Raw genomic sequence first — 107893 nt, 5'->3', positions numbered from 1 at the left:
GGCCGGGCGCGCTCGCGCAGCCGGGCCTGCCCCCGGAGCATCTTCTGAGCTCACCCGCGACGCGGGTACGCGTGCGTGGCCCCAGCCGCCTTGCGCAGCCCAGAGCATCCTCGCGCGCACCTTGCGACGCCCGGGCTCCCAGCGCGTGCGGCCCGACGGAGCGGCCTCGGCGGCTATTCGTCCAACGCCGAGGGGCGGGGCCCGGGCGGGGCCACGCGCGGGGCGGGACTCAGCGCGGTTAGGCGCCCGTGGCGGACGGGAAGGGAGGCGGTTGGTCGCCATTTTGGGAGGAGGGCAGTTGGGGGAGGGTAGTGAGAAGGCCGAGCAGGGTTAGGAGCCGCAGGGGGACGCCTAGGACGCACTGATGCGGAGCTCGGGCCCGTGCGGGCCGCTGGGAGCTGCAGTCCCCGCGAGGAGGGCTTGGGGTGTAGGCGCCCCTCTCGCAGGGCTGTGGGGCTCAGCAAGGCGGCCCCACGTGCTCTTCAGGAGGAGGCAGCGGACCACGAGCCCCCAGGCCTTGGGAAGGCGCGGGTCTGGAGAACCCCTAAGGGGGCGGGGCGCGAGCTCACCCGCCTTCCCTCCAGCAAACCCTGAGCCACGTGTGGGTCTGGGCCTGTGCTGAGCAGCGTTGAGAGACAGACAAACCGGGAAGAGTAATGGCCCGGTCTGGTCAAGGACATAGGGATTCATTCCTTAGAAATCCAACACAGGAAATCTGCGGAGACAACATACAGTGGTTGCCTTGGGATGGGATGGGGATGGACTGTGAAGGAACATGAGGGGATCCGATTGGGGTGATGCAAATATTCTAAAAGGGACGTTGACGGTTGGACAATCTGGTGAATTCACTCAAAATTGTTGGATTATACACCTAAAATGGGTGACTTTTATGGAAATTATGCTTCAAATTTTGTTATTTTTTAAAAATGGATCCCTGGGATAGACAACAAAAAGGACTGGCATTCTACTTTCAGATTCCTTAATTCAGCAAATATTGCTTCCTGAGTTTCTGTTCTCTGCTGAGGTACAGCAGTGTCTGAGTCAGACAAATGTTCCTGCCTTAGCTTATATTCCAGAACATCACCGTCCAAAAGAAATACAAGCCCCGAGTGTCAGACATAATTTTACATTTCCTAATAATCATTTTTTAAAACAAAGGTTACAAAAAAGGTGAAATCAACTTTAATAAACAATTCAACCTGCAATGTTATTTCAACATTTAATCAATACAAAAATTTTAATGAGATAATTTACTTATTTGGAATTCTTTAAAACCTGGTGCATATTTACATTCACAGGACGTCTCAATTCGGACTAGCCACATCATAGCCACATATAGCTAGTGGCTCTGGTACTTCACAGCATACCTCTAGTGGGGGACAGACCAATACCTTATGAACATAACATGGTTATACTTCAAAAAAAAATAAGGAAAGAGGATAGAGTGTCAGAGGATACTGGTTTTTTTTTTTTGGTATCGTTAATGTACAATTACTTGAACAACATTATGGTTACTAGACTCCCCCTTTTATCAAGTCCATGCCACATACCCGATTACAGTCACTGTCCATCAGCATAGTAAGATGCTATAGAGTCACTACTTGTCTTCTCTGTGTTATACTGCCTTCCCCATGACCCCCCTACATTATGTGTGCTAATCATAATGCCCCTTTTCTGCCTTATCCCTCCCTTCCCACCCATCCTCCCCAGTCCCTTTCCCTTTGGTAACTGTTAGTCCATTCTTGGGTTCTGTGAGTCTGCTGCTGTTTTGTTCCTTCAGTTTTTTCTTTGTTCTTATACTCCACAGATGAGTGAAATCATTTGATACTTGTCTTTCTCCACCTGCGTTATTTCACTGAGCATAAAACCCTGTAGCTCCATCCATGTTGTTGCAAATGGTAGGATTTGTTTTCTTCTTATGGCTGAATAATATTCCATTGTGTATATGTACCACATCCTCTTTATCCGTTCATCTACTGATGGACACTTAGGTTGTTTCCATTTCTTGGCTATTGTAAATAGCGCTGCGATAAACATAGGGGTGCATATGTCTTTTTCAAAAAGGGCTTCTGCATTTTTAGGGTAAATTCCTAGGAGTGGAATTCCTGGGTGTATTTCTATTTTGAATTTTTTGAGGAACCTCCATACTGCTTTCCACAATGGTTGAACTATTTTACATTCCCACCAGCAGTGTAGGAGGGTTCCCCTTTCTTCACATCCTTGCCAACATTTGTTGTTGTTTGCCTTTTGGATGTTGGCCATCCTAACTGGTGTGAAGTGTTATCTCATTGTGGTTTTAATTTGCATTTCCCTGATGATTAGTGATGTGGAGCATCTTTTCATGTGCCTGTTGGCCATCTGAATTTCTTTGGAGAAGTGTCTGTTCAGCTCCTCTGCCCATTTTTTAATTGGCTTATTTGCTTTTTGTTTGTTGAGGTGCCTGAGCTCTTTATATAATTTAGATGTCAACCCCTTATCGGATGTGTCATTGATGAATATATTCTCCCATATTGTAGGATGTCTTTTTGTTCTACTGATGGTATCCTTTGCTGTACAGAAGCTTTTTAGTTTGATATAGTCCCACTTGTTCATTTTTGCTTTTGTTTCCCTTGCCTGGGGAGATATGTTCATGAAGAAGTTGCTCATATTTATGTCCAAGAGATTTTTTCCTATATTTTTTTCTAAGAGTTTTATGGTTTCATGACTTACATTCAGGTCTTTGATCCATTTCAAGTTTACTTTTGTGTATGGGGTTAGACAAGAATCTAGTTTCATTCTGTTGCATGTAGCTATCCAGTTTTGCCAACACCAGCTGTTGAAGACGCTGTCATTTCCCCACTGTATTTCCATGGATCCTTTATCATATATTAATTGACCATATATGCTTGGGTTTATATCTGGGCTCTCTAGTCTGTTCCATTGGTCTATGGGTCTGTTCTTGTGCCAGTACCAAATTGTCTTGATTACTGTGGCTTTGTAGTAGAGCTTGAAGTCAGGGAGCATAATCCCCTCCCCACCCCGCTTTATTCTTCCTTCTCAGGATTGCTTTGGCTATTTGGGGTCTTTTGTGGTTCCATATGAATTTTAGAACTATTTGCTCTAGTTCATTGAAAAAGGCAGAATGGCCATTTTGACAATATTAATTCTTCCTATCCATGAGCACAGGATGTGTTTCCATTTATTGGTTTCTTCCTTAATTTCTCTCATGAGTGTCTTGTAGTTTTCAGAGTATAAGTCTTTCACTTCCTTGGTTAGGTTTATTCCTAGGTATTTTATTCTTTTTGATGCAATTGTGAATGGAATTGTTTTCCTGAGTTATCTTTCAGCTAGTTCATCCTTAGTGTATAGGAATGCAGCAGATTTCTGTTTATTAATTTTGTATCCTGCAACTTTGCTGAATTCCGATATCAGTTCTAGTAGTTTTGGAGTGGAGTCTTTAGGGTTTTTTATGTACAATATCACGTCATCTGCAAATAGTGACAGTTTAACTTCTCTTTACCAATTTGGATTCCTTGTATTTCTTTTTTTTGTCTAATTGCCGTGGCTAGGACCTCCAGTACTATGTTGAATAAAAGTGGGGAGAGTGGGCATCCTTGTCTTGTTCCCGATCTTAAAGGAAAAGCTTTCAGCTTCTCACTGTTAAGTATGATGTTGGCTGTGGGTTTGTCATATATGGCCTTTATTATGTTGAGGTACTTGCCCTCTACACCCATTTTGTTGAGATTTTTTATCATGAATAGATGTTGAATTTTGTCGAATTCTTTTTCAGCATCTTTGGAGATGATCGTGTGGTTTTTTTTTTTTTTTATATAATTATTTTTTATTGAAGGGTAGTTGATGCACAGTATTACATTACATTAGTTTCAAGTGTACAACACAGTGGTAGAACATTTATATACATAATTCGAGGTTCCAGCTATCACCCTACCAAGCTGTTACAATATCTTGACTATATTCCTTATGCTATACATTACATCCCGGTTACTTATTTATTTTACCATTGGAAGTCTGTCCTTTTTTTTTTTTTTTTTTTTTTTTGTGAGGGCATCTCTCATATTTATTGATCAAATGGTTGTTAACGACAATAAAATTCTGTATAGGGGAGTCAATGCTCAATGCACAATCATTAATCCACCCCAAGCCTAATTTTCATCAGTCTCCAATCTTCTGAGGCATAACAAACAAGTTCTTACATGTAGAACAAATTCTTACATAATGAATAAGTTACATGGTGAACAGTACAAGGGCAGTCATCACAGAAACTTTTGGTTTTGCTCATGCATTATGAACTCTAAACAGTCAGTTCAAATATGAATACTCATTTGGTTTTTATACTTGATTTATATGTGGATACCACATTTCTCTCTTTATTATTATTATTTTTAATAAAATGCTGAAGTGGTAGGTAGATACAAGATAAAGGTAGAAAACATAGTTTAGTGTTGTAAGAGAGCAAATGTAGATGATCAGGTGTGTGCCTGTAGATCGTGTGGTTTTTGTCCTTCTTTTTGTTGATGGATTTTCAAATGTTCCATCCTTGCATCCCTGGGATGAATCCCACTTGATCATGATGGATGATCTTTTTGATGTATTTTTGAGTTCGTTTTGCTAATATTTTGTTGAGTATTTTTTGCATCTATGTTCATCAGGGATATTGCTCTGTAATTTTCTTTTTTTGCGGTGTCTTTGCCTGGTTTTGGTATAGAGTGATGCTAGCCTCATAGAATGAGTTTGGGAGTATTCCCTCCTCTTCTTCTTTTTGGAAAACTTTAAGGAGGATGGGTATTAGGTCCTCACTAAATGTTTGATAAAATATCAGCAGTGAAACCATCTGGTCTAGGAGTTTTATTCTTAGGTAGTTTTTTGATTACCAATTCAATTTCTTTGCTGGTAGTTGGTCCATTCAGATTTTCTGTTTCTTCCTGGGTCAGCCTTGGAAGGTTGTAGTTTTCTAGAAAGTTGTCCATTTCTTCTAGGTTATCCAGTTTGTTACCATATAATTTTTCATAGTATACTCTCATAATTCTTTGTATTTCTGTGTTGTTTGTAGTGATTTTTCCTTTCTCATTTCTGCTTCTGTTTATGTATGTAGACTCTCCTTTTTTCTTGATAAGTCTGGCCAGGGGTTTATCTATTTTGTTTTTTTTCTTGAAGAACCAGCTCCTACTTTCATTGATTCTTTCTATTGTTTTATTCTTCTCAATTTAATTTATTTCTGTTTTAATCTTTATTATATCCCTCCTTCTACTGACTTTGGGCCTCATTTGTTCTTCCTTTTCTAATTTCATTAATTGTGAGTTTAGACTGTTCATTTGGGATTATTCTTCTTTCCTGAGGTAGGCCTGTATTGCAATATATTTCCCTCTTAGCACGGCCTTTGCTGCACCCCACAGATTTTGCAGTGTTGAATTATTGTTGTCATTTGTCTCCATATATTGCTTGATCTCTGTTCTTATTTGGTCATTGATCCATTGATTATTTAGGAGCATGTTATTAAACCTCCATGTGTTTGTGGGCTTTTTCATTTTCTTTGTGTAATTTATTTCTAGTTTCATAGCTTTGTGATCTGAGAAGCTGGTTGGTACAATTTCAATCTTTTTGAATTTACTGAGGTTCTTTTTGTGGCCTAGTATATGATCTATTCTTGAAAATGTTCCATGTGCACTTGAGAAGAATGTGTATCCTGTTGCTTTTGGATGGAGTGTTCTATAGATGTCCGTTAGGTCCATCTGTTCTAATACATTGTTCAGTGCCTCTGTCTCTACTTATTTTCTGTCTGGTTGTTCTGTTCTTTGGAGTGAGTGATGTGTTGAAGTCTCCTAAAATGAATGCATTGCATTCTATTTCCTCTTTTAATTCTGTTAGTATTTATTTCACATATGTAGGTGATCCTATATTCGGTGCATAGATATTTATAACAGTTATATCCTCTTGTTGGACTGACCCCTTTATCATTATATAATGTCTTTCTTTGTCTCTTGTTACTTTCTTTGTTTTGAAGTCTATTTTGTCTGATACAAGTAGTGCAACTCCTGCTTTTTTCTATTAGTTGCATGGAATATCTTTTTCCATCCCTTTACTTTCAGTCTGTGTATGTCTTTGGGTTTGAAGTGAGTCTCTTGTAGGCAACTTATAGATGGGTCTTGCTTTTTTATCCATTCAGTGACTGTGTCTTTTGATTGGTGCATTCAAACCATTTACCTTTAGGGTGATTATTGATAGGTATGTACTTATTGCCATTGCAGGCTTTAGATTTGTGTTTACCAAAGTTTCAAGGGTAATTCCTTTAATATCTTACAGTCTAATATAACTCACTTTGTGTGCTATTACAAGCACAACCTAAAGGTTCTTTTATTTTTTTCCTCCTTTTTCTTCCTCGTCCATTCCTTGTATTTTATGAATCATATTCTATACTCTTTGTCTATCCCTTGGGTGACATCTATTTAGCCTCAGGAACACTTCCATCTCTAGCAGTCCCTCCAAAATGCACCCGAGAGGTGGTTTGTGGGAGGCAAATTCTCTCAACTTTTGCTTATCTGAAAATTGCTTAATTTCTCCTTCAAATTTAAATGATAACCTTGCCAAGTAGAGTATTCTTGGTTGCAGGCCCTTCTGCTTCATTGCATTAAATATATTCATTGCATTAAATATACCTTCTGGCCTGTAAGGCTTCTGTTGAGAAATCTAATGATAGCCTGATGGGTTTTCCTTTGTATGTGATCTTTTCTCTCTCTCTAGCTGCTTTTAAAAGTCTGTCTTCATCCTTGATCTTTGCCATTTTAATTATTATATGTCTTGATGTTGTCTTCCTTGGGTCCCTTGTGTTGGGAGATCTGTGCACCTCCATGTCTTGAGAGACTATCTCCTTCCCCAGATTGGGGCAATTTTCCGCAATTACCTCCTCCATGACACTTTCTATCCCTTTTTCTCTCTTCTTCTTCTGGTACCTCTATAATGCAAATATTGTTCCGTTTGGATTGGTCATACAGTTTTCTCAATATTCTTTCATTCTTAGAGATTCTTTTTTCTCTCTGTGCCTCTGCTTCTTTGTATTCCTTTTCTATAATTTCTATTCCATTTACCATCTCTTCTACTACATCTAATCTGCCTTTAAATCCCTCCATTGTATGTTTCATTTCAGATATGGAATTTTGTAATGATTGAATCTCCATCTTAAATTCATCCCTGAGTTCTTGAATATTTTTCTGTACCTCCACAAGCATGCTTATGATTTTTATTTTGAACTCTCTTTCAGGAAGATTAGTGAGTTCAGTTTCATCTGGCTCTTTTTCTGGGGTTTGTGAGATTTGGGTCTGAACCAGGTTCCTTTGACATTTCATATTTCTATGTGGTGCCCTCTAGTGCCCAGAAGCTCCAGTCTCTGGATCTGCTCAGCCCCTAGAGTGAGGTTGGGGGTGGTAGGGGAGTGGCGCTGGAGCCTTGGGGGAGGAAAGAGCTGCTTCCTGATTCCCGGCTATAGTGCCTGTCTCTAGTATCATACCCAGTGGGCCAAGCACACAGGTGTAAGCCTCTGTGCTCTGTGTCTCTGGCTGTTGTAGGCGGGGCCTCCCTCTGGCTGGCCTGATGCCAGCGCTGTGACTGCCAGTTTGTGAGCCGGTGCTGTCAGGCCAGGGGGAAGGCTCCACAGGCTGTGTGTCACAGTGGGGGGCCTTAGAGCTGAGTAGCCAGCCAGGGGAATGGAGTGCCTGAAGCTCCTCAAAGTTCCCAACCTGCTGGGCAGAGCACACCCAGCCAACCTTGTCCAGCTCTCCCTCCTCCCACACAGCAAGCTCCGTGCAAACCCTGCCCCTTCAGCAGCCCTCTCACTGCTAGGAAGCCTCTCAGACCGCCTGCCTTTCCTTTGTCCCAGAGCAGCCGGATATGGATCCCGTCCTCCACAAATGGCCGGAATCTCAGTCTCTCAAGCACTCCGCCTGTCCCAGCTCCCCAGTCTCCAGAGCACCACACAATGTAGGTTTCTGCTCACAAAGTAGATCTCCAGGGCTAGGTGTTCAGCAGTCCCAGGTTTCCACCCCCTCCCCGCTCCATTTCTCTTCCTCCCGCCTGTGAGCTGGGGTGGGGCAAGGGCTTGGGTCCCACCGGATCAAGGCTTTGGTACGTTACCCTGTTTCATGAGGTCTGCTCTGTTTGTGAGGTCTGTTTGCAGTCTGGTTCATCCTTCTTTCCTGTTGCTGTTTTAGGGTTAATTGTGTTAACTATATTTTTGTATTATTTGTGGTTTTGGGAGGAGTTCTCTGTCTCACCTCTCATGCCACCATCTTGAATCCTCCAGAGGATGATGTTTTATACTGGTCAGTAAAGGCCTCTCTGGTGAAGTTACATGGAACAGGGACCTGAAGGAAATAGGAAGGAAGCCCTAAAACCATCTGGGGGAAGAACAAGTGCAAAGGCCCTGAGGCTGAAAGATGTGGAATTCACTTGAAGATCAGCAGAGACCAGTGTGGCTAGAACTGTGTGAGTAAAGGGGGTGAACTAGGGGCAGATCACATAGGCCTTCTAGGTTATGCAAAGACAGGAATTAAACACCTCCCTTCAATTTAGGAGGGATTCTTCATTCATTTATCAAACATTAAGAACTATTGAGTTTCAGCTGTGTCATCTATCCCCTGGATGGAGGAAATGAGGACCCTGGCCACTGGGTAGATGAGAATTTAAAGAACAGGACTTAAGAAACTCTTGAAATAAATTGACATCTTTCTGTCCTTTGACAAACATTGAGCACTTAATGGACAGAGACAAAAGATACTTGCAAGACATAACATAAAGATTTAGCTTTCTGAAGTTATTTCAGAAGACTAAAAATTAATGTGACAGCCCAATAAAAAGACAAAACATATGAAGAGGCACTTCATACAAAAGGAAACATATGAAAAGAGGCATAACCACAATAACAATGAAATGCAAATTAAAACCACAGAGAGCATGTCCCACCCACCAGTTTGGCAATTACAAACTTTTTTCTATCAAGTGGTGCAAGGGGAGCTCATACAGGACTGGTAGTGGGTGAAGTTGGTGCAGTCACATTGGAGAACAAATGTGACTTCTAGTATCAAATGAAAGTTGTAATGTATCCTGTGCCCCAGCAAACCCAGGGATTGAGTGTAGAGAAGCTTTTGCACATATGCACTCGATGTAGAATAGTCCTAAGCAACAACGTTTGTAATAGCCCTCAAAACACCAGGATTGGATCATCCTGAACAGAAAAAGGACATTAGCAGAAAAACTAGTGAAATCAACAAAGACAGGAGTTCAGTTAGTAGTAATGTATCAATGTTGCTTTCATGCTTTTGACAAATGTAGTGAAATAATGTAAGAGATGCTGACATTAGAGAAAACTCGGTGAGGGGTATATGGAGGAGTATGTCTTCCCAACTTTCCTATAGAACTGAAATGATTCCAAAATCAAAGGTTTAGGAAAAATAGAAAAAAATGTCTGTTTACAGGAGACTGGATAAATCGCGATATATTTATTCAATGAAATATTGTAAGCAGTGAAAATCAGTCAGTTTCAGTTACAACAATACAGATGTGCTTCCATCTACTCATAAAGTTTCAAAACACAGGCAGAACTAAATAATATATAGTTTAGAGACTGTAGATTATTTTAATTTTTTTTAAATGAGGGAAACAAAAAGGTTAGCAAAATACTTATCTCTGAGGGGTGAGGGAAAGAAATGAGGAGAAGGGCTCACAAGGAAGCCAGATTTGCTGGGGTTATTTTTCTTAAATTTGATGAGCCCACAGGTGTTCATTTGGTTCATATTCTTTATATCTTAAATATACATTTGATTGTTTAACTTTCTACTCCATATTTAGTTAAAAACAAAAAATGTTTTAAGAGGGAAATTAGCATCTAGCTGGGGAGCAAAGACTTTGGCCTCTGAAACAATTCAGGCCGTTCCTTCCATCCCTTCTCAAACCTTGAAAACCTGGTGTTGTTCTTTGAAGGAGTTACAAAAAATGAAGAGGGGACACTGGTTATAGGGAGACAGCAGTCCAGTTAGGCAGGAGTTAAATCCTGGGAACAGTTTTAAAGGCATGTGTTCCTTCTGTTATTTAGCAAACATTAGGAAATACTGAGGCCTTCCCTGTGTGCCACGCCTGAGCTGGGCAGACAAGAAAATAAGGAGACAGAGACCCGGCCATGGAGAATCTACTTACAGGAAGTAAGACTTAACTGCTGAAATGATTCAATAACATGCTATTCCTTCCCTCAAGCAAAGAGTATCCGGTTTATGCCTAAACCAATAACAGGTGGGCCCTTTTCTATGAAGATGCCAAAATTCAGGAAGGAGGGGACCCTGGTCAAGGGAGACGTCAGTCCACTTAGCAGGATGGGACTGAAATTCTAGGACAGCTTGCATTTCTTTAATAGAGTTCAAGACATATTAAGTGAGTCTGTCTTCTGCTCAGAGCTTCTGCTGGAGATGACAAAGAAAATGCAAGGAGCGAAGTAAAAGCTGGGAGATTTCAAAAGGAGTCGTGTCCTTGCTTCACTGTCACGTATTGGTTGCTAAGTGCTTACTCTGTGCCCAGAGCAGACTAAGAAGTCCCCCCTTTTGGAGAGCTTACAGTCTCATGAGGGTCAGACGTCTCCAATCCCTGAAGATACCTGGCAGAGGAAACAAGTGGGAAGGAGGAAGGTCATTAGAGCCAGCCTCAGAATGGCTGTGCTCTCTCTGTCTGGAGGTGCTGGCCTCTGTGCAAATGGCCCTTTGCCCTGACTTCCAAGTGGAGACATATTTATGAGGTTTGTGTGTGGAAGGGAAGTTGCCATCCTGTCAGTTTTTCCAGATAAAAATGCCTTTAAAAGCTCCACGCAGCACTAATCATGATAGCCAAAGGGTGGAAACAACCAAATGCCCAGCAATTGACAAAGGATAAGCAAAATGTGGCCCATCCAGACAACGGAATGTTATTCAACCACAAAAAGGAATGCAGCACTGGTACGTGCCACAATATGAACCTTGAAAACATTATACAAAGAGAAAGAAGCCCGACACGAAAGGTTACATATCTTATGATTCCATTTGTAGGAAATATCCAGACTAGGTGAGTCCACAGAGACAGAAAGCAGATTAATGGTTGCCCAGGGGTGGTGGGCAGGTCAGAGAATGGGGAGTGACTATTTAGTAAGTATGGGGTTCCCTTTTGGGGTGATTAAAATGTTCTGGAACTAGAAAACAGCGATGGCTGTACAACACTGTGACTGTCACTGAATTGTATGCATTTGAATGGTTAACTTTATGTTATCTGAATTTTACCTCAATAAAAACATTCATCTTAAAAAACTCTCAAGTGTTTTTAAACTTTTGAGGGTAACCAGGCACCACTACATCTTCTGTAGAGGAAGGTCTTTGACTTTCTCTAGCACAGTGGTTCTCAAAACTGAGTCTGCACGAGCATCACCTGGAGGCCTGACTCCAGAGGTCTGACAGGGGCCTGGGACTCTGCATTTGCAATGAGTTCTCAGGCGGTGGGGCTGTCCCTGGACCAGAGACCACATTTTGAGAATCACTGTTTTTTGTGATCTCCTGCAGCTTAGGGGTGCTCTGTTAGACTTTCTCAAGGGAAGGGTGGCGGTCCCCCACCCGCCCACCCCAACTCAGCGCTGTGGTCCGAACACAGCACGTGTTCACCTTTGTGGGATGAATGAATCAGTGGGATGTTTGTTGCACAATAAAAATTACTGGCTGTCCCCTACCTTAAAATATGATATCCAGAGACATTGTCAGGATGCTTCTGATTGAAATTAGGATTTGAACCACCCTGATTCCAAGGAAAGAAAGAGAGAGAGAGAGAGAGAGAGAGAGAGGGAGGGAGGAAGGGAGGGAGAAAGGGGCTCTGCTTCTTAATATTTAGCCAAGAAAATGCCAAGCCCCCAGAAGTGGAATACCATTTCTCTGGCTCGGTGAATAAATAGTAAGTGGTGAAGATCATGGAGGAGAAGAGGAAATGGAACGGGTCCTCCGACTGGATAAGTACCGAACTCTCGTACAGCGCGGTTCCATTGTGGCGCTTTATCGTTTTGCAAATCATTCAACAAATGCCTTTTGACTGTCTGCTATGAGCAACGCTCTCGGGGGGCACTACATGAGAATTGCAGTACCCTGTCTCCTAGGGCATATATTCACGTGTAGAATAACTTTTCTAACTATATGTTGTGAAATGTATTTCACAATTCTATTTTCTATGTTTTGTTATTTGTGTAAGTCTTTCGCTTCTTTTACCTGATAAAATCTATGCTCCCTGAAAACAGGGTCTGGCGTCATTCAACAGTCTAGCAAGACATTATCATCTATAATAAAAAATAAATGCTTTTATTAATAATAAATAACTATGTCAGGATGACTAACTCTTCCCAATTTGCCCAGAACTTGTATGGTTTTAGTACTGAAAACTCTAGGTCCCTGGAAACTCCTCCCTTCCAAGCAAACTGAGACAGCTGGTCACCCTAATTATATTGTGTAATATAAATGGAAACCATTTACAAGCTCTACTTGTGTTAACTCACTCCTCACAATATCCTGATGAGAAAGGAATATTACCATCATTCCTATTGTCAAGATGAGGAAACCCACTCAGAGAGGTTAAATAACCTTCTCAAGGCTACACAGCTAGGAAGGGGCAGAGATGGGAATAAGCCCACCTCTTTACCAGCATGGGTGTTCAGTCAATATTTGTTGATTGAATAAGTAGATTAAGAATAGTACAGTTGACCCTTAAACGACCCAGGAGTACAGTGGTTAATCTGTGTATGACTTTTGACTCCCCCAAATCTTAAGTAATAGCTTACTGTTGACCAGAAGCCTTACCACTAACAGTCAGTTAACACATATTTTGTATGTTGCATGTATGATATGCTGTATTCTTACAATAAAGCTAGAAAAAATGTTTTTTCAAATTGTCACAAATCCCCCCAAAAATTCTCCAATGTATTTAACTGAAGAAAATCTGCAGGTAAGTGGACCCACACAGTTCAAACCCATGTTGTTTGAGGGCCCACTGTACCTTAGTACTTGACCATAAAATCTAGTCAAAGAAACAAGACCCTCTTACTCATCCTTGTGTCTCTAGGAACCCAGCAGCACCTGGCAATAGTAAATCAATGTGAAATTACATAGCCCCGAATGTTTGGAGAACACCAGCAACATTGGTTAACTACTAAAGGAGGAGTGTAACTTCCCTGGACTACAGGGGGAAGAAGAAGGTTTTGAGGACCGGAGCAGATTAAAAAAAAAAAGCTTCAGACCTAATCTGCATCTTAAAGGGAGAGTATATGTTGGAGTTCGGCAGCTCAGTGGCGTTAGGTGCTCACCACATGCCAGACGCTTTGCTAAGAAGCATGGCTGGAGTGTGTGGATTGGGCAGAATCTCCCTGAACAAAGGTTTAGAAAGGGAAAGTGAGCCTGGGATTTCAGAGGTGGGCCAGAGTTAGATCTAGGGGAGGCAGACTGATGCTCCAAGATTGATGAAATAATAACACAAGTGGCAGGCAGCAATCATAATAGGAAACAACACTTCAACAGCGCATCATACACCAAGTCCTCTTCTAAATATTCTACCTGTACAATCTCACTTAATTCTTACAACAAGCCCTCAGTCTAGTACTAATACATCATTTCACGGAAGAGGAGGCTTTTAACAGAATGTGACGGGTGGAGCAGTTTGGACTCTTGTCTAACAGGCCTGGGGGCGTCTGCGTAGCCTCACCCTTAGCCTCTACCTGCTCCAGGCATGTGGCAGAGATGTGTGAATCTTCCTTTCACTTCAACACTTAGAAGCCATTGAAGGATTATTAATTGGTGTAATTTCAATATTGTTGTATCTCAAGGAATAGGGAGGCTCGAGGAGAGGGAGAGAGACAGGGCAACGGCCAAGGGGTGGAGCAGTCAGAATACACACAGCATTTATTAAATTTGCCATCTTTTATGGGTGCAGTTCATGGTGCCCCAAAACAATTACAGTGGTAACACCAAAGATCGCTGATCACCGTAACAAATATGATAATGAAAACTTGAAACATTGAGAGAATTACCAAAATGTGACACGCAGACATGAAATGAGCAAATGCTTTTGGACAAATGACACTGACAGATTTGCTCAGTGTTGGGTAGCCACAAAGCTTTCAATTTGTAAAAAATGCACTACCTGCAAAGTGTAATAAAGTGAAGTGCAACAGGTAGGTCTCTTTGTCACTTTGACCTGTTTAAAATCTCCTAGTAATGCCCACACAAAAACTTGTATGTAAATGTTCAGAGCAGCATTACTTCATCACAGCCAAAAGGTGGAAACAGCCCAAATTTCCATCAGCTGGTAAGTGGATAACAAAATGTGGTATATCCATACAATGAGATATTGCTCAACAATAAAAAGAAATGAAGTTCTGACACAAACTTACAATATGGATGCATCTTGAAAACAATGGGTTTTTCTGCCTTTGGGGCTATGATGAATAACGCTGCTATGAACATTCACGTACAAGTTTTTGTTTGAATACCTGTATTCACCCTTTTGGGTGTATACCTAAGCATGGAATTGCTGGGTCATACGGCACTTCTTTGCTTAACTTGTGGAGGAGGACTGATTTTGAGGGAAGATGATTTGCTGAGGAGAGAATGGGATGAATCAAAGCTGATGGTAAAACTTTCGAGCCAAGCAATTGAGCGAATAGGTGGCAGTACTAGTCACAGGGATGGGCGCAGCAGCAGGAGGTGGGGAATGGATAGATGGCAGAGTGGGGGACAGTGACAAGCTCGGTTTTAGATATGTTTGGACCTGATGAACCAGGTCCTGGAGTTATATATAATTGAGTATGCCAGAAAATGCCCAGTCTACAGGGGAGACAGACATTAAACAGTTATGCAACCGATAATAATAATGCCAAGTGCTACAAGGAGACCCTGAGGACCAATGAGAGAGTGTACCCTGAGAATCCAGGTGAGGCCTGGAGGGTCAGGAAAGACTGGCTTAGCCAAGAGATAGCTGAGTTGAGATTTAAAGGATGTGTAGGGGTTACCCAGGGTTCAGACTATCTATTGCTACATAACAAACTGCCCTAAAACAGTGGCTTCAATAATAACAACAATCATTTATTCTGTTCACAAATCTGGGGGGTTGATTGGTTTCAGGCTCAGGGCCTCTCAGACAGCTGCAGTTCGGTTATGAGTGGGCTGGAATCTCAAAGGCATCTTCACTCACTATCTGGGGTTTGATGCTGGTATTGACCTCAGCGAGGACTGTGGGCCAGAACACCAACGCACGGCCTCTCTGTGTGCTCTGGGCTTCCCCCCAATATGGCAGCCTCAGGGCACTGGGACTTCTTACAGGGCAGCTCAGGGCCCCAAAGGCAATGTCCCAACAGAGCTAACGAGACACCATATTGCCTCTTTATGCCTTTGCCTCAAAAATCACAGAGTCATGTATTAATTAGTCATGATTTTGCCACAGTTGGCACCCTTACTGACTTCATGATGGCTTGAGAGCCTGCAGAGATAAAAAGAGACACATAAAATCATAAAGAACAAAGAATTAGCCTTCATTAAAAAGAACATATCTAGGTAAGCCTCTGCCGTACTCTGCCACACCCGCGTTATCTTATTACAAGTGCGTGTTTGCCCTTCAGTGTCCTCTGGTCGGGGACCACCTCTGTTTATCTTTGAGTCTCCTGCAGTTAGACATTTACCAAATATTGAGCACCTGCTCTGTGCCAGGATACAGCGGTGAACAAGCAATGTCCCTGGTCTCGTGGAATTTACATTCTTGGGTGGCAGACAGAAATCCATAAGGAAAAAAGTAAGCTAATTCTGAAGTGAAATGAGGGCTGTGAAAGAAAGAAACACGATGGTGTGATAGGACCTGGGTGCTGTAGATGTTTGCCATTCAGTGCATGGTGCCACACGATCAGCAGCTTGTTTGAAATGCCCAAGTTTCTGCCCATCTCAGACGTCCTATTACAGGAGGGTTTGCATTTTTAGTGAGGTTCCCATAGGGCACCTTGAAAGTTGAGAGGCACAACCTTAGATAGCGTGACCCATCAAGGCCTCGGAGGAGGTGGCATTTGAACTAACACCTGGTAGTTAGGAGTCACACAGTCATGCAGAGGTCTGGAGCAAGAATTCTAGGCAAAGAGAACTTCAAGGACAAATATCACAATACCAGGCAGAGGTCTGAGGAGCTTGAAGAGGACCAGTGTGGACAGGGTAAGAGAGCTGGGGGTACTGGCTGAAGTCAGGAAGTTAGAAGCCTGGTGGGCCCCCAAAAGGAGTATGGATAGCATGTAAAATCAGTGGACTCCACTGAAGGGCCAAATGCAAGGGAGGGACACGATCTGATTGACATTTACAAAAACATGCCTCTGGGCCTACGATGGCTTCATGTTGCAACAACCTAGCTAAGCTGGCACCACATTTCTCAGAATACCCTTTAATATATGGTTCTGGGTTAGGCGTGGCCAGAAGAGAAAACCACACAATGTAAAATTCTTCCGTGATTTTATTTTTTTTGGTATCATTAATATAAAATCACATAAGCAACATGTGGTTACTAGATTCCCCCCATTATCAAGTCCCCACCACATACTCCATTACAGTCACTGTCCATCAGCGTAGTAAAATGCTAAAGAGTCACTACTTGTCTTTGTGCTATACTGCCTTTCCTGTGTCACCCCCCTACATTTTGTGTGCTAATCGTAATGCCCCCTTTCCCCCTTATCCCTCCCTTCCCACCCATCCTCCCCAGTCCCTTTCCCTTTGGTAACTGTTAGTCCTTTCTTGGGTTCTGTGAGTCTGCTGCTGTTTTGTTCCTTCAGTTTTTGCTTTGTTCTTATCCTCCACAGATGAGTGAAATCATCTGATGCTTGTCTTTCTCTGCCTGGCTTATTTCACTGAGCATAATACCCTCTAGCTCCATCCATGTTGTTGCAAATAGTAGGATTTGTTTTCTTCATATGGCTGAATAATATTCCATTGTATATGTGTACCACATCTTCTTTATCCACTCATCTACTGATGGACATTTAGGTTGCTTCCATATCTTGGCTATTATAAATAGTGCTGTGATAAACATAGGGGTGCACATGTCTTTTTGAAATTGGGATCCTGAATTCGTAGGGTAAATTCCTAGGAGTGGAATTCCTGGGTCAAATGGTATTTCGATTTTGAATTTTTTGAGGAACCTCCATACTGCTTTCCACAATGGTTGAACTACTTTACATTCCCACCAGCAGTGTAGGAGGGTTCCCCTTTCTCCACATCCTCACCAGCATTTGCTGTTGTTTGTCTTTTGGATGGTGGCCATCCTAACTGGTGTGAGGTGATATTTCACTGTGGTTTTAATTTGCATTTCTCTAATGATTAGCGATGTGGAGCACCTTTTAATGTGCCTGTTGGCCATCTGAATTTCTTCTTTGGAGAAGTGTCTGTCCAGCTCCTCTGCCCATTTTTTAATTGGCTTATTTGCTTTTTGTTTGTTGAGGTGTGTGACCTCTTTGTATATTTTGGATCTCAACCCCTTATTGGATATGTCATTTATGAATATATTCTCCCATACTGTAGGATGCCTTTTTGTTCTACTGATGGTGTCCTTTGCTGTACAGAAGCTTTTTAGTTTGATATAGTCCCACTTGTTCATTTTTACTTTTATTTCCTTTGCCCAAGGAGATATGTTCATGGAGAAGTTGCTCATGTTTATATTCAAGAGAGTTTTGCCTATATATTTTTTAAGAGTTTTATGGTTTCATTACTTACTTTCAGGTCTTTGATCCATTCTGAGTTTACTTTTGTGTATGGAGTTAGACAGTAATCCACTTTCATTCTCTTACATGTAGCTGTCCAGTTTTGCCAACACCAGCTGTTGAAGAGGCTGTCATTTCCCCATTGAGTCCATGGCTCCTTTATCATATATTAATTGACCATATATGCTTGGGTTAATATCTGGACTCTCTATTCTGTTCCACTGGTCTATAGGTCTGTTCTTGTGCCATTACCAAACTGTCTTGATTACTGTGGCTTTGTAGTAGAGCTTGAAGTTAGGAAGCGAGATATCCCCTGCTTTATTCCTTCTCAGAATTGCTTTGGCTATTTGGGGTCTTTTGTCATTCTATATGAATTTTAGAACTATTTGTTGCAGTTCATTGAAGAATGCTGTTTGTATTTTGATAGCGATTGCATTGAATCTGTAGATTGCTTTAGGCAGAATGGCCATTTTCGCAACATTAATTCTTCCTACCCAAAAGCATGGGATGAATTTCCATTTATTAGTGTCCTCTTTAATTTCTTTTAAGAATGTCTTGTAGTTTTCAGGGGTTAGGTCTTTCACTTCCTTGGTTAGGTTTATTCCTAGGTATTTTATTCTCTTTAATGCAGTTGTGAATGGAATTGTTTTCCGGATTTCTCTTTCTGCCAGTTCATCGTTAGTGTATAGGAATGCAACAGATTTCTGTGTATTAATTTTGTATCCTCGTCCGTGATTTTTATCAAATATTTTATCAAACAGTTCAAATTCATATTTCCCTGTCTTCCAAATACCTCACCTTACTAATGTTAATAGCAAGACTATTCCAGGTAACAATTAGAGCTGTCACAGGGGCTCATTATATGTAATTGCAAAGGAGAATCTGTTAAGAGTGTCAAACTCCCCATCTGGTAAAGCTTTCCTCTTGGTGTAACCAGATCGCACACAACCGACCCCAGATGGAATTGTGTGCTGGCCAGTGTGCTGTCCTGGGGCCCACCAGCCAGGTCTCATGCCCGCTCACTAAGTGAGCGGGCATGTGACCCCGGTGTTGTTTTGTTTAAAAGTGGTCACAGTGTGCAGCCAGGTTTGGGAATCCCTGCTGTGGCCGACCTGTCTTGGGAGTCACATGCTCACCACGTTCTCCCTGGGATGTCGTTGGGTGAAGCTGCCCCCTTCGTCTTCTGTGCCTCCCACCACTGCCTCGCCTGCAGGCAGACCACCTGATCTTCTCCATAGGTTGGGACCGTGCTTCTCATGCTGGGATCAAGGCATCTGTGGTCACAGAACCCTTGGACGGCATGTGTGCTTAGGAAGACCAGGCAGAAAAGGAGAGGCAACAGGGATCCAGATTTGCACTCAGAAAAGTAAGCATTTGAGGAGAAGTCAATCGGTGAGGACACTGAAAAAGAGGAATCATAGAAGGGGAAGGAAATCCATGAAAAGGGAAGGCCTAGTGCAGCTAGGGGAAAAGATGCTCCTCAGAGGAGGGAGGGGTCCACCATGGCCACGGGTTTCTTCTCTCCACCACCCTTTCCTCACTTCGTCACTTTGCTCAGCCCACTTTTCATGATTCATCCTTCGAATCACGTCCTTCAAGCACTCTCAGATTCCTTGCCCTCTCATCCTCCGGAGCACACACGTAGCCAAACACCAGCCATCTGTCTTCTCCCTGCCAGGTGCGCACAGCAGGAGGAAACCACCGAACCCGCCCAACGGGTTTGACCTGAGTCAGAGAAACCACGGACTCTAAATGGACCCAGGGCATGCTCTCTGTGGCTCTGGTGCCTGCTTGCCAGAAAGAGGACTGTTTTCCTCACAGAAGGATCCAGGTTCACAGCTACCCTCCCATCCTTACCAAAGTCCTTGCTGTTTTCCCACGTGCAATCTGGAAAAGAAAAGATGTAACAAAGGCGAGGTGGGTCAAAGTCATCTTAGCCAGGAGACATGGGTGGCTGAGGTGGTGCTTTTCTCCCTTCCACCAGTGCCTAACCCCTCATTTCCTGAAATTCAGCAAGATCATCAGTCCCCCTGAAATTAAGACCATTGTTCCTTTACCTAAATGGTAATAGCTGGCAGCTAATAAATGGCACACTCTCCAGAGCTGTGCCATTCTCTACCTCGTAGAGTGTAAATCCAGCATCCCCAGAAGGGGGATACATTGTATTGGCAGCAGCAAGCTCAGATCTAGGGATTGGAATAAGAGTTTTAAGGTGGGGTTGGTGAAGGAAAGACGGAAGAGGATTTGGGCTTTCCTTTTTATTCAATAAACACTAAAGTACTAGGTGTTGGGGATACCCACACATTGATCTTAGCTCTCAGTGTCTCCTTTGTATCAGTTAGTTACAGCTGTGTAATAAACCACCTTGAAACTTAGTGGCTTAAAACACCGACCATTATTTTTTTCTCCCATACATCTGGGTCATTTGGATAGTTCTGTGAACTGGGCCAGGCTCGGCTGACCTTGGCTGGGCTCCTTCATGAATTGGCCATCTTCTGGCGGGTTACCTAGAGGCTGGTTTCGAATGACTTCAGCTGGGATAACTCAGCTCCTCTCTACCTTTCCCCCGCATCCGTCCGGCACGCGAGCCCAGACACGTTCTGGAGGAGGAGGCGGAGAAGCAAGAGAGAGAGAAGAGAAATACACAGAGCCCCTTAAGACCTAGTCTTGGAACTTGTAGACTACCACTTCTGCTGCCTTCTACAGACCAGAGCAAGTTGCGAATTCCAGTTCTGGGGGGTGAGGAAATAAACGCCACTGTTTCATGGGAGGAGCTACAAAGTCACAGGACAAAGGGCCTGCACACAGAGGGGTGGAGAAGGCAGCTTGGGGCAAGTAGAAGTGATGCCGGCTGTCTCTGCTCTGTCCCCTGAGCTGGTGACAGCCCGAGTCCCACTGACCACCGCTGCCTCATCCGCACGGCATTCCTGTGTTCTGACTTCCATCTTTGCATCTTCCTGTGGGTTCGTTTGGTATCTTCTGGGGAACTCTACCCGATTCCTCACTCCCAGCCCCTAACTCCACCTCCTCCCGCCATGGAGTGGAGGCCTATTCCAGCTTCCATGCCTCTTTTTTATGCCTTCCATCTCCTGCAAGAAAGTGTTTCTTGTTATGAGGGGCTCAACCCGGATCTCTGCTACTTTTTCTCAGCCCCCTTCCTGGTCCGTTGCCGTCCTTCCTCCCTGTGGGTCAGTCCTCTTGTTTCCATCCCCACAGCTCCACCCTGGGCCAGGCCACCAGCCTCTCTCACTGGACTAACAACAACCATACATACAGGTGGGGCTGGGGTGGGGCGGAGGCCGGGTTTTAATTCTGTTCTGCCATTGATGAGCTAGCTGGGTGGCCTCAGGGGAGTGACTGTACATCTCGGTGTAAAGTCATTTTTCTGCTGTAGACTGACTGTGTCTCTCCAAAATTCGTATGTTGAAATCCTACTCCCCAGTATGATGGTGTCTGGGGGTGGGGGCCTCTGAGAGGTGATCAGGTCAAGAGGGTAAGGACCTCATGAATGGGATTAGTGTCCCTATGAAAGAGACCCCAGAGAGCTTCCTCACCTGTCCTGCCTTACAAGGACGCAGCGGGAAGACAGCCATCTGCGGACCGGGAAGTGGGCCCAGACACTGAATCTGCTGGCGCTTTGGTCTTGGCCTTCCCAGCCTCTAGAACCGTGAGAAGTAAATTCCTGTTGTTTAGGAGCCACCCAGTCTGTGGTCTTCTGTCATAGCCACCCAAATGGACTCAGACACCTCCTCTATAAAACGGGGGTGGTAACAATACCTGCTTATAACGATGCCCGTTGGGAGCATCTGAAGCAGTTGGTACTGTTCTGGGTGCTGATAACCGATGGAAATAAATGGCAAAATAATAGGGTGGTAGAGGGGACTGATTCCATCCCGTGTGTTGGGTCTGAGCTCATTATGTCACTGGTCCTCCCAGCAAGCTTAGAGTTTAGTCCCATTGATTTTCCTGATCAAACAGAGAGGTTCAGACACTTCTGGTTCCTATTTCTCTTTCTGACTGTGAACACAGCTTCTTGCTGGTCTCCCTGCTTCCCCCGTTCTCCCTGCTCCAATTTCTTCTCCCACGTGCCAAGAAGGGGAAAAGCTGACCAAACTTCTGCCTTTCTAAGATCCTTTTGCAATATGATTCAGTACAATGCACAACTGGAGATGGGATCCTGACTGGGGAACCTATCTTACAGAGGATATCTTTGAAGTGAAAGGAGAGATTTGAATTTGTGGATGAAACAATAGCATTATCGTATCCGTGTTGCATTTCCTGATTTTGATAGCTGTCCTGGGGTTTGGGGAGGACCCTCTTTGTTCGGTGGCCCCGTGCTGAAGCAGGTACAGGATCAGAGGACACAAAGTCTGCAAGTGCCTCTAGAATGTTTGGAAACAGTGACATAGAACAAATGTTGCAAAATGTTACTGAGTGATGAATCTAGGCAAGTGGAGTTCTCTTTACCCTTCTTGCTAGTTTTCTGTAGTTTGATCTTATTTCAGGTTGAAAACAAAATGAAAACAAACCCTTCATCTCACTCCTTGGTTGAGGTTGATACCCAAGAGAAATGAAAACCTATGTCCACACAAAAGCTTGTACACAAATGTGCAAAGCAGCATTGTTCGCAAGGCCAAAATGTGGAAACAAATGTCCATCCAGTGGTTGGTGGATGAACCCACTGTGGAGTATCCAGATGGTGGAATGTCATTCATAAAAAAGTAAGGAAGCATTGATCCACACTATGTGACAACATCATGCTCAGTAAAAGAAGTCAGACACATGAGGCCACATATTGTGTGGTTCCATTTATGTGAAATGTCCAGAAAAGACAAGTCTATAGAGATAGGAAGCAGACAGATGGTTGCCTGGGGTTGGCAGGGACAGGGAAATGCTGAGTGATTGCCAATGGGTACAGGGTTTCTTGCTGGGGTGATGAAGATATTCTGGAATAGATGGTGGTGAAGGTTGCACGACACTCTGAATATACGAAAACCATCACTGAATGGCACACTTGAAATTAGTGAGTTTTATGGTATGTGAAATGTATAGCAGTTAAAGGTAAACAATGATGAGAACAAACCCTTCAATGACTGTGTATTGCCCTTGGGATTAAACCCCAAGCCTTGGTGTTCCTGCAAGGGCACCCATTGTCTTAGCCAAGCTCCTGTCCCTCCAGCAGCCTGGACTGCCTACCTTCCCTGACGCTGCCACCTCTGGGCCTTTGCACAAACACTTTCCCTCCATCCTTATCTACTAACTCTGTTCATCTTACACCTCTTAGCTTCCAAGTGACTTCCTTCAGAAAGGTCTCCCCTAATCCCCAGAGTCTAGGTCACAGATTCCCTCCACAAAAAGTAGCATCTGAAATCATTTCCAGGTGACTTATTTTAATGGTTATGCATTTATTTTAATGTGTGTTAGGAAAAAAAGTAACCAGCCCATCGCACCTGTAATTTCATGACTCTTCTTGCTTAGGATGCACCTAAAGTGGCCCCATGGGAACCCATTTAAGGGAAAACAAAAAAAAAAGCTGCTTGAAAGAACAAATTGTAGGCACACACAGTAGAGGCAGTACTCTTCAGGAACTGGGGAGTAGTCCTTGAGGAATAATGGAAGTTGAGAAGGCCCGGGGGGCTGGGTTAACTTTGCTTGACCTCCCATAGCGGCGCCAGGCTTGTATCTACCACACACGGGAATGCTTTGTTTTATGTCTGTCTCCCCCACTGAGGTGTGAGCCGGGTGAGGGCAGGGCTGGGCCTGTCTCTGTCACTGCTGTGTCCCCAGCATTGCCCACACAGGGTGGGGCACAGAGCGGGTGCTCAGGGAATGTTGAATGCGCTGCTGCAGAGCTGCTACAGAGTGTGGACTTTCTCCCAAGGGCACTAAGGAGCCCTAGGAGGGTTTCAATCAGGGGAGTGTCAAGGTTGAGCTTTAGAAACTCCAGGCTCACTTCTACTCTGGACCCAGAAAATCAACATTCTTTCCCGTACTACCTTATCCTATGAAACTCCTCTTTATCCTCCCTTCAGGAGGTCTTCCCGAATCACAGGATGGTCAGGCAGCTGCTGGGGGCATGCACAGTACCCTGCCTCCCCTATCCCAGCCCTTCCCCCAGGGACCTGTGAAAGTTCCCCCCTGAGGTCCGCCCTGGGCTCTCTGTAACCCTCCAGAGCAGATGCATTGGCCGGACCCCACTCCGCCGCCATCTCCTCAGACTTCCCACTCTTTGCCTCCCCAGCTATTTTTAGCTCCTCTCCTTGTATACACTGCCATATGTATTAATTTTTAAATCCCACCTGCTCAACACCTCTGCTTTCTCACCACCATTTTTTTAGTTAAGAAATTTCATACCATAAAATTTACCACCTTGACCATTTGAAAATGTACAATCCAGTGGCATTAAGCACATTCACAAAGTTGTACCTGTGACTGTACAAGTTTTTGTTTGATGGTTTTATAACCGTCACCACTATCTAAACGCAAAACTTGTCCGTAACTCCAAAAGGAAACCCACATACCCATTTTGTGCTCATTCCGCATTTCTTTCTCCTCCCTTCAGCTCCTAACTTGCTTTCTGTCTCTGAATTTGCCTACTCTGGACGTTTCATATAAATGGAATTGTAGGATATATGGCCTTATACATGGACTTGTACAATAAATGGCCTTTTGGTATGTAGCTTCTGACACAGCATGTTTCCAGGGTTCCATGTTGTAGCATTTATCAGAACTTTGTTCCTTTGTATGGCTAAATAATATTCCACTGTATGGCTATAACACATTTTCTTTATTCATTCATCAGTTGATGGACAGTTGGGTTGTTTCCACCTTTCAGCTGTTATGAATAGTGCTGCTATGAACATTTGTGTACAAATTTTTGTTTGAATACCTGTTTTCAGTTATTTTGGGTGTATGTCTACAAGCAGTCATATATTAATTCTAGGAACAACTTATTGAGGAAACACCAACGTTTTCCATTTCAGCCACCCCATGGTACCCACCAGCAGTGTATAAGGGTTCTCTTTGCTCCACATTGTGCCCAACATTTGTTATTTTCCCCTTTTTTCCTTTTTTTGATTATGGCCATTCTAGTGAGTGTGAACTAGTTTATCACTGTGATTTTGATCTGCACTTTCCTGATGACTAACAACCTTGAGCATCTTTTCAGGTGCTTGTTGGCCATTTTCTCACCACCTTTTGCAAGCTGACCTCAGCCTCCCCCCTACACGCCACTACCACCCCACATCTCCCTAAAGCCATTTTCTCCACTTTCACTAACTTGATGGTTTATCTTAATTCCCATTCTTTTCTCTCTCTCACCTTCCTTCCTCTCCAGCGGTGACCTGCCCATTCTTGGTCTTCCTCTTCTTTCTCTGGAGGGAGATGTGTGATCTTGGGCCAGGTATTTAACTTCTTTGTGCCTCATCTCTTCATTTGTGAAATGAGAATGATAACAATTTTGACAGCAGGGGTTGATGAAACGATTTAATGAGTTAAGGTATATAAAAGGCTTAGAAGTGTGCCTGGCACACAGGAAACATCAGATCAGTGATTATGCAGATGAGTAAGAGGGTCAAGGGCAAGACTTCTCCCCTGTGACAGGTACTTAAAAAAATCAAACAGTTCGCCCTGGTATAGGATTTTAGGAAAAAATTTAGAAATTATTTTATTACACAACTCTACTGCAGAAAATAATGGTTCCCCCTCATTAAGAGACTATATTAAGCTCCTTATAGATTTTAAAACAATGCATCGTAAGGAAAGTCTTTAGGGGCAAGTGTATAGTGTTTAAAAGTATGAAGTTTGCAGCAAAGCTGTTCGGGTTCAAATTCTTGTGACACCTGCTTTTCACAATTCTATAACCTCTCTGTGACTTGGTTTCCACATCTGTAAACCAGGGATGTTGTCAGAACCTCCTACCTGCTGGGAACGTTGGCGCATTCATTGAGTTTATCTATGTATGTACCCCACTGGCAGTGCCAGCTCTGTTAAGCAGCCACTTGTAACTACATCACCTTCCAGCCTGGCAAATTTTCACTCTAGGCATGGGTGGCTTTCATAGCCTTCTAAGAGGCCAAAACTCATTGGCTGCAGAAAGTCGTCTTCATCCTTTTCTTCAGATCTCCCAGAAGAGAGTTAATCGTAAAAGTCGAAACCCGAACAACTCTCCGCTTTGCCCATCCACTCCCAGCCTCACGTCGTTTTCCGGAGAAGGCCGGCTTCCCCTCTTAAAGGGGCCTCTCCTAGTTTTGATTTTCTCTTCTTTTTCCTGAAAGGGCTTGTCTGAGCTCGGCTTGTTTCTCCTCCTCTTCCTCCTCTTCCTCCTCCCCCAAGCAGCACTAAGGAAGCTCCCCCTCCGCGCAACTAGGATGTTAAATGCGGTAATCACTAAATCGCTTAAATCAACAAATAAATAAAGTCACTTCCTTGGTTGGGTCTGGACGTCTGATGGAGCAAGAGGAGGTGAAGAAACTCATTCCCAGCGTGTCCCCATCCCGATGCCACTGCACGGTGCAGGTGGCGCAGGTCGGGGTCCATGGACTCCAGAGCCAAAAGTTTTCCTAGGGGCCGTAGCGGCAAGGCATGTGGCTGCAGTGGGGGAATTCTCAGAACTCAGTATTTTTATGTGCATTGTACATATTTCTTTGGGTGAATACAAGACTCAAACTTTTAAAAAGTACAAAAAGAGCTACCCTCCATCTCCGTCCCTCGGGGCTCCCTCCACACAGGTAACTGCTGTTACCTGTTTGTTTCTGCTTTCAAAGATGCTCTATACATTTGATAAGCAAAAGCTTGTTTTTCACTACCCGCCCCCCGACTTTTAAATTATATACTTTGCTCCGTCTTTTGCTTTTTTCCCTTGGCTGGATACATATGGAGCTCATTCCGTGTCAGTTCTTGTATTATTTCCTCATTATACGGTTACTTCGTGTCCCTCTTGTCCGGCGGACCGCAGCTTATTTAAAGAGTCCCCCATCCGTGGGCAGCTAGGTTGTTTCGGGTTTGGTTTTCCTTACACATTTTTATGAAAACAAAAACAATGCTTCCCACCTTACCCTTTGATTAACATTTATCAAAGACGGACGAAAAGGTCAACTGGCCCGCCCCCGTTACCTACTTCCGCCCAGAGTACCCCCAGGCCCGCGTCCCACGGTTCTGGTAGCGCCTACAGCGTAGGCCCTTCAGCCGCGAAGCTGTCAGCCGCCGGCCGCAGCCCTCTGGAGACCCGCCCCGCGGCCCGCCCGCAGTCGGGCCGATTCAAATCCAGCCAATGGCAGCGTGTAAACAAACCCAGGCCCCACCCACCGATGAATAATTCCAGAAGTCTGAAAAAGGCCCATTTAACTCGGAGGGGGTTGGGGGCGGAATGGAGCATTTCCCCGCCCCCAAGTTTGGACCAATGGGCATGCAGACCCCCGCCCCCTGCACTTGCCGCGCCGAGGACCCGAGGCCGGGCTGGGCTCGCAGCTGCCTGATTTCGTTGCTGCTCAGTCTTTGCCCTCGCGGCGGGGCAGCCAGGAAGGGAGCTAGGGCAGCGCCCGGCCTCTGTACGAGCCATATTTAAAGGGAGCAGTGAGGGCGGAGGTCATCTGGAGTCAGTGCCCTACGTCTTTCCCCCGCCCAGCGGCTAAAACTCGGATCCTGGAAAGGTCTTTGATGAAAGTTTTTCCCCTTAGGTCCCATTGAAGGAAACTTGGAAGAACGCAGGGATATTTTAGGGTTGGGCGAGGCTTTTTCTTGTTTTGTCCCGTCTTGTTATTGAAGTGTAACAGGCAAGCATAAAAGTGCACGGATCATGAGTGTACTGCTCGACTGAAAACTAAGAACAACCGTAGCAACAGCTCAAGACACAGTACTTGGGTTGGCAAAGTATTCGGTTTTGCAGCTGCTAGTGGAAGGGAGGAGCAGTGATGGGCGTTGTTTTGACTTTCAGAGGTACAAACCACTTATTTAAAAAAGGAAATAGGGGAACCACCCCCTCTGTGGAGAGATGGCAATCAGGTTAGACCTTTGTTAAGTGTAGGAGCCATAGGAGCTAGGCAACTGGGCTGGGTAGGAAGCGCAGGTCTCGGAGAAGGGGATTAGAATTGGGTTAGGAGAGCTGGGGGTGGGGTGGGAGAGGAGTGGAAATGTGAGTGGGCGGGTAGAAAAATGCTACTATACCGGCGCGGAGGGGAGCTGTCTGGCCTGAGGGCTGGGAGGGTAAGAGGGGTTTGGAAACCGTGCTCTGAAAGTAGGCCCCTGGGAGAGTGCAGGTTAGTTGCCCAATGTACTGCACCCTTCCACAGCATATAGGGAATTTCCTGATGTTCCTTTTCAGCTGCATGGTTATAATTAAAACAATCCATTAAACATTGAAATGAGGGACCCAGAAATCCAAGCTCATGTTGGGGGCATGGGGTTTTCAAAACCCCAGGCCTGATGCCTATGGCTACCCTTGCTATTGAATGGCTGCAGGGGCCTGTAGAAGCCATTTGCCTCGTAGCATGCTTTTTTGGGTCCCTTTATTCATTCAGCAAGTGTCTGGGAGGTGTCCATCACCGTCCCTATGTTAGGAAAGAGGAAATACTATGTATGACCCATTTGGGATTAAGTCCCAAACTGGCAGGCAACGACCCAATTACCAGTTGAACACAGGGGTGCAGCATATTTTCTGGTTGAGGAAAGATGGGTACATCTTCTCTGGTCCTGTTATCTCAACATTTGTCTGCTGCTTTGTCACTGTCCCCAAAGATCTTCCATGGCCATTGTTCATTTCATCCTCTCTATAGTCTTTATAATAAAGTCTGGACTCTGGGGACAGAAGGAGCTGGGTTTGAATCTTTGTGTGACCTAGCTCTGGTTTCTTCCCTCTTCCCCTCTCTGTCCCTTACTCTTTCACAAAAAAAAAAAAAAAAAAAAAAAAAAAAGAATTGGGTTTTAATTGAGAGCCAGTGCCTATCCCAGGGGGCCGTTATTATAGCCGAGATACAGTGAGGATTACCTGGTTATGGTTAATGATGTGTTCAGGAGGTGGTAAACAGATTATCTGCAACAAATCAAGAAATAAGATGGTTTTGATGGAGATGCATAGATGCGTAGTAAAGCAAGAGTAACATGCCGAATGCAAATGTAGGTGGTGGGTATTTAGGTGTTTACTGATTTCTATATTTTCCATGTTTGAAATTTTTCATAAAAAATGTTGCAGGGGGAGTGGATTTTGGTATCTGATTACACACTCCTATTGGACAGATGAGGAAATGGAGGAGCTGAAAAACAAGTGACTTGCCCCAGGTTATCTGGTGACTCAGAAATAAAACTGGTGACAAAATACTGGGTGTACTGGGTTTAGTCCTCACCCTGGCCTAGTAGCCCTGGGGCAAGTTGCTGAAGCTACCTGGATCTCACTGGCAACTCAGTTCTTTACCTGAAACAATATTCATGTTTCCCAAAGGGAAGAGGTATGCCACCGCCAAAGGACAGCAGGTCTCTTTCCATTTGGGCCCGTGCTGATCCCTACACTGGCCTTGGCCACTTAACTCCCAGGGCCTTGCCAGGCATGGCTAGGTTTGGGGTTGGCCTTTTGCTGGCTTCCTTTACACCCAGCCAGGCCTATTCCAAATGGCACAGCTTTAAGACCACCTTCCTAAAAGGTCCGGTGTGCCTGTGAGAGGGTGGGTATTACCTCTTTGTCCAGCATACCTTTCTCGAACACGCATTCAAGTGCCAGGCACTGTTCCAGGGGTGGAGGATATCACAGTGCTCCAAAGAGACTTGGGACCTGCCATGGAGGGCACGGGGGCAACAGGGTAAGTGGCTTGTTTACTAGATACTGTGTCCCTAATAGACTGTGAAGGGGAGCAGGAGCAAGAACCAGGGTGTTCTTATTCATTACTATATTCCTAGCACACAGTAGATACTCAATACTTCCTGTATGAATGGATAAACTTGGACAGTCACCTTCCCCTAACCACCACACATATCCATGCCTCAAATCGGCTTTGAACCAGTTGAGTCCTCAAGTTCTGATTTCCCCTGAGCTGGCTACTGCAGACAGTGCCATCCAGCTCAGATCAGGCCCCACTTCCTGGTTGCGTGACCTTGGGCAAAGCACTTCCTCTCAGCCGGTTTAGTTCTCTGCACTGTGAGATGGGGTTACTAGTCGTCTCTCGCCAGTGGGCAGTACTGAGGATGGGCAACATTGCGCTTGTCACTAGATAATGAATACCCAAGGCCTAGGCTCAATCGTAGCAATTGGAAAGGCAACTCAAAAAAGTCTGTGTGTCGCTGATGAACAGTGACTGTGAAGGGGTATGTGGGGGGGACTTGGTGAAGGTGGGAGACTAGTAAACATAATGTTCTTTATGTAACTGTAGATTAATGATGCCAAAAAACACAAAAAAACAACAAACATCATTAAAAAAATCAAAAAACAAAAATCATTAAAAAAAAAAAAGTCTGTGTGTATGTTGCTGCTCCCTGAAGGGTCACATACTTCCAGAGGATGAGCACTAACTTATGGATTTATCCGCTGTATTGTTTGTGGTCTCTTAAATAATGAGTTGTACCAAGATACTAGGATAAATACTAAACCTTAAAAAGCAGATATGTCTCAATCACTCATTTATTCAACACAAATTTATTGACCAGTTTTTGTAGGCACATAGCTTTGCTAGGACACTGGAGAGACAAACGATAGTAAGAGACGAGAATATAAATCGCCCCGGTCTGTGCGCCCAAGGAGCGCAGGTCCTGCCCGTCTGAATCCCCGCAGGGCTCTAAGTCCGGCGCAGGGCATACAGTCGGCGCCCACCAAGCGTCCCGCCCGCAGGCCGTTCACGGCCTGGCTGGGCGGAAACGGACCCCACATCACCGAGGCGTCCCGGGGCTTCTGGGAATCCCAACAGCGCGGCCCGAGAGGCCTCGGGAGGCAGAACAGAACCCGTCCCCGGCGCCCTCTTCGGAGCCGTCGCAGCTAGGCAAAGACAGGCTGGGGTGAGTGATCAAACCACGCCGGGTGTCCGGGCAGGTGGCCCCAAGGCCCCCACCGCCTTTCACCCTCTTGGCTCGTTCTCCGGCTCCTTCGCGTTCCCACCTGCGAAGCCTCCCCTCTTCTCCATCCTCGCCTCCCTCTACCTTTGCGAACCTTAGGCGCTCGCCCTGGGGACGTCCTCCCGCCCGGCGACCATCCCCTGCGTCAGGGCCACGCCCAGGGCGCACGGAGCCCCCTCCCCTGACGGGCCTGGCGCCCGGGGTCCGAGAACGCGAAGCCCTTTGGCCCCCTTCACAAGCTGCAGCACCGCTCCACACAGCCGACAGACTGCACCGGAGCCTGGAAGGCGCTTCCCCAAAGCCCCGGGACTGGGGCTGGGGAGGGGGCGGCGCTGGCGCGGAGGTCGCCCTCCCGGGGAGTCCGCGGCCTCTCATTCGCTCGCGGGCCCGCCGCTCTGCGTCCCGAGACTGGGCTGGAGCGCGGCGCGTGGGGCGGGGCCTCCCCCAAGCCCGTCCCCCAGCGAGGGCGGAGGGAGGAGGAGGAGGAGGAGGAGGCGGTGGCGGAAGGGGGGGCGGAACACAAAACCTGCAAGGTTTTTTTTCTTTTGCGTTTAATTAAAAAAAAAAATTTTTTTTTTCCCAAACCCGAGGGGTCCTCCCCGGAGCGGGCGCGGGTCCGGGGCGGCCGGGCCGCGGCGCGGGGCGGCGGCGGGGCCTGGCGGAGGCTGCCGGGCTGCCGCCATGCGATCAGGCAGTGCGCTGACCGGCCCGGCCGGTCGGCCCCTTCTGGGTCCTCCCTTTGCAGCCCGTGCGGGGCCGTCTCGGAGACCCCGCGCCGACGGCTGCTCAAACATCAGGGTGAGTTTCTCACAATGTAGCAATTTCTCTTTAAATCTCTTAACTCTCTCTACCTGCGAGTCGGGGCTGTGACAGGGCGCAAAAGCGAGGGGGGAGTGGGGGTTGGCGGCGAGGGTGTGTGTGGGGGGGGCCGGAGCCGGGGCCGAACCCACCCCCCCAACACTCACACACTCAGCCCCCCAACCGGGGCGCAGCTCCCGCTGCCTCCTTTTTCGCTCGGCGCCCACCACCCCCGGCAGCCCCCCCACCTCCCGCGTCTCTCCCACCACCACCGCCGCCCCGATCCTGCGGGGACACCCCACCCCTGCTCCCCTGCCCAAACCCGGCGCCCGGTGCCTTCCCGGCCCTCCCGCCGGCTGCCGGGGATACAATGGAGCGGCGGAAAAACGAGACCTAACGTTCCAAGGGGGGAGGGGCGGGAGACCCCCCCTCCCCCGATCGGGGACCCCTCCCCTCGCCGTGCTCCCCGCCTTTCGGGGGAGAAGAGGGCAGTGGGGCAGAGGATGGTGATTTCCCGGCCGGAGGTGGCGAGCCTTCATCTCCCCTTCTCGCCCGTTCCCTGCGCCCCCCTCCCCAAATCCTTCCAGGAGGTGCCGGGGAGAAACGGGGCCTCGGGCAGGCTGGGCAGGGATGGATGCGGAAGGAGGCCCCTGGGTCTCCCCCTCCCCACCGCCCCTAAACAATGAAAGGAGCTGACATGGTCCCCCACTCCCCAGCACTGAAAGGAGTTGAGCCCCCTCCCCCGCTTGCTTGCCAGTCCCGGAGGGGGCCGTTACGCGGGGGGAGAGTGGGGGTAAAAGCAGGGAGGTGAGCCTTACCCCTGTCACCTCCCGAGACTTGGGGCGGCCCCCCATCTCCGCCCCCTCGGCCTGGGAATGGGAGGTACCAGGCCCAGCCCGGGCACCGCGCTCGGGTGGTGACCTTTAGACAAAGGCAACCCATTCCCTGGGGTGAGCCCGGACCAGCCGGGCCCGCGGCCTCCCCAGGCCCCTGCGGAGGGCGGCCAGGCCGCGGGCTCCCGGAGGGAGGGATGGAGGAGGAGGGAGGCGGGATGGAGCCGTCTGGTTTTCCCATCCCTGGCTGCCCTTCGGCTGCTTCCCCGGCTCCTGTCACGGGCGGCCGCGGGGAGACAAGGGAGCGGGGGCTGCCCGGGCCTTGGTCCGCGGCCAGCGGAGAACGGGGCGAGCAGCCGCGGGAGGGCTGGCTCTGGCCCCGCAGCCAGCCGTGATTGGAAGGCACGGCGGCTCCTTCCCCTCCGCGCCCCTTTGTTTTGCTTTGTGGTTCTGAGCAGCTGAACTTCCTGGGAGGTGGGGTCAGAGGCCACCGTGTCGGCTATCGGGGTGGCGGGGGTGACAGGTCCCAGCCCTGTGGTGTTCCCAGCCCGTGGCCTGCTGTCTGTGCCCAGCCTTCTGTCCTGACAATCAGCCCCTTTTGTCGCACAGCCCTCCAGCAGAGCAGTAGCAGTCTGGGGAGGTGCTGTTTCTGCACTGGGGGATGTGTTGGCCTTGCGGTCACACCTCCTTTCCGAGGGTGCCTGTTGGGGAACAGTTTGTGGGACCACCCAAGACTCCAAGGCCTGAGATTTATGATAAGCTCTGTCTGGGTCTTCCAGTCTCTTCTCTCACCTGGACGGCGGTGGGGGGTGCAGGCACCTCCGACATACCGGGTGGTGGGAATCGGGGGCAGTGGACAGCTCAGAAACCTTCCCTTCCCGTTTGCCCTTGTCCAGTGGGACTTGAGGGGCATGTTTACCTACCCCACCCTCCTCCCTGGCTCCCCCACTCCTAGAAGTCGGAAATAACAACATCTCTCTACCCAGGGAGCTTTATGGATTGGCTGATGCTACGTGCCTTACGAGTGGCCCCAGCCCAAGGAGGAAGAAGGACAGTTATTCCCATTTTTCAGACAGGCTAATGGAGGCTCAGAGAGGCTATATGACTTGCCTGGGGTCACACAGCTCCCATTTTCACTTTCTCAAGTTTCTCCAGCTCAGCTCAAACTGTCAGGTTCTCCTGTACCCCCTCTGTGGCATTTTGTCCCTTTTGATTTTGTTGACATGGGTCTCGAATATGGATAATACCTGGAAAAGGTGTTGGATTTTTTTTTCCCCCCTGAGTGCTGGTTTTGGGAAGGGGTAAGGAGGACCTGGAAGCTTGGCTGAGGGCAGGATCGTTGCCCCTGGGGTTGGAGCAGAGTGTTTGCCTACAGAACCTGGGAGCTGGAGGTGGGGAGTCAGGGGAAGGAGGGCCCCAGGCTTGGCTGAGCAGGGCACGGGGGGCACCTGGGAGCGGCCTCACTGTCACCCTCCTTTTCCACTTGAGCTGGAAGCTGGCCCAGCTTGCTGCTGCTGGGAGGGCGGCTGAACTGTGGGGGACCGTTGCTGTCACTCTGCCCTGTCGGCCTCCATGGTGACCTGATGTGGCTGGCGGGGAGCTTTCTCCCCTTGGCCCAGGTGTCAGACCCTCTGGCCCACTCTGTGACCTTAGGCAGGCCATTGACCTCGCTAGTCCTCAGGTTCCTCTGCAGTTGGGCGTAATTAGAGTTCCTTTAACGGACCTTGAGGTGGGGAAAGTATTATCCAAGCATGTTAACTTTTATTTCTCATTCAGCAGAGGGGGTATGGCCCGCCTGTAGGGGCGGGGAGCAGTGTTGGGTGCTGGGCATTTAAGGGGGAGTAGCCACGGCGGGCACCCTGGAGGAATTCCCTGTGCTTTGGGGTGGGGGTGGGGGGCAAAGGGGAGACTGTGAATAATTCTGCTTTGTTGATACGCAGCCTTTCAGCTCTCTGAACGGGGCCCTACCCCTTCAGCACTTGTGGTGCTAAATATAAACATTTGCGGGGGTGGCTGGGGATGGCCCAGTCAGGGAGGTGACACAGATGATCTTGCCATTGTACAGATGAGAAACTGAGTCCAGGGCTGAGAGGGGACTCCAACCCAGATAGCAGGGGCCAGGCGTGGTAGGACAGGGACTCAGTATTTGTCAGCAGAGCTGGAGAGGCAGTGTTTTGAGGGAGCCCCTGTGCCGCCCTTCCCCTGCTGCCCTTTTCTTGATGTGCAAATATCTTCCCTCCTGAGATGACAGGCTTAAGTAATAACAATTCCTGGGGGTGGGTGGGGTGGGGTGGGGGGCAGGAGAAGATGGGCATTAGGAAACACACAGATCTCGAGGGTGAGTGTTTCCTGAAAGTAGGGATTGGTTTTTTTGAGCAGGGAAGCATGAGTAAGGCCCACAGGGGACAGGCCTGTACCCTCCCTGCCCCCCACTGCTGACTTCCTTCCCAGAGGCCTCCTGGGCCTTCCCAACCTTCCCTGGGGATGTGGGGTCTTCTCACCCCGCCTGCCTTCAGGCTGTGGAAGGGCCAGGGGGTCAGCACCTGGGGCTGGGCTTCTCGGGAGAGGTCTGGGGTGAGGGGGTCTCCCTCCCAGGGTCCTGAGGGCCACCTTCTAGCCCCCAGCCCAGCCACCAGTGGAGTTCCTGCCAGCGGTCCCAGCTTTCCCCTGTGGCCGTTTTGACTCCTGGTCTCAAGAATGCAGAAGGCTGCTGGTGGGGGGAAGTTAATTGGAAACAGGAAAACGTGGCATTCCTTTCTAGCTGGCCCGGGCTTGGAAAGCGCCAAGGGGCTGCCTTTCTCCCTGTCCCACAGCAGGGGAGAGGGTGGGGGCTGCGGTGGTCTCTCCCTGTCCCTTTGGGCCTTCCTCCCCAGGCACCCTCCTCCCTCTTGGTGGAAACAGCAGTTCCCTGAGCTACTGGTCCACGGATGTAAGCCGCCCCCCTCATCAGAGTGATCCCTCCCCACCCCACTTACTCTTCTGTTCATATCTGAGTTTTTCTCCTCTCTTTAAGGTCGGAGGGCCTGTCTGAGGCGGCTCCCCAGAGTAGGACCTGTCACATCAGAGACACATGGGAAATGTTTGGTTGAATTGTCCCCAAGGATTCCCTCCTCATTCCTTCCCTAGAATTCCCTGCCACCATTAGAGTTTTGTCCCCACAGACTGAAGCCTTCACGTCTCTGTGACATGCAAGATCCCCCAATGGAGAGAGTTTTCTAAGATTTTCCTAGTTTGGTGGCAATTAGTTTTGTGTACAAGTTTGTGTATTCACAGTGGCAGGGAATTGTTTCTTCCCTCGTTCCCCACCTAAACTTCCTGAGGGCCTACTGTGTGCCAGGGCCCTGGGGCTCAGTTAGGATACTGGGACCCAGTCCAGGAGGAGGCTAGAGATAAGTTGTCCGCAGGGCTGGATTAGCTGCCTGCGGATTTGATTACTTCTGTCTGGGTGGTCGGGAAGGCTCCTTCCAGAAGGAGGAAGCAGCTTCTTTCTCTCTGTCTCATTCTTGTTTTCCAAGCCATACATGCACGTGGGACAAATTAAAAACCCAAGCATAGTAAGTCTCTCCTTCCACCCCCTTGGCCTCCCTGGCCCCCCCAGTTGGCCTCCCGAGGGGCAGCACCTCAGTCCTGATGTTCTGTGCACACACATTTATATACCGTGGATGTCTTCAGAAACAGTTCACACGGGCCAGCTCGCTCCGCCCATCGTGCTGCACCTCGCTTTCGTCAGGTCATCTTCCTGGGAGACCCTATTGCACACCCCGTCTTTTCCTTGGCTGCATGATATTCTGCAGGGTGGGCGAACCCTCTCTTACTTAACGTGGGTGTGGAGGTGTTTCCTGGTGTGCAGAGCTGGAAGGTATGCGTCCACATCTTGTCGGGAAGTGGTATGTCTGTGAGATAAACTCCTGGAAGTGGCATTGCTGGTTCAAGAGCCTGCACTGGGTCATTTGGTCTTTCTTGGTACCTTTGCAGCTGCGTCTTGAAGGAAGCTGCTCCCCTCCTGTTCAGAACAGCCAACTTGTCAGTTCCAGTGTCTTTACCCTCTTGTGATTTCCTTGCCCCCCTCCTTCCTGCCTGTGGCCTGGGTCATGTGCTTACCAGTTGGCGTGGAGGTCAAGAGCATGGGCTCTGGAAGCCAACTGTTTGTTGGTCCAAATCCTGGCTCTGCCACTGCTGGCTGAGTGGCTTGCAGGCCAGGGGCTTGCGAGCTCTGGGCCTCAGTTTTCCTCTCGACTAAATGGGTTCATCTCACTACCAATTTTGGAAGGCGATTGTGAGGCTTAAATAACACCCATAATGTGCACTGGAAGCCTTGTGAATGTTGCTGTGATCTGTTTGACAGTTCAGGGGGTCAGGAACCCCCTGTTTCAGGGCTGTGAACCCCTAATTGGCAGACATGGGAGGTAATGCTAGCTTTTCCACCTAATTGCAGTGTGACCCTGATAAGCGATCCCTTTTCTGGGTCTTGGTTTCCTTGTCTGTGAAACGGCTCATGATGGCTCCCTTGTAGGGTCTGGAATGAGACGGTGCTCTCTCCCCGACGCCAGGCTTCCAGTAGGCTTTTGGGAACTTGCAACTGACGTTGCTGTTTTCATTGTAATGACTGTTCTCCGAGGGACCCATGTTGACTCCTCCACTCCAAAGGTCCCCACTGCCTTCCTGAAAGGCACATGGGGAACAGTGTTGGCATTCTGAACCACACAGCAGCAGAGGGCACACAGCGGACTGCTCTGGCATCAAGCACAGTGGTGTGACCCTGGGAACAGACAGGGCTTCCCCACTCAGTGCCTCAGTTTCCTCAACTGGGGAAATGAGAATGACAGGAAACCCACTTCAGAAGTGCTCATGGATGTTCAGTGCTTACCACGTCCCTGGCATATAGTAGGTGCTCAGGAAAATAAATGTTAGTGGCCGTGGTGATGGTGGCCGTGCTGCTGGTCACATTAGTGGCTTGGGTGGGGGGGTGGGGGGGTGATGCTGAGGGTGGTGGTGATTATCAGCGAATTAGCGAAGGCTCCCATCGGCTCACATCCCCAAGCCCTTGCTGCCTTCCCCCAAACTCTGGGCAATTAATATTGGCATTGTAAACAGAGGGCAGGGTCCAAGGCAGAACCCTGTGGGCTTCAGCTTCGTCCCCTGTATCAGAACTTCCCTCGGGGGTTCTTTGTGAGGCTGAATTGAGTGCAGATGCAAAAAGTCTTGAAGGTGGCCCGGGTGGATCCGGGAGCTGGCAGTGGGGGTTCACTTTGCTTATTGTTATTATTATTACTAACTTTTTATCATGGAAATTTACAAGCACTCGCCAGGAGTTGAGAGAATAGCATAATCAGCCCCGTGTACCCATTACTGGCTTTCTGCTGATCTTTTTTGTCCGTTACCCCTCTCCCAACCCCACACTTTTTTTCTCTTTTGGTAGATACCATAAAGCAAATTCCAGGCCATAAGACTATTTCAACTGTATTATTATTGTGCATATTAATGGTATTGGTTCTGGAGTCTAGAGGCTGTTTCGCCACCTCCAGGATCTGTCATGTTCTGTGACAGATAAGACATTAAGACCATTTCACAGTCGGGGAAACTGAGGCAGCAGGGAGTGGGTTTTGGTCAGGTTGCCCTTTCTCTGTGCCCCCTTCTTTGGGACCTTGCTGAGGTTGCTGTCTGGGCCACCCAGACCTCGTACCACGGGGGCCGTTTCTGATTACACGGCTTTGGGGACTTAACACGTGCGGTGTTCAGTGTGGGTGTAGATGCTGCTGTTTGTGCAGAAATCGTCCAGGTAAAGGGTGAGCTAGAGAAGTTTGGCCAGCGGTAGAGGGATGGATGGGATGACCCCCAGAGGTAAGGGGTACCTGGGTCAGCCTCCCAGGTTCCAGTCTTCTTTCTGCCCCTTCTAACCTTGTGATGTGGAGGCAAGTTGTTTCCCATCTCTAATCCCAGGTTAGAGAACCAGAAGTACAAGAATAGTAACAGATGTTTCTTTCGAGAGCCTTTGTGTCAATCATGTGAGGTCCTGCATGGACAAGTGTTTTGTGAGTGCCTGGCTCAGTGTAGGCGCTCAGCAGGAGCTGTCGTTGTTCTCAGCTCTGTGTTAAGTGTGTGCTCCAAGGGGAAAGGAACCAAATGCACTTTTTGTGGGTAAGAGGGTCAGAGGCAGGACTGATGCTCCTGGAGCCGCCATCCCCTCTTCTCACCCACTCCGTCCTTCTCTACTTCCCCTTCGAAGTGCTTCTTGTGCTTGGAGGGGCAGGCGGGGGGCTGACTTCTTGGTGACCCCCATCCTACCTCCTGTGTCCCCTCTGTCCCAGCCTGGCAACCTTGGCAGCACTGTGAGGGGGAATTCTGCAGCTGCAGGACCCTTGTTAATGACCCCTGGGGCCCTGGAAGGAGCTCCCAGTGGCCTCTGTAGCTTGGAGGTGAAGGGGGACTCATTCCTCCAGGGTGCCCCCTGGCAAGAGCTCCCTGGAGTCCCCTTTCCAGACTGTGGGTGCTGCCTCTTGTCCACTGTGTGGTGCTGGGCAGGTGGATGCCCACCGCCGCTGCCCCACAGGGTGGTGGTGACAGTTTGCTGGACTCTTAACTTCCCTCCTGCCCTTCATGGCACCTCTGCCATCTTCACACGCCGTGCCCCCAGGCTAGGTGGGGGTGGGGACCGCCTGGAAGAGTTCTTAGCTCTTTACCCTCCCCTGCTGGGCTCCCCTCAGCCTTGCAAGCTCTTGCCATGCAGGTCTTCTCGCCGCAGAGTGTGCCCAGTGACCTCTCACTTGTGCACAGTGCCCCTAATTTCACGGAATGTGTGTGTGTGACTCCCCACATCACCTTACTGAAGTGTAACTTATGTACAATAAAGTGCATAGAGTTCTAAGTGTGCGTTTCGATGAGTCTTGACAAACCTTGATAGACCCGCACCCCTATCAAGATCCAGAATGTTCACCTCGCAGCCAGAGAGTCCCCTTGTTCCCCCTGCCAGTCAGCACCCACCCCTTCCGTGGTCCGGCTTCTGGCTCAGCATCACTGTGAGATGCAGCTGTGTTGCTTAGGGTACCAGGAGGACCTTCCCTTCTGGCATCAAGCAGCCCCTGAGAATGTTTTTCTGCCTTTCTCTCAGGAGAGAAAGATCTTCTCCCCACTGCCACTCCATGAAGTCTCATCCTCTTAACACCCTCCTGGGCCTGCTTTGGCCCAGGGATGCCCTCCCGGCTCGCTGTCCAACCCTCGTAGCCCTGCTGGGATATAGTAGGTCTCCTGTGAGCTCTTCTTCAGTCCCGGCTGCTTCACCGGATTCTAAACTGCGGGAGAGAAACAGTGTGCCCGTGTTCTCAGCTCCGTGTGCAGCAGGAGCCCTGTGGATGGTTGTTGACTGGCTGACGGACTGACTGATGGACATATCATAGGGATGGAGAAAGGGGAGTGCAGCCGATACTCTTCACCTGTTCTGTTTTTGAGAAAGTGACCTGTCTGTTTCCATCTCACCGGAGGTTAAAAATGCCAGTCCCCAGGTCCCTCCAGACTTCTCCTGTGAGTCCTGGTTGGTGGGGCCCGCGAGGTTCCCAGCCAGGCTCAGCTGCCTTCCTCCTTCCCCTGGGCCCATCCCCTCAGCATTTTTATCAAACCACGCTGTTCCTTTGCTCAGGAACCCACCCCCCAAAAGCACAGCTCTGCCTGCAGGCCCCTCATTGGGCTGCACCTGACCCTCCACCCCGTGGACATTACCCATCCTGCCCTCTTTGCCTCCCCTGCACCCAGTATGTGCTCGGCAGAGGGACTGGGTCAGCCTGTGGGGCAGGACTGGCATGCCAGCTGCTCACCAGGGAAACTGAGGCTCAGTGGGGCTCAGGTGCTGCCCTCACCACTCAGCCAGCAGTGAAGTCAAACCGTATTCTGTCAACTCTACACAGCTGTTGGTTGTAATGCACCCCCCCCTTTTCAGAAATGGAAAAGTGGCAGAAAATGCGTGTCTCAGAGTTGATAAAAACGTGGGAAAGCCCCCATCCGGGCCTTGCCTGTGGTTTCAGGGGCCCTTCCGGCGGCCTGTTTTGCTGCCTCCACTCAAAGCTGTCATGTGAGGAGCTGTTTCTCCTCGTCAGATTTCTGTCTCTCTAGCTGGATGAGCAGAGGTCCCCAGCCTGTACCCTTCCCTCAGGACCACCCCTCCCCAGTCCTGTTTTGCCATTTAGGCCTGTCAGCAGCCAGGAGCGCTCTCTGTTTGCCACAGCGGGACACCAAGCCAGCCTCCGGGCCTGGTGAGCCCCTAGCCAGGCTCAGTAGCAGACTTGGGAGTTTTATTTAACCAGTTTCTAACATAAGTCATATTTTTTATTAACAAAAAAAATAAAACAAATACACACATGTACATTGTTACGTATTATATGATGATTTTAATAGATATGTAATAAATGCATATATTAGATATAAATATATACAGAGACAAACATGTATTTAAACACGTGTGTATAAAACTGCCTTTTATTCCCATTCACGATCCCCCGGGCCGCCTCCTGTATCCAGTGTGTATCCTTTTGTCCTCCTGTCCTGCCAGGTTGGTTGTTCTGTGTGGTGTTTTTCTTCATATAGAGGATCTTGCTTTATTTGTCCTGTTTCTGCCCCCCACCCTCACTGCCATTTGTCCCTCTTGTCGCTTCCCCAGCTGTGGTGCTCCCTGGGGTGCTGTCATCACAGTTTGCTTAAAGTTCTCCCCAGGGCCAGCGCCCGGGTTGCCACCACCTCCCTGTCGTAGGCAGCAGGAGGTAAAGTGACTTGTCCAAGGTCACACAGCTAGCTGCTGGCAGAGCAGGGGTTTGAATCCAGGAGATTCCTTCTGGTTCATTCAGACCCACACAGGAGGGCTGCGGTGTGCCTGGCCTCAGAGCTCTGCCCTCACAGACAGTGGAGGGAGTGATGCCAGAAATGCCCCCATCGTCCCTGCCATGAGACAGTATCTCGGGCGCGCCAGCTGGGCTGGTGGAGGTCAGGAGGAAGCGTTGCTTTTGGGGTGTGGTGGGGCATCAGGGTGGCTTCCTGCAGGAGGGGGCTTCTGGGGACAGGCTTTGGGCTCAAGGCCGTTCCCAGCAGAGGAATGGCCCGGTGGCTACTAGAGGCTGGGATACTTTGCTCAAAGGCCAGTTAAAGGTTCATGGGGAAGGAGGGCCCAGGACGTTGGATGTGGGGTGCCTTGGTTTTGTTGGTGGGAGGTAAGAGAAAGAGGAGCCCGGGGTGATCCAAGGTCATTGGCCTGAGCAGCTGGGTGGAGGCAGGTGTCCTTGAGACCGAGTGGAGGTGTCTCTGGCTTGGGGAATGTAAACCCCCGAGAGCAAAGCTCTGACCCCCTCATGGCTGGTGGAGGGATGCAGGGAGAGAGAAGTGGAAAATGAGTGAACTGAATGGGTCATGAGTGAGAGATGATGGCGCTGAGTGGGAGCTGAAGCCCAGGATGGGGCCGTTTCCCGAGAGAGGGGACTGGGGAGGGCGGAGAATCAGCCTGGGTGGCTGCCCATGTGTAGTGGCAGAATCTTTGGCTGAAGTAGGAAGAGGGGAGGAGGATTAGGAGGATTAGCTGAGATGGACCTGAGGGGGGTCTTTCTGGCTTGGATGCAGCTGTTCTGGAAGCAGAGATCTGCTGGGTTTGATGGCCAGACTGAAATGTGTGAGGAACTTGAGAAGGAGAAGGTTGGCTTTGCGGATGGCAGGAAGGAAGTCAGAGAGCTTGGCAGCTAGAGATTTTTAAAAATCTTGCTGCACTTGATGCCTCCCTAGTGCCCTCAGGTGAAAGTCTGACCTCGCCTCCTGCAAAGCCCCACTAGTCAGGTGCCTGCGCTCCTCTCCCCGCCCTCTCCTGCCCTCTCACCTCGCCTTCTCAGCCCCAGACCTGTTCCTGCCTCCCCGCCGCACCCGCGCTTGTCCTCTGCCTGCAGTGATCTGCCCGCACTCCTTCCTGCCTCCCGCTGCTTGGCTTCAGGCCTCGGAGCAAACACCCCCTCCTCGGGAAGCCTCCTTGACAGCCCTGGCCAACTCCTGTCGCCTCACTGTGTATTTCCGTGTTAGGATTCATCCCCAGGCCCTGACTCGGAATAACCCCATAGTGGGTATTTTTTGCACAAATGTGGGACCAGGGAGACTTTACCCAGATCGTGAAGAGAAGAGCACATAGGACCTTTTTTGAAGGATCTGAGCAGGCTTAGAGGCTTTGGAGAGAAAGGAACGAAGGAAGATTCTAGAAGAGGCAGGAGGGGGTAGTACTGGGTTGGGCTCAGGAGTAAAGTTCCCTCCTAGGTCAGGAGGCCAGGAGGAGAAGGTATGAAGGCAGAGGAAAGATTTTGTGCGGTTGGGAAGGAGCTCGGGAGGGTGGCCTGGGGGTGGGGCGCCCCGTGGTACTACCAGCTGGTGGGGGGCGCATCGCCCCATCTCATCCCACCTGGGAGAGGTGCTGTTTACCTCTTTGGGCCCAAGGTCTTAAGAGCATGAAGTGGTTCTTAGTTTGGAGGAAGGAGCTTTGAATGCGTTTGGGAACCTGCTCGGAACCACAGACCTTTCCCCCGAGAAACACGCGCTTGGCTCTCCATCCCCAGATTTTGCAGAGGGTTTCAGAAGGGCTGTGTGTCCATTAAGAGCTTTACACAGACTGTGGCCCCAGCAGCACTAATGACAGTCAACCCTGCCCCGGGCACTGGCCTAGGCCCTTTGCAAGTACTGACTCATTTACTCACAGAAGGACCTTCTGAGATAGGTGAGAGCACCCCCATTTCATAAATGAGGAAACCGAGGCACAGAGCAGTTAAGTGACTTTCCAAGAATCACAAGAATCACACAGCTGCTGAATGGCTGAGCGGGGAATCCCTCCAGGCAGTCTGGCCCCCGAGCCCAGGATTTTAGCCATCAGGCCTCACTGCTGCTTCCTTGCAGGGGGGCCAAGGTGAGAAGGCCCGCAGTTCAGAAGCCGCCTCCCCCTCTTTGCCCTGGGGTCCAGCTTGAGTCTCAGCTGAGAGATTGGAGGCCGTGCTCAGCAGGGTGACACCCCTCCCTCTTTCCTTTCTTACCCTCCTTTGTGTCTTCATTAACATAACGGGTGCCCCAGCTTCCTCCAGACAGCGAATGTGTTGGTGAGCTTGTGAGCAAACCTGGGTGGGTGATGGGTGGGTGACAGGTGGGTGACTAGCTGATGTGAGTCAGCAAAACCTGCAAGAGTGGGGGCAGGACTCCAAGGGCCAGTCTGGCTTGAAGCCAGCTGTGAGGCTTGGAATAAACAAGCACCCCCTCCTATCTCAGCCTCAGTTTCCCCTCAGCGGGGAGGGGCCTAGTGCCCTCCTCCTGGAGGTTCAGTAGATGACCTCACCTGTCAACAGAAGCACTGCATTTATGGCAACAACTGCCATTGTAGGTGTTTGGAAATTCAGAATATTTTAGATCAGAGCTCACACTGGATGAACTGTGAAACCCCCAAGCAGGGTGGGCAGCCCCAATCCCCAGACAGGCCGAGTAATATTACTGCTGCTTATACATCTGTGGCTGTGATGCTAAGAATATAAGTCATCGTAGGCCAGCTTTGCCCCCCAAATCAGTCAGAAAAAAAAAAAGAATGGTTTTAGAGATTTAGGGAGGATGGAACTATAGCCTTGGGGTCACAGACCTAAATATCATCTACCTGGTGGGACTGTTGTGGAGTTTAATTGAGATGGTGACTGGCACATGATAGGCATGTTGTAAATGCTGGTTGCTGTTGCCACTGTGGTTGTCAGAGTTGTCATCACTAACTAGCCTGTAATGTGTACCTACTGGTGCGGAGAGATTGGACCGTGCTGTGGATCAGCAGTTTCCCAAACTTGAATGAATGTGCACGTGAATTCCTTGGAAATCCTGTGAAAATGTGGGTTCTCATTCTGTAGGGCTGGGGCAGGCCAAAGACTCTGCATTTCTGAGAAGCTCCCAGGTGAGGCTGCCCGCGGCCCCCGACAGGGGGCCCGCACGTCTGAGTAGCAAGGTGCAGAGGGGGTGTTCAGTGGTTTCTGAGTTGCTTTAAGGGCTCTGCAAGTGGAATAGAGGGCATCGGACCCCGAGGTTGAAAGAAGATTCCTCAAGTCGTGGCTTTTGGGGTTCCCAATTTGAGGGCAGGTCTGTATTCATTATTATACAAGTAAAAAAGTCATGTAACACTACAGAGGTCTGTTCACAGTCCCTACCTCGTCCCCCCATGAGAAGTTTGGGGTTGATTTTTCCAGCTCCCTTTCCTGTGTGTACGTTTTTCCCCTTCGATCACACACACATGAGTTCTCTACACCTTACTTTTAACAGTGAGCAAGTGTCTTAGAATTGTTTCCATGTCAACTATCTAGAACCCCATTCTTATAGCAGCTGAAAAGTACTCGAAAACATTATTATTTAACCTTCATCCTTTGGATGGCTTTTTCCATATTAGTTCCGATTTTTGCTATGAGCCTGTATGTGCCTTTATATTTAAAGTGTGTCTATTGCAGACGGCATGTGGTCTGACAGTCTCCATCTGCTGATTGGATTGTTGAGACCAGTGCTGGCCAATACAAACAAATATTTTAAATTTTCTAATAGCCACTCCAGACATGGGAAATCCATGCGAAAATATTTTACATCACCTAGTATATCCGAAACACTCTCATGTCAGCATGTGATCAATATAGAAATCATTAATGAGATTATTTCAGTCTTTTTATTGTGATAAAATGTGCATAACAAAAATTTGTTGTTTTAATTATTTTTAAGTTTATGACTCAGTGGCAAATATATTTGCAATGTTGCGTAACGGTCACCGCTATCCATTTCCAGAACTAGTTCAACATTCCAAACAGAAAGCCTGTACCCGTTAAACACGCCCTCTTCCCCTACCTGCTAGTAACCTCTCTTCTACTTTCTGTCTCTCTGAATTGCCCATTCCGGGTACCTCACAGAAGTGGAATCATACAGTATTCAGCCTTCTGTGTGGGGCTTATTTCACTTAGCTTAGTGTCTCCCAGACTCATCCACTTTGTAGAATATATCACTGCTTCATTCCTTTTTAAGGCTGAATCATTTCATTGTCTGTAAATAGCACATTTTGTTTATCCTTTGTCAGTTGATGGACGGTTGAGTTGTTTCTACCTTTTGGCTATTGTGCATAATGCTGCTATGAACGTTGGTGTACAAGTGTCTGTTTGAGTCCCTGCTTTTAATTCTTTTGGACATAGACATAGGAGTGGAAATGCTGGATCACATAGCAACTCTGTTTAACTTTTTGAAGAACTGCTATTTTCCTCAGCGGCTGCCCATTTCACATCCCACCAGCAGTGCACAAGACTCCCCAGTTTCTCCACATCCTCACCAGTGCTTGTTTTACAATCTTTTTTTTTTCTCTCCACACTGAGTTTTGGACATCTGGAGTGTATTTTACACTCACAGTGCATCTGTATTTGGACCAGCTGTGTTTCCCGTGCTTGGCAGTCACGTGAAGCTGCCCAGTGTGGACAGCACAGGTTTTGACTATTTCCCCGTTTACTATTGTTAGGGATGTGGCTGCATTTAAATCTCCATCCTGCCATTTGTTTCTGTTTATCTCCTATCTTCTTTGTTCCTTTCTTTTTCTTGTTTTCCATCTCCTTTCAGTTAAGTGAGTATTTTTGCATTCCATTTTACCGCTCGTAGCTGACTCATGCAGTCTCTTTGCTGCTGTGCAGTTTCCATTCTTCTTGGACTTGGACTTGTGCTTTGATTCTCAGTGAGATGGGAGCCACGGGAGGCTTTTGAGCTGGGGAGTGACCCCACCTGACATTTTTTGTGTCCACACCTTCAGTGACTTGTGCAAGAGTGTTTCAACCAGCCAGATTCCTAGGAGAGGAATTGCTAAGCAAAGGGAAGCATGTGTTCAGAGGTGGGTAGGCCCTGCCAGATTGCATTCCAGAAAGGCTTTACTATTCTCACCCCTTGAAAACAGCATCCAGGATTTACTGAGTGGCTGCTTGGTGTCAGGCCCTAGGGACACAGATGAGAATTGGCTCAGGACCTGCTGCTTAAACAACTCTCAATCCTTGAGGTCCAGGGCAGTGTCTGGAGCTGCCTCTGAGCTCAAAGGAAGGCAGAGCTTCTGTAGAACCAAAAAAGGAGGCAAGAGGATATTCAGGTGGAAGGAGGGTTGCCACTTGCCGAATAGCAGAGGGCTGGCTGGGTCAGGAGGTGGACTGCACTGGCCTGGAGACCGCACAGGAAGGATCCCTGTCAGGGCGGGTCCTGTCAGGGTACAGCTGAGTTAAATAATTGTACCTCCCTCTTGGGGCTTTGTTTGGGAGGATTCCACGAGAAGGCAGAGAGCACAGGGGTTGTTGTTTGACTAAATTATCACTGGGGTGGGAGGGGAACAGCATTGGGACAAGTCGACCTGACTGAGGGGCAGGCTTGACCCAAGTTTTAGGCGGTGTTTAGGGCCCATGTCAGATACACTTGGGCTTGGAGCCCCAGCTCACCCCTTCCTCTGGCAAGGTGCTCCAGGCCTCTGTTAAAGTAGGATGAATAACAGTAGAAGCTGCCTCAGAGCGTGACGGGGGTTGGCAGTGATGTGAAACCACGGCACAGAGCTCAGGACCTCCCTGGGCCGTAGTAAGGCTTCATAAAGGTTAGCTGTTATTATTATTATTATTGCATTTTCATTATTATTAACTTAAGGCTTATGGGCAACAGCCAGATCCTTCCTTATCTCCTAGGACTGAGACCCCAGAGAAATGAGGTCAGTTTCTGAGAGTCAGAAAACTGCAGGGTGGGAATTTGAAAGCCAGGTTTGTCCAAACAACCCAGAGCTCATGACCTTTCTCCTGAGGGGTCCTTGGGGAGCCTTGAGGTTTAGCACACAAAGACTCTTAGAACAGCTGGTGAGCAAGATGCTCTCTAGACACCACCACCACCGTCAGCAGTGGTCCTGGCCACTCACCCGCAGTGACTCGTGGGCAACAAGACCCGACCTGAAGCGAGGCTATTTATAGTTTGTCTTTCTCGCCTCCACGTGAATATTCATATGTTCGGCTGAAGAAGTATTAGTGTTTGATTACAGGTTTCTTGCCTCGGAGCCTGCCAGGGGTGTTCTGTGATAGACACGTGCACCCCCTGTCCACCTTGTAAAGCTGGAGAACATCTATTTTGGAACACCTCTCCCCTCAAGGGCTTTGAAGCCAGGATCGGGAACCTATTCAGGTACAATCCTGTCTCCCCCTTTCACACATCCCAGACTGCACGCTGTACACGCACACTGTTTGGCGTCTTCCAGTACCCCATTTGGTTGAATTTACTACCCAGATTTTCTACTCCTTGCTAGAAAATTCAGAATGAGCAGCGGTGACGAGTTTTGATGGGCTCTGAAGGCAAGGAAGCAGGGCGGGCGGAGGAGTGAGCAGCAGAGCTTCTGGAAACCTGTTGTCCGAAAGCGGGGCACCTGGAGTCTGGGTTGGGCTGTGACTGGTGGCAAGGGAGGACGGGGTGCCTTGGTGATGGGTTAGACCGGGGCCAGCCCTCGGGACAGACCCTCCTCGTGGGGCACCAAGGAGAGAGGTCAGGCCCTGCACACGGTCAGGTGGAGGAATTCTGGATGAGTGGGCCGGGGAGGAGATTTTATCCCCTTTCCTCTTGGTCCCTTTGTGTCCAGCCCGTGCCGCCTTGCTGAACTCTCCCCGGGGTTGTCTAATAAGGCCCCTCAACCTGACGTTCCCGGCCCTGAGCTCCCCTGGCTCCCAAACGAACCAAAACAGCCTGCTCCTCTCCGGGTGTCCTCACCCCTCTCAGTGGCAGCCCGTCTCCCCAGGGGCCTGGTCTGGCAGCGTCGGCATCCTCCTCTACACACACTCTCTCTTTCTTTAAAATTAAAATTTCTTTTGTTCTGATAAGCAACAAGTAACATAAAATTTACCGTGTGAACCCTTTCTAAGTGTGAGTTCAGGAGTGTTCATCGCATTCGTGTGGTTGTGCGGATGCCCCTTTTCCTCCGGCCCCCTGCCTCCCACCAGTCCCAAGGTACCGCCTGCCGCCTCTGCCTGCACAGTGTCTCCTGAGGCCGGCCTGTCCCCCCGCCCCCTCTGCCTCCTCCAGCCAGTCTGTCGCGGTCTCTTCCTCCTGGGCTCCACCCGAAGCACCCCAGTCTGCTCCCCTCACATGGCCAGAGGGACCCTGTCGTACCCCGTTTCAGCCCACAGCCCTCCTCTGCTGCGAGTCCTCCTGTGGCTCACCCAGAGTCAAGGCCAAGTCCTTGCGGTGGCCCAGAACCCCGCTGTCCCGTGCGGTAGCCGCCAGCCACACATGGCCCCTGAGCACTGCGTGAGCTCCGAGTGTAAAATACACACTGGGTTTCAAGACTTAGAGCAAAGGGGGCAAAAAGTAAATCACCTCATTAATGGTTTTTGTATTGATTACCCATCGAAATGATCTGTTTGCATATATCAGGTTACATGAAACATATTTAAATAACATATGTAAGTTCCCCTAGTTTTTTAACTGGATTTGAAATGACATGCGCGGCTCACATCGTAGTTCTGTTGGACGCACTGGTTTAGCAGGTACATCCCCTGCAGGGCCAACAGGAGCACGGGAGGTAACATGTTAAAGCCTTTAGAACAGCACCTGGTATATCAGGCGCCACAGAAGTATTAGCAGGGTTTTTAATTGTGGTGAAATATGCAAAACATAGAATTTACCATTTTCACCATTTTTAAGTGCAATTCAGCAGTGCTAAGGGCATTCACAGTGTTGTATACAACTGTCACCCTTAACCATTTCCAGAATTTTTTCATCACTCCAAACAGAGACTGTCGCATTCAACACTAGCTCCCAGTTCTCCCCTCCTCCCAGCTCCTGGTAGCCTCTGATCTACTTTCTGTCTTTATGAATTTTCCTAATGTGGGTACCTCTCGTAAGTGGAATCATACAATATTTGTCCTTTTGTGTCTGGATTATTTGACTCAGCATCATGCCTTCAAGGCTCGTCTGTGTTGTGGCACATATCGGCACTTCATTCCTTTCTAGGGCCGAATGATACTTCGTTGTATGGATATACCAAATTTTGTTTATCCATTCACCAGTTGATGGATACTTGGGTTATGTCTCCCTTTTAGCTGTTAACTACGGTTAATGCCCTGGCTTCTGGCCCCTGACTGTCTATCTAATCTCGTCTCCCACCCTCACTCACTCTGTTTCAGCCGCACTGGCCACCTTCCTTAAGTCAGACACAAGCCCACCTCAGGGCATTTGCATTTGCTGTTCCCCAGCTGTATGACTCCCTCCCAACCCTCCTCAACGAAGCCTGTCTTTTTCACCCTATTAAAAATCTCAAACCCTTGCCCTTTTTCACTGCTTTTCCTCCATAGCACTTAGCAACTTCTGATACACCGTTAATTTTACATTTGTATTGATTTCATATATATCAATACTTTATATTTATAAATATGTCTACCATTTATAAATCTGTACGTAACAGCATTTCTCTTTTAATATTGATACATATGATCTATACTGCATAGTTTTTATTCAGTAAAAATTAAATACATGTAAATACTTAGTGTAATTTGTTACATTCCCATTCTCTTCTGTCTGCATTCTTAGCCTCCTCAAACACATAAGCTTTGAGGGACCTCTTTGGTTCACGGGCATGCCCCAGCTTCTAGAGCAGAGCCTCCATGCAGCAGGTGTCTTGGCCCTTAATTGCTGAATGGATAACTACTTAGTAAATGAGGAACCCAGGAGGACGTGAATGAGCCAAAAGAAAGTGTCCTGGGAGTGGAGGGAGGGAAGTGAACAGCAGAGTAAAGGCCCACTGCTTTTAGTGGGCTCTGACTGAGCCCTGGGTGGGTGTGAGGGGCACTAGGCAAGCTGGCTGTTCGAGCAGACAGAGTGAGTGCTCGTGGGTTCACTCTTGACCTGAAACCATATTCCCTCATTCATTTGCAGGGTGCCCTTAAGTTAGTGGCTCGCCCTCTCTGAGTCTCATTGACTCATCTGTAAAAAGGGAAAATAACAGCTGTTTGTTTACTAATTCAACAACTGTGTCCTGCATACCTGCTGTGTGCCAGGCACTGTGGTAGAAGAGGTAGGCAACCTCCTTGCCTTCACCGAGGTTCTAGGTGCTCACCTTGCGGCCCACGTGTAAATTAAGCGCCTAACTGGAGGGAGGCTGGCCTGTGGCGAACGGCAGTTCCTGTTGTCAGGTGAGCTGCTGTGGGCTTCAGCTTTCCTCATTGTGAGGTAGGGAGAAAGGTGCCAGCCATGCGGGGTTGTTGCGAAAGCCCAGTACCTTGTTTATGGTAATAGTGATTTACAAATGGGGGCTCTTACCGTTTGTTGTACTGGGCTGCAGGTTGAACCTTGAACATGGATCAGGATAGGAATGTGACATGGCTTAAAATGTTTTGTGGACACTAAATCTCAGGCCTTAGACATGGCCTGATATTTCTAGGCTTTCCCAAGTTGGGTGCGCCTGTTGTGCTCTGAGGCATACAGAGACTCAGCTTCCCCTGTTCTCTTCTGGAACTTCTCCAAAGGGGTCTTCATTCAGCAGGCTGGTGGGCGGGTGAGTTAGCATGGGTCACACTAGCCACTGTAACAAATAAGCCCTTTATTCTCAGTGGCTTAACATGATAAGCATTTTTTTTCTTATACAAGTCAGACGCATGGGGGTGTTTCTGGTTAGGCGGCCTCCTGTGACCTCACTGAGGAACCAGACCCTCCCTCTTTTGGCCCTGCTCTCCTCTTCAGTCTGTGGAGCCCACCACGGATGAGAGGAGTGAAGGAATGCCTTAGGAGCCAGGCCTGGAAACACATGCATCACTGTCCTACATGCTATTGGCCGGTCGCGTGGCTGCAGCTACCAGGGACGCTGGGAAATGCAGTCCAACAGTGTGCCTAGAAGGAAAAGGAAATGATTTGGGGGGAACTCAACAGTCTTTGCCACTGTGGGCATGTATTTGTAGAGGCCGCATAGCCAGTGGAGTAGGTGGGAAGGACTCAGGTCTAGGCGCAGGGGCATCTGGATTAGTTGTTTTCCTGACTTTCTGACTTGCAGTCAAAAAGGACCAATAGGAAATACGTTTTATACCCTGATCCAGATGGACAGACACACACATGCATAACCTGAAACAAAAGGTCTGTGGAACACTAAGCCTGATTGCCTTTGAGTCATTCAGTGATACGTTTTTGTTATGCTATTCTTTTTCTGTCATTTGTTGAGTACATAGGGCTGAAACTCTAGTACCTTGAATTCATTAGTGCTCAAATATTGCAACCTACAATCTGAAAAACACTGAAAATGAAAATGGAAATGGAGGCAATTTTAACTGTACGGGTGACTTCTGGACTCCTGACAGTACCACCCCAATTTCCCACGCATCCTAACCCCACTTTGGAAACATGCTGGAGGTGATGAGGCAATACTGAAGGTTAGAGCACTTAGACCATAATCCACATGCCTCCCGTGCCTCTCAGTGCCCCCACCCCTCTACCTTCCTGACATCATTTCCAGTGCCTTCCACTCACCCCACAAGAAGGATCTAGTTGTTCTTATCCCGGCCTCAGGGCCTTTGTACTCACTGTGCACCCTGCTTGGGAGGCTTTTCCCCCCAGATATTTACATGGCTCTCTCCTCTCCACTCAGTCTCTGCTTCAGTGTTGCCTCTAATCACCACCCTAATTTGAAATTGAAACCTCCCTTTCCCCATCGCCCCCTTATCCTGCATTATGATCTAGCTACTTACCGCTAGTTACCATTACATTGTAGATTAATCTGTTTACTAATTCATGATGTGCACCTGCTACCATGGAGAATTCAGCTCCATGAGGGGTCTCCCAGGGCCTGCTCATAGTAGGTATGCACAAAATATTTGCTAAGTGAATGAATCAAAGTATCTTGTTTTGTTTTCCCTGACCTCAGAACACGGGCAGATGAGTGTGGTATTGGAGGAGCAGGTGAGGGATGGGAGCGAGAGGACTGGAGCCAGGAAAGCCATTCCCAGGAATTCTATGGAATGAATAGCTTGGTTGCTTGAAACAAGGACATATGTCTATAGATTATTATCTCATAAAAGAAAAACTTAGGAACAATGCAGGTTGTTCCCTGTGCCCTGCTTAAAACCAATCCTAAATCTCCCCTTTTGATAACTTCACCTCATGAGGCACCATTACGTAGTCGGTGTTTCGGGAGGGCAGGATCCGGTCCTGTCCCTCAAGTCCCTCAAGTCTGGTTTTCCATGTATGGTTGTCTTTTTATTTTTTAATGCAGTAAAAACATTTCTGTTTCATCTTAAAGTACGAAGGTATTTATGCTTCCGAAATCAGCACTTTACGCGCTTAGGAAATTATCCAGGCCCCACACATTTCACATTACTCTGTGATTCTGTATCTTCTTAGCCATTTTTGGCTTTGGACATGGGGCAAATGGTACGCAGCATGTGAGGCCAAGGCTTTGTGCCCCCCGGGTCAGCAGTGGGCACAGAGGGAGGCAGCCCGGGGTGACATGGGGGACCCACCAGATCATGGAGGCGACTGGGAAGTGGAGCTGGGCCTGGCGGCAGAGCTGCTGGCTCTGCCCCTCTGGGTCAGGCCTCTGTATTTGGGAGCAGCAGCCGTGCAGTGGGGAGATGCTGGTTGGGATTTGGGGTCGGGTTGGGTCAGGGTCGTGGGCCACGTGACCAGTTTCTTTCCTCATCTTTAACTTGCTTAAAATTCTAAACAGCTTCACTGAGCTATAATTCACACATCATAAAGTTCACCCATTTAAAGTGTGCAAGTCAATGGTTTTTAGTATATTCACTACTGTCTAGTTCCAAAACATCTTCATCACCCAAAATAGAAACCCATCCCCATGAGCAGTCGCTCCCCCGACCCCACCGCCAGCCCCTGACAACCACCGATCTGCTTTCTCTCTCCTGGGTTTGCCTGTTGTGGAACATTTCATGGAAGTGGAATCACACACTGGGGGGCCTTTTGCGACTGGCTTCTTTCACTCAGTATGTTTTCAAGGTTCATCCCTGTTGTAGCCTGTGTCCATGCGTCATTCCTTTTTTTTTTCTGTCTTTTCAAAAATTGAGATATTTATGTGCCATCCATTTCTCCCCTTTAAAGTGTACTGTTCAGTGGTTTTTCGTACAGTCACCAAGTTGTGCAACTGTCACCACAATCTAGTTCTAGAACATTTTCATCACCCCAAGGGGAAACGCTGTACCTATTTTCCCCCAGCCCTTGGCAACCACTAACCACCACTTTCCATGTCTGTGGATTTTCCCGTCTTGGACTTTTCATGTAAACGGAGTCCCACACCATGTGGCCTTTTGCGTCTGCCTTCTTTCACTTCACCTGTTGTTTTCAAGGCTCGTCCGTGTTGTAGCGTGCATCAGCGCCTCCTTCCTGTTTATGGCCAAATGACATTCCATCGCATGGATATACCACATTTTGTTTATTCGTTCATCCATTGGTGGACATTTGGGTTGTTCCCACTTTTTGTCAGTTCTGAATAAAGCTACCTGGTGGCTTAGTTCTTCAGCTGTGGCTGCTGCCCAGGCCTGTTGTTGCTTTGTTCTCTCAGGCGCGTAGGCCCCCTCCTCCGTCCCTTCTCTCCCTCCCTCCCCGAGTTCTGTCTGTGTGGTATCTCCCTCTCCCCCAGCCTCAGCTAAGGGAGTGTGAGTCTGGGAGTCATTTCCAGGGAGCCCTGGGCAGGCCCAAGGAATGTTCCTGTCCCCACAGGGAGGCTTCGGCCTGCATCTCATACAGGATGCGCGCCCCAGCGGAGAGAGCAGCAGGGACAACCTGATCCTTCTAATCTGCCCCCCGGGGAAATGTGTGTGGACAGGGTCACACTTAGGAAACACTTTTCTTTTAGGCTTTTAAAAACTTATGTATTCATTTATTTTTTGGACTAAGGAACACAAGCTCAAGTGCAAAACTCAGATGGTACCAAAGATTTCCAGTGAAAAGCCTTCCTTTCTCCCCGGACTCCCAGCCATCCTCTTCCCAGAGGTAAAACAGTTATAATTTGGGCCTCTTTCCTAAGAGATCTTCTATGCATATGTAAGCATTACATATACACACACACATGCTTTTTTAAGGCCCTAATGACAGCATATTCTAACCCCATTCTGCCCTTTTCCTTTTCCTTTTAATAATATCTCCTTGAGGTTCTAACTTAGCAAGTTTCAGTGTCTTTCTCAGCTGCCTAGTATTGCATTAGAGAACCTTAACGTAGTGAGCCAGTACCCCTTTGCTGGACACCTAGGCTAGCTCCAGGCTCTTACAGACAAGGCTGCAAGTAACTGTATAATTGTTGTTGATTTGCATAAATTGTGAGTAGAGCTGTAAGTTAAAATCCCAGATTTTAACTGGTGTGTGCATTAAAAAAAACATTGTGGAAATTTCCAAATGTACACAGGAGTAGGGAGGGTGGCGGCCTCGGGGACTCCTGTTACTTACCTCTGGGTCCCACGCATATCGCAGTTTGGCCACAGATGCTTTCTTGGTCTCTTTCTTGTTGCTGTTGTTTAAATCTTTTATAGCAAATCCCAGATCTCCTATCATTTTAACTCTGCATACTGAAGTATGTATTTAAAGAACAAAAATAAGCATCTTCTTCCATAACCACAATGACATTATCAAACATAAGAAAATTAAGTCATTTGGTACCATCAAGGGGTATGCTTTTTTTACTCACATTTTTTTCATTGGGATATAATTTGTATACCATCAAATTCATCCTTTTAAAGCATACAGTTCAGTGGGCTTTAGTATATTCACTGCTTGCATAACCATCACCACAATTGGGTTCCAGAGTATTTTCATCACCCCAGAAAGAAATCCTATTCCCATGAGCAGCCTCCTCAATTTCCCAAGTCCTTCTTCTCCATGATAAGCCCTTGGCAGCCACTGTTTTATTTCTGTGGATTTGCCTCTGTTCTGGACGTTTCTTATAAATGGAATCCTATACCATGTGGTGTATGTCTAGCGTCTTTTACTTTGCACAGTGTTTTCAAGGTTCATCCACGTTGCAGCCTGTTGGTGCATTCATGCCTTTGTATAGCTGAATAATATTCCATTGTCTGGCTCTCCCACCTTTTGTTTCTCCGTTTGTCAGTTAATGAGCATGTGTGTCATTTCCACTTTGGGGCTGTTATGAACAATGCTGCCACGCACATTCATGGATAAGTGCTTGTGTGGGTGTGTATTTTAATTTCCCTCATGTATATGCCTGGAGTGGGATTGCTGGGGCATGTGGGAACTCTGTTAACTTACTGAGGAACCTCCAGACTGTTCTTCGGCGGCTGCGCCATTTTACATTCCTGTCAGCAGTGTGAGAGGACCCCAGTTCTCTGTCCTTTTTATCATAACCATCCTAGTGGGTGTGAAGTAGTGTCTCATTGGTTTAGACGTGCATTTCCCTGATGGCTAAAGATGTTGAGCCTCTTTTCATGGGGTGTTGGGCGTTTTAAATTCTGATTATGTTTCCAGATGAAGGATGGCACCACTGTTTCTGATTGTCTTGTTTGTCCCCCAGACACTCTCCCTCCCTGACTGTTTTCTCTGGCCCTGGTTTCTCGATGCCGTGGTTCTCAGTCTTGCCTGAGTAGTCTTCCCATACGAAGGCCTCCAGCCCCTCTGGGCCCTGGGGATTGAGGAGGTGAAGTCTGGGTCTCCTGGTGGCCCTCGGTTCCCGCCGTCCCTCCGCGGCAGCAGATGGTACAGGCCCTGACAGTGTCTGGCCCGGTGGGAGCCCCAGCTCTGCTCCTTACTTGCCATGTGACCCGGGGCCAGAGCCTTCATCTCTCTGAGCCTCAGTTCCTTCACAGGGTAGTCTTGAAGTCCGTTTCTTTCTGTCTTCCCTTGGCCTTTCTCCTTCCTTCCTTTATCAGACACATACTGAGCGTCTCTGTAACTCACATCCCAAAATGGGAGTAACATGTATCCCTTTGTTCATTTATTCAGCAGTTATTTACTAAGCACCTGGTGTGTGTCAGGCTTTGTGTCACAGGAAGGGATATGCCAGGAACAGGACAATGATCTCTGCCCCAGGAGCTGGCTGCTGGCTGGAGAGACCTGTGATGGGACTCATCAGAAGGTGCTGAGTGCTGGGGAGAAAGGAGAGAGGGGAAGTGGGTGGAGGGGGTTGGTGGTAGGGTGTTAATTTTAACCAGCCCTTGCTGGAAGGGAGACGTTTGAGCAAAGATGTGAGGAAGGTGATGGGGCAAGCCCTGTTTCTGTCTGCAGGCAAAGTGTTCCTGGCAGAGAGAACAGCAAGTGCAAAGGCCCTGGGACAGGGAAGTGAAGACACTTGTCCCAAGTCACAGCCAGTAAGCAGCAGAAACATTATTTGAACCAGGCAGACTAGATTCGGAGTCCAGTGGGGTTTTTTTTTTAATGAACTTTATTGAGATATAATTTATGTACAATGCAATATATCTATTTTAAGACTACTATTGGATGTATTTGGATGAACAGTACCATAATGTAACCACCACCACCATCAAGACACAGAACATTTCCATGCCCAAAATAATCCCTCATGCCTTTTGCAGTCAGTCCTCTCTACCTCCTGGTCTCAGGCAATAAAATCTGCCTTCTTTAACTATAAGTTCCATTTGTCTTTTCTAGAGTTTCATATAAAGAGAATCACACAGCATGTACGTTTGTGTCTGGCTTCTACCAGTCAGGATAAGGATTCTGAGAGTCGTCTACATTGCATGTATTAGTGGTTTATTTCTGTTTGTTGCTGAGCAGGATTCCTTCATGCAGATATATCACAATTTGTTTATCCATTCACCTGTTGGTGGACATTTGAGTTGTTACCGCTGTTTGGCCATTACAAACAAAGCTGCTGTGAACATCTGTGTCCTGATCTTTGTGTAGGCATATGCTATCATTTCCCTTGGGTAAATACCTAAGAGTGGAATGGCCGGGTCAGATAAGGATATGTTTAACTTTATTAGAAGCTGCCAAACCATTTTTCAGAGTGGCTGTAACGTTTTACATTACCCCCAGCAACGTATAAGAGTTCCAGTTGCTCCACATCCTCACCACCACTTGATATTGTCATTTTTTTGAAGTTCACACATTCTAATGGGTATGTAACGCTGTCTCATTAAGGTCTTAATTTTAATTTCCCTGATGACTGAAAGTGTTGAACATCTCATTGGTTTGTGAGCCATTTCTAGCTAGGCCTTCTTTTGCTGGTTTTTCAACTTGGGTTGTTTATGTTCTTAATGAGTTGTAGGATTTCTGTATATATTCTGGATTCACATCCTGTGTCAAAAGGGGTCAGCTGCTGCTCGATTCTTGTTATAGGATGGACATGCCAGTTTTTTTCAAGAACTTTAAAACCAGACCCCAGAATCTTTAAAAAAAAAATTCCTTTGGGTTTTTAAAATCTGGCTCGCCAAAGTAACTCTATGCAGACCAACTCAAACATACCTGACTTCTGGGTTGCTGTCTCTCTGTCAGAGTGACAGGTTAGAACGTGGCTCTTGCTGCCCCATACAGGGCCCAGTCCAGGCCCTGGAGGGATACCTGCTTCCTGAGACATAGGGCCCTGTCTGAGTGTCCCTGTGGCCACGCACATCAGGGTCCCCAGCATCACACAGGCTGTGATAAGCTGGGAACCAGCTCCCTGCTCGGTGTACATATGGGATGGGGAGCAGCCATGTTCTTTGGCTTCGTGCAGCCTCTACATTAGCTGGGAAAATGAGGCAGACATTTTCATGGTTTGGGTTTCCTCATGGCAGTAGTAACAGCTAACATTGAGTAAGTATTTGATGAGTTAGGCACGTGGACTAACATCACCCATGGCAGGGGTGATGTTGAGAATATTTAAGCCCCATCAGAACCCACATGGGCTGCGAAACACCTGTGCGCATGTGCAGGCGGAACACCACCGGCCTGCAAAGTGTGGTTCTTATCCCCAAGTCACAGAAGTCTATCTTATAGACACAGAAACTGAGCCACAGAGAGGGGAAGTAACTCACTCCAGGTTGCACAGCCAGGAGGGACAGAGCTCAGGGCAAATCCAGGCAGTGTGGCCCAGAGCCAGCCGAACTTTAAATTTTGGAAAAAATTCAAATTCCTACAAAAGGGGCAAACATAATAGAGAGAGAAACCTTTATGAAGGTTCACCAACTTTTAATATTTTACCACATTTCCTTTTTTCATTCTTTTTTTCCTGTCTGTGGGCCCGTGGAGCAAACGGTCTTTGTCTGTGAGTCTCAGTTTCCTCAACTGGACAGTGGGCTGGTCACACCTGACCTTCACACAGGATTCTTCCTAAACCACGTGAGAATAGGAACCGTACCCATGCTGTTCTGGCCTTTGACACTTGGGGATGTATTTCCAGAGAACAAAGGTCCTCTCTTATGTAACACCAGGATGGTTCCCAAACACACCTGGTTGAACGTTGACCCAGCTCTGTAATCTGGTTGCCCTTTGTGTTCTGGTTTGGCCGATTGTCCTAGTGAGACTGGGTCCTCTCTGCCCAGTACAGGCCCCGGTTTGGGGTCACGCTTGGCATATAATTGTCTTGTCTCTCGTTCCCTCACTGGAGTGTGTCCTTAGCCTTTCTTTGTGTTTTGAGACGTTGGCCTTCGCGAAGGGTGCAGACTGGTTATTCTGCGAGATGTCCCTCTTTTGCCTGAGACTGAAGGTGCTGCTTAGTGAGATTCAGGTCACGCCTCCTCAGGCTGGAAGTTTCAGAACCCGCGCTCTCCATGATGTGGAGAGTCCCCCTTTCAAAGGAGCGCTGTGGCGGGCTGGCGTCTCCTTGCTCCTGTGCTGTGGCTGGCGGCTCCGGTTTGTGACAATCTTATATGTGCATTTGGGGGGCATGCCCCGTCAATAAAAAGTTAAAGAAAAACAGTCTCTTAACATGAAAAAAGTCAATAAGATTGTTAGAAGGAACAAAAGGGGGAAAAGAGGGGCATGATGGAATATACCAGGTTTCAGAAATGCAGGGACCCAGAAGTGAGTCGGCATTCTGTCAGGGCATTCTGTCACCCGGGGTAGCTCAGGGTACTGTCTTGGCAAATTCCCTCCCCATCCATTGCTCTCCCCTTGCCCTGGGGGCACTCATTCTTGTACTGTTGATGTGAGTGACGAATTTTGAGAGCTAAGACCAGAGGAAACCTCGGGTCAGGCTCAGTCCAGGGGTGTTTGGGACCTGGCCAGGAGGGCCGGTCCCCGTTGGGGAGCCCGCTGAGGGCTCGTCCCTGGGCGGGACCCAGAGCCTGCTCCTCTCAGTGAGTCGGGCTGGGTCCCTGCTCCAAGTATCCCTAGATCTCCTGAGCCACTCCCCCGGCTCAGAACCCAAAGCCCTGGGGGTGGGGAGGGACGCAGCTCGGCCCAGCAGTTACCGGCTGAGGACCATTGTGCCTGAGAACAGCCTTCCCCTTTATTTTTGGAAGTCTGAGCCTGGGGATTTGGGAACAATAGCTGTGACTGATCAGAGTGCCAGCTACTCTAGCACATCTCCTGAGCCCCAGGTCGTGTGCTTTACACGTCCTCATTCATTTAATCCTCATAGTAATACCAGGGAGGGGTTTGGTTCCTATCAGAAGTGGAAACTGAGGTGCAGAGAGAAGTAACTTGCCCAAGGGCAGTCAGGTTCTAAGGATGGGAGTGGGCTTGGAACCTGGGCAGTCTGGGTGTGTGTGGTGGACTTTCTGGCTGCATCTGAAGAAGCAGTTTGCCTGTTTATTTAACTGTGGCCTCCACGAGCCCATGTGGCGCTTTTGTGTAACTAAAAACAGATGCCTCTTTCTCATGACCCTTTCCTGCCATCTGCCAGAGAGTTGTGGGCATGCACGCAGATCTGCCGTGTGCTAAGATGGGCATGCCCTCCCCACCCCGACCGGCTTGTGCAGGATACAGCCTGCACAGCAGTACACCGTTGCCTGGTGTTCAGCAAATATTTCTCAAGTGTCTACTACACAGACAGACAATAAACAAGATCAGTCAGCAAAACATTTACTATGTCCGATGTTGGTAAGTGTTCCTCACAAAGATAAAGCAGGATACGGGGCCTCGAAGTACAGCAGTTGGGGCTATGCTTTTACGTAGAGTGGTCAGGGAAGGCGAGGTCACTGAGGAGATGACCTTTGAGTGGAGACCTGAGGACAATGAGGGGACAGGCCATGTGGGTATTTGGGGAAGAGTGTTGCAGCAGAGGAAACAGCCAGTGCAAAGACTCTGAGGCAGGACCAGGCCTGGTGTGGTGGGAGAATATTGACGAGGCCCTTGTAGCCGAAGCTGAGCCAGCAAAGGGGAGAGGGCAGGGGATGGGGGCAGAGGGCACAGGGGCAGACCGTGTGGGGCCTTGTGGGCCATAGTGAGGACTTAGCTTTGAGTCTGAGCGAGACAGGAACCTGGAGAGGGTTCTGAGCAGAGGAGGAACATGAGCTGACTCAGGTTCTAAGTAGGGTGGGGGTGGAGAGACCAGTGAGGAGGCTGATGAAGAAATTCGGGCAGAATGTGGTTTCAGGAAATACTGATTAATTTTGATCAGGAAATACTGATTAATTTTGACCGAATGAACAAATGAGTTCAGCAAAACAGACGGACTCGTTCGCCAAAGCAGAGGTGCAAGGGAGAGGGTGGGACGGTGTGTCTCAGCCATCCCCCGGGGAGGACACAGCAACATGACAGCTGGGGGTCCAGCTTCCGGGAGACCCGCTCTGTGGCCCGGCGCATGCTCAGGGAGCTGTCACCTCAGCCTCCCACGGTCAAACGCGCGTAATCAAGTGCCTTAGTGCGGTCAGTACATATTTGCCACTCTCCCTTTTTTTTTAATTGTGACATAATGGATTCATACAGAAAAGTGTAAAACATAAATGTTCTGTCTAGCAATTGTAAATTAACACTCTCATACATAGTTACTCCGTTTTTGTTTTAAATCAAGGTGTATTTGACACATTAGTTTCAGGTGTAAAACAATGGTATTTGTACATATTGAGAAATGATCACCACAGTACATCTAGTTAATTTCCATCACCAGACATAGTTCTTTTTTTTCTCGTGGTGGGAACCTTTAAGACCTACTCTCAGCCAACTTTCAAATATACAACACCCTATTTATTAATATAGTTATCACACTGTACATGCCATCCCAGGTCAGCATAATGTTTGTGAGGTTCACCCACGCTGCTGCCTGCTTCCGGGCTTCATTCCTCTTTACGGCCGAATAATGTTCCACCGTGCGTGTAGACCACCTTTCGAACTGCTGTGAGCATTTGTGTACAAACTTTTACGTGGATGTGTGTTTCTGCTCCTCCTCAGTGTCTCCCGGGAGTGGAATTGCTGGGTCGTGGGTGGCTCTGTGGTTAGCCTTTTGAGGAACTGCCACACTGCTGTCACGTGGTCACACCGTTTGCGTTCTACCAGCAGCAGACGAGGGGCCCAGTTACTGTTTCTTATTGTTTTCTTCCCCTTTTGGGGAGCTTTCTGTTGAATCATCCCGAAAAGCCCACGGCTCATAAGTGTCCAGCTGGATGCATTGTCACAGATTGGGCACATCCATGTGACCAGCTCCCACATGCCCTTTCCTGGCCCCACACCTCTGACCTTTGCAGGGAACCAGTGGCCTGATTCTGACTCCATAGGCGCGTGGTGCCCGGGTTTGGACTTTCCGTGTGAAATCCTGCAGTGGTGTTCGCTTTCACTCACCATGGGGTTTTTGAGTCTTCCAAGTTGTGTCTATCAGTACCTGGTCCTTTTCCATGGTGGAGTCGTATTCCACGTCATGGCCGGACTGCAGCATTTCCGTGGCCACTCCCGTTGTCGGACCCTGGGCTGTTCCCATTCAAGGTACCCTGAACAGCCTGGAGGGTATCCTTTCATCCACATCTGCCCGGCACAGTGATCAGCCCCAGGCGTGATGCTGGGTAGGGATTCTCTTGGGCTCCCCTTCCTTCTTGACATACTTGTGTCACTCCTCATGTTCTCCTAGAACCCTTCCTGGGTGACGACTGGCAGCCATCATCACAGCCCCGGCTGCCGGTTTTAGCTCTTTAACTCTTGTTCTGGGGACTTCAGAACGTTCCCTTCCGAGGCTGTGAACGAGATGTCCGTGTGGTCAGTGCGGACGTGGAGGGGCTGCCCAGGCTGCTGGCCCCCCTGAGAGGGTGTTCCGTTGGGCTCCGCAGGGCTCACAGGGCCAGTGTCGCCCCCTAGGGGGCATTCTGCACACTTGCCTGGAGTTTGGATTGTCTGCAGTTGGGGTGGCTCCTAGCATTGAGCAGGCAGGAACTTGGGTGCAGACTGGATTCATTTGCCTCCTGGTTGGTGTGCCGTGTTAGAGAGGGCAGATGAGGCCTGTGGCGAGTCCCACATGGCGCTGTGGAGACGAGCCCTCTTCTCCCAAGACGTCTCCATCCTCTTGTCTCTCTGCACTGCTCTTTCCTTTGTGGTGCCCCTGCCTGGCAGTACTTGTGCCCAGTTGCCCCTCCTCTGAGCAGCTTTCTGTGCCGAGGCACAGTGTCACCCCCTGCCCCATAGATGGGGCTTGTCTGAGCCCACAGTGGCCACCCCAGCTGTGACCACCAGTCCATGACCTTTCACCTCCTCTCCCCTCCACTGACAGGCTGCTTCTGTCCCATCTGAGTGGCCAGTCCCCCATTCTCAGCCCAGCCCTGTGGATCTCTGATCAGCCTGAGCCTGTGTCCCCACGTGCCCTCCCCCAACCCTGCTCAGTCTTGGGTCAGGTGCCCACAGTATTCAGCATGAGCTGTGGCCATTGAGAATGGCCGTCTTCAGTCATTAGTCAGTGTTTACACAAAGTGAAGACAACTGAGCCCTGGCACTCACCCCCTACTGGCAAGGCAGGCAGTAGATAAGATAAATCACGTTTACATTTCAGGCAGATCAGATAGTGATCAGTGCTTTGAAGGAAAGCAAAGAGAAGTGGGTGGAAGTACTGGGGGCCAGGGTAGTGATTGCAGGCATGGACAGAATTGGGTTAGACCTCACTGGCCTGGTAAGGGTAGAGAAAAGAGGCTAAGAGCAAAAACATACCAGACAGGGAGCAGCATGTGCAAAGGTCCTGAGGCGAGCGTGTGCCTGGGAGGGAGAGAGGCTGGGAGATGACTGCGGAGAGGGCTAGGGCAGGTGGGGCAGGGCCTGCTGGGCTGCGCTGGGGACTTGGGCTTCTACTAAGTGAGGCAGGAGCCACAGGAGGGCCTGAGCAGAGGAGGAACGCAAGCTGACTTGGGCTCTGATACAGTCCCTTTGGCTGCCGTGTGGGGATCAGATTATAGGAAACCGGGCAGAATCAGGGGCAGAGGGAACAGAACAGTAGGGCCACACTGGAAGGCCAAGGGCTGCACAGGCTTGCTGTGGAGCCATGCAGGACAGGCAGATCCCCGAGATGTGACTACCCCATCAAGCAGACCCTTGCACGGCCCGCACAGGCTTCTCAGGAAGCAGGCCAGAGCTGCATCTCCAACGCTTTTTTTTTAAGGCTCCTTGAAGACTGTTGAGGGTTGTTTTTTGTAGTCAAGTTTTTATTTTGGAGTAATTTTAGGTTTATAGAAACGTTGCAAAGAAAGTACAGAGTTTTCTTAGACCCTGCACCCAGTTTTCCCTAATGTAACATCTTACTGTTACCTGTGTGTTTGTCACAGCCAAGAAACTGACACGGTACCTTACTGTCAACCAACTCCAGAATTTATTCACATTCCTTTAGTTCTTCCCCATGTCATTTTTCTGTTCCAGGATCCCACCTTACAGGTAATCATGTCTCCTTAGGCTTCTCTTGGCTGTGACAGTTTCTCAGACTTTCCTTACTTTGGGTGGCCTTGTTGGGATTTGAGGAGTGCTGGTTGGGCCTGTTGGAGAATGTGCCTCACTCGGGGCTTGTCTGATGTTTTTCTCTTGATTAGACAAGGGCTGGGGGGTTTTGGCAGAAAGGCCATGGAGGTAAAGTGCTCTTCCCATCATATATCAAAGGCACATATTATCAGTTGGTTTACTATTTGATTTACTGCTGTTGATGGTTGACCTTGACCACCTGCTGAGGACACACTACTTTTGATTGTACACTGCAGGCAGTAAAAATGCTAAGCAGGTGCCTAATGGATGTGTTTTTATATGCAGCAACCCACTGAGCCTATGAGGTGGGCACTACTTTTAGCCTCATTTTACAGAGGAGGAAACTGAGGCATGGGGAGGTTGTAGTGTGACTCACCTACGGTCACACATCAATTAAGTGACAGAGATGGGATCTGAACCCTTAACCATCATTCATTTAGTATAAGGTACATACGTACAATGACTACACTTCAGTACATTATAAAACTTTCCTATAATGGAAATTTAAAACAAGTGAGGGAGGTAACCAACTATTTTAAATAACATTCTGGTCTTCAGGGATCATCCCTTGTGATAAAAACTAAAGTCTGTGTTGAACAATGTTCTTGATAGTTAAAAAAACCTGCAGCCAACTTTTTGTCAGTTCTGTTGAAAACATCCCTGACTTTACTTTGACATGTGGTTTAGAAAGAGCTTATGTAGGAAAAAAACCATCATCTTTATATTTATAATTTTCTGCTTACATTAAGTTTATTTTCTTTTTTTTTTTGAGGTAAAATTCATATAACATAAAATTAGCCATTTTAAAGTGTACAGTTCAGTGGCTTTTAGTATGTTAACAATTTCATGCCCCATCACATCTGTCTACCTACCCATCTATCTAGACCACTTTCATTGTCCAAAAAGAAACTCTCCACCCATCAAGCAGTTACTCTTCATTTTCCTCCCCCTGACCCCTCCCAACCACAAATTTGCTTTCTGTCTCTATAGATTTACCTTTTCTGGACATTTCATATAAATGGAATCATACAATATGTGATGTTTTGCATCTCTGTATTATTATCTTTAATCTTTTGGCTTCTTTGTGAGCACTTTTTTATGCTCTCTCTTTTCTGAGGATTCATTTAGTTACAAGTTGACAGTAAACTATGTAAGTCAGCTTATTTGGAAAAGTATCATCAAAGGGACATAACAGTCCCTGCTTTGTGAAATCTTCTGCCCTTCTCTGAGACATCGGGATTCCCTGACTGTCCTTCACCTTCTGCCCAGTGTTAATCCATGTATTGACTACCTATTCAGCTGAGTTTGTTTTATCTCTGAGGTTAGGGAATAAGTAGAAATGTGGTACCAATGGAATAGAACAGAGAGCCCAGAACAAGAGCCAGGCATGTAGGGATGAAATGGCTGCTGGTTAGTCAGTGGGGTAAAAAAGATACTCTTAATTAATGGAGCTGGTACCAAAGAAATAATAGTCATCCATATGTAAAGAGATGAAATCAGATCCATCAGATCCCTACCTCACACCATATATTCCAAAATAGTTTAAGGGTTCAAAGCCAGATACTAACTTGGAAACCCTGTTTAGAATTTGGGGTCAGGACAAATTCTGAAACAAGAGTTATCAGAGTTAGTTAGTTCCAGAAGACAGCCACATTCTGATGAGAAAGTGGGCAGTAATTAGAAAGGCTTGTACTGAATCCAGGAAGAAAAGGGTTTCTGCTGAGGAAGGGTGAAGGGAGGGAAGGTTGTCTCCATGCCGGCAGATGCTTGGTTTTCCGGAGTTTTCATGGACATTAGAAATGAGGCAGTCGGGTGTCTTGGAAGGTGGTCCAGGCTTTTGTGCCCATGAGATGCGGGTTCAAATCCCAGTGCTTATTTTTTCCACGGAGTAGCTTTTTAGTTTGTGTGTATTTGACTGCAAATGACAGTTTACCTGACTAGTGATGACTTAAATAATACTCATTTTTTTCAACAACTCTTTTTTAACAAATGTGTTTTAAATTTACTTTTTGGAGTAGTTAATACAGTCACACAGCTGAAAAAAAAGAAAATTATTTTGAAAAATGCACAGTGATTATTCTTTGGTCCTGTCTGCCAGGTCTCTCTCATAGTTAATCAATATGTTTAGTGCCATATAGGTACTTCTTGAAGTTCTTCAGACCTAAAAGACATTTAGGGTATGTATTCTTATATCTTCTTCACCTTCTTTTAAGCAGATGGTGACGTTTTGTACACACTGTTCTGCATTTTTCTTTTCCACAGAGTGATAATCCTAGAGATCTTTCCCTGTCAATATTTAGAGAACATCTTTGTTCTTTTTTTTATTTTTATTTTTTAAGTTTTTTTACATGCAGTTCACGTACCATAAAACTCATCCACCTCAAGTGTACAGTTTGGTATTTTTAGTGTATTCACAGAGCTGTGCAGCCATCACCACTGCCTAGTTCCAGAACATTTTCATCCACCAAAAAGAAACTCTGTGCCCATAAATAGCTACTTCAGAGCCCTCCCTCCCGCCAGCCCCTGGCAACTACTAGTCTACTTTCTGTCTCTCCTGAATTTATCTGTTCTAGACACTTTGTACAAATAGAATCATACGCTATATGGCCTTTTGTGTCTGGCTTCTTCCACGCAGCACGATGTTTTCAGGGTTCGTCTGTGGGGGGGCAGGGTACGTTTGTACTTCCTTTTTATGGCTGGCTAATATCCCACTGTACTGAGGTACCACATTTCATTTATCCGTCATCCATCAATGGACATCTGAGTGTTGTGAATAATGCTGCTGTGGACATTCGTGTACACGTTTTTGTGTGAACATACATTTTCATTTCTCTTGGGTAGATATGTAGGAGTGAAATTGCTGGATCATATGGGAATTCTCTTTTAACTGTTTGAGGAACTGCCACTGTTTTTCCATGGTGGCCGCACTATTTTCCATTCCAACCCACAGTGCATGAGGGTTCTGATTCCTCCATATCCTTGCCAACACTTGTTATTGTCTGTTTGTTTATTATAGCCATCCTAGTGGGTGTGAGATAGAATCTTATAGTGGTGATTTGCACTTCCTTGATGGCTAATGACACTTGAGCATCTCTTCATGGACCTATGGGCCATTTGTACATGTCGTCCATTTTTACAACTACATAATCTTCCCGTTTAGATGGACCAGTTTATTTCACCTGTTTTCTACTGATGGCCCGTGGCTTGTTCCAAGTATCTGGCTCTTATAAGCTTGCCAATAAACCTCCTGAATATATCATTTGGCACGTATCTTTTGCTTGTACTTGTAAGGTACATTCCCCTGAGTGAAATCGCTGGGTAAGGGGTAAATGGATTCTAATCTTGATAGATATTGCCCCATGCAGGTGGGTGGGCCTCCTTGTTTGCTGTTGTCTTATTTGTGAACTGAATTCCTCCACTTGCTGAAGTTTCGTAGTAACCCCCAAACCAGTACTCCCAGCACTGTCTCAGTCATTTGCAGGCAGAATGGCAAAAAATTTGAGTCTCCCTATGTGCCCATTTCTAGCCGAGATCAAAAAAGCAAATCCTCAGCATTCCTGTTTGAGCTCTCGTACAGTGAACGGGTGCCCTTTTTGTGTCTGTTGAGTGCCATGTTTTTCACATTTTTGTGCATTTTGTTTGTGATTTTACTGTTTAAAATGCCCCTCCCCTACGCCCAAGCATAGTCCACTGTGCTGTCTGCTTGTACCTGTCAGTGAGCGCTGTCCACTCAGTGTTCCTAAGCACCAGAAGGCTGGGATGTGCCTTATGGAGAAAATATATGTGTCTTAGACAGCTTCCTTCACGGGTGTGGTATCGTGCTGTTTGTCATGAGTTCAATGGGACCGAATCAGCAATATGTATCAATCAGTTGTCTTTAACTAGAAACACACAGAAAAGAAGGTTACGTATTGATGGGTTGATGAAAATGTTGTGACCAGGAGCAAAGGTTCAGTGTTTCCTAATTCAGTGTCACTGGTAACTTTACAGAGCATAACTACCGTGAATAACTAGCTGTGCCTTACTGGGATGTAATTTATGTACAGCAAAATGCACAATCTTGAGTGCACAGCTTGATGAATTTGACAAATATTACCTGTGTGACCATTACCCAGATCTATGTGCAGGATGTTTCTATCATCTCAGAAGATCTCCTCACGACCCTTCTTAGTCAGTATGACCTTCCCTCCCTCTGCCCTTCCTCCCACTCCCTTGAGGCAACTGCACCTCTAATTTTTTTCCATCAGTTTCATCTGTTCTAGAAATTCACATAAAAGGGGATCACACAGTGGGTAGTCTTTTGTGTCTGGCTTCCTTTGCTCCACATGAAGCATTTGAGATTCATTCATGCTGCTGCATGTATCAGTAGTTTATTCCCTTTTACTGTTGAGCTGTAGTTCATCATGTGGGTGTAACATTTGTTTCATTCATTTACCAGTCAGTGTATATCTGCACTCTTTCCAGTTAGGGGCTTTTATGAATAAGGCTGCTATGAAAATTCTTGTACAGATGTTTTTGTAGACACACTTCACTTCTGTTAATAAATACCTTAGAGTGCACTTGCTGGGTCATAGAGAAGATGCGTGTTTAACTCTGGTTAATCCAGGCTTTTAATTCTCTTCTGGAACAAGATGTGTAGTAGAATGCCATTTCAGGGGTGTTTGGCAGCTCAATATTCCCAGGCTACTGGATCTGTGTCTCTCTGATTCTCTAGCTCTTTGGCCCTCAGGACTACAAAGTAGCTGCTGCAGCACCAGCCATTGTCATCAGTTTTTCAAGCAGGAAGAAGGATCCGGGGCAAATAATCTCCCCAATGTAAGGCTCTTACCCAAATATAAAAATATTTCCCATGTCCACACTTAGCTGCAACAGAGCCTGAGAAAGGAAGTTTCTGACAAAGGGGGATGGACCTCTGCTCATCATGATTCATACTCTTGAGTGAGTACAGAGTTGAATGAAACCAAATCCAAGTTCAGTTGACAGGAAGCTAGGCTGGGAATGACAGACCCTGGTTAACTTCTGCAGCCCACCTGAGCCCCAGGGAGGATGCTGTGTGGCCACCTTGTCAGGGACCTGGACACTTGCTAGGAATTGGTGACCCATGTTCCATATGAGAGTAAGAGCCCCAGAAGGAAAATTAGAGAGACAGAAGCTTCTAGAGTAGTGATTCTCAGAATGTGGTGTCCAGACTAGCAGTACTGGTATCACCTGAGAACTTGGTAGAAATGCAGATTCTCAGGCCCCACTCCAGACCATCGGGCTCTGAGGGGATTCTGGTGCGTGTTCAAGTTTAGGATCCAGCGTGTGGGGGTTGCTGTCCTTGCTCTTGTTTCCCCTTTGCTTCTCTTAGCTCCCCTTTTTCATTTTTTTTATCAATTATATCTTTTTATTTATTTATTTATTATTTTGGTATCATTAATCTACAGTTACATGAAGGACATTATGTTTACTAGGCTCCCCCCTTCACCAAGTCGCCCCCACATACTCCTTCACAGTCACTGTCCATCAGCGTAGTAAGATGTTGTAGAATCACTATTTGTCTTCTCTGTGTTGCACAGCCCTCTCCGTGCCCCCCACGCACTATACATGTTAATCATAAGGCCCCCTTTCTTTGTCCCCGCCCTTATCCCTTCCTTCCCACCATCCTCCCCAGTCCCTTTCCCTTTGGTAACTGTTAGTCCATTCTTGGGTTCTGTGATTCTGCTGCTGTTTTGTTCCTTCAGTTTTCTTTTGTTCTTATACTCCACATATGAGTGAAATCATTTGGTACTTGTCTTTCTCCGCCTGGCTTATTTCACTGAGCATAATACCCCCTAGCTCCATCCATGTTGTTGCAAATGGTAGGATTTGTTTTCTTCTTATGGCTGAATAATATTCCATTGTGTATATGTACCACATCTTCTTTATCCATTCAGCTACTGATGGACACTTAGGTTGCTTCCATTTCTTGGCTATTGTAAATAGTGCTGCGATAAACATAGGGGTGCATCTGTCTTTTTCAAACGGGAGTGCTGCATTCTTAGGGTAAATTCCTAGAAGTGGAATTCCTGGGTCAAATGGTATTTCTATTTTGAGCGTTTTGAGGAACCTCCATACTGCTTTCCACAATAGTTGAGCTAATTTACATTCCCACCAGCAGTGTAGGAGGGTCCCCCTTTCTCCACAACCTCGCCAACATTTGTTGTTGTCTGTCGTTTGGTTGGTGGCCATCCTTACTGGTGTGAGGTGATATCTCATTGTGGTTTTAATTTGCATTTCTCTGATGACAAGCGATGTGGAGCATCTTTTCATGTGTCTGTTGGCCATCTCAATTTCTTCTTTGGGGAAGTGTCTGTTCAGCTCTTCTGCCCATTTTTTAATTGGATTATTTGCTTTTTGTTTGTTAAGGTGCATGAGCTCTTTATATATTTTGGATGTCAACCCTTTATCGGATCTGTCATTTGTGAATATATTCTCCCATACTGTAGGGTACCTTTTTGTTCTATTGATGGTGTCCTTTGCTGTACAGAAGCTTTTCAGCTTGATATAGTCCCACTTGTTCATTTTTGCTTTTGTTTCTCTTGCCCGGGGTTAGCTCCCCTTTTTCCTGACCTCAAAGCTTTCTCTCTTGCCTGATGCCGTGGGAGGCCCTGTGTCCAGTCAACGTAATCACTCCTGCTGTTCCCATCCCCCGACCCCATTGCCTGTCACTCCTTCCCAGAGTTTCCCTTGTTTATAAGGCAGTGTTAAGAAAAAAATCCCAAACCTTTTGAGATACCTGATTTTCTTGGCAAGGCTGCAGCTTTATAGCCGCATTTAGAACAGCATTGCCTGGAGAAAAGGGAGGGAAATGCAGGAAACATTTCTAATGTGTAACAACCTGTATAAACTAGGCTTTTAGGAGCTAGACACCACTCACTTTATGAGCAGTCTGAGTTTTATAGGGCATGCTTTTATGTTGTAAAACTAACTAATTCAGTGATTTTAGAATTCTAAAGGTCACCGAAAATAAAGATGGTGTAGATTTTAATTGCTCTTTCTCTGTCTTCCCCAAAGAAATGGGAGTGGGCGAGGAATCAACATATTTTTCTGTTTTCTTCTTCTGGCTTTGAAATAGACACAGCATGCCAGTGGCTACATATCCAGGGCTGGGCTAGCTGCTGCTGGGCCTTTCCATGGAATTGAAAGAGGTCTTTTCTGTGAGAGCACAGTCCCAGAGTCTCCTTTATGTTATTAGAAGAAAGTTCTCTCTGCAGGTGAATGTTGCCCTTCTCTGGGTTTTATACTGCTCTCTCTGTGAGCAGGGCCTTGGCTGGATTTAAGGCCATACTTGTCTCCATGACTGGATTCCTTTGTGCAGTGAACAACCTGTGCAACTGTACATGGTGGCTTGTGTGTATATATTACATACCCGCTATGGATTGCATGCATATATCTTCTAAATTTACATGCTGTATTCATTTTCTGTGACTGCTCTAAAAAATACCACAAACATGGTGGGTTAAAATAACAGAAATTTATTCTCTCACAGTTCTGGAAACCAAAAGTCTAAAATCAAGGTGATGATGAAGACAGTGATGAAGCAGGAAGTGGTGGCAGCTTGGCAGGGTGGCCAGTGAGGTCGGGGGTTGGCGTGGAGGGGCAGAGGCCAAAGGGAGTCTGGCCAGTAGGAGGCTGGCTTTGTATGGTCCTTTGTGTGTGGTTTGATTATGTTTGTACTGGTGGACTTGAGCCATTTTGTACATTGCTGTATGTTGGGGTCCAGCAGGACCAGAGCAGGTGCTGAGTGACCCTTGCCAATGGGTAAATAAATGGATGCAGCAGCAATGCTTAACATTTGTAACAGGTAGTAGAACATGAGCAACAATCAGATACCTGCCATGGTTTGGAAGGAGGGTTCTGCTGGCCCCCTGCTGGACCAGGTATTCCCCTCATTTGCTGGGCTATAGGGTGTTTCAGAAGGTCTTGTGTGGGCAGGTTGGGTACGGGGGGCTTGTGACAGCATTTATTTACCAATCAGTAAGGAAGTGTTTGAGTATTTTGACAATGGGTGCAGCTAGTTGTGAGCAGGCTGAATGTTAGCCTGGGCTGGATGGATGGATAGGTAAAGGTGAAATGGTAAGGGTACTGGGCAGGAATATTGGTCAGGTGGAGGAGGAAGAATGGAGAGATTTGGGAGGTGGAATGAATAAGACTTGGGTGACTCAGAGTGTAAAGGTCAAGGTTGGTCAGTCGCTAGAGAGGGCTGTATCAGTTAGCTGCTACTACATAACAAACAACCTCCAAATGTCGATTCTGTTCTGGTTACTATTGATAAATTTAACAAATTATCCCAAAATGTAACAGCTTAAAGAAACAGATACATTATACTCACGGGTTTTAGGCATCAAGAATTTGACATGAAATTTGACACAGTGGTCTCTGTGCTACAATGTCTGGGGTCTTGGCTGGGAAGACTGACAGGCTGGGGGCTGAAGGCTCATTCACACACATGCTTGGCACCTGGGCTGGAATAACTTGAAGATAAGACTGTCAGCCTAACCCACGCATGGTTTCTCCACAGGCTAGATTGGGCTTCCCCATAGCATGGCAGCCTCAGAGTAGTCAGATTTGTGTTAAGGTGGATTAGGGCTCCCAAGGTCAATGTCCTGGTAGACAAGGTGGAAACTGAATGTCTTTTATAACCCGGACTCCAAAGTCCCATAGTGGCACTTCTGTTGCACTAGTTAAGTAGTCACAAACTCTCCAATTCAAGGGGAGTAGCAAGATCCCACTGTGGAAGATCATGGGGGATAAGAGACTTCACAGCCATCTTTGGATATCACGATATGCCACAGTGGCTTAAAACAAAACCATGATCCTAGTGGTTGGAATTTAGACTGGCCACAGCTGGGTACTTCTGGTCCTGCCTGGGCATCTGTGGTCAGGTGTAGGTCAGCTAGGTGGTTCTGCTTGTAGGCCTCGGCTGGCTGTGAGCTGGGCTAGTGAAGATGATGGGCACCATCTTGTCTCTTGTCCTCCAACAGGTTAGCCTGGGCTTCTTCCCATGGCAGCTGGGACAAGAGTGCAAGTGTGCCAGGTCTCTGAGGCATAGCCTGAGAAACACCCACACCATCACTTCTGCCACATTCTGTTAGCCAAAGCAAGTCAAAGGGTGAGCCCCAAGTTCAAGGTGTGGGGTAATTAACCCCATGTCTTGATAGGAGGAGTTGCAAAGAGTATGAGACTAGTGAGGAAAACCTACTTTTGCAGTCAACCATGGTGATCTTCTTTAAAGATCCCCTTTGCACCAGCCCTCTCCCATTTTCGATGGGTTGCAAAGATATGCAGAAGAGCAAGCTCATTTGTGGTAGTGTTTGGCTGCAAATAGTGGGAAATATAATAATGGTTTAAGCTGTAAGGATTAAGAAGTCTGGAAGCAGAGAGCCCAGGAGGAGTTATGAAGAATCCAGTCTTTTTCTGTCCTTCCAACAGCTTCTCTCTGCAGGTGGGCTTATCTAGGTTTTTTGCCTCATGGTTGCAGAAGGGCTGCCACAGCACCAGTCACCTCAACTGTATTCAAAGCTGGAAGCAGGGAATGGAAGGCTTTTTCCTTAGAGGAGCTCTGTCTTTATATTCCATAAGAAAAACTTTCCCACAGTTTCCCACAGTCTTCCCTGAAAGTCTCATTGAGCAGAACCCAAGTCCATGTCCTTTGGCTTTTACCATTTGCAGAACTATGGCTATACTGGCTGCAAGGAGGCCTGGGAAAGTGAATGTCTGATAAAGGGGATAGGAGGCTTAGTCTAACTATTTTAAAGCTATTTTGACCACAACCTACAGTAGGAAATAAGTACACATACAAATACACATAATGAAACCAGTTTCACAAGCTGACACTTAACCACGTGTGATGACACTCACCACTTACGATGCCTTTTAATATTTCCTATTCTGTTCCATTCTGGTTTACTCTATGCTATTACATCTTCTAAACATTCCTGGTCACAACCTGCTCATCTGATTTCACAACCCTCAAAGGCGTGACCCATGGTTTGAGAAGGACTGACTCAGAACAGTCTTTGTTTCTGTCTTGGAACTGAGGAGTGTTACCCTGAGCAGCATCGGGCTCTGGTGGGCACGGCGAGAGGAGGCTGGGGACACGGCATTTGGGAAAGCACCTGGCCGCATCGTCTCCTCTTCCTATCGTTTCCTGTCAGCAAATGATACACTTCTGTAGACTTTTCATTTTTATCACTTGAAAATAACCCGAGGATTACTAAAACTCATACTGGGAAATTAAAATTAGCCTGTTTCCGAAGCTTAGTGGAGACTTTTAATTCCGAATCATGCCAGGCAGCCTGGCTTCCGCACAACTCCTGATGACAATGCAAAACTCTGGGTGCATGACAAGTGCAGGAGGAATTCACACGGTCTCCTGGAAGGACAGTGTGTCATTGTTGCATCACGGCCGTTCCTTTGAGCTGGTTGTCGGTTTCAGGCCCGGCTTTTCCTGCTTTCTATAGCATGGTGGTAAAGAACGAGGTCCTCTGAATCACCGGGTCTGGGTTAGAACTGTGGCCCCACAGCATGATTAGGGGCAAGTGTTCCGACCCCTCTGACTCTGTTTCCTGAGCTCTGAAATGTGAGTCAGCATTCTTCCTGCCTCACCGGGGACTGGGAGGAACCCGTGGGCAAGGCATTAATTAGCACAAGGCCTGAATTGCCGAAGGAAGCGCTGGGCAGTGTGGGCTCTTCAAAGTGCATGCGTCAGTTTCAGCTGGTTGATGTGCAGTAACAAAGGAGCCCAGGTCTCAGTGGCTTACAATAACAAAGGCTTGTTTCTCGCTCACGCGTGCGCCCTTTGTGGGCCGTCTGTGGCTCTCTGTACACGTGTTCCCTCTGTTCCAGTCTTCAGGCAGAACCATGCGATGGCTCTTAAAACTTCCGCCCTGATGGAGCACAGTATGTCCACTCCCATGTGGACAATTTTGGTTTGGCATCTTTGTGCACAAATTGTGTACCCCTGGTTACTTTTTCAAAAACTTTTGAGTATGCATGTGTTGAGGAGAAGGGTGTCCAGTGGTATCTCTGGTTAAGAACCATGGTCAAGCTCTCCCACACCCCGGACACATAGTGGGCGCTTAATGAATGCCCTTTGCACTGGGCTGCTCTTGGAACAAATGAATGGATTTGTTTAACTTCCTCTGCAAATGTATTCATTACTCTACAAGTATTTAGTGAGCTCCTACTATGTGCCGTGCACTGCGCAGTCACTCGGCATCCCACAGGGAACAAAACAGACAAAAATCCCTGCCCTTGGTGGGGGAGACAGATAATAAACAATCAGACAGACATATGATATTCAGTATTCAAATATCTTTAAGTAAAAGTTTTTCATGATGGAAAATTCCAAATGTGCACAAAGTAGAGAGGCTAGTAAAACATGGACCTCTTCCCCATCAACCAACTCCACCAATTTTCAGTTTCTTCCATTCTTACAGACCAGCTCTGCCACACTGGAAATGTTCTCTGCACTGTCCCGTAGGTAGCCATCAGCCACAGGTGGCTACCGAGCATTTGAAATGTGGCCAGCATGACTGAGAACTAAGTGTGTAATGTGACTGCATTTTTTTATGTAAATATTTTTTATTTAAAACTTTGATATTCATAACTGTCCTTTTTTTTCTTTTATGGTGGTAAAATACATGTTAACATAAAAATGTACCCTCTTAAGGGTACAGATCAGCGGCCTTAAGTATATTCACCCTGCTGTGCAGCCACCACCACCATCCATTCCCCAGAGTGCTTTGTCTTGCAGAACTGAAGCTGCCCCCATTAAACACTAATCGTCCCTTCCCCCAGCCCCCAGCCCCCAGCCCCCGGCAGCCTCCATTCTGCTTTCTGTCTCTATGTCCATCAGAAGTGGAAGCCTGAAGGATTTGGCTGTTTGCACCTGGTTCATTTCACTTTGCGTACTGTCCCCAAGGGTTGTCCACGTTGTAGCCTGTGTCAGAGTTCCCTTCCTAAATAATCATCCACTGTTAAGTATACACCCCATTTTGCTTATCCATTGATGCGTTGGTGGACCCCTGGGTTGCTTTCACCTTTTTGCTGTTGTGAATAATGCTGCAGCAATCGTGGGTGTGCACATCTCTCTTTGAGTCTCTGCTTTCAGTTCTTTTGTGGATATACCCAGAAGTGGAGTTGCTGGATCGTACGGTACTTCTATTTTTAAATTTTTTGAGGAACCGCCAAACTGTTCTCCACAGCAGCTGCACCATTTTACGTTCTCCCCAACAGTGCGCAAAGGTTCCGGTTTCACTGCATTCTTGGCAATATTTGGTGTTTTCTGGGTTTTTGGTAGTAGCCACCCGAATGCATGTGAGGTGGTGTCTGTGGCTCAGTTGCATTTTCTCTCATGATCAGTGATGTTGAGCATCTTTTTTACGTGCTTATGGCCGCTTGTAAGTTTCCTTCGGAGAAATAACTATTCAATTCCTTTGCCCTAATTTCATTTAGTTAGCTTGAAATTAAATCTACCTATCCACACGTAGCTAATGGCTACTCTTTTGGACAGTGCAGGTTTCTACACCCCCTGAACACCCACAGCTGAATTATTTTGCGTTAAGGCACAGGCGTTTTATTGTTTCCTCCTGATACATTTCAGGATGTATTTCTAAAAGGTAAGGACGCTAAAGAGAAATGAGACCACAATGCCCTTGTTATACCTAGAATCTCAATCACAATTTCTTAGTCTTGTCAGATATCCAGACAGTGCTCAGATTCTTGCTGTCAACAGTTGGTGGGCTTATTAAGGCCCCCTCTGGCTGCTGGCTTGAGAGCCCTGGGTTTCAGGTCGACCCTGCACGGGCGGCTGGCCGAGCACATTTCACCGGGTTTGTGAGGCCTGGAGTCCCCCGTGGCTGCTCTATTTAGCCTTGTTTCTCTCACTTGAAAAGTGAGGGGCACTAACAGGTGTTGGAGCATGTGTGTAACCCGTGGTCGACGCAGACAATATATAAACCTTTCTGAATGTGCTCAGGATGACCTTTGGCAAATGGCACCAGGTGGGAAAGCTGGGGCCTGGGGACTTTGTCCAACCTGATGGGGCCGTGGCCAGAAAGCTCCAGGAGTTGCCACACTAGGTAATATTCACGATGGCTGCTAAAATTATTACAACAGTGTGTTCTGCCTACAAAATACTTCACCACGTGTGAGGATTAAAGGTGTTGCTATATAACAGCCCTGTGGGGCCCCATATACCAGATGGGAAAACCGAAGCATGGCGGGATCAGTGGTTTGTGGTAGGGCACACAGCTGGGAAGTGGCAGGCCTGCTGCAGAGCCCGCCCTTACGCACACCACCCTGCCTTAGTCAGGACGCACTCGATTCCTGCTGTGAACACTCAGAGGGCTGCGGGTGCGACTCATAGATGCAGGCTGCGCTGGAATCTGGGGCATTTATCAAAAATGCAGCAACTCTGGCCCCTCTCCCAATTTCTGACCTTTTAGATCCAGAATAGGTCCTGGGAATCTGTGAGACTGTGGGGACGAGACTACGGGGCAGAGGGTGGAAGCCAGAGGCCTCTGCACCTCTGACCTTCTCCCCTGACCTTCTCTTCTTAACTGGCAACTTTTAGTAAAACAGTAACAGTGATGCCTGTAATACTGACACCAGCTTGCTGTGCACAAACCACAGGCCAGGCCTTGTTCTAAGAGCCTCTCCACTACCATGAGAGAGAGAAAGAGAGAGAGAGACTACGATTATGCCCATTTTACAGAGGAGGACATTGAGGCCCAGAGAGGTGAAGTCCCTTGCCCATGGTCAACCAGCCCATGCATGAAGGAGCAGGGATTTGAACCCCTGACCAGCCCCAGGACTGTCACCTCATGCTGGACCTCTTTGCATCAGCCCAGTGGGAGACCTACTGTCATTGACATACTGTTTTCTTTTTATTATATATAAAATTATACAAAGTAAGTAGTATATAAAAATATGCCCCCAGGTATCCATTGTCCAGTTTTCATGGTGAACATTCTGTAACATTCTGCTACACCTGGTTCACCTCTCCCCGCCACCCATTACCACTTGATGGTGATTATTTTTTACAGTTTTTTTAAGGTAAAATTTTTGTGTGTTGAAATTACATGCATTTACACACACAAATCTGAGCTGTTAAATTTTAAACCTTCAGGTAACCGATGCCCCATCACCATGCAGGGCATTTCCCCCTCCCCAGACAGCTCCCCCACCCCATTCATTTCTCTAATGTTACCATTAGAATGAAAACACACTAATACGAAAAATTCTCACAGAGAAGTCTGGAGCCTTCCACTGGACGTTCGCCCATCAGAGAGGCCTGTTCTGGAAACACTCCCTCCTGGTTCCAATTCTGCTGCTCCCAGGTTCACAGAGCTTGGGCCACACCCAGAACTCGCGGCAGGGAGGCGGGGAGGACCAGCCCTAAGCCGGCCACCCTGGCAAAGCCTCAGCACTCACGAACAGGCCCCGCCAGGAGCCTCTGCTCTAGGGTCTTGTGACAGGTGCTTTCTAGACCTTTTCAGGGCTTGGGGCTCTCAAGGATGAGAGGAAGCCCCACCGTGCTCCCATTCCTCCAGTCTCTTCTAGGCCATTCTCCTTATCACTCTCTCAAATCTGAACCATTCCAGGCATTCATAAAATGATAACAAAGGCCGTTACCCCATTTCACCTTATCTTGACATTTTTGTAATATTTGCTTCAGATTTTAACGATGAGAGCACCGTCTGTGTAGTGGGTCAGAGCCTGGGCTCATGTCCCAGCCTGCTCACTTAGCTGGGGCATCTGGGGCATATTGCTGACTGTTCTGAGCTTCACTTTCCTCATCGGCAGAATGGGCTAATAAAAGCACCTGCCCAGGAGGGATTTAGAGACGGTGAAATGCGTACATACATAGAGGACCTAAACCAGGGCTGGCGCACAGTGGGCCTGCGGTCATCCTCATTACCATCACAGTCGACCCCATATTCACGGATTTCATACCTGCAAACCTGCCTGCTCAGTAACAGGCATCGGCCGCGAATCAGTCACGGTGCTTTCCTTTTCGCTGCATGCAGAGCAATGTGAATCCTGAGTTGCCCCAAGCCGGTGTTCCCTGTGCGTTTGAGGTTAGAGCAGCGCTGCCTTCTCAGTCTGGCCTCTCCGGTAACAAGTGTCCTTTTTGTGACCTACTTGGTGCTGCTGCTTTTTGCCGTTTTGTACTCATTGAAGGTTTCGATGTGACAAATGGCTCCCGTGTCGGCCTGAGATGCTGGCCAGCATTCTAAGCGCAGGAAGGCTGGGGTGCACCCAAAAGAGGGAACCTGGTGGGTGAGCACCCTTCAGCCACAAGCTAGCAGTGCTGTTGGCCTGGGCTTGCTGTTACTGAATCAACAGTTTATACTAAGTAAGGTATCTTCAAACAACTCTCAAATAAACCAAAGCTGTGTGTTGGTGGGCTGTTGACAACGGGCCGGAGGCTTGCAGGAAGCTGACCCTGGACAGCCCCCAGGAGCACCCCGGGGTCTCAGCACTCGCCACTGGGCGTTCCCGGTGCCTCTAGAATGTAAGTGCCTTGGGTAACAAAGTTAGTTTGAAGTGCCAATGGGTTTCATCATGTAGCGTGAGGTACTGTTGTGCAGTGTGTACATATACATACGTTCATGTACCCTGCACTACGTGCACATACCGGACATATGATCGTGCATATTTTAACTTGCATTTGACCTCTTTCTGACTTCTCTTTTAACATCATCTCTTCTACCCTTCATCTCTCTCTCTCTCAATCCTTTCTCCTTGTCACTGACTTTCTCACAGCCTCCCTCTCATTCTCTCTCCACAGCTGGCCCCCAGAAGGACACTCCCCAATTCCCCAGCCGGGGGCCCCGCGTAGACCTGGAGTGGACACCCCCTCCTTCCCTTCATGATTCGTTCGTAGCGCAGGTAACCAGCGAGACTCCCGGTCCATTCCCAGAGGCACAGTTGTCCCTCTTCCCACCTCCCTGGGCCCATCTTGGCCCCTGGACGAGAAGGAATATTCCTTCTTGGCAGAGGCTGGCTTAGTGACATCCTTCAGCCCCTCCCTCTCCAGCCTGGGCAACCTGGGTCATGTGGGCCATCCCCCTGCCTTCACGTCAGCTGTAGGCAGGATCTTCCTGTCCCCTTCCCCTTCTCTCCAGATTCTCTACAGATATTGCCCTTTTACCTCCTGGCTGGGCCTTGCCCGCTGTGGGCTGTTTGGGAAGGGCAGGGGCTTGTAGGCCACAGACCTGATGACATGGACAGTCCCCATGTCCAGCTTTGGAAGGGAGAGTGACCGGTGTGTGAAGCTCTGGGGATGTGTGTTTCTGTCCACACTGCCTGCCCTGTTCTAGACTGGTCTCCTGAGCCAGGGCCCGTGAAGGGCATACATCTGTGTCCCATGAACCTTAGGGAAGTACATGTGAAAGAAGTACATTTTTTGCCCACATGCATATTTCTGGCAAGAGGGTCTTTTGCTTCATCAGATTCTCTGAGGCCCTGTTCAGAGCAGACCCTGAACCAGTGTTGAGGTTCCTGCCCAAGACTGTCTATCACAGAGCAGCTGAGGGTCACGGGAGGCACACCTGTGGAGGGGCGGGGGAGGGCAGGAAATGCCCTCTGGGGAGGCGTTAGGAACTAGCCGAGGGCTCCTGCTGGACTGTTGGGGGGGCAGTGGCTTGGGGATGGAATACACAGCAGTCCTCACACCTCACGGATTCGGGACTCAGAAATGGGGGCTACAAACTCCACAGCTAGGAGCTGCAAATTCACACCACCGAGGGACCATGTATAATTTCTTGTCATGTCCTGTGTGCGTCACAGGCAGGGAAGGATGTGGGGTGACAGAAAGATGAACGGGTGGAAGGATGGGCCAATTTGTGTGTTTGCAAGAAGGGAAAGGTGAATGGTTGCAAGGAATTTTGGAGAGATGGGCATATGAAGCTTGCAGGAATATATGGCGGGATGAAAGGTCAGGGGGTAGGGGTGGATGGGCAAGCACAGGGACCCTCAGTTTCCTCACTGTAACATCCTGTTACATCCCTTTCCTTCCCTGGGGGTCGAACAAGCTAATGTTTGTAAAGCACTACCGGCCATGCCCAGCGTGTGGTAAACGCTCAACAAACGTTAGCCATCCTCATCCTCATCATTCCGACAGGCTTAGCCTAGCCCCGCGTTCCTCGGACTGCGGGCCCCCGTCCTCTTCACCTGCCCCCTCTGTCCCCCTCCCTTCCCTTCCCTGAGAGCCACACTGCATTTGTCTCCCAAGGGGGACCCAGAACCTTGGCTGTAAGACCCTTCAGCTGCGTCCACGTCCCCTGTCCTGCCTTCACCCATTCAGGTGGAGGACAGACCCCTGTCACGCCTGCCCTGAGCTGGCCCCGTGCTCACGGAGGCAGGGCAGTGTGGTAGCGAAGAGCCTGGCTTGGGGGCCCAGCCCCCTGGATTCTAGGACTGGCTCTGCCATGTGCCAGCCGGGAGGTGGGGGACGGGAGACAGTCCCTGCACCCCCACTGCTCATCTGCAGAGTGGGGGCAGGACCCATCTCAGGACGCCGTGAGGGTCCCATGAGTTAAGTGTGTACAAAACACTTAGCACGGGGCCTGCACCCCTGTAAGGCTCACTGAGGCTCGGTTGTCATCAGTCAGATGCTGCCTGGGGGTGGGGGGGAGAAAAGGCAGCTGTCTCTGGTCAGGAGGTTTTGGCTGGACCGGGGGCACCTTGTTGCCCCCACCCCACCTTTTCCCATGGGCTCAAACAGACAGAAACCCTGATCCCCCCTGGGGTCTTGACCCCAGGAAATGGTCCCAGAAGGGAAGGTCCTGGCACGCTGCCAAAGTCTAACCTATCTCCCTTGCCCTCTTCCCGCCCCACCCTGTCCAGTGGCGATGGATGATGAGGATGGGAGATGCTTACTAGACGTGATTTGGTGAGTAACAGGCTCGCCGCGGCCCCGCCCGCCCTCCCTCGCCTTCCCCACCCCTCGCCTCCTCAGTGTGTCTCCCCTTCTCTCTTTCAGTGACCCTCAGGCCCTCAATGACTTCTTACATGGATCCGAGAAGGTAAGTGCGAGGGCAGGGGAGGCATCCCCGGGGGCGGGGGCTGTGCGGTTGGGGGACTGAGAGTCTTGTCCCCCGACTCAGTGCACATCTGCCTGCTCTGTGCCTTCTCGAGCTCGGCCCCAGGGTTACAGCAACGAGCAAAGGAGACGACAAATGCCTGCCCTCACGCCATATACATTTCCTTGGTAAACACAGCAACCGGTGATTATAAAGATGATGGTGGAAAGTACCGTGCAGAGTAGGAAAAGAAATAACGAGTCAGTTGTACAGCAAGAGAGGTTTAAAAGAAATGGCAGTCGGGATGGGGAGCCGTGGCTTCTTTGGCCAGTGAGGGTAGGGAGGTGATATTGAAGGTGAGCCTGAAGGATCGAAAGGAGGTGCCCACAGTCCTCTGGGCAGGGGAAGAGCAGGTGGAGGAGCAGGACAGTTGGGTATGTCCGAGGGACAGAGAGAAGGCAGGTAGGGACGGACCCCAGTGGAAATCAGTGGACGAGGCACGGGCCCTGAAGGCCTGGAGGACCCTGGGCAAGGAGTTAGGGTCCTATTCTGAACGTGGCAGGCAGCTCCAATGGGTTGTTGAGCAGGGGAATGCCATGTTCACTGTGCCCCTCAGAGCATGGAATGAAGCAGGGGAGAGTGGCAGTGCGTTGAGCCATGAGGAGCTGTGTCAGTTACTAGGGCTGTGTGACCAGTGATCCTGATACTTGTGACTTAAGGAGCATGTTTAGAGCTCTCACAGTGCCTGTGTGTCAGGAACTGGGGAGTTTCTTAGCTAGGTGCTTCTGGCTCAGGGACCCTCCTGAGGTTGCAGTCAGGGTGTTAGGCTGGGGCCGCTGGTCGGGGGACGTGCTTCCATGGCGACTCATTCCTGTGGCTTTGGCTGGTAGGCCTTAGCTCCTCACATGGGGGCCTCTCCGTAGGGCTGCTTGAGCGTCCTCGTGACATGGCATCTGGCTCCCCCAGAGCAAGTGACCCAAGGGAGAGAGCGCAGGGGGTGCTCAGTGCCTTTTACGACCTAGTCTCCGAAGTCATACACCGTCACTTCTGTCACGTGACACTGCTTTCCCTAGAAGCGGCCACTCAAGTCCCCAGCCGTTGGGAGGCGCACGGAGCAAGAAGGAGTATCAGATAGTTGGTGCAGTGGGAGATGCAGGCCTGGGCTGCGGGGCAGGCAGTGGACGGGGGGCCAGGCTCTAGCTTCGGGATTTGTCCAGGAGGCAGAGTCAGCTAGACTTGCTGGCAATACGATGTCCAGGAAGAGTTTCCAGAATGGCTCCTAGATTTTGGCCTGAGCAGCTGGGTGGGTTCCTGTTTTCTGAGGTTGCCCGTTTGGGGCAGATGCTAACAGTCCAGGGGGTCTGTTGGATATACCAGTCTGGAGTTCTGGAGAGACAGCCGGCTGGAGAGATGAGGGAGGCCGTGGACAATCATTCAGTGGGTGCTTACGTGGCTGCCCAGCCCTGTGCTTGGCACTAGAGATGCTCCTGGGGATCAGGTCCCTGCTGCCCAGAGACAGGCACAGCCCCACGGGGCAGATGCCCGGATGATGGGATGTGCCAGGTACTTGGACTATACAGAGAAGGGAGTGACAGTAAGAAGGGACAGGTGGTCGTGGAAGGAGGTAGCCTATATGGCAGGTTCTGAAGGATGTATTTACCAAAAAGATGAAGGGTGAATAGCAAGGGGCATAGCTTGAGCAAATGCGTGGACACAGGATTCTGGGGTTCAAGGCAGGCACGTCAGGAGAGCCTCGAACTCAGCACTTGGGTTTGAACATGCTGCCCCTCTCCTTGGGACCTCTTTTTTGGAGGTGGAGTTTCCTTTACCACTTGCCCCCTGCACCTTGTCTTTTTGTCCTGTGTAACCCTAAATTGGCTTTTGTTCTAGAGCATGGGCCTGTCTACTGCCCAGCTGACCTCAGACCTTGGGTGGGGGCGGGTCTTGTTGCAGCTCGACAGTGATGACCTCCTGGATAATCCCGGGGAGGCCCAAAGTGCCTTCTATGAAGGTCCTGGGGTAAGTGACCTGGGCTCGGGGAGGGCCACAAGCTCCTAGTCATGGCCCAAGTTGCCCAAGGTGGCAGCCTGTGGGAGGGAGGCCCTGAAGGCAGGAGGGACGGCATCACACTCGTCCCCTTGAAGCCCTCTGCAGGGAGGAGGGCCGGAGCAGTCACTGTAAGCACTGTGGGGTGGGGGGGATGGCAGCTGCTGCCGCGTCCTGGCTGCCGCCTCGGAGAAGGAGGGGAGGGACCTGCCTCCCTGGCCTGGGCCCTGGGGGGTCAGCTGGTGCCAGGGGTTTCTGGGGAGTTGAGGCAGATGCCAGCTCTGGGGTTCACCAGGGCACCCTCCTCTGGGGAGCAGGGAGCGTGGGGGCCTGGGGCCGATCCCTGCTCAGCTGTGGGCAGGAGTGACCTGGGGGAAGGGGACTGGCTGATGCAGATCTCAGTCTCCAACCGCAACAGGAAGGCAGGGGTGATCAGCAAAGCTGAGAGTGGAGACATTTATTGAGCATCTGCTGTGCACCTGACTCTTCTGGGTTCAGTACCAAATGCTAGTTGTTCTTCTCCCTCCCACCTCCCCTCTTCCCTCCTACTTTGTCATCACAGCTATCATTTATGTACCATAATATCATAACTATTAACATTAATCTTAATATAATTTTTAATAATATCACTATCAATATAACTTCCTAATATATAAAAAGTGTCCATGTACTGAACACTTTCTATGTATTATATAATAGCATTATATACTGAAAATTACAGAATTAACAATAATTTTTGTTTAATTCTCACATTTCAAAATAAATTATTTTTCATAATATAAATGATTAAATCCAGAACCCAACCATTAAAGATCATGTTGTGATTACATTTATAGACCCAGTCATGATGAGCCTGTGTTCTTATTTTGTGACCATTAGTTTTATCATTGCTATCATACATACCCACACGGTCCCCGGCTGGGTGCTAAGCCTCCCTGACCTTCCTAGGAGGCGGGTTTGGTTATGGCTATTTGTGGTTAGGAACTCAGAACTGCTTGGTTCTAGGTTGGGGCTGCATGGGCGCCCCCAGCGGCCAGGCTGTCCCCACCACTCAGCAGCCAGGTGGCCGGGCCGTCTCCCCACCTGGGAAACAAGGGTGGGAGCAGAGCCACCCTCCTGGGGCTGTTAATATCAACAACAATGTGAACAATAATAACAACAACGATAGTGAGGGATGGTGTTTCTCTTACAGCTGGTAGGTGCTGGATATTGCTGTAAGCCCCCCACATGGATTGACTCAGAATCTTGCAAAGTTCAGGTTTTGCTCCACCAGCTGGTCACATATCAGTGGGGATTGCTGTAAGCATAGTTAGTGCTTGTGGGAGATTTGCTTGAATGTGCATACGTGTTTTGATTACATACGGTGTGCTGGATTGCAGTCCGGTACAGTGTGGAAAGCGTTTAAGAAACATCAACTCACCATGCAGTCAGCACAAAGCAAGCCTCTCATATGGCTTTTGTTGCTGTCCTGAAGGGAACCACAGTATCCTGTGTGAACCTTTGGAGCCAGGAGTGTTTCAGAATTCATAATTTTTCAGATTCTGGAAAGGCTGTGTGGAATATAACTTAACATGGAATATAACCTTCCTGTGGTCAGACTTAGGAAGAGCCACGCTATGAGTCTAAATTGCGCCTTTCCCCAAGAGCACCATATCAGGTGTGGTCAGGTTTTGCTGCCAAAAGAGTTATAAAAAGGTGGAATTTTCAGGGCCAGTGGGTTTGGGAATGCAGATAAGTATTCTGGGCCTTACATGACTGTTCAAAAGAACAGCATCTGTTACACTCTACTGATGTGTAGAATGCAAGTCCTTCCCTTCCTCTGTGCCCTGAGCCCAGGCCCTTGCTAACCTCAGCTCTTTCCTTCCCACCTTGCCTGGCCTCCAGCTCCACGTGCGAGAAGCTTCTGGCAACCACTTGAACCCAGAGCCCAGCCAGCCGGCCCCCAGCGTGGACTTAGACTTCCTGGAGGATGACATCCTGGGCTCGCCCGCAGCAGGGGGTGGCAGTGGGGGCACCGGCGCTGACCAGCCCTGCGACATCCTCCAACAGAGCCTCCAAGAGGCCAACATCACCGAGCAGACGCTTGAGGCCGAGGCCGAGCTGGACCTGGGCCCTTTCCAGCTGCCCACCCTGCAGCCTGCCGATGGTGGGGCTGGGCCAGCGGGAGCTGGAGGTGCTGCCGCAGTGGCCACGGGGCCCCAGGCCCTCTTCCCAGGAGGCACTGATCTGCTAGGGCTACAGGCCCCGCCTACCGTGCTGACCCACCAGGCCCTGGTGCCGCCCCAGGATGTGGTCAACAAAGCCCTGAGTGTCCAGCCCTTCCTGCAGCCAGTGGGCCTGGGCAATGTGACCCTACAGCCCATCCCGGGCCTCCAGGGCCTACCCAATGGCAGCCCTGGGGGTGCCACAGCGGCCACACTAGGCCTGGCACCCATCCAGGTGGTGGGCCAGCCTGTCATGGCCCTCAACCCACCCACCTCCCAGCTCCTGGCCAAGCAGGTGCCTGTCAGCGGCTATCTGGCCTCAGCAGCTGGCCCCTCAGAGCCGGTGACCCTGGCGTCAGCTGGCGTCTCACCCCAGGGGGCTGGCCTGGTCATCCAGAAGAACCTCCCAACAGCTGTGGCCACCACGCTCAATGGGAACTCGGTGTTTGGAGGGGCGGGAGCTGCCACAGCAGCAGCCAGCGGGGCACCCGCAGGGCAGCCGCTGGCGGTAGCCCCAGGCCTCGGCACATCACCACTGGTTCCGGCGCCCAACGTGATCCTGCATCGCACGCCCACACCCATCCAGCCCAAGCCTCCTGGCGTGCTGCCCCCCAAACTCTACCAGCTGACACCCAAGCCATTTGCCCCCGCGGGCGCCACGCTCACCATCCAGGGTGAGGCAGGGGGTCTCCCGCAGCAGCCCAAGGCCCCTCAGAACCTGACTTTCATGGCGGCAGGCAAGGCAGGCCAGAACGTTGTGCTGTCCGGCTTCCCGGCGCCTGCCCTGCAGGCGAACGTCTTCAAGCAGCCACCCGCCACGACGACGGGGGCCGCCCCACCGCAGCCCCCTGGGGCCCTGAGCAAGCCCATGAGCGTCCACCTCTTGAATCAGGGCAGCAGCATCGTCATCCCCGCCCAGCACATGCTGCCGGGCCAGAACCAGTTCCTGCTGCCGGGCACCTCTGCAGTCCAGCTCCCCCAGCCGCTCTCCGCCCTGCCGGCCAATGTGGGCGGGCAGATCCTGGCGGCCGCGGCCCCCCACACGGGCGGACAGCTCATCGCGAACCCCATCCTCACCAACCAGAACCTGGCGGGCCCACTGAGCCTGGGCCCTGTGCTGGCCCCCCACTCCGGGGCCCACAGTGCAGCCCACATTCTCTCAGCACCCATCCAGGTGGGCCAGCCAGCGCTCTTCCAAATGCCCGTGTCTCTGGCAGCAGGCAGCCTGCCCACGCAGAGCCAGCCCGCACCCACCGGGCCCGCCGCCACGACTGTCCTCCAGGGTGTCACCCTGCCCCCCAGCGCCGTGGCCATGCTCAACGCCCCAGACGGTCTGGTGCAGCCAGCGCCCGCTGCTGCCGCGGGGGAGGCCACACCTGTCCTCACGGTGCAGACGGCCCCCCAGGCAGCCCCAGCAGTCAGCACCCCGCTGCCTTTGGGCCTCCAGCAGCCACAGGTGCAGCAGCCACCACAGCAGGTCCCCACCCCTCAGGCTGCTGCCCCGCCTCAGGCCACCACCCCCCAGCCCAGCCCAGGCCTGGCATCCAGCCCAGAGAAGATTGTCCTGGGGCAGCCACCCTCTGCGGCCACCGCAGCCATCCTCACTCAGGACCCCCTGCAGATGCTCCTGCCCCAGGTAACCACGTGGCAGGGAAGGAGGGGCGGGTGGGCAGGGGTGCTGTGGACGGGCGGGAGCTGAACTGATAGGCCGAGGCAGCCACTGGCGAGGCTCTCGTGGGTCAGGGAGAGCTTCTCAGGGATGGCAGCCCTGCTCCGGGTACGGGCATCCCCTGGGAGGAGGCCCGAGGATCACAGGGAGACAGATGGGCAGGGAGAGGGACCACTGACAGATTGACAGGAGAGAGACTGACAGACAAGGGGAGAGACCCACTGATGGGCCAGGAGAGGGATTGCAGAGAGTGGGCAAGACTGGACAGACAGACGGGCAGGACGGGGAGGTGGAGCTGGAAGACAGCTGACAAGGACTGAGTGGAGCCAGCTGCCTGGGTTGTGGCCTCTCTGGCACCTGGCACCGGGGGTTCCAGCTCCCGGGCCTCTGCACCCAGCCTTTTGGTAGCCCTCCGCCAGTCCCCACCAGTCCCCACCACTCCCTTTCTCTGGAGCATGGTGGGGGGGGGTGCTCAGGGTCGGGAAGCTGGGGGTCCACAGGGTGGCCTTCTGACCCTGTGCGGGCTGCCCATTTCAGGAGAGGAGCCAGCAGCCCCTCTCCACAGAGGGCCCCCACCTCTCCGTGCCCGCCTCGGTCATAGTCAGCGCCCCGCCTCCCGCCCAAGACCCAGCCCCGACTACCCCCATCGCCAAAGGAGCTGGCCTTGGCCCTCAGGCCCCCGACAGCCAGGCCACCCCAGCACCGGCCCCCCAGGTAGAGGAACCCGTCAGTCTCTGTCCTAGCTCAGAGCAGCCTCGCCCCTGCGTCCCCTCCCCCTGCTCCCTCTCCTTGCTCTCTGGCTGTCCTGCCTGCCTCTCTGTCTTGCTGGCTTGGGAAACAGCACTGCCTTCGCTCCCCAGCTATTTCCTGAGGGTCTCCTAACAGTCACACAATTGTGTGGCCTCCTGAGACCAGGGCCAGTCCAGGGGAAAACCCACACTCTAGTCAGGGACACAAGATACACACAGGAGGAAACTGATTATTTCCTAAAATTATCATTTTCGTATCTGGATAAGTAATAATTATTTACAGCTAGCTTAAAGGTAGCTCACATTTCAAAAGATACCCGAAGGTCTGTGGAGGCCAGCTCTGCAATCCAGCTGAACTTGAACCTGAGAGGGATGGATGGGAGATTAAGAAAATGCAGAAATAGATAACAAGAAAGACACAGAAACCAAAGTTGGATCAGGAGGTTCACCGACGGCTGGTGGCAGACAAGTGATACAGTTTATTTTCTGAGCACAGCTTAGGTACACAGGCTCAAAATGATGTCACTTCTGGGCTGATTTCATCTGGTGGCATCATTTCTGGTTCTGATGTTCTCACAACGTCACTTCCGGCAACCAGATCCGGTGACCTCACTTCCAGCCCTCCACATCGGTGTAGATGAAAAGCCCCATCCCTTGAACTGTTGCCTGCTGCTTTCCCTCCCCGAGGTGGTTTCTTGTGTCCTTTTCTGTGCATAGACAAACAAAATCATACCTGGATTCTTTTCCTCCCATTTTTACAAAAATGATGAAAACATACTGTGCGTGTAGTTACACCTTGCATCTTGGAGGTTGTACTTGGTCTTTTATTACTGCCTTGTATTCCATCCTATGGGTACGGTGGCATTTACTCAGCCAGTCCTTGTTGGGCACTTAGGTCATTTCCAGTATTTAGCTACTATGACCAAGACTGCAAAGAATGACTCTACATATGTCACTTGGTAGGATAATTTCTTAAAAAGGAAAGCAATGGGTTTGTCGGAGGGCATATGCATTTGTAGTTTTGACAGATATGGCCAAATTGCCCTCTGTGGAGTGTAAGTCAGTTTAACCTTTATCAGCAGTATATGATCTGTGCCTGTTTTCCCACAGCCTCAACAACATACTGAACTTGGCCAATCTACTAGGTAAAAAATAGTATCTTGTTGTGTTTTAGTTTGCATTTCTTCTGTGAATGACGTTGGGGAGGTTTTCATAGATTTAGAACTATTTTTGTTTTTTATGGAATTGTCTATTCTTTGCCATTTTGAAAATTAGGTTACTGGTCATTCTCTTGTTGTTTTGTAGAAACTCTTTACATATTAAGAAAATTAATTTGTCTCACATGAGTCATAAGCTCATGAGAGTTTAGGCAGGGCCACCTTTTATTCTGGGGGGGCTGGATGTTGTACTCATTCAAAAAGGCCCAGTGGATAGGTAGAGGAGGGAATAGTGTCAGCAAGGTCCAGGGGGGCAGAAATCGGCACGGTCTTTGGCCTTAAATGGCCATGGTTTCATTCTCTCTGCTACTTACCATGTGACCTTAAGCAATCAGTTTCTTCATTCCATCAACAGATGTTTGGGAAAGCAGGGTGCTTAGTGTGTGCCAGGCCTTGAGCTGACGCTGAGCAAGTTCCCTCCTGAGTAACTGCTGAGCCTTGATTCTGGAAAATGGGAACCATAGTTTCTTACAGGTCTATAGGAGGAGTAAAGTAGTTACTATATGCTTAGCACAAAGTAAGCGCTCAATAAATATTTGCTATTATTATTTTATTGTTGTTATGAGGTTAGAGCATAAGTCCAGTCCAGAGTCACAATCCAGAGGGACATGGAGCCAGGATGGCATCAGGTCATCTCTACACCAGGAGTAAAAACAGGCGGAAGTGGGGGAGGGACAAGGGGAGAGGGGCTCAGATCGGAGCCTTGGGATACTTCGGCAGTGGCTTCCCCTCTCCAGTCCGGCCCTGGCCAGATGTACCGTGGGGTGTGTAGAATCCCTTCCTCTGAGCACTGTGGTTGAGAGCTGGGCCAGAGCATTTTTGTCCTCTGCCAGCTTCAGCGTACATGCCGCAGATGTTTGTCAGGCACCTGCCCTGTGCTGACTCAGTGTGGGGTACACCACCATGACATCAAAGGGAGAGAACATTCTAGGAGCATCTGCGGTTCAGCCGCAGGTAAACAGCCTGTAGATAAAAGCGTTGATGGTGGCAGACAGTGTGACAGAGGATGCCCACGAGGAGACAGAGGTCAGGGACCCACTGTAGGGAGAGAAGGCAGGAGGGGCTTGGGGGTGAGGGATTACTGAAGCTGAGGCCTAAAGAAAGAGGAAACACCCTTGCTTCAGGATGGGCCTGGAGCCTTCCCAAGTTGTGAGAAGAGCGTATGCAAGGGCCCTGAAGCGGGGAGGAGCTCGGGATGCTCACCAAACGGCAAGCAGTCCTGGGGGAGTGGAGGGAGATGGCGGCCGGAGAGGGTGGCAGGACCTGTGGCCCGCAGTGAGTTCAGGCCTAGAGGCCACCAGAGGGCTTCGGGCTGGGCCGTGGTGTGGTCTGATCCTGTGACTTCCAGTGATCCCTCTGGCTGCCATTGGAGAGTGGTTCAGTGGGAGACTAGAGTGGAAGTCCAGAGGTTCTCACGGGACAGGATGGCAGTGGCTCAAAGACCGGCGTGGTCACAGTGATGGTGGCCACAGGAAGGATTCAGGAGACAGTTTGGGACTTGCTTGAGGATTAGAGGCATGCAGAAGAGGGGGATTATGGTGATAGCCTCTTGAAGGAGAACATTTCTGTTATTTCTGGGTGCCGTTCCAAGCACTTCACAGGCATTATCTCATTTAAACTTCCATCGGGTAGGTGGTGGTATCCCATTTTACAGGTGAGAAAATGGAGGCACAGAGAGATTAAGTAGCTTGCCCAAGGCTACCCAGCTGGTAGGGCCTAGAGCCAAGCCCTCGTTCTTTGTTGCCAGAGACACCTGAGGTCTTGAGAAAGATAGGCCTGAGCATGCATCCCAGCTCTGCTTAGCTATCAGGCTCTCAAAAAGTTTGCTTATCTGCGAAATGGAATAAGGCCACCAGCCTCACGCAACGGCTCTGCACGGAGCAGGCGCTCAGTGGGTAGGTACTTATCAGCAGTGATAGTAACGATACTGTGGATGACCTTTGAGCAGGAAGGTCACTGTTCACAGGCAGCTGTGCACATGGGCCGACTCCTAGTCACATACACAGGCCAGCATAGGGCTAGTCACACCACAGGCCCTCTGCAGCTTTTGTGCCATAGCAGTGTGTGGCACGATGGGAGTTTCTTAATGAATGTCGGGCGTGAACATCGGGAACATACCGACTTGGAACAGATGTCTGTGTGTGTGCTGAGAGCCGCCCTCAGACTAGGGGCTGCAGGCAAGTGGGTCATGCACTCAGCCCCAGCCTCCGGGTGCCTGCGCTGTGCCCAGCCTTGGGCAGAATGGCGCAGGCGAGCCAGCACCTGGCCCTATCCTCATGGGCCTCACAGTCTGGGGACTGATTTTTGTCAATATCCTGGCTCTTAAAATTGTCCCTCGGGAGGCTCTGACCAGGTTTCCAGGGAGAGCATTGACCACTGTGCTGAGGAAGCTCCAGGCCTGCTACCCATTGTTCACAGTAAGCTTAAAAAGAACTTTATGGTTAGAAAAAAAATTGCAGTTTACAAAGAGGAAAGGGTCTACAGTTAAAGTAAGTCTCCCTTTTCCTGGACTTTCTGGCCCTTTCCCCAGAGACAACCACCCAGTTTCTGTGCTGAGCACCACGGTATCACTGTTGAGTGGGATTTCTCGTCTCTGGCAGTGTTGCCATTCGGGTTTGTGCATGGTCCTTGGGGCCGACCTGTCGGCCGTGGCGTGTGGGCAGCACCTCGCCTCTACCCGCCAGATGGTGGCAGCACCCAGGCCCCTGTCACGACAGCCATCAAGATCTTCAGAGGTTGCCAAGAGTGGCGTGGGAGTCGGAATCTCCTGGGTAGAGAACACTGTTCTGTGCATATGCGGGAATCCCTCACTGCCTGAGCTCACACCGGAGAGATTTGATTGCCAGAGTGTGTGCGCCCTGTCCTGTGTTTTTACGCACACTTGCTCTTCTGCATCTTGGCTTTGCTCATTTAACGATATTTCTTGGACCACTGACTTGCAAGTGATTTTTTGATCGCCACCCTGGATAAGAATTAATTTGATAGCCCCATCCGGGACACACATACAGATCATGCTGCTGAAACAAAAGTTTCACAGGATAATACCTGGGGTGTCTCTGTGGGTGATACGTGCTGATATTGTCTGTTTCCTCTGTTTTTTTTTAAAACATTGGTCACGGCCCACCAGACAGACTTGAGCCCTTACTAACAGGTACTTGGTGTGGTTTGAAAACTGCTGTGCAGGAGCATTGTTGTGGGGCAGCAGGCAGGAACGGGGACTCCAGAATCCTGACTTGGCCCTTTATAGGCCCCTGTGACCTTAGGCAAGTCACTTACCTCTCTGTGCCTCAGTTGCCTTACCTGTAAAATGAGGATAGTAATAACAGCATCTGTTTTGTAGGGTTTTGTGAGGGATAAATAGATGAATATACCTAAAGGGTTCAAAGAGGGTCCGGCGTGTTGAAAGTGCTGCTAGGGGACAGAAACCAGGCAAGCGTTCCATAAAGGGCCAGATAGTAAACACAGTAGGCTTTGTGGGTGTCTGTCTGTCGCTGTAGCACAAAAACCACTATAGATCATGCATAAGTGAACGAACACAGGCATATTCTAATAAAACTTCATGGGAAGTTTGTATTTCATACCATTTTCACAAGTCACGAAATAATCTCCATTTTGATATCTTGTCAACCATTTAAAAATGTAAAAACTGTTTTTGCCTTGCTGGCCATGTGAAACGGTAGGCCGAGCCAGGTGGCAGGCCAGATCTAGCCTGTAGGCTGTAGTTGGTCATGTTTTTACTGTGTTGCGCTATATGGACACACCATGATTTATTAGGCAGTCCTCTATTCATGGATTCTCAAGGTGGTTTCCTGTGTAATTATTAGCAAACAACACTCCTGTAAATATTCATGTACCCAGGTTTGCACATACATGTGAAAATACCTGTAGTAGGGGAAATTTCTAGAAACCGAATTCCTGGGTCAGAGGGTACATGTGCTTTCCAAGCATTTTATGGAAGGCACTAAACTGGTTGCATCTCCATGAAGTTTGTGCCAGTGAACGTTTCCTTCAGCAGCCCTGGACCAGCAACGGGCTTGCTCCCCACTAGGCTGAAAAATGCCACCCACCCCCTCTAATTCTGCTTGCGGTCGTGGGGTCTTGCCATCCGCACTTGAGCAGTTGGAATCTCCTGGTGAACAGTCCATTCCTGTGGTAGTTTTACAAAGGTGAAGGTGAAAATAATTCCATGCTCATTTAGCAAATTTAGAAAATACAGAGAACAAAGAGGAAAAATAGGTCACTTTGAATATCACCACGCAGAAGCCGCTGGTGACATTTTTTGGTATGAAGTTTTCTTTAAGCCTTCTTTTTTCTTCCCAGCCATTCAGATGTGGTTGATTTTTGTTGGGTATTCATCTGGTTCAGCCATCAAAAAGCATTTTTAAAAAGTACAGAGAAAAAGCGTCCCCTACCCATGCCTTCCTTTCCAGCCCATGTTATCCCTCCAGTTAGCAACAGTAACTTATGTTCTATGTATTCTTCAAGTTTTTTGTGCATTACACAGCCTAGTGCAAATATGGATTTACATTCCTCTGCTGTTTTCCCTACTTGGAAGGTAGCTCAGTATATGCTTGTTTTGGTAGCATGTGGGGAGTCTCTTTGGTCCTTTGTTAGAGTCTAGAGTTTCCTGAATCCTCTGTACAGATAGGGATGAGCTGTCATTCATCTTCCCAGTAAATACAGTATTAATGCACATTAGACCATGTCCAGGCTGAGTCCCTCCACAAAGAGCTGTAGTAAACAACTCGTCATGTGTCATTTCCCACATTTGCAGGTATATCTTGTCACTTTCTGCAGTCCTCTTTGCTGGATCAAAGCAAATGTGCACTGATAATTTGCATAGCTACTGCTGCTGAATTGGGTTCTTCTGGCATTGTAGCAAATTGTGCCAGTTTAGACCCTCAAGGGCAATATATCGAGTGTTTTTATGAGACATGGGTTATTCCTAATGTGATGAGTAAAAATGGTTCCATAGGGTGCGTTTGGTTTGCATTTCTTTTCTTACAAGTGAGGTTGAGCATCTCTTGAAATACTTAAGCCTTTAGTGTTTCCTTTTCTGTGTGCTGTCTAATCATATCGTTTGCACCCTTTTCTCACTGGTTGTTACGCTTAGAGGCTCATCATGTCTCAAGTTATTTCTTAATGATTTCTAGAGGCTCTTTATATATGAGAGATAAGAGCTTTGTGCTATGGATTGCAGATATTTCCCCCCAGAAAATCATTTGGTTTTTGACTTGGTGTGTGCGTATTTGTGTGTTTATCTCTGTATTTTTAAGGATCAGATAAAAAAATCTAATTTTTTTTAGTTTTACACTTTTCATTTTTAAATAATTTCAAACATATAGCAGAGTTGTAAAAATAGTACAGAGAACTCATGGTAGTTCTTTACTTTTTATCTAGATGTATTAGTAACAAATACATCTTGCTGTGTTAACAAATCACCCTAAAATTTAGCAGCTTAAAACAACAAGCTTTAACTTATCTTACATAGTTTCTAAGTCTTGAAGCAAGTTAGCTGGAGGGCTCTGGCTCAGAACCCCTCACCAGGTAAGAGTTCACATGTCAGCCAGGGCCGTAGTCGCCTGAAGGCTGGACCGGCCTGGGGAATCCACTTCCAAGGCGGTTCACTCCTGGGGCTGTTGGCAGGCAGCCTCAGCTCCTGCCCATGTGGGCCTCTCCAAAAGGCACCTTACAACATGCTCTGAAGTTCGCTTCTCCCAAGGTGAATGACCAGTGGAAAGAGGAAAGTGTATGCACAATGGAAGCCACGGTCTTTTTGATAAACTGATCTTGGAAGTGGCATATGATCACTTCTGCCAAATTCTTTGGGTCCCAGAGACCAACCCTGGTACAATGTGGAAGAGACCGAATATGATGAGGTAGGAAAATCACCGGCAGCTGTCTTGGAAGCTGGCTGCTGCACCAGATTTACCCACTATAAATATTTTGTTACATTCACCTTATCCCTAGCTCTCGGTATATACACTTTTTATTTTTAATTATCTGGAAGTACACTGCAGACGTACTCCTTTACTCCTTAATATTTCAGCCTTTGAGAACAAGAGCATTCTCTTACTTGACCACAGTAGAGTTATCAAATTCAGCAAATTTAGCTCTGAGACAATGCCATGATCAAACCCACTGTCCGTAATGCAATTAGCCAGTTGTCCAATGACCGGGTCAGGTCTTACTCGCCTTATTTAACCTGGCATTCTAGCATGTCTGTGTTGGCCATGGCACAGAGCCCGCAGAGCGTGTGTGTAGGGGTAGTGTGGAGTTGGCCAGCTCTCTTCCCTGCTCACTAGGCTGCGCACCTGCTGCCAGCCATCTGGGTGGTTCTGTTTTCTCTGTTGTAAATACTCCCACAGCAGGTAGCCCTGTGAACAGGTGCCTGAATGCTCCTTATCACAGATTACTGGAAGGGCAGTACCAGGCCAAAGGTTGTGGCCCTTTTGAAGTCACCCGACCAAATTGTCTTCCATATAGGGTGTCCAGGTGTCTCCCCAGCCCCTTCTGAGCCAAGGGCCTCTCTGATCTCTCCTTAGAGGCTGCAGGACTTTGGGAATGGATGAGTAGATTGATTTTTTTTCTTGGTTTTTGTCTTTGAATTGATTGGTACAAGTTATTCAGGGCCAAGCTCAGAATGGATGTTAGAAGAGTCCAGGGGCTTGTCATAAAGCCATAAAACAAGTTATAACTCTGAATTGTGAGTTGGTTTTGGAGCATGGCTGTGTTGGGTGGCCTTGGGCAAAGCCCCTTGAACCTGAATCCTCCTTCGTCACCTTGAAGTCACTGGGTGGTGATAAGGCAGGAGACTCTGGACCAGTCATTTCGGCTCCCTGGCCTCCGTTTCTCATCTGTGAAATGGGCCCACTATTATCAGTGTTCTCAGGGCTGTGGAGAGGCCACATGAATGGGTACAGGTTCATGCTGGATCAGTGTGAGCTGTCCCTGGGGTGCAGGTTCTGTGACCGTGAGTGGGAAGGCCCCAGCCCACTGTTGGTGTATAGCCGGTGCTCACTGGTTAGTCACTGGCTGCCGAGGCTGTGATGCGCCAGGAGGAGAGTGCGGAGGGGCCAGGAGCTCCGACTAAGGCATGTTTTAGGCATGTGACAGATCTAGTGCCCATGTCATGTGTGCAAGTCTGATTTATGCATGCACACACCCACCCATACCTGTAGGCTTATGTGGCACCCAGGTAGGCCTATAGCCACAGCCAGACAGGTATGTGGAGGCAGAGGCCCAGTACTTAGAAGGGGCCTATGACTCCCAGGCCTGGACCTGCCCCTCAGTTACCATCCTTACCCTCAGCTTCCCTGGGGTCCTCGGTCCCTGTTCCCTCTGCAGCCATCAGCCCCCGGTATGCAGCCGCACATCCACGCAGGTGTCCCCCCAGTTAGCTGGACAGTGAGGCCAGGGCTGGCGGCTGGGACGCGGTCCCCACCCGGCCACCTCTTCCCCCCTTGCTGCTGTGCTCGCGCTCCCTGGCCCCCCACCTCCCGCTGGGCAGCTGGTGTGGTGTCCCCGCCGCTTCCTCTGCTGCCCCCAAACCCTGCAGAACTCAACTTTGTCTGGGGTATTGGGGGGTGGGGCATATGGGGAGGGAGCTGAAATCAGAGGCCAGAGATATGGAAGGGTGAGTGGGTGGGGGGCAGAGGGTGCAGGCGTTGGGGACAGGGAGGGGTAAGGGTGGACAGGTGCAGGGGTGAAGGGAGATGGGGCAGAGGTGGAGGCATGACGTGGGGAGTTCAGAAACCAGAGGTGGAAAGGAGGGCCCTGGTGGGGTCCTTTCTCTCCGGACCAGGCATGGCTCAAAGGGGGTGCTTGTGGTGGGAGCTGCAGGGGTCTGCAGTGCCTCGGCACAGTGGGATCCAAGGTCGGTCTGACCCCTGCCCCCACCCCTCTCCCTCCCTCCCTGCCCAGATCCCGGCAGCAGCTCCGCTGAAGGGCCCAGGCCCCTCCTTGTCCCCTTCACTACCTCACCAGGCCCCTCTGGGAGACAGCCCCCACCTGCCCTCCCCACACCCCACACGGCCCCCTTCCCGGCCGCCCTCCCGGCCCCACTCCCGCCCTCCCTCCCAGCCCCAGAGCTTGTCCCGCCCGCCCTCAGAACCCGCCCTGCACCCATGCCCCCCACCCCAGGCACCCCCAACTCTGCCTGGCATCTTCGTCATCCAGAACCAGCTAGGCATCCCCCCACCTGCCAGCACCCCAGCCCCCACTGTCTCAGGCCCACCCCAGCCCTCTTTGCGGCCCCCATCCCAGCCCCCAGAGGGGCCACTGCCCCAAGCCCCCCACCTCCCTCCAGCCTCCACCTCCTCCATTGTGGCCTCCTCCGAGACGTCCACCAGGTTGCCAGCCCCCACACCACCCGACTTCCAGCTCCAGTTCCCTCCTGGCCAGGGGCCCCACAAGTCCCCCACAACCCCTCCGACCCTCCACCTAGTCCCTGAGCCCGCAGCGCCCCCTCCACCGCCTCCTCGGACCTTCCAGATGGTGACCACCCCCTTCCCGGCGCTGCCCCAGCCGAAGGCTCTCCTTGAGAGGTTTCACCAGGTAAGCAGAGGCAGAAGCCCACCCCGCCCCTTACAGTCTGATTGGGAGTCCCTCCCTCCCCCTTTGCGGCTTTCTCTTCACCCCCAGCCCTGGGGCCTGGTAGCCCCCCACTCCTGGTGTGTCTCCCCCACCTCAACCACCTGTCCCCCTCCTCAGGTGCCATCCGGAATCATCCTCCAGAGCAAGGCTGGGGGGGCCCCTGCTGCCGCACAGACCTCTGCCAGCCTGGGGCCCCTCAGCAGCCCCACTGCGTCTGTGCTGGTCAGCGGGCAGGCCCCGTCTGGGACCCCCACCGTCCCCAGCCATCCTGCTGCCCCAGCACCCATGGCCACAGCAGGTAGGGGAGAGGCAGCCCACGTGGGAAAACGGGGGGCCTGAAGGTGGGTGGGAGGGGGCTGAGCACTGGGGAGCACGGGTGGGGAGGAGCTGTGGGTGTGTGAGCCGGGTGGGTCACCCGGGCGGCATGGGACAGGGAGGGTGGGGGAGGAAGGGCTGTCTCCTCTGGGCTGAGCGGCACTCAGTCTGAGGCTGGGCCAGAGGAGAGCGGGGTGCAAGTTTGGGGGTCATGTTTTCGGGGGCCCTTCAGACCAGTGACCCCACCCCCCGCCCCAGGCCTCCCTCCTCTGCTTCCTGCCGAGAGCAAAGCTTTTGCCAGCAACCTGCCCACCCTGAGTGTGGTCAAGGCCACGGTGCCTGGGCCAGGGAAGTCCTCCGGGCTGCAGGTAAGAGGCCGCCAGAGTAGGGGGCTGGGCGCAGAGCTGCGTGGCCAGAGCGCCGGGCAAGGGACCTGTGGGGGGCAGGTGGGTGCAGAAAGGGGCAGCGGAGGCTGACAGGCACAGTCAGATGGGCAAATGAGACAAGCGGTGGGTAAAGCACCAGGACAGTCCAGGCAGGGGGCACGGGAGAGACAGAGGCAGCTGGACAGAGATCCACAGACACCAAAAGGATAGGGTGACGAGAGGGGGCCTGAGTGAGACCCCAAAGGGGCACCTGGGACAGGAGCCGGTGAGAGGTTGAGGCCGCAGGCAGAGGAACAGGGTGAGACTGTAAGGTGTCAGGACAGGTGGGGTGAGACCCTGGACAGAGGTGGGGGTAGGGTGACGGTCACACAGAGGGTGGAGGGGGGCCGGTGTGGGAGATGCAGGCCGGCTAGCCAGACTGGGAGAGGGGCGGTGTGGTGGGGTCCCGGGACTGGGGCAGAGACCTGCTGGGAGGGGGGGAGGGGGAGGTAAGAGGACATCAGGGAAGGCACCACAGGTGACAGGCAGGTGGGGGACCAGGACCCAGGGGTTGGAAGAGGCCTCAGGGACAAGATTCGGAGAGGCCGAGCAGAGAGGTCATGGGAGAGGGAAGTCAGGCGGGAAGAGAGACCCTGCAGACCCGACCGGGTCGGCTGGGTGGTGAGTGTGGAGTCCGAGGCCCTCCGCTGGCTGACGACATGGAGAGAGACTCTGGAAGTGCCCAGTGTCCACACCGGGAGTCAGCCAGCGGCTCGGACCCACGCAGCGGAGGGGAGGGGCCCGGGTGGAGGGCATCGGGGCTCAGGCCTGTTCATCGCCCTCCCATGCTGTGTCCCTGCCTGGGGCCGGGACCTCATCGGGACGTGCCGGCCCCCTCCCGTCTCTGTCCGGGCTGGGAGGCCCCGGGTGCTGGGGGGAGGCCTGTGCGTCGCCCACCGTCAGTGTCCCTCGCCTCTTGCCCCCCTGCAGTATGAGAACAAGCTGAGTGGCCTGAAGAAGGTGCCGGCGCTTCAGCCCAGCAAAGAAGCCTGGTGAGCTCAGCGCCGCGGGAGTGGGATCAGGGACCACCCTTCAGCCCGAGTACAAATCCCTGCTCCCCCTCATTAGCTGTGTGGTTTGGGGCAATACTGTTTCCCTCGAGGACCCTCAGTTCCCCTCTCTAGAAAATGGGGTGGTAATAGTGATAATAGAGTGAAGGGCAGGGATTTGATTAGACTGTTACAAAGGCTGGGGATCTGGGTGGATGATAGATAATTGGATGGATGAATAGGGGTCTGGGGGTGTGGCTGGGTGGAAGGGTGCCTGGGTGACGTGCTGGAAGCTTGCCTGCCTTCTCTCCCTCGCTCCTGCCCTCCCGCCACTGCAAGTGTTTATCGGTCCTCACCCAGTGCCCCATCCTGTGCTGGGTGCTGGACACATGAGGCAGACCTAGTCCCCTCCCCCCAGACTGCGTGGGGGCCGCTGGTCCTCAGCGCTGGGTGGAGACGAGCATATCTGGGGGAGGGGACAGTCACACAATAAAGATCGCATGAGTTACCCACGATGACACGTGCTGAGGTAGAAAACAGCTGGCTGAGAGAACAGGACCTTCCCAGCCGGAGGGCCGCGCAGCCTCCCTCCCGCCTTGCGCGGGTTGCAGTGGGCCCGGGTCGGCTGGGACATGCTGACCCCAGGTGGCAGGAGGCAGGATAGCAGGGAGGATGGGGCCTGCCCTGTCCGCCCGCTCGCAGCTCGGTGGCCTGGGGCCGGAGGGCTTCTCTCCGGGCCTCTGTTCCCTCGCGTGTAACGCGGGGGTGACGACAGCACCTGCTTCCTTTGCTTGCCGCCAGGGCGTTCACGCTCCCCTGCTAGCCTTCGCCTTCCCGTTGTCTGCCTTGTGGCCGGGCCCGGGGTCGGGGGGCCCAGGGTCGGGCCGGCACCACCGGTTCTCAGTGTGTGGTCTCTCCCGCCCCACCCCAGTTTCCTGGAGCATTTGCACAAACATCAGGGCTCTGTCCTGCACCCTGACTACAAGACAGCCTTCCCCTCCTTCGAGGACGCCCTGCACCGCCTCCTGCCCTACCACGTCTACCAGGGCGCCCTCCCCTCCCCCAGCGACTACCACAAAGGTGAGGCCTCCTCAGGATCTCCCCACCGGAGCTGCAGGGGGTGCGGGCAGCTGTGCTGGACGGCGACGCAGGTGCCCATGAGCCTTCCACCCTCAATGTCTGTGCCCCTGGCCCTCTTCTCTTCTCTGCAGTGGACGAGGAGTTCGAGACGGTCTCCACTCAGCTGCTGAAACGCACCCAGGCCATGCTCAATAAATACCGCCTCCTGCTCCTGGAGGAATCCCGGGTAGGCTGACCGTCACCTCCTTCCCCTGGGGACCCTGCCACCCTCAGAATCCTCGGAGGGACGGAGGGAGGCTGGTGGTCAGATGACAGGGGCAGTCTGCATCGGGCCCCACCCGGTTGCTCTCTCCTCTCCCTCCTGCTGCTTCACCTGCCCACCTTCTCCCCCCCAGAGGGTGAGCCCCTCCGCCGAGATGGTCATGATAGACCGAATGTTCATTCAGGAGGAGAAGACCACCCTTGCCTTGGACAAACAGCTAGCCAAGGAGAAGCCTGGTGAGTGGGGCCCGGAAGGGAAAGAAAGGTGCCCCCAACTCCTACCCTGCCGCGGCGCGGGGGCGTGGAGAGCGGTGCCTGGCCTTACCTTCCCCACCACCAGGCGGCGCCCGAGCCCGCCGTCCTGTGGCTGGGTCTCCCCTGGCCTTCCTGCTCCGAGACCATGAGAACTGAGACTGTCTCCCTCCGTCACCGTGTACCATTTCACCCCCTCCACCCTGGCATGGAGGGAACGCCCTGCCACCCCTAGGGGAAGCAGGAGAGCAGAGAGCCAGGGCTAGGGGGAAACCAGCAAGGTGGCTGGGTTGCTGGGTTGCAGAATTTAAAGTGACTCCCAGGTTCCAATCCCCGCCTTCACCTTAGGGGGATCTGGGAATTCCTGAGGAGGGTCATACCCAGCAGGGTGTCCCGAGGGTTTGCCGAGTCAGGGGCTTAGCCCGGGGCCTGGCGGATAGCGGGTGCTCCCTGCACGCCCGCTCCTCTTCGCGCTGCCCCGCTGGCCTTTCCCTGACCCCCACGGGTTTCCCTGGCTCCCCGGTTCTGCAGATGAGTACGTGTCTTCCTCGCGCTCTCTCGGCCTCCCCGTCGCCGCCTCTTCCGAGGGACACCGGCTGCCCGGCCACGGCCCACCACCATCCTCGGCGTCCGGGGCCCCCGCGCAGCCCCCGCTGCACCTGCCCACCAAGCTGGTGATCCGGCACGGCGGGGCGGGCGGCTCCCCCTCCGTGACCTGGGCCCGAGCGTCGTCTTCCTCACTGTCCTCCTCCTCGTCCGCCGCCGCCGCCTCCCTGGATGCCGACGAGGACGGCCCGATGCCCTCCCGCAGCCGCCCGCCCATCAAGACCTATGAGGCCCGAAGCCGCATCGGCCTCAAACTCAAGATCAAGCAGGAAGCCGGGCTCAGCAAGGTCGTCCACAACACGGCCCTGGACCCTGTGCACCAGCCCCCGCCCCCGCCGCCCGCCGCGCTCAAGGCCGCCGAGCCCCCGCCCCGGCCACCGCCGCTGCCCCCCGCCGCCGGCCAGATGAACGGCACTGTGGACCACCCGCCCCCGGCCGCCACCGACCGCAAGCCGCCGGCCCTGGCCCCGCACTGCCCCCGCCTGCCCCTGCGGAAGACGTACCGCGAGAACGTGGAGGCCCTGGGCGGCGGGGCGGCAGAGGGGCCCGGGACCGGCAGAGCCCGGGGCAGCAGCCCAGTGCCGCTGCCCACCAAGGTGGACGAGGCCACCAGCGGGCTCATCCGCGAGCTGGCTGCGGTGGAGGACGAGTTGTACCAGCGCATGCTGAAGGGGGCCCCGCCGGAGCCCGGGGCCGGGGCCGGGCAGGGCGGCGGCAGCAGGGATCCCGGCTGGGAGGCACCCCCACTGCCTCCCGCCAAGCGGCGCAAGTCTGAATCGCCAGATGTGGACCAGGCCAGCTTCTCCAGTGACAGCCCGCAGGACGACACGCTCACGGAACACCTGCAGAGCGCCATCGACAGCATCCTGAACCTCCAGCAGGCCCCAGGCCGGACACCTGCACCCTCATACCCCCACGCTGCCCCGGCGGCCGCCACGCCCGCCTCCCCGTCACCCCTGCACAGGCCAGAGGCCTACCCACCCTCCAGTCACAACGGTGGCCTCGGCACCAGGACGTTGAACAGATAACACCGGGCTGGTCTTCCCTTCCCGGTCCCCTCGCTCCACTACGTGGAGGCAGAGGGACAGCGGGGCGCCCAACCTCAGCCTCCTAGGGGACACGAGCCAGGGATCCCCTGACAGTCTTTATTGCCTAAGTTATTTGAGTCACGAAGGCCTCCTTTCCTGCCTCCTGCTTCAGCCGGGTTGTTGGGTGGGGCTTGTGGGTTAGGGGAGGGGGCTGTAATGTAAAGTGCCCCCCCCCCCCCCGACAAAGGAGGGGGAAATCCTGGTGTGTCAATTCCTATTTCTCCCCGCTTCCTGCCACACTCCACCCCTCCGTCCAGGGGCCGTGTGTGTGCGTGCCAGGCATGGAGGCCGGTCCCACTGCTCACACGTGTCAGGCTCCAGGTTTGTCTGTGTGGCTTCAATCCGTGCGCCAAGGGCTCAGAGCTGGGAGGGTCCTGGGGAGCGTGCTCAGCCTCTCCCCACCGCCCCCCACAGGCTGTAGAAGGAAATGCAGGGAAGGGGCGGCCTGAGCCAGCATCTCGCGGGTCCCCAAGGACCCCCAACTTGGAGAGCTGTGCCCGTGGGCACCTGTGTCACATCTGTGTGTGTGCGCGTCCAGCTCCGTGTCCCATGTCCCGGTTGGTGTGCTCAAGTGAGAAAGATTTCGAACCTCTAGTCCCTCGACTGAAATCCGAGCACCTCCAAAACAGGAAACCGGGGTCTTCCTTCCAACCCTCCACACCCGCTGCCTCGCGCCCCCCCCCCCCAGTCTTCCCTCTGTTCTTCCTGCCGCCAGCCACCCGCGCCAGATTTTGAAATCTCGGAGACAAAACTAGTACTGTAAGATAAATTTTTTTGTACTGTATTTATTGTGTATAACGATTTTTTTAAAGGAGAATTCTGTACATTTAGAACTCTTGTAAATTAAAAACTGATCCTTTTTTTAAAACTGTACTGATGCCCCCTTGGCCCTATTGCTTTTGGGTCTTTGGGGGGCCCTTTGGAGATGGTGTTGGGGTGAGACCTGGGTGGGGAGAGGGATGGGGAGGGCTTATTCTACATATACTTGGCGAGCGCCCACTGGGTGCCAGGCCCTGTTCGAGGCACAGGGGTGCAGCTGAACAAGGCAGGTGGAACTCCTTCCAAAGTGGAGCCGACTCGCTCACAGATAGTAAAAGCTAAAGCAGGCGACTGCTGTCATTCCCGGTAAGGCTGCATGGACCCAGCAAACAGAATCAGCACCTACTGAGCCGTTGCTTCTAGGGGAACTACAGGGTTAGCTTCCTTCCAGCCTCTGATCACGTTTTTGTCAACTAACCAGTACATAACCTCGTTATATGTATGTTCCTGTAAAGACACCTTATTAATATGTATTGCTGATTCATTCCCGCGAGATCACGGCCAAGAGCACCGTAACTCACGCCTGAACAGGGCTGCTCTAACACATTCTCTCTGTGAGGCACATCCCAGGAACACTGGCCAGAACGTCAGCACCACCACGCCCAGGGCATATTAAGTTGAGTAAGGAAGTCCAGACGTGTGGAAAACGTAGCGCCAATTAGGCCTTGACTTGTCAGTATGAGCTCTGAAACAAGGCGGTGTCACCTTTGCTCAACTTCAGTTCAAAACATGCCTGGTGGGCGACTTGAAAAGTTTTGCCCCTCAGCACCGGTCCTCAAAGTGGCTGCAAGTTTTGGGGTTACAAAGTTTAACAAGTAGACAAATTCACAAACATGGAATCTGCAAACAAAGATGATTATATACATGGGCCCAGTGTCTGATGGAGCTAGGAAGAAAAATCAAGCAGAGTATTAGTTTCCTGTGGCTGCTATAACAAAGCACCACAAGTCAGGTGGCTTAGAAGGGCAGCTTCACAGCTCTGGAGCCTGGAAGTCCCAAATAAAGGTGGGGGCAGGGCTGTGCACCCTCCAGAGACTCCTGGGGAGTCTCCTTCCTGGTCTCATCACTTTGTGGTGTTCCCAGCTGTGCTCCCTGCCTGCAGCTCCGTCTCTCCATTTCCTGCTTCTGTCCTCACATGGCCATTTTCCCTCCAAGCCCGTGTCTCTCCTCCTGTTTTTGTAAGGAGACCATTTGGACTATAGTCCACCCAACTCCAGTCTGACCTTGTCTTAACTTGCTTACAACTGCAGTGATCCTATTTCCACATAAGATACGCTGCTGGGCCTGCCTTAGGACGTCAGCTTGTCTTTTGTGGGGACACAACTCAGTCCCTAACGCTGGATAGAGTGGATGAGGCACTGCTAGTCCCTAGGACGCCTTTGTGTGGACTAGAAAGCAGCACCCTCTTCTGGGCACCAGAGTTTGAAGAGTGGAGTGTGAGCTGGTTTCCAGCTTCCCCTCACCCATTCAGTGAGCACTTTGTGCTGTGAGCAACCTGTATGGTTGCACATCAGGGCACTTGGGATCAGGTGGGAAGGGTAGACTTCTTTGAGGAGGTGACATCTGAGCAGAGACGTGCATGAAATGAGGGAGGGAGCCACAGGGAAATCGGAGAAAAGCACGGAGGGCAGAAAGTACAGCCAATGCAAAGGCCCCGAGGCAGGAACATGCCTGGAGTGTTCACGGACAGCAAGAGCCTGGGGTGGGGAACAAAAGGTGAGGTCAGAGGAAATAAAGGGAGCCTCTGTTTAGGGCCACGTGCTCCACGGGCGAGGAGCGCTCTTCAGGGTGAGACGGAGCCACAGGTAGGCCCTGGGCAGAGGGCTTGAACTGACTTAGGGTTCCCGGGCGCCCCCTGGCGGCCGTGTGGGGCAACAGACGGAGGGTGCTGAACCGAGCCCAGCGTGGAGGCGACGGCCATTGCCTGCGTGCAACGAGCCGCGGCTGGAGCTGGGTGATGCGCCCTGTATCTCTGCAGGCCTCTGGAGGTATTTGTGTTGGGGAAGCTAATGTGTGCGGTATCCGAGAGAGGGGCCGCCCCGCCCCCCGGACCAGGCTGGAAGACCCCACGCAGCTGCCCCGCGGACTCAGGCCTCAGTTCTGGGAGGCCGGCTGCGTGCAGCCTGAGCAGAGGGACAGCCATGATTAATGTTTATGGAACACTTACCGTGGGCACTGTTCAGAGCCCTTCCCCTGGCGTATTTTACTTGGTCTTCACAGAAGCCCCTGTACAGGAATTGATAACCCCAGCTGCAAGAAAACTGAGGCCTGGAGGAATGCAGTAACTGGCAGGCAGTCTGTCTGCCAGCCCATGATGGTGGCCTCTGCACACTCAGCTCCCAGGGAGTGGGGGTCAACAGCAAGGCTTTTCCTAAAGGGCCATGAGGGAGCCAGAGATCCTCCACCTCTTTCCCACGCCCCTGGAAGCTGGGGAGGAGACCAAAACTGTACCACCTCCTGCAAAGTTAGCCCTCAGGACCAAACTTCATAGATGCCAGCTCCCAGATCCTCGGAAGCAATGGCTTTTCCACAGCTGAGGCATCTGGGAAAAGAGGGAGGCCCAGAGGTTACCTCGAGACCCAAGTCACCTGGGCACTGAGCAGGACTGGAACCCAAGACGGACAGCATCCAAAGCTCACCACTGACGACCAGGCCCACTGGCTGCCACCTCCATCTGCTTTTTGGTTTTTAGAACTGCGATAAAATACACATAACATGAAATTTGCCATTTCAGCCGCTTTCAAGTATACAGTTCAGTGGCAGTAAGGACATTCACATTGTGCAGCCGTCACCACCATCCATCCTGAGAACTTCTTTCATCTTGCAGAGCTGCAGCTCTGTCCCCATGACACCCTAACTCCCCCTGCCCGCCCCTCCTCCCCCAGCCACCATTCCACTTTCTGTCTCCCTGAGTGTGACTGCTCTAAGCGCCTCCTAGGAGTGGAATCCTACAGTATCTGTTCCTTTGTGACTGGCTTATTTCACTTGGCTTCATGTCTCCAAAGTTTCATTCATGATGTAGAACGTGCCAGAATCTCTCCATCCGGTTTTGACAAATGGGGAAGAAGGAAGCTGGGGGGGCGGGGTGGGGGGGTGAGGCGGATCTGAGCTTTTGCCTCGGGGAGGGAGCGCCAGGGACTGTGAGGGCCTTAGGGAGGTTGGACGGCATGAGGACAGATCACAGAGACTCCTGGTTCTGGGAGCAGCAAGCCAGCGAGATGAGACGGCAGCCCCGGTTCCCAGGGGCTCACAGCATATTTAGTGTGGCAGGGTAGTGGCGACCAGGAGCTTCTTCAGTCCTCTGACCCCTTCC

The 107893-nt window shown here is 50.1% G+C and overlaps 1 protein-coding gene across 3 annotated transcripts; it reads left to right on the top strand.

The window, feature by feature from the left end:
* The first annotated feature begins 31449 nt into the window (after positions 1–31449).
* Positions 31450–104634, top strand: BICRA (BRD4 interacting chromatin remodeling complex associated protein). 3 transcript variants are annotated; one of them, XM_036885457.2, is made up of 15 exons: positions 31450–31585; positions 80030–80130; positions 82090–82135; positions 82226–82268; positions 84219–84284; positions 86196–88151; positions 88722–88898; positions 98074–98706; positions 98863–99043; positions 99319–99428; positions 100416–100477; positions 101406–101554; positions 101686–101780; positions 101950–102052; positions 102599–104634. In XM_036885457.2, the coding sequence occupies exons 3-15, from the start codon at positions 82095–82097 to the stop codon at positions 103699–103701; spliced, it is 4719 nt and encodes a 1572-aa protein (XP_036741352.2). In that variant the 5' UTR covers positions 31450–31585; positions 80030–80130; positions 82090–82094; the 3' UTR covers positions 103702–104634. The 3 variants fall into 3 exon arrangements, with proteins under 3 accessions (XP_036741352.2, XP_057348646.1, XP_036741353.2); XM_057492663.1 differs by lacking the exon at positions 84219–84284; XM_036885458.2 differs by lacking the exon at positions 88722–88898.
* The last annotated feature ends 3259 nt before the right edge of the window (positions 104635–107893 follow it).

This window comes from Manis pentadactyla, chromosome 15, assembly GCF_030020395.1.
Source record: "Manis pentadactyla isolate mManPen7 chromosome 15, mManPen7.hap1, whole genome shotgun sequence".
NCBI classification, from domain to species: Eukaryota; Metazoa; Chordata; class Mammalia; order Pholidota; family Manidae; genus Manis; species Manis pentadactyla.
This window is presented reverse-complemented; position numbering and strand designations above follow the sequence as displayed.

Bases quoted from the DNA above. Each gene is read 5' to 3' on its own strand.
- BICRA (XM_036885457.2), top strand. From the start codon at position 82,095: ATGGATGATGAGGATGGGAGATGCTTACTAGACGTGATTTG. The intron at 84,285-86,195 runs GTAAGTGACCTG...CCTGGCCTCCAG, and splicing joins CCTTCTATGAAGGTCCTGGG to CTCCACGTGCGAGAAGCTTC. The intron at 102,053-102,598 runs GTGAGTGGGGCC...CCGGTTCTGCAG, and splicing joins GCTAGCCAAGGAGAAGCCTG to ATGAGTACGTGTCTTCCTCG.